The 125,657-nt window shown below is 49.2% G+C and overlaps 7 protein-coding genes, 1 long non-coding RNA gene, 2 other non-coding genes and 1 pseudogene across 25 annotated transcripts; 9 read left to right on the top strand and 2 right to left on the bottom strand.

Annotated features, from left to right (window-relative positions):
- Nucleotides 1-11,406: 11,406 nt before the first annotated feature.
- LOC113922929 lies at nucleotides 11,407-11,951 on the bottom strand (annotated as a pseudogene).
- An 11,783-nt stretch (nucleotides 11,952-23,734) lies between these two features.
- ERBB3 (erb-b2 receptor tyrosine kinase 3) lies at nucleotides 23,735-41,458 on the top strand. Of its 3 annotated transcripts, XM_027591981.2 has the most exons (29): nucleotides 23,735-23,999; nucleotides 27,471-27,622; nucleotides 28,152-28,338; nucleotides 29,017-29,142; nucleotides 29,785-29,850; nucleotides 30,024-30,142; nucleotides 30,248-30,389; nucleotides 30,743-30,856; nucleotides 30,932-31,052; nucleotides 32,906-32,979; nucleotides 33,152-33,242; nucleotides 33,507-33,712; nucleotides 33,921-34,053; nucleotides 34,453-34,543; nucleotides 34,763-34,917; nucleotides 35,313-35,366; nucleotides 35,723-35,864; nucleotides 36,483-36,602; nucleotides 36,732-36,830; nucleotides 37,020-37,205; nucleotides 37,355-37,510; nucleotides 37,759-37,834; nucleotides 38,020-38,166; nucleotides 38,542-38,639; nucleotides 38,732-38,920; nucleotides 39,083-39,154; nucleotides 39,356-39,650; nucleotides 39,832-40,192; nucleotides 40,730-41,458. In XM_027591981.2, the coding sequence occupies exons 1-29, from the start codon at nucleotides 23,918-23,920 to the stop codon at nucleotides 40,854-40,856; spliced, it is 3,981 nt and encodes a 1,326-aa protein (XP_027447782.1). In that variant the 5' UTR covers nucleotides 23,735-23,917; the 3' UTR covers nucleotides 40,857-41,458. The 3 variants fall into 3 exon arrangements, with proteins under 3 accessions (XP_027447782.1, XP_027447781.1, XP_027447783.1); XM_027591980.2 differs by having other exon boundaries at nucleotides 39,832-41,458; XM_027591982.2 differs by lacking the exon at nucleotides 23,735-23,999 and adding an exon at nucleotides 27,044-27,065 and having other exon boundaries at nucleotides 39,832-41,458.
- Nucleotides 41,459-42,206: 748 nt separating this feature from the next.
- PA2G4 (proliferation-associated 2G4) lies at nucleotides 42,207-50,464 on the top strand. The gene is made up of 13 exons (XM_027591983.1): nucleotides 42,207-42,732; nucleotides 44,647-44,775; nucleotides 45,066-45,171; nucleotides 45,263-45,332; nucleotides 45,561-45,653; nucleotides 47,428-47,491; nucleotides 47,718-47,796; nucleotides 47,946-48,024; nucleotides 48,120-48,253; nucleotides 48,560-48,654; nucleotides 48,773-48,900; nucleotides 49,051-49,104; nucleotides 49,322-50,464. The coding sequence occupies exons 1-13, from the start codon at nucleotides 42,645-42,647 to the stop codon at nucleotides 49,385-49,387; spliced, it is 1,185 nt and encodes a 394-aa protein (XP_027447784.1). The 5' UTR covers nucleotides 42,207-42,644; the 3' UTR covers nucleotides 49,388-50,464.
- Nucleotides 50,465-52,442: 1,978 nt separating this feature from the next.
- Nucleotides 52,443-53,729, top strand: LOC113921415. The gene is made up of 4 exons (XR_003519672.1): nucleotides 52,443-52,551; nucleotides 52,666-52,690; nucleotides 53,078-53,100; nucleotides 53,377-53,729. It is a non-coding gene; the product is annotated as an uncharacterized LOC113921415 (long non-coding RNA).
- Nucleotides 53,730-54,175: 446 nt separating this feature from the next.
- Nucleotides 54,176-58,309, top strand: ZC3H10 (zinc finger CCCH-type containing 10). 2 transcript variants are annotated; one of them, XM_027593059.2, is made up of 4 exons: nucleotides 54,233-54,270; nucleotides 55,057-55,120; nucleotides 56,035-56,144; nucleotides 56,580-58,309. In XM_027593059.2, the coding sequence occupies exon 4, from the start codon at nucleotides 56,635-56,637 to the stop codon at nucleotides 57,940-57,942; it is 1,308 nt and encodes a 435-aa protein (XP_027448860.1). In that variant the 5' UTR covers nucleotides 54,233-54,270; nucleotides 55,057-55,120; nucleotides 56,035-56,144; nucleotides 56,580-56,634; the 3' UTR covers nucleotides 57,943-58,309. The 2 variants fall into 2 exon arrangements, with proteins under 2 accessions (XP_027448859.1, XP_027448860.1); XM_027593058.1 differs by lacking the exon at nucleotides 56,035-56,144 and having other exon boundaries at nucleotides 54,176-54,270.
- ESYT1 (extended synaptotagmin 1) lies at nucleotides 54,248-76,932 on the top strand. 2 transcript variants are annotated; one of them, XM_027593057.2, is made up of 32 exons: nucleotides 54,248-54,270; nucleotides 55,057-55,120; nucleotides 65,541-65,582; nucleotides 65,750-65,884; nucleotides 66,000-66,073; nucleotides 66,198-66,270; nucleotides 66,427-66,516; nucleotides 66,689-66,744; nucleotides 67,155-67,278; nucleotides 67,366-67,542; nucleotides 67,667-67,749; nucleotides 68,092-68,140; nucleotides 68,271-68,357; nucleotides 68,444-68,536; nucleotides 68,765-68,836; nucleotides 69,037-69,123; nucleotides 70,491-70,640; nucleotides 70,966-71,121; nucleotides 71,248-71,424; nucleotides 71,591-71,673; nucleotides 71,800-71,848; nucleotides 71,956-72,045; nucleotides 72,128-72,223; nucleotides 72,501-72,572; nucleotides 72,665-72,751; nucleotides 74,585-74,725; nucleotides 74,838-74,980; nucleotides 75,092-75,190; nucleotides 75,285-75,416; nucleotides 75,509-75,614; nucleotides 75,836-75,885; nucleotides 76,081-76,932. In XM_027593057.2, exons 4-32 carry the CDS (start codon nucleotides 65,786-65,788, stop codon nucleotides 76,118-76,120), a joined length of 2,835 nt encoding a protein of 944 aa, XP_027448858.2. In that variant the 5' UTR covers nucleotides 54,248-54,270; nucleotides 55,057-55,120; nucleotides 65,541-65,582; nucleotides 65,750-65,785; the 3' UTR covers nucleotides 76,121-76,932. The 2 variants fall into 2 exon arrangements, with proteins under 2 accessions (XP_027448858.2, XP_027448857.2); XM_027593056.2 differs by lacking the exons at nucleotides 54,248-54,270; nucleotides 55,057-55,120 and adding an exon at nucleotides 63,417-63,923.
- Nucleotides 76,933-83,979: 7,047 nt separating this feature from the next.
- On the top strand, nucleotides 83,980-84,052 carry TRNAR-CCU. The gene has a single exon. It is a non-coding gene; the product is annotated as a tRNA-Arg (tRNA).
- Nucleotides 84,053-88,296: 4,244 nt separating this feature from the next.
- On the top strand, nucleotides 88,297-92,707 carry MYL6B (myosin light chain 6B). Its single transcript, XM_027592540.1, has 8 exons — nucleotides 88,297-88,450; nucleotides 89,894-90,116; nucleotides 90,837-90,864; nucleotides 91,101-91,244; nucleotides 91,475-91,648; nucleotides 92,195-92,272; nucleotides 92,425-92,462; nucleotides 92,601-92,707. Exons 2-7 carry the CDS (start codon nucleotides 89,940-89,942, stop codon nucleotides 92,451-92,453), a joined length of 630 nt encoding a protein of 209 aa, XP_027448341.1. The 5' UTR covers nucleotides 88,297-88,450; nucleotides 89,894-89,939; the 3' UTR covers nucleotides 92,454-92,462; nucleotides 92,601-92,707.
- Nucleotides 92,708-92,945: 238 nt separating this feature from the next.
- Nucleotides 92,946-96,169, top strand: MYL6 (myosin light chain 6). 4 transcript variants are annotated; one of them, XM_027592544.2, is made up of 7 exons: nucleotides 92,946-93,079; nucleotides 93,329-93,356; nucleotides 94,221-94,364; nucleotides 94,589-94,762; nucleotides 94,858-94,935; nucleotides 95,222-95,266; nucleotides 95,978-96,169. In XM_027592544.2, exons 1-6 carry the CDS (start codon nucleotides 93,077-93,079, stop codon nucleotides 95,248-95,250), a joined length of 456 nt encoding a protein of 151 aa, XP_027448345.1. In that variant the 5' UTR covers nucleotides 92,946-93,076; the 3' UTR covers nucleotides 95,251-95,266; nucleotides 95,978-96,169. The 4 variants fall into 4 exon arrangements, with proteins under 4 accessions (XP_027448345.1, XP_027448344.1, XP_027448343.1 ...); XM_027592543.2 differs by lacking the exon at nucleotides 95,222-95,266; XM_027592542.2 differs by lacking the exon at nucleotides 92,946-93,079 and having other exon boundaries at nucleotides 93,103-93,356.
- A 1,370-nt stretch (nucleotides 96,170-97,539) lies between these two features.
- SMARCC2 (SWI/SNF related, matrix associated, actin dependent regulator of chromatin subfamily c member 2) lies at nucleotides 97,540-118,272 on the bottom strand. 9 transcript variants are annotated; one of them, XM_027593289.2, is made up of 30 exons: nucleotides 118,074-118,271; nucleotides 115,887-116,006; nucleotides 114,848-114,933; nucleotides 114,314-114,395; nucleotides 114,120-114,212; nucleotides 113,243-113,312; nucleotides 112,951-113,020; nucleotides 112,149-112,224; nucleotides 111,734-111,865; nucleotides 111,518-111,633; nucleotides 111,013-111,137; nucleotides 109,722-109,781; nucleotides 109,564-109,601; nucleotides 109,143-109,273; nucleotides 108,780-108,851; nucleotides 106,033-106,146; nucleotides 105,430-105,583; nucleotides 104,651-104,743; nucleotides 104,295-104,414; nucleotides 104,140-104,202; nucleotides 103,537-103,795; nucleotides 103,133-103,294; nucleotides 102,808-102,872; nucleotides 102,500-102,635; nucleotides 102,252-102,418; nucleotides 101,353-101,487; nucleotides 99,614-99,995; nucleotides 99,233-99,316; nucleotides 98,891-98,956; nucleotides 97,540-98,345 (listed from the first exon to the last, which is right to left on the bottom strand). In XM_027593289.2, the coding sequence occupies exons 1-30, from the start codon at nucleotides 118,182-118,184 to the stop codon at nucleotides 98,269-98,271; spliced, it is 3,459 nt and encodes a 1,152-aa protein (XP_027449090.1). In that variant the 5' UTR covers nucleotides 118,185-118,271; the 3' UTR covers nucleotides 97,540-98,268. The 9 variants fall into 9 exon arrangements, with proteins under 9 accessions (XP_027449090.1, XP_027449092.1, XP_027449087.1 ...); XM_027593291.2 differs by having other exon boundaries at nucleotides 104,295-104,411; XM_027593286.2 differs by having other exon boundaries at nucleotides 98,891-99,316; nucleotides 104,295-104,411; nucleotides 118,074-118,272.
- An 843-nt stretch (nucleotides 118,273-119,115) lies between these two features.
- TRNAS-CGA lies at nucleotides 119,116-119,197 on the top strand. The gene has a single exon. It is a non-coding gene; the product is annotated as a tRNA-Ser (tRNA).
- The last annotated feature ends 6,460 nt before the right edge of the window (nucleotides 119,198-125,657 follow it).

Here is a 125,657-nt window from a genome sequence, read left to right as displayed (position 1 = left end):
AGATGCTTAACGACTGAGCCACCCAGGCGCCCCCATACTGATACTTATTCAAATTTGGAACTATAGAACTACAGAAAATCTGTACTTTCTTTCTTCCATCAAAAATCATGGTTCTTGGGGCACCTGGCTAACTCAGTGGGTAGAGCACACAACTCTTGATCTGCAGGGCATAAGTTTGAGCCCAACATTGGTTGTAGAGTTTACTTAAAGGAAAAAAAAAATCATGGGTTTTTTTTTTGGGGGGGGAAGAGGTGGCAGGGGGAAGAATCTTCACTGAGCTCCCAAGGAGAGGCTCTTGAACCTGCCCCACCCTGGCCCCCAGCACACACCTGGTTGGGCCCAATTCCTCCATGGTCAAGGTGATCCTCATCTTCAACAACCACAGGAAGCCGTGGCTTTCCAAGTTCTACAGACCTATAGTGAAGACACAAAAGAGCAAGTCATTAAGGAGATGTTCCATTTGGTATCTAAGAGAGATGAAAAATTTCCTAGAAGGAGAATTGTTAACTGGAGGATCTGACAACAAATTATAGACATTATGCAACATTATATATATATATTTATATATAGGATTTTTTTTAAATTCAATTAACTAACATATAGTATATTATTAGTTTCAGAGGTAGAGTTCAGTGATTCATGAGTTTTATATAATACCCAGTGCTCATTACATCACATGCCCTCCTTAATACCCATCACCCAGTTACCCCATCCCTCCATCCCCCCTCCCCTCTGGTAACCCTCAGTTTGTTTCCTATGATTAAGAGTCTCTGTGGTTTGTCTCTCTCTCTGGTTATGACTTATTTTATTTTTTCCCCTCTCCCCCTATGATCCTCTGTTTTGTTTCTTAAATTCCACATATCAGTGAGATCATATGATAATTGTCTTTCTCTGATTGACTCATTTCGCTTAGCATAATACCCTCTAGTTCCATCCATGTTGTTGCAAATGGCGAGATTTCATATTTTTTTGATGGCTGAGTAATATTCCATTGTATATAACTACCACATCTTCTTTATCTATTCATCTATCAATGGACATCTGGGCTCTTTCCATAGTTTGGCTATTGTGGACATTGCTGCTATAAATATTGGGGTGCAGGTGCCCCTTTGGATCACTACATTCATATCTTTGGGGTAAATACCCAGTAGTGCAATTGCTGGGTTGTAGGGTAGCTCTATTTTCAACCTTTTGAGGAACCTCCATACTTTTTTCCAGAGTGGCTGCACCAGCTTGCATTCCCACCAACAGTGTAAGAGGGTTCCCCTTACTCCACATCCTCGCCAACATCTGTCATTTCCTGACTTGTTAATTTTAGCCATTCTGACTGGTGTGAGGTGGTATCTCATTGTGGTTTTGATTGGTATTTCCCTGACACCGAGTGATATGGATAATTTTTTTCATGTGTCTGTTGGCCATGTGGATGTCTTCTTTGGAGAAGTATCTGTTCTTGTCTTCTGCCCGTTTCTTTTTTTTTTTTTTAAGATTTTATTTATTTATTTGACAGAGAGAGAGATAGTGAGAGAGGGAACACAAGCAGGGGAAGTGCGAGAGGGAGAAGCAGGCTTCCCGCCGGAGCAGGGAGCCCGATGTGGGGCTCGATCCCAGGACCCTGGGATCATGACCTGAGCCGAAGGCAGACGCTTAACAACTGAGCCACCCAGGTGCCCCTTCTGCCTATTTCTTGATTGGATTATTTGTTCTTTGGGTGTTGAGTCTGATAAGTTCTTTACAGATTTTAGATACTAGCCCTTTATCTGATACATCATTTGCAAATATCTTCTCCCATTCTGTCGGTTGTCTTTTGGTTTTGTCGACTGTTTCCTTTGCTGTGCAAAAGGTTTTTATCTTGATGAAGTCCCAATAGTTCATTTTTGCCTTTGTTTCCCTTGCCCTTGGAGACGTGTCTAGCAAGAAGTTGCTGCAGCCGAGGTCAAAGAGGTTGCTGCCTGTGTTCCTTCTAGGATTTTGATGGAGTCCTGTCTCACATTTAGGTCTTTCATCCATTTTGAGTCTATTTTTGTGTATGGTGTAAGGAAATGGTCCAGTTTCATTCTTCTGCATGTGGCTGTCCCATTTTTCCCAACACCATTTGTTGAAGAGACTGTCTTTTTTCCATTGGCAATTCTTTCCTGCTTTGTTTAAGATTAATTGACCATAGGGACACCTGGGTGGCTCAGTCGGTTAAGCGTCTGCCTTCAGCTCAGGTCATGATTCCAGGGTCCTGGGATCGAGTCCCACATCGGGCTTCTTGCTCAGCACGGGGCCTGCTTCTCCCTCTGCCTGCCTCTGTCTCTCTGATAAATAAATACAATCTTAAAAAAAATATTTTAAAAAGATTAGTTGACCATACAGTTCAGGGTCCATTTCTGGGCTCTCTATTCTGTTCCATTGATCTATGTGTCTGTTTTTATGCCGGTACCATACTGTCTTGATCATTACAGCTTTGTAATAGAGCTTGAAGTCCGGAATTGTGATACCACCAGCTTTGCTTTTCTTTTTCAACATTCCTCTGGCTATTTGGGGTCTTTTCTGGTTCCATACAAATTTTAGGATTATTTGTTCGAGCTCTATGAAAAAAGTAGATGGCATTTTGATAGGGATTGCATTGAATGTGTAGATTGCTCTAGGTAGCATAGATGTTGTAACAATATTTGTTCTTCCAATCCATGAGCATGGAATGTTTTTCCATTTCTTTGTGTCTTCCTCAATTTCTTTCATGAGTGTTCTACAGTTTTCTGAGTAGAGATCCTTTGCCTCTTTGGTTAGGTTTATTCCTAGGTATCTTATGGTTTTGGGTGCGATTGTAAATGGGATTGGCTCTTTAATTTCTCTTTCTTCTGTCACGTTGTTAGTGTATGGAAATGCAACTGATTTCTGTGCATTGATTTTATATTCTGCCACTTTGCTAAATTCCTGTATGAGTTCTAATAGTTTTGGGGTGGAGTCTTTTGGGTTTTCCACATAGACTATCATGTCGTCTGCAAAAAGTGGGAGTTTGACTTCTTCTTTGCTGATTCAGATGCCTTTTATTTCTTTTTGTTGTCTGATTGCTAAGGTTAGGACTTCTCGTACTATGCTGAACAGCAGTGGTGATAGTGGACATCCCTGCTGTGTTCCTGACCTTAGGGGAAAAGCTCTCAGTTTTTCCCCATTGAGAATGCTATTCACTGTGGGCTTTTCATATATGGCTTTTATGATACTGAAGTATGTTCCCTCTATCCCTACACTGTGAAGAGTTTTCATCAAGAAAGGATGCTGTAGGGATGCCTGGGCAGCTCATTCGGTTAAGCAGCTGCCTTTGGCTCAGGTCATGACCCCAGGGTCCCGGGATCGAGTCCCACATCTGGCTCCTTGCTCAGCAGGTAGCCTGTTTCTCCTGCTGCCTCTGTCTGCTGCTCCCCCTGCTTATGCTCTCTCTCTCTGTCTCTCTGACAAATAAATAAATAAAATCTTTAAAAAAAAAAGTATGCTGTATGGTGTCAAATGCTTTTTCTGAATGTATTGAGAGGATCATATGGTTCTTGTCCTTTCTTTTATTTATGTAGTGTAGCACATTGATTGATTTGTGGATGTTGAACCACCTTACAGCCCAGGAATAAATCCCACTTGGTCGTAGTGAATAATCCTTTTAATGTACTGTTGGATCCTATTGGCTAGTATTTTGGTGAAAATTTTTGCATCCATGTTCATCAGGGATATTGGTCTGTAATTCTCCTTTTTGTGGGGTCTTTGGTTTTAGGATAAAGGCAATGCTGGCCTCATAGAAAGAGTTTGGAAGTTTTCCTTCCATTTCTATTTTTGGAAACAGTTTCAGAAGAATAGGTATTAATTCTTCTTTAAATGTTTGGTAGAATTCCCCTGGGAAGCCATCCAGCCTTGGGCTCTTGTTTGTTGGGAGATTTTCTTTCTTTCTTTTTTTTTTTTAAAGATTTTATTTATTTATTTGTCAGAGAGAGAGAGCACAAGCAGGGGGAGCGGCAGGCAGAGGGAGAAGCAGGCTCACTTTTGAGCAAGGAGCCTGATGTGGGACTTGATCCCAGGACCCTGGGATCATGACCTGAGCTGAAGGTAGATGCTTAACCTACTGAGCCACCCAGGCATCCCTGTTGGGAGATTTTTGATTAATGCTTCAATTTCCTTGCTGGTTATGGATCTGTTCAGGTTTTCTATTTCTTCCTGTTTTGGTTTTGGTAGTTTATACGTCTCTAGGAATGCATCCATTTCTTCCAGATTGCCTAATTTGTTTGCATATAGTTGCTCATAATATGTTCTTATAATTGTTTGTATTTCTTCAGTGTTGGTTGTGATTTCTCCTCTTTCATTTATGATTTTATTTATTTGGGTCCTTTCTCTTTTCTTTTTGATAAGTCTGGCCAAGTGTTTATCAATCTTATTAATTCTTTCAAAGAACCAGCTCCTAGTTTCATGATCTGTTCTACTGTTCTTTTGGTTTCTATTTCATTGATTTCTGCTCTAATCTTTATTATTTCTCTTCTCCTGCTGGGTTTAGGCTTTTCTCCAGCTCCTTTAGGTGTAAGGTTAGTTTGTGTTTTTGAGACCTTTCTTGTTTCTTGAGAAAGGCTTGTACTGCTATATACTTCCTTCTTAGGACCACCTTTGCTCCATCCAAAGATTTTGGACAGTTATGTTTTCATTTTCATTTATTTCCATGGATTTTTAAAATTCTTCTTTAATTTCCTGGTTGACCCATTCATTCTTTAGTAGGATGCTCTTTAGCCTCCATGCAATATTATATTTTGTCTTCTGTGTGGACTCTTCAGAAAGTGAACTTAGCATTTTAGATCCAATTCAAGTATTTGTGGAAACATTAGACAAGTGTTTTGAAAATGTCTGTGAACTGGATTTAATTTTCCATGTAGACAAGGTTCACAGTATTCTTGCAGAGATGATGATGGGGAATGGTATTGGAGATCCCATGAATGGGATTGTTACACAAATTGATGCATAAAATAAACTGGAAAAATCTGAGGCTATTTATTTATTTATTTATTAGATTTTATTTATTCATTCGAGACACAGAGATACAGAGAGAGAGAACATGAGCAGGGGGAGAAGCAGAGGGAGAGGGAGAGCAGGCCCCCCACGGAGCAGGGAGCCTGACGTGGGGCTCGAACCCAGGACCCTGGGATCATGACCTGAGCTGAAGGCAGATGCTTAACCATCTGAGCCACCCAGGTGCCCCTCTGAGGCTATTTAGTGAGAGCTCCAGCCCATGCTATATCATCTGTAAAGACTATGGATCTTCCTTAAAAAAAAAAAGAATATGAATCTTCCTGAGATCCCAAGAAAAATTGACATTGGCAACATCAGTATAAAAGTGCCAAACCCTGCTGTCTCTTATCTTTTTAAATTTATTTATTTGTATTTTATTTTTAAGTAATCTCCACACCCAATGTGAGACTCAAACCCATACAACCCCAAGATCAAGAGTTTCACACCCCACCAACTGAGTCAGCCAGGCACCCCAAACCTGCACTCTTATAAAAAATTAAAAAGGCCACTCCGAGATAAAATCCAGGGGGAAAAGTCATCTAAGTTTACCATGCAGTTGTTTACCAAAAATACAGGAGGGGAGTCTTAACTTTTACTCTTGGATTTAAGTCAAGGTACTGTATAGCATGTGTGTAAAATCAATAGGCAAGTTCAGTATTGCTTTTCTTGCTCAATGATTTTGAAGTAATTGAGTAGTTCCAGTGTGATATTGCTCTTTCTTTTCTGAACTGCATTCCTATGCCACCTAGGGCATGCCTCTATGTATTGGCCTCTACAATATTTCAAAAAGTGCTTGATACATTTCTTTAAATTATGTACAATCTAAAATGTTGGTGTTTTGTATAGATCACAAATGTAGCATTCCATAATTCTTTCTGTTATTTGTCACAATTGTTAATTATTTATTTATTTTTACAGATTTTATTTATTTATTTGAGAGAGAGCACAAGCAGGGGGAGGGGCAGAGGAAGAAGCAGGCTTCCCGCTGAGCAGAGAGCCTGACGTAGGGCTGGATCCCAGGACCCTGGGATTATGACCTGACCTGAAGGCAAACGCTTAACCAACTGAACCACCCAGGCATCCCTGTCACATATACATATGTATTGCATGAAAACATGACCTTTTTCTCTTAATTTAAGTAAACTCCAAGGTAACTGCACTTCTAAAAAAGAAAAAAAAATTAGGGCACCTGGTGGCTCAGTCGGTTAAGCATCTGGCTCTTGGTTTCAGCTAGGGTCACGATCTCAGGGTTGTGGGATCAAGTCCTGAGTCAGGCTCTGCGCTCAGCAGGGAGTCTACTTAAGATTCTCTCCGTCCCCCTCTGCGGGTCCCCCTGCTGGCACTCTTTCTCTCTCTAAAATAAATAAATTAATTAAATCTTTCAAAAGAAATTAAATTTAAAAAGTAAAAAAAATCATGGTTCCCAAGGGCATGAAGGGGAGAATTAGCATATTTCATAGTTACTTATTTGCTTTATCCCACATTACACATTAAATAGTCTCAGAATAACTAGTAATACTACCTCCACCAATTATAGAAACAGATGCATTGTGGGTTTTTTTTGTTTTTGCAAATACTATCCTCATTCTCGTCCCATTTTTTTAAAGAATTTATTTATTTATTAGAGAGCAAGCGAGAGAGAAACAGCATGAGAGGGGAGAGGGTCAGAAGGAGAAGCAGGCTCCCCGCTGAGCCGGGAGCCTGATGAGGGACTTGATCCCAGGACCCCGGGATCATGACCTGAGCTGAAGGCACATGCTTAACGACTGAGCCACCCAGGTGCCCTGAGAGAGAGCTTTTTATGTGTTTGCTGCTTCTTAGTTGCCTTTAGTCCAAAATAATTTCATGTCAAAGAGGCATATTTTGGGGTGACATTCTGGTTTTCTTCACTGTCTTTTGGCTATTATGAATAATGCTGCTATAAACATTCATGTACAAGCTTTTTTGGAGATACATGTTTTCATTTCTCTTGGGTATATAATCAGGAACAGAATTGCTGAGTCATTTTATTTACTCTTTATTTCCATTAATGGACATAGTCTTCAGGATGTGCTGAGTGGTAGTCCCACCTATAATCTGATATTCAATCCTGGGCTACACACATTGACAACTGGGCCATGTCCAGCTAAAACAGGCCAGTGCAATAGAGACTTGAAGTCACTTGAAGAATAAGGGGAAGAATAAGGGGAGGATGTGGAGACATTTAGCAGGAGAAAGGAAAACTAAAGGGGAAAAGAGAGACATATTCAAAGATCTGAAGGGTTGTTATATAGAAGGGGGATCAATCAGAGGGTAGAACTAAGCGTACTTGGTAGAGGTTTCAGAGAGACATAATTGGTCTGAAGATTTTCCTTCCTTCCTTCCTTGCTTCCTTCCTTCCTCCCTCCCTTCCTTCCTTCCTTCCCTTCTTCCCTCCTTCCTCTCTCCCTCCCTCCTTCCTTCCTTTCCAATTATTTTATGTTTTGACTACATAAAACATGAATAAAACATAAAAAGTACAAAATATGTACAGTGATATCTTGCATTCAGTTCCCCTTCATATAGCATATCCTTTGAGATATAGAAACAGATTTTTAAATTTTTTTAAGGATTTTATTTTTAAGTAATCTTTACACACGATGTGGAGCTGGAACTCATATCCCCAAGATCAAGAGTCACACGCTGTTCCATCTGAGCCAGCCAGGCACCCCAGATTTTCTAATTTTACAAGAAGAAATTTAGTATGCTTTAAAAGAGAGTAAAAACATTTCTAACTAAAAAAAAAAAAAAAAAATTATCTTACAGTGGCCAAACCTATAATGACTGTCTCAGGCATTCCCTATCCTGGAGATATTCAGGAGAAATACAAAAATGATCATCTATTAATCTTATGGGGTATTTTTCTCTTGCAATTTATTTATTGAAGAAGCTAGATTGTTATCCTAGAGAATTTCCCACATTCTGGATTTTACTGATAGAATTTTCTGCATTCTGGATTTTGCTGTGTGGTGTCTTTCCTTTGTTTTATGAATTTCTTGCAAATTGGTATTGGATTGACAGGCTAAGATTCAGATTTGATTATTTTAGTTAGTCTACCTCATAGATGGTGATGAGTTTCTTACATCAGGAGCCATATAATATCTGGTTATCTCTTTTTGTGATGTTAGCAACTATTGTTGCTCAAAATGCTGGTATTCTCATTGTATGATTCCTTCTTCATTTATTAGCTGCCATACTTTTTTTTTAAGATTTTATTTATTTATTTATTTTTTTAAAAAGATTTTATTTATTTATTTGAGAGAGAATGAGAGAGAGAGTGAGCACATGAGAGGGGATAGGGTCAGAGGGAGAAGCAGACTCCCCGCTGAGCAGGGAGCCCGATGCGGGACTCGATCCCGGGACTCCAGGATCATGACCTGAGCCGAAGGCAGTCGCTTAACCAACTGAGCCACCCAGGCGCCCCAGATTTTATTTATTTATTTGAGAAAGAGAGAATGAGAGATAGAGAGCACGAGATGGGGGGAGGGTCAGAGGGAGAAGCAGACTCCCTGCTGAGCAGGGAGCCCGATGTGGGACTCGATCCCGGGACTCCAGGATCATGACCTGAGCCGAAGGTAGTCGCTTAACCAACTGAGCCACCCAGGTGCCCTGCCATACTTTTTTTTAAAGATTAATTTAATTTATTTATTTGAGAGAGAGTGGGGTGGGGAGGGGCAAAAAGAGAGAATCGTCAAGCAGACTTCCTGCAGACTGCAGAGCCTGATGCGGGGCTCAATCTCACAATCTATGAGATCATGACCTGAGCAAAAACTAAGAGTTGGACGCTTAACTGACTGAGCCACCGAGGCGCCCCAGCTGTCATACTTTTATAATGAAGAACTTCCCCTCAAACTAGTAGTTGGCAAGGCAAGATAAATTTGTGTTACTTTATCCAGCGTTTTCAAAATAATGGGTTGGTTCCCTATCATCTTACAATGACTAACTAGTAATTTTTTTTAAAGTAACATTATGAATTCATGAATTTAAATCTATTTAATGTGTTCCATTGTGGTTATTATCCCTGTTAAATTGGGATGGTTACATTGGGAGCCTCTTCAGTTTGGCTCTTGGGTTCTTTTGATAAAAACTTAGTAGTCTTTGATAGTTTCTCCCATTCTCTCTTCAACCCACTATGAATCAAGTATAATCCCCACCATGTGAGAGAAGTTGGTCTTGTTCAGGTCATCAAAAACCTCCTTATGTGATCAAATCCTTGGTCAATTCTCAATCTTCATCTTTCTTGCCCTCCCAGCAGTATTTGTGCCTGTTTATTAAGTCTTTCTTTGCTTGTCTTCTGAGACACTCTTCTTTTCTGGTTTTCCTCCTACTTCACTGAACATGGGCTGTCTGTCCTCTTTGCTGGATCTTCCCCTCTTCCTAACTTAGGGGGTGAGAGTAGATACTAAAAGAGTTCAAGGACCAAACTCTAGAATCCTCCACCATTTACAGGTCAAAAAGAAGAAGATATAGCAAAGGAAGAGCAAATTAAACCAAAAGCTAGCAGAAGTAAGGAAATAATAAATATTAGAGCAGAGATAGAGAATAGAAAAATCATAAAGAGAACAAATGAAACCTGAAGTTGGTTCTCTGAAAACAACAAAACTAACAAACCTTAGTTCGTCTAAGAAAAAGAAAGACACAAATAACTAAAATCAGAAGTAAAAGTGGAGACATTACTACCAAACTTACAGAAATGAAAAGGACTGTGAGAGAATACTATGAACAAGTGTACACCAACAAATTAGATTATCTACATGAAATGGGCAAATCCCTAGAAAGACAGGAATTACTAAAACCGAGTCAAACAGAGGGGCGCCTGGGTGGCTCACTTGGTTGGACGACTGCCTTCGGCTCAGGTAATGATCCTGGAGTCCCGGGATCGAGTCCCGTATCGGGCTCCCTGCTCGGCGGGGAGTCTGCTTCTCCGTCGGACCTTCCCCCCCTCATGCTCTCTCTCTATCTAATTCTCTCTCTCAAATAAATAAATAAAATCTTAAAAAAAAAACCGAGTCAAGCAGAAATAAAAAATCTGAACAGACCTATAACAAGCAAAGATAATGAATCAGTAACCAGAACCTCCCAACAACAACAAAAAAATGTCCAGGACCAGATGGCTTCACTGGTGAATTCTACCAAACATATTTTTTTAAAGATTTTATTTATTTATTTGAGAGAGAGAGAGAGCACAAGCAAGGGGAGTGGCAGAGGGAGAAGGAGAAGCAGGCTCCCCACTGAGCAGGGAGCCAGACGGGCTCAATCCCTGGACTCTGGGATCATGACCCGAGCCGAAGGCACACACTTAACCAACTGAGCCACCCAGGCGCCCCTGAATTCTACCAAACATTTAAAGAATTAATACCAATCCTTTCAAACTCTTAAAAAAGAAAATAAAGGAGGAGGAGGAATGTGCTAACTCATTCCATGAGACAAACATTACCCTGACACAAAAGTCAGAAAAAGACATCACAAGAAAAAATAATTATAATTCAGTGTCATTCAGTTCATTTATAATACTACGCAACCATCACCTCTATCTAGTTCTTTTCTTTTCTTAAGATTTTATTTATTTGATAGAGAGAGACACAGTGAGAGAGGGAACACAAGCAGGGGGAGTGGGAGAGGGAGAGGCAGGCTTCCCGAAGAGCAGGGAGCCCGATGCGGGGCTCGATCCCAGGACGCTGGGACCATGACCTGAGCCGAAGGCAGCTGCTTAACGACTGAGCCACCCAGGTGCCCCCTTCTATCTAGTTCTAAATCATTGTCATCACCCCATAATAAAACCCCATATTCATTAAGCAATCACTCCCTTTATCCCCCTATCTCCAGCCCCTGGCAACGACCAATCTTTCATTTTTATGGATTTACATATTCTGGATAATTTATACAGATGGAATCATACAATATGTGATCATGCGTGTCTGGCTTTCTTTCACTTAATATGTTTTCAAGGTTTATTCACATTGTAGGATGTAACAGTTGTTTATTTTCTTTCTTTTTTTTTAAACCCAATGTATTTATTTAATATATTCATCACAAGGGCTCAACCAGAGACTTAATTTAAAAAAACAGAAACAAAACAAAAATGACACCACAGCTTAAGATACAGAGTCCTAGGGCGCCTGGGTGGCTCAGATGGTTAAGCGTCTGCCTTCGGCTCAGGTCATGATCCTGGAGTCCTGGGATCGAGTCCCGCGTCGGGATCCCTGCTCCTTGGGAGCCTGCTTCTCCCTCTGCCTCTCTCTCTCTGTCTCTCATGAATAAATAAATAAAATCTTAAAAAAAAAAAAAAGATACAGAGTCCTAGACAGAAATGAAGAGAAAGACTATCTAAGGAGAAAATAAAAAGACAACACAAAGAGAGAGGCTGGACAGTCAGGGATCGTGGCTGGAGACCTGCTTCGAGTAGGTCTCTTGCAGATACTTCTTAAAGGCTGTGGGGTTTTTCCAGAGCTCGGCAGCATGCGTGTTCAAAGGACTATCAATGTTTGGTTCTCCTAGCGGGCTCTGGATGGACAGCAGGATGGTCCTGACATCATACAGGGCAGACCACTTGTCCTTCAGGATGTCCAGGCAGATGTTTCCCTGGGTGTCCACGTTGAGGTGGTAGCAGGGTGTGAGGAACTTCACCGTGGGCGCGTTGTAAGGGTAGCCGCTGGGGAACTCCAGCGAGAGCTTATACCTCAGGTCTTCATAAACTGTGCCTGCTGCCCCATGGATGGTCGCCACCCATTTGAAAAGGTTGTTGGATTCAGGGAAGGCAGAGATGCCTTTGTCACCAGACATCATGAGAATCATCAGCTCCTGCTGTAGCCTTTTGCCCACGGGGCCCTGGGGCCCCCGGGGCCCCCGCTGGGCTGGGCTCCTTTGCAGACGGCGGCGACGCTGGCGGCAGCTGGGTCGCGGTTCTGGGAGGCCATCCCGGGCGGTGCGGGGAGGGAGACAGGAACTCGGAGAGCACGACTGCAACTGCCTAACAATTGTTTATTTTCTAAGACAGGAGAAAAGTTCCAATATTTTACCATTAGATGTGTGTGGTGTTTGCTGCAGGTTTCTGGTAGATACGCTCTTGTCAAAAATTTTTAAAGTCTTCCCTATCTCTAGTTTGCTAATAAGTTTTTAGCCATCAGTGGGTGTTGAATTTTATCAAATACTTTTTCTGCAACTATAGAGAGGATTACATGGCTTTTCTCTCTTATTCTGTTAATGTGGTAAATTACATTGTTTGGTTTTCCAATGTTAAATCACACTGGAATTACTAAAGTCAAGCTGATTTTAATGTTTCTTAATGTCTTTTAACACATTGATAGATTCTAGTTGCTATTTTGTGTGGGATTTTCACATCAAAGTTAATGAGAGAGGGGCCTGTACTTGTTCTACTTTATAATTTAAATTTATATTTAAATTATATATAATTTAAAATTTTTTCAGGTTATATTGTCTCAAAATGAATTGGAAATTTTCTTTTTCTCTATTATCTAGAAAAAAATTTTTTTAAAGATTTTATTTATTTGACAGAGAGAGACACAGCGAGAGAGGGAACACAAGCAGGGGGAGTGGGAGAGGGAGAAGCAGGCTTCCCGCGGAGCAGGGAGCCTGATGTGGGGCTTGATCCCAGGACCCTGGGATCATAACGACTGAGCCACCCAGGCGCCCCTAGAAAAAATTTTTGTAAGATTGGTGTTATTTCTTCCCTAAATGTTTGGAATAATTCACTAATACATCCATCTAGGTTTACAATTTTCTCTGTGGGAAAGCTTTTAAATTACATATTCAGTTTACTTAATAGATATAGGACCACTCAGAGTTTCCTATTACTTCTTTGATCAGTTTAAGTAAGTTTTGTTTTCCTAAGAAGGTATCTGTTTCAAGTAAATTTTAAAAATTTTATTTATTTTTTTAAAGATTTTATTTTTAAGTAGGCGCACCTGGCTGGTTCAATCGATAGAGCATGCGACTCTTGATCTCAGCATTGTGAATTTGAGCTCCGCCTTGGGTGTAGAGATTACTTAAAAATAAAATCTTTTTTTGTTCTAAGTTTTTATTTTTAGAACATAAACCTTCTAGAAAACATGGAGTTGTTCCTTTGGCCACAGACATGTGAATCGAAAAGTAATATGATATTGTAGACATCAAGGAAATGGGCACTATTCAAAAATGAATGCCCCAAGGGGCGCCTGGGTGTCTCAGTCAGTTGAACGTCTGCTTTTCGGCTCAGGTCATGATCCCAGCGTCCTGGGATTGATTCCCGCAGCAAGCTCCCTGCTTGGCGGGGAGTCTGCTTCTTCCTCTCCCTCTGCTCCTCCTCTCCCCCCCCACCCCGCTTGTGCTCTCTCTCTCTCTCTCTCTCTGTCAAATAAATAAATAAAATCTTAAAAAAAAAAGGGAGGAGTCTACAATGTTACCCAGCATGCTCTGCATTGTTATAAACAAACAAATTAAGGACAAGATTCTAGTCAAGATCAAGAGATTAATATACATATTGAGCATAATAAGCACTCTGAGAGCTGAGACAGTTTCTTGAAATGTGTGAAGGAAAATGATCAAGAAAGAAGCCAATGAGAAAGGTACTTGGGAAGCACCAGCCTGTTCTACCCAGAGAAGCATACTTGGTGAGAACCAGTGGAAAGGAGACTGAGCTGCTGGAACCCATTCCTTATGAATTCATGACAGGTTGTAAAAAGAATAAAAGTCTACTGGACTGTGGAAAAAAAAAAGAATGCCAAAGTAGTAGTCCCCATCATTTATTCATTTAATTCACCAATCTGGTCCCTGCAAAAACCAGATACTGGAGGACGTGTGTGAACTACTATAAACTCAGCCAAGTAGTAGCCCTAATCGCGGCTGCTTTGCTATATGTGGTGTCATTGCCAGTGCAGATTAACAGGGGCCTAGTACGTGGTATGCAACCCTTGATCTGGCAAATGCATTCTTTTCCATCCCTATCAGAAAGAAGAAAAGAAACAGTTTGCATTCACTTGTAAAAGGCAACAATGTACATTTATAGTCTTACCCCAGGGCTATGTTTACTCTTCTGCTCTCTGCCATTAAATGATCTGAAGAGAGCTAAGCAGCTAGACATCTCTCAGAGAATCCCAAATTGATCTGCTATATTGATAACATCATGCAACATGGACTGGTTGAGCAGGAAGTGGCAAGTATGTCACATGCCTTGGTAAAACACTTGCTCTACAGAGGGTGAGATAGTCACCTTTTTCTTTTTTTTTTAAAGATTTTATTTACTTATTTGATAGACAGAGACAGCGAGAGAGGGAACACAAGCAGAGGGAGTGGGAGAGGGAGAAGCAGGCCTCCCGCTGAGCAGGGAGCCCGATGCGGGGCTCGATGCGGGGCTCGATGCGGGGCTCGATCCCAGGACCCTGGGACCACGACCTGAGCCGAAGGCAGACACTTAACGACTGAGCCACCCAGGCGCCCCGTTAGTCACCTTTTTTCAGAGTTCCCTTCAGAATTAGTTGAAGCCTTGCGACTGCTCAGCAGTCAACTTCTCCTTCTGTCCAATCTTGCTTCCTTTCTTTCCTTTAAGGGTTGACCCTACGAGCACTCACTAATAAACTGCCTGTACTCTATTCTCCATCTTAGAAATGGCTTCCCTAGAAACTCAATCTGTGGTCAAGGGAAAAGCTTTGCCAGTCAAAAATAAATAAATAAACTAAAAGTAAATTGGGGTTTTAATATGTGATAAAATTCTAAAAAAAAATTTTTTTTTTTTAATTGAAACAAAAACGGTGGTGCCTGGCTGGCTCAGTCGGTGGGGCATGCAACTATTGATCTCAGGGTCATGCTGAGTTCAAGAGGCATGTTGGGCCTGGAGCCTACTTAAAATAAAACTTTTTTAAATGTAATATGTGATAAAATTCAAGGCAAAAAATTATGGGGCTGCAGCACCTGGGTGGCACAGTCGGTTGAGCATCAGACTCTTGGTTTCGGCTCAGGTCGTGATCTCAGGGTCCTGAGATGGAGGCCCACCTTGGCTCCATGCTCATCTGGGAGTCTGCTTAAGATTCTCTCTCCCTCTACCTCTCCCCCCCCAATAAATAAATAAATCTTTAAAAAATATATGGGGCCAAGGAGAGAGTATTACATAATGATAAACAAAGAAAAGAAGAAAATATAACCAACAAAAATGTGCTTGGCAATATAGGCTCAAAATACATAAATAGTAATAGTTTGGGGCACCTGGCTGACTCAGTAGAGCATGTAACTCTTGATCTTGGGGTTATAAGATTGAGCCCCATATTGTGTATAGAGATTACTTAAAAATAAAATTTTTAGGGGTGATTCAGTCACCCTTACCAACTCTTGATTTTGGCTCAGGTCCTGATCTCAGGGTTGTGGGAGCAGCCCTGAGTCAGGCTTCAAGCTGGGCATGGAGTTTGTTTAGGATTCTCTCTCTCTCCCTGTCCCTCTGTTGTCCCCACCCTCTCCCTTTTGAAGAAGGAGGAGGAGGAGGAGGAGGAGGAGGAGGAGGAGGAGGAGGAGGAGGAGGAGGAGGAGGAGGAGGAGGAGGAGGAAGAAGAAGAAGAAGAAGAAGAAGAAGAAGAAGAAGAAGAAGAAGAAGAAGAAGAAGAAGAATTTAAAAATAAATAAATGAATAAAATCTTTAGTCCTGCCCCACTCCCACCCTCCGTTGCCAAAGACCTTGTGCAGCACTGGGAGGCCCAAGGGGTAGCAGGGCCGGGAGCCCAAGTCTTGCTTTTCCTCTTCCAAGTCCTGGGCAGCCTTGGAGGCTGGGGGAAGCAGCCCTCTGTCAGGAAGGCCTAGTCACAGAAGTTACATAGGTGGATGTTGGTGATCACCAGTTTCTTCAAAGCAGCTCCATCCAGGTACTTTTAGCAGGTTGAGATACAAGTTCTAGGACCTTGCTACTCAAAGAAAGAGCCATTGACCAGAACCATCTACATCTCTGGATGCTTGCTAGAAATGCCAAGTCACGTGAAATGCAGGGCCTCACCCAGACATCCTGACAAGCAGAAGCGGAATCTGCTTTTCAATGAGATCTGCAACGGGATGCAGGTTAAACTTGATGAATTAAAAATAAAACAAACAAACAAATAGTAATAGTTAACTTCATCGAGCACCTTCTATGTGCCAGTCATACTCTATAGGCTTTACATGTATTAATTCATACATGTCATTACAATCATATGAGAAAGTACCATTATTCTCCCCTTTTACACTTACAAAACAACAATCGATAAATTTAGGAACAAAAATAAATCAACTATTGGAACTGGAAATATTTACATAGCTCTCTTAGAAACAGAAGGATCAAGGGGCACCTGGGCGGCTCAATCGGTTAAGCAGCTGACTTCGGCTTAGGTCATGATCTTGGGATTCTGGGGTCAAGCCTTGTGCTGAGCCCTGACTTGGGCTCCGTGCTCAGCTGGGAGTCTGCTTCTGCCTCCCTCTGCCCCTCCCCCACTCATGCTCTCTCTCTCAAATAAATAAATAAAATCTTTAAAGACTATGTACTAAATTACAAAGGAAGTCTTAATACTACATTTTAATTTTTTTAATTTATTTTTATTTATTTATTTATTTATTTGACAGAGAGAGAGAGACAGCGAGAGAGGGAACACAAGCAAGGGGAGTGGGAGAGGGAGAAGCAGGCTTCTGGAGGAGCAGGGAGCCCAATGCGGGGCTCGATCCCAGGACCCTGGGATCATGACCTGAGCCGAAGGCAGCTGCTTAAAAGACTGAGCCACCCAGGCGCCCCTTAAATCTATTTTTTATTTTTATTTTTTTAACCGAGGAATCCCTTATTTTTTAAAAAAAGATTTTATTTGGGGTGCCTGGTGGCTCAGTCCTTAAGCAGCTGCCTTCGCTCAGGTTATGATCCCAGGGTCCTGGGATGGAGCCCAGCATCGGGCTCCCTGCTCGGCGGGAGGCCTGCTTCTCCCTCTCCCACTCCCCTTGTTGTGTTCCCTCTCTCGCTGTGTCTCTCTCTGTCAAATAAATAAATAAAATCTTTAAAAAAAAGATTTTATTTATTTATTTGGGTGGGGGGGAGGAGCAGAGGGAGAGGAACAAGCAGGCTCCCTGCTGAGCACAATGCCTGACTCAGGGCTCTATCTCACAACCTTGAGATCCTGACGTGAGCCAAAATCAAGAGTCAGATGCTTGACTGAATGAGCCACCCAGGTGCCCCTTTATTTTTATTTTTTAAAGTAATCTCTATGCCCAACGTAGGGCTTGAACTCATGATCCCAAATAAAGAGTTTCATGCTCCATGGACTGAGCCAGCCTGGTGCCCCAATGCTACATTTTATTTTATTTATTTTATTTTTTATTTTTTTTAAAAGAGAAAGCACTTTTTTTTTTAAAGATTTTTATTTTTTTATTTGTCAGAGAGAGAGAGAGAGAGAGAGAGCACAAGCAGGGGGAGCAGTAGAGGGAGAGGGAGAAGCAGGCTCCTCACTGAGCAAGAAGCCCGATGTGGAACTCCATCCCAGGACCCTGGGATCATGACCTGAGCCGAAGGCAGAGCTTAACGACTGAGCCACCCAGGCGTCCCAGCCAATGCTACCTTTTAAAGAATCAATATTACACAGCCTATGTTCTATGACTGTAATGCAATAACATGAGAAATAACTAATCAAAGGATAGCTTATTAAATCCCCAAATGTCTGGAATCTAAGAACATACTATTAGTAAACCTTGGATTAAAAAAGAGTAAGAGAGGGGTGCCTGGGTGGCTTAGTCGGTTAAGCCTCTGACTCTTTTTTTTTAATTAATTAATTTATTTTAGGTTTTTTTATTTATTCATTCGAGGCACAGAGATACAGAGAGAGAGAGAGAGAATATGAGCAGGGGGAGAAGCAGAGGGAGGGGGAGAAGCAGGCCCCCCGCTGAGCAGGGAGCCCAATGCGGGGCTCGATCCCACTTGGGATCATGACCTGAGCCAAAGGCAGATGCTCAACCATCTGAGCCACCCAGGCGCCCCTCTGACTCTTGATTTCAGTTCAGATGCTGATCTCAGGGTAATGAGGTTGAGCCCCGCATTGGGCTCCAAGTTCAGTGGGGAGTCTGCTTGAGATTCTCTCTCTCCCTCTGCCCACCGCCGTGCAAGTGAGCATGTGCACTCTCTAATATAAGTAAATCTTAAAAAAAGGAGTAAGAGAAATTATGAAATACTTTAAACTAAATAAAAGTTTGTCAAATTTTCTAAGATACAATTAAAGCTTTAATTAGAGATATAGAATGTTAAATACATTTGAAAGAAACAAAATACGTTTGGAGACAAATGAAAAAGAATGAATTAGTTATGGGGCACCTGGGTGGCTCAGTCGTTAAGCGTCTGCCTTCGGCTTGGGTCATGATCCCAGGGTCCTGGGATTGAGCCCCACATCGGGCTCCCTGCTCTGCAGGAAGCCTGCTTCTCCCTCTCCCACTCCCCCTGCTTGTGTTCCCTCTCTTGCTGTGTCTCTCTCTGTCAAATAAATAAATAAAATCTTTAAAAAAAAAAGAATGAATCAGTTATTAGAACTGGAGATTTTAACATACCCTCTCAGAAACTGATGAATCATGCAGATAAACCATAAACTGCAATACAGAAGAACGGGATATAAAAAGCTTAATCTCTTAGTACACAGAGAAGAAATAAGGATAAAGGGAATAATATAATCAATAAACCAGAGGGGAAACAAAAGGAGAACTCTAGTTAGAATGATAAAGAAAGAAGAAAGAAGAAGCAGCAGCAAATAAGCAAAATATAGAATGAAAACGGGACATCGACACATTATTTCAAAATAATAACAGTATTATTAATAACCACACACTAGCGAATTTATAAACCTAGATGAAATGAATAAATTTCTGGGAAAATATAAATAGCAAAATGGGTCAAGAAGATAGTAAAAACTTGAAAATGCCAACAAGCATTAAAGAAATTAGAATATTAGTCAAAGAGTTTTCTACCCAAAAATCTTAACCCAGATGATTTTACAGGTATATTCTACAGACTTTCAAGAACAGTTTCTTGGAGTGCCTGGGTGGCTCAGTCGTTGAGCATCTGCCTTTGGCTCGGGTCATGATCCTAGGGTCCTGAGATCGAGCCCCACATTGGGGTCTCTGCTCGGTGGGAAGCGTGTTTCTCCCTCTCCCACTCCCCCTGTTTGTGTTCCCTCTCTCACTTTATTTATTATCAAATAAATAAATAAAATCTTTAAAAAAAGAATAGTTTCTTACTACTTTATGTGAGTTTTTCAGAAACTAGAAAAATACTGTGCAGATATGTATGTATGTATGTAATTATTTATTTTTTTTAAAGTAGGCTCTACACCCACCATGGGGCTTGAACTCACAGCTCACAACCCTGAGATCAAGAGTCACATGCTCTACTGCCTTAGCCAGCCAGGTGCCCCCAGATAATTATTTTTTAATACACTGATTAAGTTCACTGGTATTTTACTTAGAATATTTGTATGTACATTCATAAGTGAGATGGGCCAAGAATCATTTCATGCATTTTTCATTATTGTTTTATTTATTTATTTTTAAGATTTTTATCTATTTATTTGAGACAGAGAGAAAGAGAGAGAGAGCACACAAACAGGGGGAGAGGCAGAGTAAGAGAGAGAAGCTGACTCCCCACTGAGCAGGGAGCCCCATGGGGGCTCCATCCCCAGACCCTGGGATTATGATCTGAGCCGAAGGTAGACATTTAACCAACTGAGCCACCCAAGTGCCCCTCATTATTCAGTTTTAGAACCAAGGCAACTGGGTGGCTCAGTCAGTTGGGCATCAGCCACCTGGGTGACTCAGTCGGTTGGGCATCTGCCTTGGGCTCAGGTCATGATCTCTGGGTCTTGGGATCAAGCCCTGAGTGGGGCTCCCTGCTCACTGGGGAGCCTGCTTCTCCCTCTCCTTCTGCCCCTCCTCCCACTCATTCTTTCTCACTCTCTCTCAGATAAATGAATGGAATCTTAAAAAAAAAAAAAGAACCAAGATAAATACTATTGATTGGGTAATATTGTGGTTTGTACTCAGAAATCTTTTTTTTTCAAGAAATATATTTATTTATTATGTGACAGAGAGAGAGGGAGAGCACAAACAAGGGGAATGGCAGGCAGAAGGAGAAATAGCGTCCCCGCTGAGCAAGAAGCCCAATGTGGGACTCAATCCCAGGACCCAGGATCATGACCTGAGCCAAAGGCAGATGCTTAACCAACTGAGCCACCCAGGGGTCCCAGAAGTTTGTTTTATTTTTTTATTTTTTTATTTTTTAAGATTTTTTTTTATTTATTTATTCATGAGAGACAGAGGGGGGAGAGAGAGAGAGAGAGAAGCAGAGGGAGAAGCAGGCTCCCAAGGAGCAGGGAGCCCGATGTGGGACTCGATCCCAGGACCCCGGGACCATGACCTGAGCCGAAGGCAGACGCTCAACCATCTGAGCCACCCAGGTGCCCGAAGTTTGTTTTATTTTTAAGGTGGCAGATATTACTGCATATTTGTATGCTAATGGGAATGATCTAGTAGAAAGTTTGATAATATAGGAGAAAGCAAATAATACAGGAGAAAGGGAAGAAGGAATAGACTGAGGTATAGAATTGGAAGGTGGGGGTAGGGGTGAGGGATGGAAATGGGAGGGGATAGTTGTCTTAAATAGCAACAAGAATGATTTCATCGTAACAAGATGGAAGTCCAAATATGTAATGGAGGATGGAGGTAAACTGGCCAGATTGGCGGTAGAAAGATAACTATGTTTTCTTTTGATTACTTTTATTTTCACAGTGAGGTAAGAATCAGTCATCACCTAAGAGTAAGGAAAGATAAGGGATCCTAGAAAACTGCAGAGAACTTTTGTAAATAGGGGCACCTGGTGGCTCAGTCGTTAAGCGTCTGCCTTCAGCTCAGGTCATGATCCCAGGGTCATGATCCCAGGGTCGTGGGATCGAGCCCCGCATTGAGCCCCGCATCGGGCTCCCTGCTCCGCGGGAAACCTGCTTCTCCCTCTCCCACTCCCCCTGCTTGTGTTCCCTCTCTCGCTGTGTCTCTCTCTGTCAAATAAATAAACAAAATCTTAAAAAAAAAAAGAACTTTTGTAATAAAGCCTCCCTTTCTTCATTTATACAGTGAGGGCCGCACCCAACACAGATGGCCCCTTAGGTATCAGCTTTATCCAGTGTTCATATCCCTGATGCTTAGCATGATGTCTCTCTAAGTATAAGAATGTAGTTTATTCTTGGGGCACCTGGGTGGCTCAGTCGTTAAGCATCTGCCTTCAGCTTGGGCCATGATCCCAGGGTCCTGGGATCGAGCCCCACATCGGGCTCCCTGCTCAGCAGGAAGCCTGCTTCTCCCTCTCCCTCTCCTCCCTGCTTGTGTTCCCTCTCTCGCTGTGTCTGTCTCTGTCAAATAAATAAATAAAGTCTTAAAAAAAAAAAGAAAGAAAGAATGTATACCAGCAAACACACCTTGGGATCTAGTTGGAGAGGGGAAAAGTGGGGTTGTTGATAATAGGAATAAATACAGCTAGCATTCATTGAATGATTTTTTTTTAAGATTTTATTTATTGGGGTGCCTGAGTGGCTCAGTCGGTTAATCGTCTGCCTTCCGCTGGGGTCATGATCTCAGGGTCCTGGGATTGAGCCCCAGGTCCAGCTCCCTGCTCAGCAGGGAGCCTGCTTCTCCCTCTGCCCCCCGTCTGGTGCCTGCTCTCTCTCTCAAATAAATAAATAAATAAAATCTTTTAAAAATATGTTATTTACTTATTTGAGAGAGGGAGGAGGAGGAACAGAGCGGGAGGGAGAAAGAATCCGAAGCAGACTCCACACTGAGCCAGACCCCGGGCTCAATCCTACCACCAGGAGATCATGACCGAAGAGGAAACCAAGAGTTGGTGGCTTAACTGACTCAACCACTCAGGGGCCCCTCATTGAATGCTTCCTAAAGGACCAGCATGACACTGTAATTAAGAGCTTTACTAGCCTTTTCTTACTGCATTCTAACAACAACCTTATAGACTGATACAACTGTTTTACAGAGAAACTAAGGGGGGTTTCCTCTTTCATAACCAGAGCCTTGAACATTAGGTGGGTGCTTAATAAAAGGAAAAGCCCCTTAAAATGCCCTTAGCTCAGTTAGCTGATGAGAACTTGATTCTGAGCAGATGAAGCTCCAGTCTCTGTGACAGAAGAAATCTACGCAAAACCCCAGGCTCCCTCTCCTGATACACTTGATCCACTATCAAGTGCGTGACCTCGGAGGATTCACACATTTCCAGTTCTGTAAAACGGAGTGATGTTGCCTACCTCACATGTTTATGTTAAGTGAAACATTATCTAAGTTTGAGGAAACATTTGCAAATGAAGTGATATATGTACGTATATGTTAATGTTTTCCCTGTTGCTATTACTATTATGACTGTTTTGCAAGTGTCCAGGGCCGGGCCAACGCCTGAGGGCAAAGGTAAGCCTCCAGTAGAGAATAGGGGCTCCGGGTGCATATCAATACAGAGCAAGTTTATAAAGAATTTTAGCCGGCAGTCTTGGCTCAGTAAGGGGCAAAATTTTTCTTCATCAAGGTTCTGGGTCTTAGGCTTGAAACCTGGGAAAATAATTAGGCTCTCTGGACGAGATCCGGAATGCCAATCTTAGGGTTGAAATGTGACGCTAGGTGGGGCCTCACTGCCACGCGTTGGGCACCAGGGGGCGCCCATCGGATCTGTCCGGAGGCTGGCCGGGTTTGCGGTAGCCACTCGCGGTGCGCCGGACCGCCTGTGGCCAGGACCTGGGAGCTGGTGCTGGAGGTGCCAGGGGTCCGTGCCGTTCGTGGACGCAGTCTCTAGTGCCCTCTTTGCGTCCCCCCTTCCAGCGAGAGCCCGGGCTTGGAAGGCGCCCGAGAAGGTGCGAGCGCCTGTAGTGGGGACCATGTTGCCGGTGTGGGTCCGCAGTAAAGCGGCGGGAACTCCGGCCGCCCCGACGGCGCGGTGACTCCAGTGTGGAAGGGGAGGCAGCTGTTCTCCCAGGCGGCCGTGGGGGGCAGCAGAGGGGACCGCGACAGGTGCGGGAGCCCCTCCCGGGGTGGAAGTGAAAAGGCGGGCTTCGGGACTGTTCCCAGGCTGGAAACCGCCCCCGCCCCCGCCCCTCCAGCCAAATCCCCCGGAGAGGCCGGGCCGGCGCCGGGTCTGGAGGAGGAAGCGGCCCGAGACAGTGCAATTTCACGCGGTCTCTAGGGCTCGGGTTCCTCGGCAGGGTAGATGAATTATGGGGTTTCGAAGGGCTTCCGGGGAAACTGAGGTGGCTTGAGCGTGAGGCCAACACCTTCCTCCTCAAAAACACACACAGAAAAAAACATTCATATTCAGAGAGAAAAATCCCCCAAGTGACCCAACCGGCTAGGGAAGTTGAATGATTTGGTTAATGGGCGAGGCCAACTTTCAGGGGGCCGGGCTTTGAAGCGCTCTCCCCACCCCCCAGTACCTTTTCCTTTTGGAGGCATTTGGGGGCGTTTGGAATCTTGGCCTCCCCTTAGTCCACCTCCCGAAGAAAAATTAGGGTGAGACCGATGCTCGATGTGCGTGGCCCAAGTGGACACGCACTGGGGCGTGGGGCGCGCTCGGGGCGGGCAGTCGGCAGCTCCAGCCGTCTCCACGCCATCCTCACGCCGGAGGGGGCGCGGCCGTGACTCACCCCCTCCCCCTGCGCTCCCTCCTTCGCCCTCTCACAGACGTACACCCCTCCCCTGCTATCCCGCCCCGGACTCTGGCTCCGGCTCGGATTGCAGTCTGCAACCTCCTCTGCCGCCGCTACCAAGTCGCTGGCAGCTCAGGTGGCTCCGCTTCGATGTCCTAGCCCAGCGCCCCCCGTCCCCCCGCCCCGGGCCGGATTCGGCGGGGCTGCCTTCACCCTCCGCTGGAGTCATGAGGGCGAACGCGGCTCTGCAGGTGCTGGGCTTCCTTCTCAACCTGGCCCGGGGCTCCGAGGTGGGCAACTCCCAGGCAGGTAAGCGGCGCCGGATCACCGGCCGTCTCGGAACCTGGGATCCCGAACCGAGTGCGCGGAATCCTGGAAGGCAGGAGCTGGGGCGGGGCGAGGTTGGGGTGCCGACCCGGGTCCGCTGGGACCAGCTAGGCAGGAACCGTCAGGTCGGGTTCTCGGCGCGGTCCGGGCGGGGTCGGGATTCCTGACCACCCTTCCCGCCCCCCCCAACCCTCGGCAGCGCGTCGCCGGCCTTCTAATTTGTCTCTCTCGAGGGGGCTGACGCCGAGACAGATCACACTTCCGAGGGCCCCTGTGGGGAGGGGGCTGGGACCTCTGTTATGTAAACGTGAGGAGATGATCGGAGGTGGAGGTCTTAGAGAAGCGGGGGGGGGGGGGGGCTCAGTTTATTCCCCAAGCCCATCCCTCGGGTTTCAGCACCTCCAGTTTCGTTGTTTTGCCGACAGGGCGGAGCTATGGAAGGGTTGGAGGGGGTTGTTGTTCTCTACGTTTGGAAAAACAAGAGTGGCACCTCCTCTTCCGTGAGTCGGCCTGCCCTGGGAAGGGCTGAGACTAACCAAAGGGCCAAGTACAGGTGACATCAGGGTGAGAGGCCACGCAGAGATTGACCTCCCTCTTTTCCTGAGAATAATAAAGCTGGCCGGTCCCGACTTGACCAACCTCTCTTTGTCAAGACGCAGATCAATTCAACTAATATTTATTGAGCATCTACTATGTACAAGGCTCTGAGCCAGGAGCTGGAGGGTCAAGGACTTCCAGCCTGTGTTTCTCAGTTTGTCTTTTCCCTCCCCAACCTGAGACCAACAGGACATCTCTCCCACCTTCTGAGCTTCCCGTGCTGGGAGTCCTTACTAAATCCCCAGCTTCTCCCCCACCTACATTCTGTTTATTGTCGGACTCTGTCCCCTGGAGTCTAGACAAGAGTCACATTGTTCATCTGTTCCTCCAACTCCCATCCATCCGAGCCCACCCCCTTGGGGTGTCTCTGGGACCATGGACACCTGAGGGTGCTGGTGTTGCTCGCATTGGAGGAATCCTGTTGATCTCTTCCCCTCCCCCAGATCTCAGCTTGGGGTTTGGCACAGCCAGGGCCTCTTCCCCGGAGTGGGATTGGGAGAAACACCTGTGCTTCCCCCACAGTTGCTGGGCCTAAATTTAGACCTGGGATCTTGAATGTGAAACTCCCAGCTGGTGGAGGGCGGGGGGTCTGGGGACTGGAGTGGGAGGGACCAAATAGAATGCATCACGGTCCCATCCAGACCCTCAGAATCTTCCACCAGGAACCCAGGAGTCCCAGACCCTGGCCACCTTCCCTGAAGGAGACAGGAGGCAGGCATGGTTGGGTTTCTTTACCCTTTATCTGGATCCTGCAGCCTCTGGGCATCCGGCCCTGTCTCAGTCCTTCTATAGTCCCTTTGTCCTGGCTGTGATGGGGGTGGGGGATATTGGAGAGGAGGCCTCTGGTTGAGGAGGGGCTGGAGATTCCTGGTCTGACCCACCCCAGTGCTCTCTACCAAAGGAGCGCCCAGGCCCCTCCCTAGGCCCCTGGTGCCTGGGTACAGCAGGGATTTTTATTATTCCTTCCCCCCTGCCCTCCTCCCCAAGCTGCCTGTTCTCCTTAGAGATGGTTTTCACGTTCTTTTCCTGAGCAGGCCCTTTGCTCCCTGTTTGTGTAATATGGACTTTACCCTCAGGGTGGCAGAGAACGGGGGCCTCTAACACTGTAGCCTTCCGGACATAGACCCAGAGTCTGCACAAACACATAAAGGCAGGTGGGATGGATGGGGCCACCTGAAATACTTCCTTATAAGGAAACCCAAGGACAGAACCAGTATAGATTTCTGGGCCAGTGGGGGAGCTGGGTACACGCTTGTGTGTGTGTGTGTGTGTGTGTGTGTGTGTGTGTGTGTGTGTGTGTGTGCGCGCGCGCGCGCGGGCGCGCGTGCATGTCACACATGAATGTACACAAACACATCACATACCCCACTTCTCTGTGCAAAAATCTTGGCTCCTCTCTTATCTGGGGAGAAGGATTGGCGCCTTGACTTGGAATAGGGGGTGTCCTGCCAGGAAGGGGTTTAGGGTGGGGCTGTTCCCTAAATGACTAACCTTCCTAGTTTCTTTCCTTTCAGCCCAAGGACCCTAGAGTTCCCAGTCTCCTCTGCGAGCTCCCAGCCTGTTTACCCCTCTGCTGAGTCTAGCCTACCCCCTTCCTTCCCATTGTGGGGAGCCATAGGGAATGGGAGCCCTCAAAGGTCAAGTGGTCAGCCTAGGGGTGTATCTAGGAGGAGGGGTTGGGGCCTCACTAATCTCCCTTCCTCCATTCCCACTCCCGCCTCCTACTAAACTGCCAGTGCCTCAGGGAAGGGTGGTTGGAACAGGTGGTATCTACCCCCCACCCTCCCCATAGTCTTTCAGTGAGCTGAGGAAAGAGACGGGGGGTAGGGCTTCAGGGATCAAGATTTCGCATAGCCTCTATATCCTCCATACTTACAAGGTCAAGTGAACCCCCAAGACTGGCATACCTCATGAGGATTGCCATGTTGGAAAGCTTTTTAATGAATCTTTTGACAGTGAAATTGGGTGGAAGGCTTAGAATGGGGGCAATCCTCTGCTGTTTCCCTCCAGGCTATGGTGTATTGGCTGGAAAATGTGAGGCTGAGGAGCTGGGGTGTGTTGGAATAGGGGAAAGGAAAAGGGAAGCCAGAGTTTAGGAAGGGGGGTGCGGGGTAGGCAACCAGCTCCTTATCTTTCAGCTTTAAAGACAAAGCTCACATTGACCCCCTCTCCCCACCGGAGCTCCCGCTCTAGTGAGGTCACTTGCCTGAGCCTAAGGCTTGTGGGTGGAGGGGGGGCGGGTGCTACTGAGGACAGGGTGTCTCGGGACAGGGTGGAGCAGCCCCCTCCTCCCAGATAGAATTGCCTCATTGTGGGCTGAACTGTGGCCCTGGGCACTGCCCCCACCCTCTGCCCCCATCCCACCCTCAGTAGACACAATAGGGGCTGTGTGCTAGCCCCAAAGAGATATTTATTCCAGGACCTAGAGAGAGGCAGGATGGGGGTAGAGAAGTAAGTACCCTGGTCAGAGAGGGGAAAGGGAAGAGGAGGGAAACGAAGTTGTGGTCCTTTTCTAACCTCTCTGGGGAAGGAGAGAAAACCCTACATCCTCTTCGATTAACTCCTTAGTACCCAAAGTCGTACCTGAAAGAGGCACAGAGGAGGCCCTGGTGGAAAAGGGAAACCTTTTCACGTGCCTGTTCAGAGAGATGGTGAGGGGATTCTGCGAGAGGCGGGATTAAGGCTCTCAGTCCAACATAGGCCTTCGTGTCTCTCTCCAGGGGTGACGGTTGGAGGCGGCTGCTTCCTAATCCCGTTGAATGTTACTGTAGGAGGGCAACCCAGGGGATGGTTTTGGGGGACCAGGCTGAAAACTTGTGTCCAGCTCTCTGTCATTCTTACCTCCCCTCTGAGCAGTGTGTCCTGGGACTCTGAATGGGCTGAGTGTGACGGGCGATGCTGAGAACCAATACCAGACGTTGTACAAGCTCTACGAGAGGTGCGAGGTGGTGATGGGGAACCTTGAGATTGTGCTCACAGGACACAATGCTGACCTCTCCTTCCTGCAGGTTAGAGGGCCTGACTCCCTACCTCAACCTCTTCCCCGTTAATCCTCCCCACAGAAGCCTCCTTCCCTTCCTCAGGGCTACCCTCTGCTGGAGTTCAGCATTCCTAAAACTCTGCAGTTCCGAAGATCCCAACCTGTGTGTTTATGGGGACGGTGACTGGAATCTGGAACCTCTGGTCTGGCCGCTGTCACCAGGAATGCACAGGGGCTGGCGATGAGAAGCGGGCCGGGGTGGGATAGTGTTCTGCATCAGGGGCCAAGGGAGGGAGGCACCTAGGAAGTGGAGGAAGAGACCAAGCAAGGACCCTCCTGGCATGAGGAGCTCTGAGAAGGAAAGGGTAGGAGATTAGAATTCCTCAGTCACTTCTGCCGCCTGTCTTCCTTGGCAGAAGGGACATGGCAGTGTGACACCAGCTACTCCCTACTCCACAGTAGGAATTAGAGTTAGAGGGGTTAGGGATTCCTTAATGAGGGGATTGAGGCTTTTTGCCCTATTTTCCCTCCCACTGACACAATCTGTTCCATCACAGTGGATCCGAGAAGTGACCGGCTATGTCCTCGTGGCCATGAATGAGTTCTCTACGCTGCCACTGCCCAACCTCCGGGTGGTGCGGGGGACGCAGGTGTACGATGGGAAGTTTGCCATCTTTGTCATGTTGAACTATAACACCAACTCCAGCCATGCTCTGCGCCAGCTCCGCTTTACTCAGCTCACCGGTCAGTTCCTGACGATTCCTTCTAGTCTTGCCCCTCAACCAACCTGCAGGCAGGGGCCTCCTCGATGATAACCCAGGACTGCTCGCTAAGCGCCCCCTTCACGGGGCCCATCACCTTGACCACTGTGGTCTAAAGGTCCACTACTCCCCAGGCGGAGGGTCCTCATGTCCTGTGGGGCTGGGGTTGGAGCTAGATCTGTTACCCACTCCTCTGCCTTTAAAGTACAGTGTACTTTGATGTCCCTCCTTCCCTGGGAATGGGAATCCTATCTCCTCCCCCTCACAATTCCCCACAAGCTGGGAGGAATATGGGGTTAAACACCACATGGTTGCCTTTTACTTCTCCCTCTCCCAGTCGGTTGGAAAACACACAGGTAGGGTGGAGGAAGGAGGTGATTGAGTCAGGGATCTTCTCTCTTTCTTTCCTTTCCCCTCCCCCACTGGCTAAACCGGATCTGGACAGGTGTCTGAGGAGGCCGGAGTTTCTTTTGGCCTGGCTCCTCCTCTATCTTACAAGGCAAGCCTTCTCTGCAGTTTGGATTTAATTAGACATCCTTGTCTGCCCCACTTCCCCTTCTCCTGAGTCTTGGGTGGCCTTTTGGGTTGGTGCAGGTGGAGGGGGAGGGAAGAGGAGGTCTGCTGTAGCCCTTAACCCTGTCACTTCTCTTCCCTACCTCAGAGATTCTGTCAGGGGGCGTTTATATTGAGAAGAATGATAAACTTTGTCACATGGACACAATCGACTGGAGGGACATCGTGAGGGACCGAGATGCCGAGATAGTGGTGAAGGACAATGGCAGGAGCTGTGAGTGACCATGATCAAGACTGCTCCCCTACCCCCACCAAACAGAGTGACCCCTTTCACCATCATCATTATATCCCTAATCTGAACTCACCTCCACCGAAAAACAACACCTCAGGCCCTAGACCTGCCAAGGAGAGAGCAGGTCAGTCTCCTAGAATCCAGACTCCCAAAGCAGTATGTGAAGAAAAGGAGCAAAAGATCTCTGTGTACTAAGTGGGGAAGCCAGATCTTTGGACTCCATATCCACATCTCTTTCCATTACAACATTCTCCCTTCTCCTTGGAACCTGCCTCCCCCGATCACAGTCTGCTGCTCCCTGTCCACTCACACACACACATATTCCTACTGGGTTCAGTTTGCCAAGGAGGAACCAAGTTCCTGGGTTGGGACTGGGGCTGAGCTTGGCAATTGCCCCAGACTCTCCCGTTCAGCTGCCCTGTGGGTGGTGCGGAGGTGTGGCTCCACCCCTTGTTGACAGGTTCACTTGAGCCCAGCCCTGCTCTGTGAGGGCAAGGAGGGACACTGCCCTGGCTCTTTGCTTCGTGGGACTGGGGTGCTTGTGTGCTGACATCATACCCTGTTGATTCAAGCAAGCCTTTCTTAGCCCTGACAGCCCTTTGTGTTGCTTTTCTTCCCAACCAGGTCCCCCGTGTCATGAGGCCTGCAAGGGGCGATGCTGGGGTCCTAGATCAGAAGACTGCCAGACATGTGAGTTTACTCCCCTCCAAAAACTTCAAGCTCATACACTTTCACATCCCTTCCCCCCCAACCTATGTCAACGCTGTGGGTGGGGCCATGCCTAGAGGGCAAGAGGGTGAGCAGTGGCCTCAGTACCGTCTTAAGAGCCCTGACTGCCATGCTTTCTCTCTCTCTTTCTATAGTGACCAAGACCATCTGTGCCCCCCAATGTAATGGTCACTGCTTTGGGCCCAACCCCAACCAGTGCTGCCATGATGAGTGCGCAGGAGGCTGCTCAGGCCCTCAGGATACAGACTGCTTTGTAAGTACCACCATTTGCCCAGATTCCGAAATGGGGATGTGGGCTTTGGGGAGGAAGTAGGGATACACACATAACGTGAGTTTTATGAATCTCCTATGTCCCTAGGCCTGTCGACTCTTCAATGACAGTGGGGCTTGTGTACGCCAGTGTCCACAGCCTCTTGTCTACAACAAGCTAACTTTCCAGCTGGAACCCAATCCCCACACCAAGTATCAGTATGGTGGAGTTTGTGTAGCCAGCTGTCCTCGTAAGTGCCCAAGAAGAGGAACAATGGTAGTGGAACCAGAATTTTAGACAAAATTTTAGGAGGTAAAAGAGATCAAGTTGGGTGGTAAATAGAGAATGTAGGTTGTGATTGTCTAACCACCTCCAGTGAATGATCCCTATGTCCTGCTCGCCCATCTGCTTCCCCATGATTTTTAGCAGTTGCTCCTAGTTCTACAACAAAGAGCAAAGGGCCTTTCTCATCCATAGGGCAGTGCTTAAGGAACCTTGGATGGTAGATTGGGACAGTCCAGCACAGAGCAGGAGGGAGCAAGGTTCAGTCGGTCATTGGCAGTGTTTCTCCCTCGTCTCTAATGGTGCCCTCCTCTCTCCTAGATAACTTTGTGGTGGATCAAACGTCTTGTGTCCGGGCCTGTCCTCCCGACAAGATGGAAGTAGATAAAAATGGACTTAAGATGTGTGAACCTTGTGGGGGGCTGTGCCCCAAAGGTGAGTAGGAGATGGTGAGGAGGTGGTGAAGAGACCAGTCAGGCCCCACCCACTGAGCCTCTTTTGTGTTTACAGCCTGCGAGGGGACGGGCTCTGGGAGCCGCTTCCAGACCGTGGACTCTAGCAACATTGATGGATTTGTGAACTGCACCAAGATCCTGGGCAACCTGGACTTTCTTATCACTGGCCTCAATGGGTTAGAGATTCTGCTTTCTCTCTCTAATCCCCCACTCCATCCGTCCCCACACAGTTCATTGCATTTGGCTCAGCCCTTCGTATGGGCAGCTGATTAGGAATATAAATCATATAATGAGTATAAATCGAGCCCTGCGTTCTGCTCTGTGCTGGAGATTCTCTCCCTCCCCCTCTGCTCCTCCCCCTGCTTTCTCTCTCTCGCTCGCTCTCTCAACATACATACATACATACATATATACATAAATAAATGAAATCTTTTTAAAAAATTAAAGAAAAAATAAAAGGAATATAAATTATAAAATTTTAGAGGTCACATAGTACCTAACCATACCTAACTCTGTTTCCCACCCAGGACTTGAATCCCCTCAGAGACATCCCTAAGCAATCTGACACCATCTAGGTGAATGGCAGGGGACAAGGACATTGTGTCCTCCTACTTCTTTTTTTAAAGATTTTACTTATTCTATTTATTTATTTTACAGAGAGAGAGAGAGCAGGAGGTGGGGGAGTGAGGGGGAGAGAGAGAATCCCAAGCAGGTTCCATGCCAAGTGCACAGCCTCATGCAGAGCCTGATCTCATGACCCTGGGATCATGATCTGAGCCGAAGGCTCATCTGAGTCTGATGCCTAATGGACTGAGCCACCCAGGCACCCCTTAAGATTTTATCCTTATGTAATCTCTGCACCCAACATGGGACTTGAACTCACAACCCTGAGACCAAGAGTCACATGCTCCACCAATCAATTTTTTTAAGACTTTATTTATATATATATTTATTAGAGAGAGAGAGAGAGAGAGCACGTGGGAGTGGGGGGAGAAGCAGATGGGGAAGGAGAAGGAGGTGAGCACAGAGCTGACCCGGGGCTCGATCCCATGACCCTGAGATCATGACCCCGAGATCGTGACCCCAGCTGAAACCAAGAGTTGGACGCTTAACCGACTAAGCCACCCAGGTGTCCCCTGAATCAATATTCTTTTTTAAGATTTTTTTTTTTAATTTTTATTTATTTGACAGAGAGGGAGACAGCGAGAGAGGGAACACAAGCAGGGGGAGTGGGAGAGGGAGAAGCAGGCTTCCCGCAGAGCAGGGAGCCTGATGCGGGGCTCGATCCCAGGACCCTGGGATCATGACCTGAGCCGAAGGCAGACGCCTAACGACTGAGCCACCCAGGCACCCCTCCCTGAATCAGTTTTTTGTTTTTGTTTTTTTTTTAAAGATTTTATCTATTTATTTGAGAGAGAGAGAATGAGAGATGGAGAGCACGAGAGGGAAGAGGGTCAGAGGGCGAGGCAGACGCCCCGCCGAGCAGGGAGCCCGATGCGGGACTCGATCCTGGGACTCCAGGATCATGACCCGAGCCGAAGGCAGTTGCTCAACCGACTGAGCCACCCAGGCGCCCCGCTGAATCAGTTTTTTAATGAGAGTTGCCACATGATGATTTTCTAATTCCATTATTCCTTATTCCTTCTGCATTTATTTGTTGGCATTTTAGTGTTAGGAAGAGTCTTCCCTTCCCATTGATTGATTGATTGATACCTATTTCGTTCAGTCCTTTAAAATCTTTTATAGTCATTGTTTTGGTGTTCAGTTGTCTCTGATCTGGCCATTGCGGGCTTCTTCAAACCGGATCCTGTGTTCTTTGGGCTTGTACCCTTCATTCTCTGAGCACTTCCTTACTTTTTTGCATCAGCTGCTATAAACTCGTTCTGTTTCTCCTACCCTAGCCATTTCTCCAAGGAGCCCTGTTTCCTTTTAGTGGAGAATGGTATTTAGAAATTTCTGAGGCTAGGCATGCTTCTTGCTACTGGGTTCTACTTCTGTGTTGTTGACTGGTTTTTACTGTTCTCTTCAGAGACCCCTGGCACAAGATCCCTGCCCTGGACCCTGAGAAGCTCAGTGTCTTCCGGACAGTACGGGAGATCACAGGTGAGTGGGAGGAGAGGGTGCCTTTTCTAGGAGGAAGAGGTGAGCCACCGGCACAGACTGTTGTATAACTACTTACAGAATCATGTCCCAAGCGAGAGGAGAGTGACCTATAGCACCTGAGAAAGCGAAGGGAGAAGACTCCCTGCTCACATGCCTCTCTCCAACCCCTCAGGTTACCTGAATATCCAGTCCTGGCCTCCCCACATGCACAACTTCAGTGTCTTTTCCAACCTGACAACCATTGGGGGCAGAAGCCTGTACAAGTGAGTAGTAAAGAGTGTGGCGGTGGTCGCATGAACCCAGGCAATGAAACCTGTTTCTTAGGCATCCTTGAGTGAAATACAGGTGTTGTCTCATACAGCACGCCCAAAGGGTCTGACGGTTTGAAGGGGAAAAGGCAAAAGGAAGGGGAATTGCTCTTACTGGTCTGACTGGCCCAGAGCAAATGTGTGGAATGAAAATGAATCCGCTGCACGGTCATTTTTCCCGGTGTAGTCTCCCTTCTTATCCTGTCTCCTTGTTCTCAGCCGGGGTTTCTCTTTGTTGATCATGAAGAACTTGAATATAACATCTTTGGGCCTCCGATCTTTGAGAGAAATTAGTGCCGGGCGTATCTACATAAGTGCCAACAGGCAGCTCTGCTACCACCATTCTCTGAACTGGACCAGGCTGCTTCGGGGCCCTCCGGAGGAGAGACTAGACATCAAGCATAATCGGCCCCGCAGGGACTGCGGTGAGGGAGATGGCCCATGGGGGGGTGGGGAAAAACGTCCAGCGGGAGAGGGTACAGGGTAGGGGCTGCTCTGGCCTGCAAGCAGGAATAGGGATGAGGGAGGGGTAGAGCCAAGGAGAGGGGCGTGTTAGGCTGGAGGCACTTAGGAGGAAGAGTTCAGAAGAGGGCCTGTGAGGAGCCCCCTCCTGACTCACCCCTTCCTTTCCAGTGGCAGAGGGCAAAGTGTGTGATCCCCTGTGCTCCCCTGGGGGGTGCTGGGGCCCAGGTCCTGGTCAGTGCCTGTCCTGTCGAAACTACAGCCGAGGAGCTGTCTGTGTGACCCACTGCAACTTTCTGAATGGGTAACTGAGGGGCGAGAGAGTCAAGCAAGGGTGGGGGCATGGGGCCGTGGGATGGAGCTATTCAGGTGGCACCTGAAAGCCTTTAGTCAGCTTTCTTTTTTATTCTTTTAAAGGTTTATTTATTTATTTTAGAGAGGGGTGGGGGAAGGGCAGAGGGAGAGGGAGAGAGAAACCCAAGCCGACTTGAGCCTGACATGGGGCCTGATCTCAAGACCCTGAGATCACAGCCTGACCTGAAACCAAGAGTTGGACGCTTAGTGGACTGCGCCATCCAGGCGCCCCTAGACAACTTGCTGCATATGCCTTGGTGGGAATGAGTAAGGGGATGCTGTGGTTGGGGGATCAGAACATAAAGGTCAGGACTTAGAAGTGACCCCCTCCCTTTGCCCCCCACTGCAGGGAGCCTCGTGAGTTTGCCCATGAGGCTGAATGCTTCTCCTGCCACCCGGAGTGCCGACCCATGGAGGGTGCTGCCACATGCAATGGCTCGGTACAGTAGCAGCACCAGGATCTCTAAGGGGGCAGAGGGCAGGGGCAACACGAGAAGGTCTTGGGGATGATATGGCCAAATCACAAGGCCAACACAGGGAGGCCAGATAACACTAGGGTCTGTGGATGGAGCATCCTAAATGGCTGGGTTGGTCCTGGCTGGGAAGTATGAAATTGACCTTGGGATCCCATTCTTCCCAACCTTCCCTCTTCCACCCAGGGCTCTGATGCTTGTGCTCAATGTGCCCATTTTCGAGATGGGCCCCACTGTGTGAGCAGCTGCCCCAATGGAGTCCTCGGTGCCAAGGGCCCCATCTACAAGTACCCAGATGCTCAGAATGAATGTCGGCCCTGCCACGAGAATTGCACCCAGGGGTCAGTGATGGGATGATAAGGGGGGAGGGGGAGAAACAAAACTAGGGGAAAGAAGAGGGTAAATGGGAGCTGAAAGAAGAAAGGAACTATGGTTTAAGAATCACTCCAAGCTATATTAGGAAGGATTGGAGAAAGGGGATCTTTCAATAACAGCACAAAATTATACCACAGTTTTGAGAACCTGGAATAACCTCAGCTCAGGGGACTTTCATTCAAGAGAGGGACTCGGGGAGAGTTGGCAAGCTAGAGATGGGGGCCGTGTCTTATGATATGATTTGGGCTCCAGGATGGAATAGCATGGTAGGATCTGAAACAATGTATGTTGAGGCTGTTGGAATTGAGCTTCTATGGGAGTCTCCCAAGCTCCCATTTAAGGAGGTGACTTTCTTCTCCAGGTGTAAGGGACCAGAGCTACAAGACTGTTTGGGTCAAACACTGGCACTGATCAGGTATGGTGGGCTTGGAGATTTAGTTAGCTGGGGATATTTGGGAGAGAAGCTAGGGAGGGGGCAGTTAACTTGCTGGGAAGAGAGGAGTCTCTATTCATTCTGGCCTTCTATATACACCACTATCACTAGACTTGGATACACAAGAATCCACGCTTCTGGCCTTCCCTTCCTAAAATTAACCTGTAGTATCCTCAAGAGGTCCAGATTTAGGTTAACCCTTCCAGTGCTCAGGGATATGTGTATATGTGAATGTTAATTTCTTGCACCAGATCTGTACTATACCTTTAATGTAGGCATAGATGACATTGTAAGGAAGGTGTAGACCCAGGATAATGCTGGACTTCTCTATCGTACAGCAAAACCCATCTGGCGGTGGGTTTAACAGTGGTAGTAGGATTGGCGGTAATTTTCCTGATCCTCGGAGGCACTTTTCTCTATTGGCGTGGGCGCCGGATTCAGAATAAGAGGGCTATGAGGCGCTACTTGGAACGGGGTGAGGTGAGTGTCTAGCTTACTCTTGAAAGGTACCCTATACCATCAGTCTTTAGGAGCCTCCTCCTTTCCCAGAGATTTGATTTCCTTTCTTCAAGGAGGTAGTATGGTCCGTTAGAAAGAACTCTGGCCGGAGAAATGGGAGACACGCATTCCAGTCCTGATTTTGCCATTAATTTGCCAACATGACTTTGAAGAAGTTACTTTCCTTCTCTGTGCCTCATTTTATGCATGTACACAGAGGAAATAACATTCATCCTTATAGGATGGCTATAAGAGTGAAAGGGGATGACGTATGTGAAAGTGCTTTGGAAAGCATAGAGAATTGTATTAAAGTACTTAAAGTGATAGCATTACCAACTTGCCCCCTTCCTCCCATCAAAGGGGAAACCCGACCCTCTTGATTCTTGATTTCATGATTTCATGAATACAAACAACGTCCTCAGTCCTTAGGGTCTGTTACTCCCCAATATGCCTGCAGTGCTTTTTAAGGCCAAAGACAATTCCTCTTCTTGCTCCCCACCCGTTTGGGCTTTGTCGCTCTGGGCATCCACCCAAAGGAGGGGGTTGGAGTGGAACATGGGAATGGACTTCCCTGAGTATTTTCTTCCTTCTGCTTCTCAGAGCATAGAGCCTCTGGATCCCAGTGAGAAGGCTAACAAAGTCTTGGCCAGAATCTTCAAAGAAACAGAGTTGAGGAAGCTTAAAGTGCTTGGCTCAGGCGTCTTTGGAACCGTGCACAAAGTGAGTGGCCCACAAGAGGTCTGTGGAGGAGGAAGGGAAAGGATCTAGGGTGAAGGAGAGAAAGATTTTAGGGAAAGGGCTAGCCCGGGGAGAATGACCTAAGGCTGACTCCTGCCCAAAACTTCCCAGGGAGTATGGATTCCTGAGGGTGAATCAATCAAGATTCCAGTCTGCATCAAAGTCATTGAGGACAAGAGTGGACGACAAAGTTTTCAAGATGTGACAGATGTGAGTGAGGGAAGGGTACTGTGTATGCCACGGGGGGAGAGGTCGCTATTAGAATCAATTTTGTAGAAGTATGGTCCTGTGTTAGCAGATACTGTTAGCCATCCTGATGTCCTTGAATGTTGGGGTAGCCCTGGTCTGGGTGTATGTGGACCTTTTTGGTCCCTGGATAACCCTTCCTGTGCCTTGTAGCATATGCTGGCCATTGGCAGCCTAGACCACGCCCACATCGTACGGCTGCTGGGGCTGTGCCCAGGATCATCTCTGCAGCTCGTCACTCAGTACTTGCCTCTGGGTTCCCTGTTGGATCATGTGAGACAACACCGTGGAGCACTGGGGCCCCAGCTGCTGCTCAACTGGGGAGTCCAGATTGCCAAGGTGAGGGGAATCTGGAAGAGTTCTATGAACTGCCTGGCTGGTGGCTGGCAGGGCAGTTGAAGTTCTGAGAGGTGCCTTCAGGGTTTGGGATGATTCTGGATCTCAAGGATCACTTCCCCCAACCTTGAGAATACCTCCTTCCTCTGTAGGGGATGTACTACCTCGAGGAGCATGGTATGGTGCATAGGAACCTGGCGGCCCGAAATGTGCTCCTGAAGTCACCCAGTCAGGTTCAGGTGGCAGATTTTGGGGTGGCTGACCTGCTGCCCCCTGATGATAAGCAACTACTACACAGTGAGGCCAAGGTGAGGTGACATGAAGGGCTGGGTAAGGAGGTGGGGGTGGAGTGAAGCATGGGAATAGGGAGCAGTCAGTGGTCTCCTTCAGAGGCAGTCAGATGCTGCACAGTAAGTTCCAGGAGAGGAACCTGGAGGTGCCAGAAATTCAAGTTCAGAAAGCAACAAGGAAAAGAATGATTGAGAACTTGGGGTTTAGAAGTGCTGAGAAACCTTGTGGAAGTCAGCTGGTGACACTTTTGCCTTTAATTCCCCAGACTCCAATTAAGTGGATGGCCCTGGAGAGTATCCACTTTGGGAAATACACACACCAGAGTGACGTCTGGAGTTATGGTCAGTCCATTTGGATACCCTCCATACCATCACTGGCCCAAATTCCATTGTTGCCTTTTGAGAGACCCCTTTTTAGAATTTCTAAGCCTTCCAGATCCTTGTGTTAGATCGAGTTCTGCTTTCCCTTCATCTTCACTCCCATGTCTACTATTTTGCCATCAACTAGTCATGTCTTCCTATACCAGGAGTGACAGTTTGGGAGCTGATGACCTTTGGGGCAGAGCCCTATGCTGGGCTACGACTGGCCGAAGTACCAGACCTGCTAGAGAAGGGGGAGCGATTGGCACAGCCCCAGATCTGTACCATTGATGTCTACATGGTCATGGTCAAGTGTGAGTTACCTGCCGATCCCAGCCATTTCCTTCCTTCCTCCTTCTTTCCTTCCTTCCTTCCTTCCTTCTTTCCTTCCTTCCTCCCTCCCTCTCTCCCTCCCTTTCTTTTTAGATTTATCTATTTATTTGAGAGAGAGAGAGAGAGAGCTCATTGGGGGGGCGGGGGGGCGGCAGAGGGAGAGAGAGTGAGAGTCCCAAGCAGATTCCACACTGAGCAATGAGCCTGATTCTTGACTTGATCTCATGACCTGAGCTGAAACCAAGAATTGGGGCTTAACTGACTGCACCACCCAGGTGCCCCCCCAGCCATTTTCTAACTGACTTCCCTCCCTACTCCACTCCCTTCTTATGGCTCTATCTACATCTTACCCCCAGGTTGGATGATTGATGAGAACATTCGTCCAACCTTTAAAGAACTAGCCAACGAGTTCACCAGGATGGCCCGAGACCCACCACGGTATCTGGTCATAAAGGTGAGCAGTGATTAGGAGTTGTCAAGGAGATCTAGAGGCATGGGGACTTGGCTGGAACTAGGATCCACCTTAACAATCACCTGTCCCTACAGAGAGAGAGTGGGCCTGGAATTCCCCCTGGAGCAGAGCCCCCTGCTCTGACAAACAAGGAACTGGAGGAGGTGGAGCTGGAGCCAGAACTGGAGCTAGACCTGGACTTGGAGGCAGAGGAGGATGGTCTGGCGGCCACACTAGGCTCTGCCCTCAGCCTGCCAGTTGGAACACTTAATCGGCCCCGTGGGGTAAGGCATTTCCCAGCGTTTTAAGGCTTTCTGCACCCTGAGCCGTCTATCTACCTGCACCCTCATGAACCCCACTGATGCCTAGATTAACTACTCAGAGACCCCCATGGTGAGTAGATTTCTCCCTTCATCTAAACCTCTTCCTCACCTTTTTCATCCTAGAGCCAGAGCCTCTTAAGCCCATCTTCTGGATATATGCCTATGAACCAGGGTAATCTTGGGGAGACTTGCCAGGTAAGGTCTGTCTCTTCAAGGGGCTGCTGAGAGGCTGGGTGGCAGTGTCTTAGGATCCATAGGGGCAGTGTGGGAGACTTTAGAAATCCTTGAGGTTTCATCAGTGCCCCACAAAAAAGAAGGCATTGAACAACCCAGTCTTCTGAACAAATATCTCTTTCCTTGTCTCTGTAAATCTCCATGTATTATTCTCCTCCTTAGGAGTCTGCAGTTTGTGGGAGTGGTGAGCGGTGCCCCCGGCCAGCCTCTTTGCACCCAATGCCACGGGGACGCCTGGCATCAGAGTCCTCAGAGGGCCACGTGACAAGTTCTGAGGCTGAGTTCCAGGAGAAGGTGTCAATGTGTAGAAGCCAGAGCCGGAGCCCACGGCCACGTGGGGACAGTGCCTACCATTCCCAGCGCCACAGCCTGCTCACTCCTGTCACCCCACTCTCCCCACCAGGGTTAGAGGAAGAGGATGTCAATGGATATGTCATGCCGGATGCACACCTCAAAGGTGCCTGACTCCTCCGAGAGCTTTCCTCAAATCCTTCTCTGATCCCGTCCCCAGGCTCCTCTTAATCCTTCCATCTTCTCTCATCTTACCCCTTCCTTTTCAGTTTTTCCTAACCTTCCCCAACCCCCCAGCGCCTGCCCCCGTGTTCTCCACATACCTATCCTCTCTTCTCAATCCCCAGGTACTCCCTCCTCCCGGGAAGGCACCCTTTCTTCGGTGGGCCTCAGTTCTGTCCTGGGTACTGAAGAAGAAGATGAAGATGATGAGTATGAATACATGAACCGGAGGAGAAGGCGCAGTCCGACTCGTGCCCCTAGGCCCAGTTCTCTCGAGGAGCTGGGTTATGAGTACATGGATGTGGGATCAGACCTCAGTGCTTCCCTGGGCAGCACACAGAGTTGCCCACTCAACCCTGTGCCCCTCATGCCTGCTGCTGGCACAACCCCAGATGAGGACTATGAATATATGAATCGGCGACATGGTGGAGGAGCTCCTGGGGGAGATTACGCAGCCATGGGGGCCTGCCCAGCAGCTGAGCAAGGGTATGAAGAGATGAGAGCTTTCCAGGGGCCTGGACACCAAGCCCCCCATGTCCATTGTGCCCGCCTCAAAACTCTCCGTAGTTTAGAAGCCACTGACTCCGCTTTTGATAACCCTGATTACTGGCATAGCAGGCTCTTCCCCAAGGCTAATGCTCAGAGAACATAACCCCTGCTCCCTGAAGTACTCAGGGAGCATTTCATGGCAGCTAGTGCCTCTAGAAGGTACCCCTCTTCTCCTTAGTCCCTCCCTCACAGGTCTCAGCCCTATTTCCCCAGTCGTAGACAATTCCATTCAACCTTTGGAGGCTTTTAAACACTTTTACACAAAATTCTTGTGAGATGTAGCCAGCTGTGCACTTTCTTCTCTTTCCCAATCCTGGGAAAGGAGATTTCCCCTATTTTGTGTGCTTTCCTAATCCCATTCCTCTGCTTCCTCAGGGGGACTCCCTGGAGATATGAAGGATTACGCCCATGTCCCTCTCTCAGACTCTGACTTGTTGAGATTAGGCTTTAAAGTGTGCTTTTGTTTCCCACCAGACTCCTAAGGAAGAGGAAAAGCGGGGTAACCTGGCAGGGAAAAGTAAAATTTTGGCTGATGACTCAACCCCCTGGGAAGAATGGAAAGCTTCAAATCTTGAGTGAAGAGGTTGGGCATAGATACTAAGGAGTACTATTAATTGAGCATTTACTATGCCACCTAATCCAGTTAGGTGGATTATCTCACCTAATCCATACAACAACTCTGTGGGCTAGGTATTATCCCATTTCACAAATAAGGAAACTTAAGTAAATTAAGTGGTGGGTCCAGGATTCAGAATCTTCCAATGCAGGTTTGCTCACCACTGTAATGTATCAAGGCAAACTGATACAAGTCAAAGTTCTTGTAAGGGGCATTGTCTTCTTTTTGCACTGAATCAAGTCTAACCCCAACAACCACAGCCTCCTCCTACACCCCGGCTTATCATCTCAGGAAGTGGGGGGGAAGGGGGTGGTGGGAAGGAAAAATAACTGGACATTTTTGTGTAAACCATAACCTATATGTGCTGTAAATGATCACTTCTTACCCAAGGGACAGATTCACAATTGTCCCAAGAGCCACTTTTAGGGTCTAGTCTCATCCAGTAGTGGGAAACTTACAGTTGGGATAGAAAGAGGACCCAGCTTCAGGCCTTTGTCCCTTTGGATGGGAAATGGGGTATCTTGTATCACTGAAGATTTTTGTTTTGTTTTTATACACACCTGAATAAAAATGCCGGTTTTTCAGCTTCCTGTCTGTCAAATGAAGAAAACCTTTAGTGTGTAAGATAAATCACCCCTTTGCTCCTCAGCAGTGGATAGCCACCACCGCATGCTGCTGTCTTGTGACACTCCTGTTCTGCACCTTGCACCTTTCTCCAGCCCTACTTCTCTTTGTATTCACTGAAGACAAGCATAGCGCACAGTCCTTTTCATTGAAGGCTTTTACTAGGAATCTCTACAGGACAACCAACTGGGAATGACAAAAACAAGAAAACCCACGTCTGGGAAAATAAGAAAAAGCCCTATAGATGTGGTGCCTCAGGAGGTGGAACACTGAAACTCCCATGTTTCAGAACTCTTATTCTCTTGAAAAAGTCTGTAAGAACACTTTCCTTAGGTGCCATCAAAGCCTATTGTTGGAACAATAGTGCCATCTTCAGTGGGAGTCTGGCCTCTAGATTGGGAGGCTGTAAATGAGTAATCCCGCCGGAGTCTAGCTGCCCACTTAGCCCCGGCTCGTTGCTCCCTTGGTCTCCTTCCACATCGCTCCTGCAGCTCTCCGTTCTCCCAACATCGGAGGATGATTGGACCGGCTGGGCCGGTCCCGCCAGCCGCTCTGGGGATCCGGGGAAGGGCGCACCCAACCTCGCCGCCCTTACCGTAGTCACTCTCCCACCGCCGAGACTCCACCCTGCCCAGCTGCTTCTACTCCCGTGGCCCCGCCGTAGCTCCGCCCCTTCTCCCTTTAGCCCGCCCCCCTCTATTACGGGTTCTCGCTCAGTGCTCCTGGTGGATGTGGTTTTTCCGGGAGAGACCACGCTTCCCCTCAGGCTCGCCAACGGCTCCGCCTTCCCGCCGGAGCCTAACCCTTCCCAGCGTGCTCGGCGATTCCGGCGTGCGAGGCCCTCGGAGGGCAAGGCCCCAGGGCCTGGCTTAGGGGCGCGAAAGGCGGGCTGGGAATTGTAGTTCAAGAGTCCGCAAGGTCGGCTAGAGGCGGTCGGTAGAAAGGACTCGTTGTCCCAGCGTGCCTTGCGCCTCAGCCCGCGCGCTCGAGCTTCTCGCTCTCGCTCGCCCGCCCGCTCCCTTGCTAGCTCGCGCTTTTGCTCGCGCTCTCCTCGCGGATCGAAGGGGCTCTAGCCACAGCCTGCGGCTGGGAGGGGAGACAGAGGCGGCGGCTCAGGGGAAACGAGGCTGCAGTGGTGGTGGTGGGAAGATGTCGGGCGAGGACGAGCAGCAGGAGCAAACTATCGCCGAGGACCTGGTCGTGACCAAGTATAAGATGGGGGGCGACATCGCCAACCGTGAGTGCGGGCCTCGGGGGTCCGGAGATCGAGGCTGAGAGGGGGAGGCAAAGGAGACGGTGCTGGGCTGGCTTTGGAGGGGCTGGAGCGGAGGGGTCATGCAGAGTGAGCTACTGAGGGCCCCGCTCCGGTCCGCTGGGGCTGGCGTGGTGGGAAGACTCCGTGTTGCGCCTGGGACCTGTGCCGCCAGGCCTGGGCTGGAGTCTGGGGAGGTGCGGGCCCGCGACCGGGAAGAGCGCAGAGCGGGGGCCCCCAGCCGGCTCGGACCTTAGGCCGTTAATCAGGAGGCAGGGCGCATCCTCAGCCCATCACCCTTCGGTCCGGATCCCTGCCTCCTCTGATTCTGGCAGCGGCGAGGCCACCTCGAAAAGGAAGCGCCCAGCTGTTGGCGACGGAAGCGCCCCTCTATTTTGTTTTGGCGTCCCGGCGTCTGGGGCCCAGCCGGCACGTGTCGCCGGGTTCCCATGCGGATCGCCGGCTCCCTCTTCCTCTGCTACCGTTCCTGACACCAGCTTCCCTACCACGTGCTTTGCTAGAGTCTTTCGTTTCTTACTTCAGCTCCTTCGCTGGTGGGGGCCCCCTTCTACTCTTGGGCCAGTTCAGGGACCGTTGGAGGGCACCCCTGGAGATCCTAACAGAACTCTCGGAGATATATCTGGCTTTCCTTGAAGTTACTCATTACTACCAGCAATCTGTGCAGATAGCCTTAGTTAGCCCATCAAAGTTGATTGTTCTCTGGGGCTTGACAACTCTAGAAGTGTTTTGAGGTTCTAACTAGGCAGTCTTGTGAATAGTACTGAAAAGGGCGGAAGTGGGGGCGCTGATTTTAGGATCTCAGAAGTCATCCTTATTACCACCGTGCTCTGACTTTCTCAGCAGCTGCCTGCCAATCTAGGCAGATGTCTCACTTTCTATTTTCTCTCTTTCCAGTTCACGTTTTCACTTTAATACCCAGTTAGGGGGACAAAATGCTTGGGCTTGGGCTTTTAAATGGTTTTGACAGTAAAGATAGGTATTTAGGATCCCTTTAGTCCTATGGCCGAAAACCTGAGTTTTTCACATTTCCAAAGAATCACCAAAACCTAGATCACATAAATCAAACCTGTAGTTCAGGATAGGCCATGGAGAAGACATCCGGTGAACAGAACAATGCTTTATAACATAATGGGCATTTAGAGTAGTACCCCCATTTGGGGTACTTTTTAGTATTAGTGGCTTGAATCAGAAAAAAAAGTTTTCCCTTGCAACTTGTAACTTCTGAGGCACTTGTAAAATCCCAGATACCAGTTTGAAACTATTTCGGGTCTTACACCTCTTTGAGATGTGCTGAGAGCTGTAAGCCATGAGCCTGTTGAATTGAAGCCCAGGAAAATTAGATTAAGTCCCTTTGGTGTATACACTGGTTGATGAGGAAATAGATTTACACAGATTGAGATTACTAACATCTAATTGGGGTGTCTGAGAAGGGAAGAAGGTAGCATTTAACAATGCATCAGCTTCGAGTCAGCAGTTCTGTGTCTACCTTCCTGTTGTTCCTGACGCCTATAAATTTCTTCTAGTCTGCTTTGCATGTATGTTGGTTATCTTGGTGAGAACCCCCTTGAACTTCATAACTGTTTTACCACACCACAGGTATCTTTGGAAAGTCTCCCTTCACTAGGGAGACAGATGGTGTTTATCCAGTTGTCACATTCTATAGGGAGGGAAGGGTGTGTTGACTTTCTTATTTTAGGAAAAGGAAGGTAGAAATTTAGTGATTATAGGTAGGTATATTCCAAGAGGCAAAACTTGTGCACTCTTTCAACCTTTGGGCAATGGCACCAGGGAATATTAGAAACTCTAACTTCTAGGTATTGTTTGGATGGTAACTTAGACAACACATGCAGAGCTGACATGGTGGGATTCTGTCCCCAGGGGTACTTCGGTCTTTGGTGGAAGCATCCTGCTCAGGTGTGTCGGTACTGAGCCTGTGTGAGAAAGGTGATGCCATGATTATGGAAGAGACAGGGAAAATTTTCAAGAAAGAAAAAGAAATGAAGAAAGGTAAAAAAAAAAAAAATCCCCCACTAATTCCCCAAGTTTGACTCTTATTCAGTCCTGTTTGTTTTATTGTAATGATGTAACCCCCACCTGAGCTCTGGTTGAGATATTTGGAAATTTGGAATGGCAGGTGGGATGTAAGCCGTTTCCTACCCAATCCAAACTGATTAAACAGGCAAGACCCTATAAAGAAAATCCTTCCATTTTTCTGAGGGGCAACAGGGCTCCGAGAGAGAGAGAGATTGGGCGAGAGAGGCAGCAAGGCAGTAAGGCTGATGATTGTCTCTTTACAGGTATTGCCTTTCCCACCAGCATTTCAGTAAATAATTGTGTATGTCACTTCTCCCCTTTGAAGAGCGACCAGGACTATATTCTCAAGGAAGGTGACTTGGTAAAAATGTAAGCGTAAGCCATTTTAGAGCACTTGTCTTTTTCCTAAGCATTTGCGTAGTGCTAGTTGCCAATGCTGTGCTCTGCTCTTGCCTTTTAGTGACCTTGGGGTCCATGTGGATGGCTTCATCGCTAATGTGGCTCACACTTTCGTGGTTGATGTAGCTCAGGTAGGTGGCCTGCCGTGAACTTGTTCCACCTGTGGGGAGTGGGGGAAAATATGCTGCTGCTTGCTTCTTATTCCCACTCCCTACCACCAAAAACGTTTTGAGAGAGTCCCTAGAGACATAAAAGGAGAAAAGTGTTTTCTCTCCTGCTCATTGGCTGGCCTTGCATAGTGACCAGTTGAGTTAAAAGTGCTTTCCAGAAAGGCACTTATTGCATTTCCTTATCTACAGGGGACCCAAGTAACAGGGCGGAAAGCAGATGTCATTAAGGCAGCTCACCTTTGTGCTGAAGCTGCCCTACGCCTGGTCAAACCTGGAAACCAGGTAAGCTGTTTAGTCCAGCTCCAGAGATGATAGAGCCAAAGATGCAGTACTCAGCTGTAGCTCTCAGCTCTGTTGAATTGCCAGCTTCTCCTGCAGCCCCCTTATAAAACAGCTTTTTTTTTTTTAAGTAAGCTCTGCACCCAAGGTGGGGCTTGAACTCATGTCCCTGAGAGAGTCGCGTGCTCTACTGAGTGAGCCAGCCAGGTGCCCCTAATACAGCTCTTTAAAGTTAGCTTAACCTTAGAATGGGATTTTTGAAAGAGAAGAGGCAGTTGACTCTGAGTGCCTATCATAAGTAAGTTCCATGCTGGGTGGACGGGGATATATGGTCCTTTCTTCAGGGAGCCTAGAGATCCTTCCTTATTCATGTTTTGGATGTGCATCTTTTCCTAAAATAATTTGAGGTATATCGCTTACAGTAAAACACATGTAAAAAACAAAAACAAACTTTTCTAACTTACTACTTAAGTAATCTCTACACCCAACATGGGGCTCAAACTCACATCCCCAGAATCAAGAGGCGCCTCGCCCTTCCAACTGAGCCAGCCAGGTACCCCCCAAAAATGCAACTTTGAAAGCTTATAAAACGGAAATCAGTGACCTGGTGGCAGAGAGAGGCCAAAGGTTCCGTGCCTTGCAAGACAATATTAGGAAGCCCAGGGATCATGAACTGTCATGAATTAATAAATTTTACATCCTAGATTATGAGTGGAGACATTTTTTCTAACATTTCAGTCTCCAGGGTTCGGTTCAATACTTAAAGCTTCCCCCCCTTTTTTTCCCCCTGTGCTCTCTTGTTTTTTATCCTTTTAATCAGTTTGTACTTCATCCCCATTGTTATTTAGTTACATCATTTTTACTTAAACCTCTGTCTTAGTTTCCTTATTATGATACCTACTTCATACAGCTGTCATGAAACACTTTGAACAGTGCCTGGCACATAGTAAACAATTGTGTTGGCTATAATTACTTTGCACATTGATTATTTTTATTCTCTATATACTAACTACTGTGTATCTCCGCTGGAAGGTAGTGTTGTATAGTGGCTCTGGTAGAGATATGACATACATCAGAATTTCTGGGCTCTTGCCCTGTTGCCACCCCTTACTGTTTAAAAATAACTTTGAATTCAGATTTCCTCACCTGCAAAATAGGAAAAATAAAATTGTCACTTATTGTCACGGGGTTGTTGTGACAATTGAGATGATCCTTGTAAAGTACCTAACACATAGGTTAGTAATATTAGTTGTGGTTACTTACTCTCTTTTTCATTTTGTTTAATGAAACAAATGAAATAGCTTAGATGGGAATCAGATCATATTTGAAAGAGGTAAAAGGGGGGAAAATCAGAGCTTGTTGTTCCCTCTCAACAGATACCGTGGAATAAACACTGGATTTATCACCAGGAAACCTGGGTTTATTCCAGTTTCTTTCAGTTAACTGGCTTAACTCTGGGCAAATCTAACCTTTCTGAGCCTCAGTTTCTGCATCTTCTAAATTGGGATATGGGATATAGATCTGCCCTATTCACCTTTAGGAATTGTTGTCTAGTTAGACCATCTTTGTGAAAGCACTTTGTAAAATGATACGCAAATGTAAGGTATTTTTAGGTTATAGGGATAATAAGGGCAATGAAATGAAAAACCAATGAGAATTGTTGCTCTTGATGGAGGATATGGAGATTCTCAGTTCTTTTATGCTTTTCATTCTCACGGTAGAGAACTTGTTGGCCCCTGTTACATATCTCACCTGTTATTTGATCTTGTACTTGCAGAACACACAAGTGACAGAAGCCTGGAACAAAGTTGCCCACTCGTTTAATTGCACACCAATAGAAGGTGAGACCTCAGATAACAGGGTTGAGGGTCTGACTGCTTTAGTAGAATTAAGGATTTTGTTCCTTTGAGGATCCATCCTGGCTCTAGCACAGTCTAAGCCAAAACCCTTACTACCCTGAGTTTTCATAGCCAGGCATTTTTCCCTCATTGCCTGCCCCATCAAATGACCTAGGTGGGTGGATTTGGAAACCATTTGGGATTCTAGATGGCTTTGTCCTGTCTACAGGTATGTTGTCACATCAATTGAAGCAGCATGTCATCGATGGAGAGAAAACCATTATCCAGAATCCCACAGACCAGCAGAAGTAGGTGCCAATTCCACCCTTCACCTTCCACCATCTGAGACTAGTCATGAATGTTTTCTTCCATACGCCCAGCCTAATCGTGTCTACCTTCTACTTCAAACTCCAGGAACTACTCATTGTTTTTATTATTCCCTTTTTATTTCTTTTAGGAAGGACCATGAAAAAGCTGAATTTGAGGTACATGAAGTATATGCTGTGGATGTTCTTGTCAGCTCAGGAGAGGGCAAGGTGAGGAGAGTTTGTCATAGCTAGCAAAGAGGGATGCCTGAGGGTGTGTCCTAAGAGCTCCAGACAAAACGTGACCTAACTTACTACTCTTCTAGGCCAAGGATGCAGGGCAGAGAACCACCATTTACAAACGGGACCCTTCTAAACAGTATGGCCTGAAAATGAAAACTTCGCGTGCCTTCTTCAGTGAGGTTGAAAGGCGTTTTGATGCCATGCCATTTACTTTAAGGTACTACGACCTCACTTAGCAAGAACAGGACTTGGAACCAATCTGATTCATAGACCACACACCCAAGAACACTGTTCCTTCTTCCGGCGCACCCCCCTCCCACCCCGCCCCTGCCTAGACTTGTAGCTCCAGCCTGCATGCATGCCTTCTCTCCTCCCCATTGCCCTCTCATTGAAGATAATATGAAAGAGCAGTCCTAAGCACGATTTCTGCCTGAGGGTAGGTGCTATTTAAAACCAGGAGGAAAATGGTAAGACTTGATAGAGGGTTAAGGATACCTGAATTTGTCTTCCCCCACCCACCCAGAGCATTTGAAGATGAGAAGAAGGCCCGGATGGGTGTGGTGGAGTGCGCCAAACATGAACTGCTGCAGCCATTTAATGTTCTCTATGAGAAGGAGGGTGAGTTCTAAGAGAGAGCTTCACTTTGGAGCCCCTGATTAGGGTCCCCTCCCTCTAGCTTACAGAAAAGAGTATGACAAGGGAGGATTTTACCAAAAACACTTCCTTTCTCCTGTAGGTGAATTTGTTGCCCAGTTTAAATTTACAGTCCTGCTCATGCCCAATGGCCCCATGCGGATAACCAGTGGTCCCTTTGAACCTGACCTCTACAAGTCTGAGATGGAGGTCCAGGATGCAGAGCTAAAGGTCAGTGTGTGATGGAAAGTGTGAGCATATGGCACCTGTCCTGGGAATGAGAATGAGGTAGCAACAAAGAGTTAACGATACTGAGAGTGACACTTCGTGTTTTTTCTACATTGCTCAAAATTTGTTTTCCTTCTTCCTCCTATTTTCCAGGCCCTCCTCCAGAGTTCTGCAAGTCGGAAAACCCAGAAAAAGAAAAAAAAGAAGGTGTGTTATGATCTTTGCTCTCTGGCAGGGTGAACCTGATCCCTCTTTAGTCTATCTTCCCGGGTTGTGGTGGGCATACATATTTCTGTATACCCTTACTTCCCCCCCCACCTCAGCCCTGACCTAGAGCATTAGGATATTTTTGTCCTTGGTCTCCCAGATACTATTGCAAGTAGTTGGAAATTGAGAAGTCTTCCTCTCCTTTCCATGAATATAGGCCTCCAAGACTGCAGAGAATGCCACCAGTGGGGAAACATTAGAAGAGAATGAAGCTGGGGACTGAGGTGGGTCCCATCTCCCCAGCTTGCTGCTCCTGCCTCATCCCCCTCCCACCACACCCCAGGCTCTGTGAAGTGCAGTTCGTCTTCTCCACCCAGGACCGCCAACAGAGCAGGGTCTCCCTGCCCCCATCCCTGTCCCCACCCAACCCCTTCCAACAACAACCAGCTCCAACTGACTCTGGTCTTGGGAGGCCAGGCTTCCCAGCCACCGAAGACTACTTTAAATAGAAAAGAGAAATTGAATAATAAAATCAGGAGTCAAAATTCATCGTCTTCAAGCCCCTCTTTCTAGCCTTTTTCTACTACTGTCTGCTTGGTCAAGGTTTATGGCCCTAAAACAGAACAGGGAGAAGGCTAAAGTAGCCACTACCACTAAAAACTCAGCTGAAATTTTTTTATACCACTCTAGTGTCAGCGTTTTCCCATCTGTTGGGGCTTGTTCCTCTCTTTTCCCACTCTCCCCAGGTATTTTACCAGGTCTCAAAATAGAGAGGAGCTATATTCTTCAGATTGTTTTTATTCACATGTGGCAGATTCCTTTTCTGATCCAGACTGTCTGGTTAGGCCCCTCTCATTTTTAGGAGCCGGAGCCTGCATTTACCAAGGGATTCTCATCTGTCAAATGGATCCTCATTTGTAAATCTCTTTAGTCATTTTTGTTCCACAGGACTTTTTTTTTTGTCTTCACAAAGCTGTAAAGGAGTAATCCATCTCAACCTTGTCTATTTCTTTGGAGTCAGTCGGGGTGCGGGGGGGCGGTGCATTCCCTTGTTCCATCTTAGAAACCTGAGCTGGAAGCTCAACTGTGGTTTTGTTCCCTGTTTGAAATATTTTGACCTCCCTCCCTGAAAGAAAGACCAGGAACCAGAGGAGCAGACTGACTGAAGAGACAACTCCTGGCTTTTTGAAGCTGTGGACTTGGATTGGATGAATTGCTAGGGGTTTGGAGAGAAAGGTGATGAATTTCAGTACCTCTGGCATGCTGTCCCAGGGAACTAGGGCTCCCGCTAACTTATGAGGTTTTTAAACATGTTGAAAATGACATGGCGTTAAAATAAATTTGGATTTGCTCATAATCATGTGCCTTTGTATGCTGCTCTTATTTGATGGAGGTGGGGGAAATGTCAGTTGAAGTGATGGTCATTTGGAACTAGTTTTCTATATTGCCATATTCTGCCTTTTTAAAATGAGAAATACTGTGGGTTGGGAAGACCTAAATCCTGGATTCTCTGAATTAAAACAGTAAATTTTTTTTGAAAGTTTTTAAATTTTTCTAGAGTAAAATCTTACCCCTTATTGGTGACAGTTTGTTCAGGACAAGGTGTACTGCAAAAAAATAAAGCACTGTATACAAGTGGTTATCTTGATTTAGGAAGCCATAAAGAATGTCTTTACTATTACACAATTTTTCAGGGCCAGTCTGAGATGGATGGATAATATGTTAGACTATCTTAGATGTGAGGCATTGCTGACCTGGAGATACTATAGTAAACAAAATGGCATAGGTCCCTTCGTAAGAGCTTATGAACTACAATTGACCCCTAAACAACATGAGGGTTAGGAGCACCAAGGTGCTGGCACAGTTGAAAATTCATATATAATTTTTGGCTCCTCAAAGCTTAATAGCCTACTGTTGACCAGAAGCTGTAGGATAACACTTGATTAACACATATTACATGTTATACGCGTTATATACTCTAGTACAGTAAGCTAGAGACAGTAAGAAAATCAGAGGGAGGGGCGCCTGGGTGGCTCAGTCGTTAAGTGTCTGCCTTTGGCTCAGGTCATGATCCCAGGGTCCTGGGATTGAGGCCCGCATTGGGCTCCCTGCTCAGCGGGAAGCCTGCTTCTCCCTCTCCCACTCCCCCTGCTTGTGTTCCCTCTCTCGCTGTGTCTCTGTCAAATAAAATCTTAAGAAAAAAAATCAGAGGGAAAGAAAATACATTTACAATATTGCGTGTATATTAAAACTCCACAGGTACGTGTACCCATGGCAGTCAAACCTGTGTTCAGGTGTCAGCTGTAGTGGGCTATCAACAGGTGAAATCCTGGTGGACTTGATAGAATGTTGCTGGGGTTTTTTTATTCTCAAAATTTTTTTCATATTCTGATGGTGACAATACTAGAACTACTTAAAAGCTTGGAACAAGGGTCCTAAGTGTGAAAAAACAAAGTTTTTTTTCCCCAGAGTTAAAAAGGTGAAGTGTTACCGTATAAATTATAAAGGGAAACCACGAAAAAAGGATGATCACCAAAAGCCTTACAGTCTCTTATTATAAAAGTTAGGTGACGTCTGTATGGTAGAGGGTTCTTTTTCACCCTTCCTAAGTCAAGTTTCCTATACCCAAACCTATGGGTATATTTTCTGAGTGCTTCTGACCTGACCATACCGTGAAACTGGAAGTTCTTTATCCTAACACCAAATATTCTCACTCTAGAGAAGACAGCTGATCTTGCTTCCTCTATTGATTTGATCTTCACCCCTCGGTAGAGGGAGAGTCACTGAAGTATTTTCTGAACAAGATGCACTGTGGCCAGGAACCCTGTGACATTCATTCAGCCTCAGGTATTGTGGGGAAGGGCCATGGTTGACAAGAAAAAAGCGTTGATCTAAATTACAAAGGTCTCTTTTTGTAGTATGACGGATTTCTCGACTCCCCACTTTACATCTTCCCACGTTCTGTAATCTTAGGACCTTCGTAAATTCCGAGATAGAATCTCCCCACAGCAATTTAGAAAATAAACCAGTAAAAGAAATTAGGAATTTTTGGAGAGTCCGCACTTATCCATAATAAAATGGAGGGTGTCCCCCGGAAACTGCAACTCCCATGAAGCGGTGAGAGGGGAAGGCGGAAGTCACTATCATCTGCTGTCGGCACCTCTCGGTCCCACATTGGAAATATGTGCTCACGTTGTAATAATACAATGGCCTCATAAGAAAACTGGGGAAGGGGAATTTTGTAACTCAAATTTAAAATGTTTCCAAGAGAGCTGCTAATTCAATCATTTAATCTGGCACCTGAGGGGCTGAAACCAATTGTTACTCCCCTTGGGTAGTCCCGCCCCTGGAGGAAGAGTGAAATAGCGGAAGTGACGACACAACTCCCTATTAAATAGTTGGAGGCGGGTCGCTGGCGCTCTCTCGGCCTTAGCGCCATCTTCTTGGGTGAGTGTAATTGCTGCGTGTGTTCGGATTCCGTGCACAATCCATTAACATCTGATCTCTGCACTTGCCATCATTACAGCAAACTAACTGTGGCCTTTTTCTTTTTACCTGTAGAAACCTCTGCGCCATGAGAGCCAAGGTAAGCAGTCCCTGGCAGTAACCTGAGGCAGTCGCTACTGGTGATGGGGGGGGGGATAGTCAAGCACGGGAAGTCCGCCATGGTTCCCGAGCCGCTGGGTTCTCAAGGGTGCCCAAGCGCTCGTGGGGGAGGAGGGATAATTTGGGGAGAAGCAGAGGAGGTGGCTATGTAGTGTGGGTAGAGAGGGCGGGAATAGAAAAGCGCACGCGGGATTCATGTTTATGTCGGCGGGTAAGGGTGGGAGTCCACAAATTATTGATAGGGGTACTGCTTGGGCAGGAACCTGCCAGGTTTTAAATAATGCCCTTCACATCCCTGCCTAAACCTGTAACTAAAGCTAATAATCTCTTGTTTTATTCACTGCCTCTGGTTATGATCGGTTGCCAGTGGAGGAAGAAGCGAATGCGCAGGTATGTTGAGACTTGACCGGCCAAAACAGGAAGAGGGAAATGTAGCGTGCCTTGGACAAAACGTGGGAGGAACATTTGGTTTAGAAATCTAAAAGAACTTGTGAAAAACAGTTCTAAGTATTGACTTTACTAGTCAGGGATTGAACACAAGAAAATAGGACCAAGTGCTTGTTTGTTTTGCCACCCCAGGTATCGGATGCACATTTCTTAAGATGGGAGGGAAAGACTGAACTTGGGTTTGTGGGCAGGAGATGATTCTCGTGTCTGCTTTTTCAGGCTGAAGCGTAAAAGAAGAAAGATGAGGCAGAGGTCCAAGTAAACTGCTAGCTTGTGCACCCATGGAGCCACAGGAGCAGAAATAAGGAAAGCCAGAGGCCAGGGACGCTGGTACCAATTGTTGGACTGCATGCCTACTTTCTAGAGCTTGATTCAAGGGCTCTAGATCATCGCCGTCTGATCGCAACGACCACCTTTGAAGAGACCTGCCTTGTTCATACCAAAACAGTCCCTTTTGGTCCTTTGCCCTGGACCTGTGACTTTCGGGACTAATTCTGTTTTCATTTGTGGCTGGATGTAACACGTGTACAATAAATCATCTCTTCTGCTGTCTTAGCTGAAGAAAAAAAATGCTCTTGTCTGATACGTGGTTTTTATGGTTCCATTGGCTGGGGGGTTCTGGATCAGTGCAGCAGGCCCTCTTGAATACCCCGTGCTGTAGAGTGTCAAGCACGCTACCATGGGCTACAGTGACTCCCGTCCTTGGCTAACATCTGGTCCTCGGGTCCTCGGAGCAGCTGGATAACTGGGGGGCCCCTCCCATACTGCGTGTAGTACAAGCACGGGGACAGTTTTCAAGGTGGTTTGCGGCCAAGTTGGGGGCAAACCGCGGTCCCGCCCCGACTCTTGGCTGGGCCTACGTTAACAGTTACTAAGTTCCCGTTTGGGCGCCCTACTGTGATGTTGGGTTGGGTTGCTATGGTGATATGCAAAGCTTGCCGGGAGCTTCCTGTGGCTAGCTGCACAAGTACTTTGCACACCATAGAGTAGTTCCGGGTCTGTGGCTAGAGTGCCATTTCTTCCGCAGGAAGCGGAAGGGCGATAGGGTAGGCGGCTCTTTGTCGAAGCTAGAGGACCGGCAGGCGGCAGCAGCAACTACGGCGGCGGCGGCAGGTGAGGGAGGCGGGAGACTTAGGTAGAGGCCGCGCCCGGAGGGGAGGAGTCGGGGCCGGCCCAGCAGCTGGGCTCGGCCGGGCTACACAAGGCCCCCCAGGACCGAGCTGTTTCTTTCTCACGCCCCAGGGCCGAGCCCTTTTTCTGACTGACCCTGCTTCGCGAGCAAACGCCAGCTCCGTGACGTCACAGCCCTGCCCATCCCCGCAGCTTGATGTCACCTGGAGTCTCCCCTTCCCGCTTCACTTGTGCTCCCTTAGTGTCCTCTTCGTCTGGTCCACGGCTGAGCGCCGGTCGCACTGCACAGAACCTGGCAAGCTAGAAGACTTGCTGTGGGAAACTCCTAGGACTTTTCCCCCAAACTCTGGGGTGTTGCGAAGCGTCATAATCACCGCCTCCAAGTCTAATCAGCCATGCCACCGCACTGTCAGTCGCTGCCCTTGCACGGCTCCCCATTCAGAGTTTACTAATCTCAACCCTAGACCGGGCTCTGATCCTCACATCTTTCTTCATCTTGAGGCAAGGCACCACTCACCCTTTGTTCACCCAGGGCTGGTTTTCCAACCCGTCCTCCTAGGCTCTCCAGATTAGTTCTATCTTCTTATTCTTCTTACTGACAACTTCTCCCCTTGACAGGTGAAATTCAGCTTGAACTCGAAGGAAATCTTGGAAGTGTTCAGAGCTCTTGCCATTTTGTCAAACTTCTTTATTGAACAAACATTTTATAGTCCTTTGTTCTTACCCCTTCTCCCACCCAGTCTCTGTTTGTTTTTTATTCCTGATCAGAACCCAGCAGTGATGTGGAGGTGGAGACCCACAGGAGCCCCGGACTTCACCTGAGCTACCTCAGGTATTGAACTATCCTGGGAGAGTTGGGTGGGGAGGAATATTATACCTGATTATCTGCTTCTAGTGGGACTTGCAACATAGTTCAGGCTTAGAGAGATGGTATTTATTTTTCACCAGATCATTTCACTTTTAGTAAAAGTTTGTATCTTCCTATCTACCATTCTTTTTTCCTTGATTGTTTCTATTCTGGGACTACATCCCTTTGGAGGAAGAGGATCCCTCTTCTTTTACAGATTCTTCTGTAACTCTGGGCTCTGATCTGGTTGGTTCATTTTAGGAAGCCCTGAAGGCAAAGTCAAGGCAATGGGGAGGGTGGTTGGGGGGAGATGAAGACCAAAGAAACCAGGAAAGATTCCCTTATACTCAAGAGGAAACAATATGAAGTTTTTCCTATTTGAACAGCAGGGGGAGCCTGATCACTGCCTTAGAAAGGCTTATGAGGTCAGACACGTGGTGGCAGGGACTCCCAGTCTTCTTGGGGATGTGGAGAGGGGAGGGCTAGAACCAGGGCAGTGGACTGACATTCCAGAGCTCTCTTGGGAAAGAGGAGACTTAAAAAGCTTTTATAGAGTCTATAAATAAAGAGAATCTTTACGGGGTGAGGAATGGTGTGTTTTGATGTCAGTGGGATCTTCTAATGGGGAATAGGAGGAGGGTATAGAATGGGGAAAGAAAGGTCACTTGTTCCTGTGAAATTAACTCCTTCCTCCCACCTTGATCTTACCACAAATGGCTTGGTCCTTTGGGGGGGGGGGGGTCTGTAAGTGGAGATTCCAGCTGTAGAACTCTTACCTGAAATGGAGTGGAGGGGGCTGACCACATGAGTTGAGAGCGGTGGTGAGCTGGGAGAGAATACTAAAAAATGATAGGTTTAGGGACTGCCCTCAAGCTGGTGACACCAATCTCTTTACTTAGGATTTCCTGAGGTCTTGAGATCTGATACTTCACAGTGCCCTCACCTGAGATCCCGTAGAAGAGGAGTTAAGGGAAATTTTGTCTGCAGTGTCCCAATATCCAGAGCCCTAGTAAGCTCACCAGCCCATCTTGGCCACTTCCCAGTCTCCTCCTAACCTACTGAGACACTGAGACAGCAGTTTTAATTTCACTTCCTCGACTTTAATAAGGTCAGCTCAGAAGGGGAAATAAAACCCAACACTATTTTCTCCTTGCCCGCTCCTTGGCTTAACATCATTAGTGAGATGAGGTAGCTTCACCCCAGCTCCCCCCCCCCCATTAGTCAGGCTAGTGTGAATCATTCTGGCCCACACCGGGTTCACAAGGGCCTGGGCGGGACTTCTGACAGGCCAGCCAGTCCAGCCAGAATTCTCATCCCTTAGATTTTCCATCTCCAAAGCCATTGCCCCTCTGGCCTGCCTCTTGCTGGACTGCCTGCTGTATAGCTGGGAAGAATGTGGACTCTCTGGAAGATTCCTCTTTGACACAGTTCTCCTCTTTCCTAGTGGTCACCAAGGGTGGCAAGAAAAAGAAGAAAGCCCTGAGTTGGGGGGGACCAGGATGCCTGACCGGGACAGCTATGCCAACGGCACTGGGAGCAGCAGTGGAGGCCCTGGAGGCGGTGGCAGTGAGGAGGCCAGTGGGGCAGGGGCGGGCAGTGGCGGGGCCAGCTCAGATGCCATCTGTAGAGACTTCCTGAGGAATGTGTGCAAGCGAGGCAAGCGTTGCCGCTATCGCCATCCAGACATGAGTGAGGTATCCAACTTGGGGGTGAGCAAAAATGAGTTCATCTTCTGCCATGACTTCCAGAACAAGGAGTGTAGCCGCCCTAACTGCCGATTCATCCATGGCTCCAAGGAGGATGAGGATGGTTATAAGAAGACAGGAGAGCTTCCCCCTCGGCTGAGGCAGAAAGTGGCAGCCGGCCTAGGCCTTTCACCAGCTGACCTGCCCAATGGCAAAGAGGAGGTCCCTATCTGCCGCGACTTTCTCAAGGGTGACTGCCAGAGAGGAGCCAAGTGCAAGTTCCGCCACCTGCAACGGGATTTTGAGTTTGATGCTCGGGGTGGAGGTGGCAGTGGTGGTGGCGGGTCAACAGGCCCGGTCCCCCCAGGACGACGTCATGACCTCTATGATATCTACGACCTCCCTGACAGGGGCTTTGAGGACCATGAGCCAGGCCCCAAGCGCCGCCGAGGTGGATGCTGTCCCCCAGATGGCCCCCATTTTGAATCCTATGAATATAGCCTGGCTCCACCCCGAGGGGTGGAGTGCAGACTGCTGGAGGAGGAGAATGCCATGCTCAGGAAGCGGGTGGAGGAGCTAAAGAAGCAGGTCAGCAACCTGCTGGCCACCAATGAGGTACTGCTGGAACAAAATGCCCAGTTCCGCAATCAGGCCAAGGTCATGACCCTGAGCTCTACTGCACCAGCGACGGAGCAGACTCTGGCCCCCACCGTGGGCACTGTCGCCACTTTTAACCATGGCATTGCCCAGACTCACACTACTCTCAGCAGCCAGGCTCTACAGCCTCGCCCCGTATCCCAGCAAGAACTGGTGGCCCCCACTGGAGCTCCGGCTGCTCCCCCAACTAATGCTGCACCTCCTGCTGCTCCACCACCCCCACCCCCACACTTGAACCCAGAGATCACGCCATTGTCAGCGGCTCTGGCTCAAACAATTGCCCAGGGAATGGCACCCCCACCTGTCTCCATGGCTCCCGTGGCTGTATCTGTGGCTCCTGTGGCCCCTGTGGCTGTATCGATGGCCCAGCCCTTGGCAGGAATCACAATGAGCCACACCACCACTCCCATGGTGACTTACCCCATCGCTTCCCAGAGCATGCGTATCACAGCCATGCCACACTGAGGGGGCTAACGGACACTCCCCTGGTATAGCCTCCCAGGGCTGGGGTCAAGGGGCCCTTACCCGCTCGCCTAGCCCTCCCAGGCCCTGTCTAAAGGGCTCACTCAAGAACTAGAACGAGAGACTCCGAGGAGTTTGCTTCTGAGAAGGGGTTGGGCTGGTCTGTTTTCTCTCACCTCCCTTTTATGAGGGTCCTCTTGTCCATCTTCCTTCAAGCCTCACAGAGGGGGCTTGCATAGGAGTGCAGACTGAAGCCAGCAGAAAGGAAGGACTGACCGAGGGGCTGTATGTCCCCTGATGGGAAGACGGGGACATCCTGGTCTTGTCCTCTCTCCTTTATGGCACAGGTTCCAGCACTGGCTTTGTAAGAAAAAAAAAATAGCCTGCCTAGAGGGAAAGCCAGGAAAAATTGGGAAGCAGGTGGCCAGGAGAGAAGGCCTGATAGGAGCCTTCAGACAATTGGGGGCCCTAGTGGAGTTGGACAATATAGGAACTGTTCCTGGGCCCATGGGAAGGTGGGGACCATAGTACTCCAGCCCAAAGACGAGGGGAGCGTTCATTACCTTGGCTTGGCCTGGAAATCCATAGGGCAGGGCCCACCACTTTCCAAAGAAATAAAAAAAGAATTATTTTTAACAAATGGAGGCAGTGAAAACTTGCTTAGATATTCTGTGTGGAAGATGGGAACAGTAAATAGATCTCATGCCAAAATGGAGTAAAGACCCACCCTCACATAGCTTGGATAAGGCTGGGCTGAGGTCAGGTGAAGGGTAGGGACCCAGAACAAGACCAAATGGGGCTTTGTGGGGTAAAAGCATTGGAGCCACCTAATCTAGTTTAAAAATAGTCCCATCTGTTTCTGGTTTCTATCTGCATGTACTATTCCCAGGATACCTTAGTAACCAGGGCTCCTGGGGTCATTTAGGGGGGCAGGTACTAAGGAGGGGTGGCTGTGCTGGGAAATGGGAATGGGATATGTATTGACAGATCCTTCCCTTATTCAAACAGTAGGGCAGGTGGCAGTTGCTCTCTGAGTTGTTGATGGCAGTTAATATCCCTGTTACCCCATCCCTTCCCCAGTTACTATGCTTTAAGCCTTCAAGGCTTGGGAGGTGCTGGGAAAAGAAAAGTTCTTCTGGGGACACGAGCCACAGTATTCATCTCTTCCCTCTGCCTCCAAATAGAACCACAGAGGTTTTAAATCCATTTAAGAGTCAGTAAGGCCAGGGGCCCCCCTAGCCAAACCTCAGTTCCTCCTCAGCTCATGGTTGATGTAGGGGAAACAACTCAGGTGTATGGCGGGACAGTGGATTTGGGGTAGAGAAAGTGATCCTGAGTTGTGCTTCCCCCATCATACCTCCTGCTACCTCTTGCTTGCTTGTCTGGTTGATCACTCAGGTTACACCTGGAATTGGAGATGGTGGGCTAAGTCAAGGCTGGTCATAAAGAAAAAGAAATGGCCTATAGACTAAAAGTGGGCAAATACTGAAACACTGTTTGTGGACTTTAGAAACCACACATTGATAAGCTTAATGTTGACTTTTCTGGCACAATTCTGGATTATTAAAAGAGATGGTTTATAAGCATTTAGAGACAAATGTGATCATAGATACCAACATGAGTTCATCCCAGCCAAATCCTGTTTTCTTTTTGCTGAGTATCCCTAAAGGGGTAGATTTGGGAAACTGCAGACATTGTATGTTCCTTATTAACATACGCCAGCTAAAGGCCGCCAGGAATACACTCGTAGTCGAACAAGCTGGTTTTAATGGCTCACTGCAGTGGAGAAAACCCGGCGCGTGGGATCCATGGTGTGCCCTAGCAAGGGGCCATTAGAAAGGATGTCAGGACGTGTACTTTGGTTAAGTGGTTTGGGGGAAGGTTCAAGGAAGTGGGACTTGACTCTGGATTGGGTGCTGTCAGGGAAGCAGGGACACTTCTGTGACTGGGTGTCTTTTATCTAGGAAAAAGGCAGACTAGAGTGAAGCTGGAATTGGTGACAAAGCAGCAGTCATTCATTAGCTGGGAGAGGGGGATGGTTGCTATTTCATGATTTGCACACCGACCATATTTCGCGTTTAACAAAATTGTGAAGTGTGATCTTGTTTCCTGCCTCACTTCATCATAGTCACTGATGCCCTTGTGTGATGTTGTTTTGTGAGATCGTGTCCAGTAGGAGAATACCATTTCCCAGCCATGAGCCCAGCTCAGCCCCTAGCAGACCCGAAGCCCTGCCGTGCCAGGCCAGTTCCCAGATGGCAGGGCTGCTATCCTGCTTCTCACCTGCTCAGTCATTGCGGGTAAGACAGTAATCACAGCTCAGTTAATAGTCGAGTTTGGTGGGTCAAAACTCAACATCTGTGCCTAGTAAATGTTGATTAGTGCATTTTGTTAGAGAAACCTCTAGTCTCTAGTGATATACCCAAGGGCTATGTTCTGTTTAAAAAAAAAAAAGAAAAACTTGCATAAAAATATGAAAAGCGCTATTGTCAACAGTAACACAAGGAAATACCAAGTAATGCTGAAGGTGCTGTAATATGGATTCACTGAATTAATCCAAGAGGATAGTTTGGATCAATTTGGATTGACCCTCTCCCTAAAAAATTGCTTGAGCCTGCCTGAGGAAGAAATGCAGAGATCTATATTAGCAGTAATTCACATGAAAACGACACAGCACTTCCAGTTGGTAGCAAAAACAAAATCTCAGGCCTCCTAGTAGGTCGATTCATAAATATTAAGAGCCTGCTATGTTTTAGGCACCTTCTGAGGAGCTCCATAAGGGTAACAGAACCGTAGTAATGCATTGTAAATAGAGTGGGTCTACCGTGTCTGAGTGGAACCACTCCTAACGTATTGTGTGTCCTAAATGTAATTTTTAAAGAGACCCATCGATAAACCAGTGGGGTAGCAGGGGAAAAAAAAAAAGGACAAGACTAGAGGGAGACCTAATAGATATCTTCAGATACTTGAAGGGCTCCCCAAAAGTTCCTGTCTTGCTACATAGGAGATGAACAGTTCTAGAAGAATAGCTAAGCACTTAATAACATAAGCCAAGGCACTGTAACATGCACCATCTCACTGACACAATGGGTACTATTATCGAGCCCGTTTTGTAGAGGAGAGAGCAGGTCTAACGAGAGTCAGCTGCCCAAGGTTCTGCAACTAGTAAGGAATGGAGCCAGGAGTTCATGCAGGCAGAAAGTTCTAATGATAAAACTACTTTGCAGTAACTTTTGAGGAATAATAGAGGAAATTTCCTCAAATCCCGTTGTCCCTTCCATCTTGAAGAGAGGGCAAGGACTAGATTACCACGTGTAACCCTCTGCCTCCCCTAGGACTTAAATGAAGTTTACATATAGATGCAGATGGCAAATCCAGGAAGTCTTGGTATTCTCACTTCCTCTAACAAACGGCCATGCTTTCCCCCGTTACTGATTTACTGCTCATCACCACCAGGTGGCACTTGGGGAGCAGAATTGTCTCTGGGCAGGGACCCACCCTGTTGACTTGTTCTGATGCCTGCATTGCAGCTGCTGATCCTGTGGCTCCTGGGCCCCAGCTGGGAAGAGACCTTCCCGAGGATGGGCTTTTGTCTTCCAGAGACCGTCTTTAGTAGAAGGGTCTGATGATCCAGATGGGGTGAGAAAGTGGAGAAGCTTGGAGAGGAAACCCCGTTGGTCGTGCTCTCCACCCCCTTGCCTAAGTGACCTGCTCCTCCTACTCCAGTGCTTGGCAAATTTCAGTTTACAGAGAGGTTTCCCTCTGAGGAGGCTCATCCATTTTCCTGCTTTAGTTCTGCTCTCTGAGTTGGTGAGCAGGTCACCCTTACTTCTTCCAAACTCCAGGAGCTCCTTCCTACCTGCTTAGCTCTGAGAACATGGAAGATGCACACAGGAGATAGAAAGCTGTTCCCTGTGCAGTTCTGCACACTGAAGGAAGCACTCTGGATACTGTTAGCCTCAGGGAAGTAGAGAAGGGGAAGTGGGAAAATTTAAGGGGGTAAGGCTGAGCAGGGATAAGTTTTATTTTTAAGATTTTATTTATTCATTTGAGACAGAGAGCATGAGCAAGGGGAGAGGGAGAAGCAGGCTCCCCGCTGAGCCAGGAGCCCGATGTGGGGCTCGATCCCAGGACCCTGGGATCATGACCTGAGCCAAAGGCATGAGCTTAACCATCTGAGCCACCCAGGCGCCCCCGGGGATAGGTTTTAAACAGCAGAACACGGTCTGATGAAATCTGTGCCCTGCAGAGGCAGATATTTATCAGCTGCAGATCTAGGCTCTCCCCACCAATCAACCCTACTTCCCCTGCTGCACTAAACAATAACACAACAAGCCCTACACATACTGCATTAAAAGATAATCATTTTACAACCAACTCTTCCCTCCTGGGCTTCCAGTTTAGTTTCTAAGTCCCTGGACAACACTCCTAAGTGCAGTTAAGTAGTAACAGTGGTCATCAACATACCCTGCACTTCTCCCTTCCTAAACTTACCCAGTACAACATGGAATTGCATTAGTTCTACATCTGACTGTATTCCGAACTTTCCTTCCAACTCAGGCAAATAAGAAACAGAACTGTCTCATTACTCTTGATTTCTCATTTTAGTGTCCTAGCAGTTCCACAGGCTCAGGAAATTCTTGGAAAATGTAATCAAATCCGCTGCAGCTGAGGCGTCTCCCCTCCCCCCCCCATCTTTTGGGAGCCAATTCACCTCGTCCTCTATGATAGAAATAACTAAGTTTTGGAGATTTCTAAAAAAAAAAAAAATAAAGCCTCATTTCCTAGTCACGCCGTTCTCTCCCTCTCTCTCCCTCTCGTCCCTGAAGTCTGGATAATCTCAACTCTGTAATTCTCGTATTTTCCAGTTTCTAGCGGCTATCGTTGCACTGCACAAAGTACAGGAGGGGACAGGATAGACAGGGTCGGTCATCGAACATTTTCATTCCAGATGGGGTGTTTTCCTTTTCTTTTTAAGGACAGCCAGGGAAACATTGAAGGATAAGTAATGTACTTAGAGTATGAAGACTAGGGAAAACTGACAAACGAACATGTAGGAATCCCAGACAAATCCTCCCAAGCCGTCCGATTGGAGTGGAAGTAAATTCTGATCCTCTACAACCCCTCAACTTGGCAACCCCAAGTGCCTGTAAAACAGAGTAATTGGCGGTGCGGCTCCGCCTGACGTCATACCGCAGCACTCCGATCCCACGTGGGGGAGCGCCTGGTCCGCCTCTCTTTAAATGGTACGCCGCGCCTCCTTCTCTTTCTGACCAATCAAGTGCCGCTCTGTAGCCTCTTTCCTCCTTTTCCCGCCGTCCCAGACCGCCCATCTTCGCACGCCGGTCTAATCAAGGAGGTCCTGCCTCTGCCGAACCCTACCGGCTCCCGGCGGAAGAGGGGCAGGGTTTCTATCTTTTGACTCCACCTTGGTCTGTGCAGCGCCGGCCAACCCGAGCCGTCAGATCGAGGGGGCGTGGCTTAGGTCCCCTCCCGCAGTGTGGGGTTTACTGTTTGCAGGGGGCCGCTGGGCGCTAGACTAAGCAACCTCCAGCTGGTCTGTGGGTCGGGCGGGTCCTCCTAGAGGTGGCACCATGGAGCGCTCTCCTGGAGACGGCTCCAGTCCCAGCCTCATGGACCAGCCCTCTGCTCCCTCCGACCCCCCTGACCAGCCTCCCGCTGCTCACACAAAGCCGGACCTCAGTTCTGGAAACCAACCTGCCGGCCCAGGGGCGGCGGGCGAGGCACTGGCGCTGCTGACTTCGTTCGGGCGGCGACTGCTGGTGCTGGTGCCGGTGTACCTGGCCGGCGCAGTAGGACTCAGCGTGGGTTTCGTGCTCTTCGGCCTCGCCCTCTACCTGGGCTGGCGCCGGGTCCGCGATGAGAAAGAACGGAGCCTTAGAGCAGCGCGGCAGCTGCTGGACGACGAGGAGCGGCTCACGGCGAAAACACTTTATATGAGCCATCGAGAGCTACCTGCCTGGGTGAGCGAGCACCCTCAGTGCTGCATAGCCCCCCTTCTTAGTTCCCCGGTTCTAGGGGTCTCCCTCCTGTCCCTAAAGGCAGCTCCCCACCCTGGGACCACGGGAGGGAGACTCCCCTCTCGCCCCGCTGGCCGCCTGCCTGCTGGGACGCGCCTCTTGGGACCGAGGAGCCACTCTTCCCCCTCCCCCCTCCTTTCCGCGCGCCCAGATCCCGATCCTTCTACAGAATCAGGATTTCTTCCTCTGCTCCTGGGCAAGCAGTAAGAACATCTGGGGAACCGGTCTCAGCCGTGGCCCGCCCTCCTAGCCATGCTGCTTGAGCGCTCCTCACTTCTGGTGCCGCTCGCGCCTTGCTGCTCCCGGACATCCCCGTTGCGGCTCAAAGGGTTTCCTCGTCTGTCCAGTCTTCCTTGAGACTTTTTTTTTTTGCCTATATAAGGCCATAAGGTTCTCCCTTTTCCCGCTCTTATCCCCGGGGACCCGCCGGGACCCAGCCCCAGGAGCACTGCCCAGGAGAGCCGCCGCCCCCGATCGACCGCCTCGCCCTCGCCTTCCAGCCCCAGGCAGTTGGGCCGCAGCGCCTCAGAGGCGGCTGCGGGACGCAGGGCGGGGGTGCGGGGGGGAGGGTAGTGCGGCTTCTGCAGTGCCCGCTGCCCACACTCCACCGGCCCTGGTCGGCCCCACCCTTTTCCGGACTGTGCGCCGCGCCTGCTGGGTCCGGGCACCCGGGCCCTAGGTCTGCGCCCCCTCGCCTCCTGCCTTCTCTCCGGCCCTGCTAGGGCAGCGCCCGTTACCCGGCCCCTCCCCGCCTCCGCTTTCCTGCCCTTCCCCCAGAGGCGCCAGTCTGGGGGGAGAATGGCCGAGGAGAGGAACGAAAGTTGACAATAGGCAGATAGGGCCATGCTGCGCAGGCCCCGGACTGGAGAGGGGGAAAGGGGGAGACCTCGTCCCAGGGGACGTGCAGCCCAGGCAGCAACTGTCTTCGTCCCTCCTGCTCCGCATCATGGAAAGCGGTCTCCTTCCTGAAGCGGCTATCCCTCTTCCTCCCCACCACAAAGCACAGGTGTCCTTCTTTTCCATAAAAGGAGTCACACTGATAAAGAAGAAGAAGAAAAACAACACGGCTAGGGCCTAAATAGCTCTTCTGGCCCCTCCCTAACTCTAGGAGCTGCTTCCCTCTTCACCTTCTCGGTGTGGAAGCAGCTCCAGTCCAAGGTGAGGTGGGAAGGCTGCAAAAAGGGACCAAGACTTCTCCAATCCCAGCATTTCCTCCTTAAAGTCTGATTTGTCAGGACCTCCCCCTCCAGAAAGAATGTGCCCTTCTCCCTCCCCCGCTGCTCCAGCAGCTGTCATCATTTCACATCCCCCAGCTGTCCACAAAGCAACTTTGCGTGGTCCACAGCCTGTCAGGGCCCCCCATCAGACCGCAGTACCCCCAAACCCTGAGGAGTGAATGCTCTGGACATCCCAGCACCCCCCCCCCACCATCGAACCCTGGGTGTGAGGAGGTCCTGTCACAGCTTCTCCTTTCCTCTGTGGGCATGCCACCCAGCATCTTAGTAGGAAACCCCAGGTGGAGGGTGTGCTTATCTCTCTCTCCCCCTTCCTCACCTCCAGGTCAGCTTTCCAGATGTGGAAAAGGCTGAGTGGCTAAATAAGGTGAGTGTTGATTGTTTTTCATGAACAGGGAATGGGGTTCCTTTCTCTAGCCAGACCCTGCCATGCATCAGGTCTAGCCCCAGTGCCCTCTGTAGGCAGGACTCTGAAGGAACTTGTCTTTAGGGGGATGATTAGGCTCTCCTATGACAGGTTCCCTCTCCTTCCAGATTGTGGCCCAGGTGTGGCCCTTTCTGGGGCAGTACATGGAGAAGCTTCTGGCTGAAACTGTGGCCCCAGCTGTTCGAGGCTCTAACACCCATCTGCAGACTTTTACATTTACACGAGTGGAACTGGGCGAAAAGGTATGTGCGTAGGAAGGAAAGTAACGGGAGGAAGGAGACAGGTGGGTGGCCCAGAAGGGGCTGAGATACTCCTCCCTTTCCCTCTTCTCTCTCTCAAGAATTTATCTCTCCGCAGCCATTGCGTATCGTAGGCGTCAAGGTTCACCCTGGTCGGAGCAAAGAACAGATCCTGTTGGATTTGAACATCAGGTAATACCGCTCATTCTTCCAGCCTCCCGTTCAACAGGATCTTGGTCACTCTGACCACTTCACCCCCTCTCCCCCTAGTTCAGCCCAGTACCAACTCTTTGTTCTCTTCCTTATCAACCACCAGTTATGTAGGTGATGTGCAAATTGATGTGGAAGTGAAGAAATATTTCTGCAAAGCAGGAATCAAAGGCATGCAGGTGGGGCAGATGTCAGGGGCCCCCGTGATAGGGAGCCTTTGCCCTAAATTTCATCAGATGTGGGGAAGTGGGAGGTTGGAAAGACCAAGGCTGGGGAAGTTTGGGGCGGAAAGAAGGCCTTTTGTGGAGAAATGCTCTGTTCTTCTCTTGCTCCAGCTACATGGTGTCTTACGGGTGATTCTCGAGCCACTCATGGGGGACCTTCCCATCGTGGGAGCTGTGTCAATGTTCTTCATCCGGCGCCCGGTAAGGGAAAACACTGAGGGGGGTGGGGGAGCAGGGAAAACAGGGTTGGGAGGGAGAGGGTGGCCAGCTCCGGGGCTTGGGGGAGGAAGGGCTGAGGGCTCTGACAACTGTTGGATGGGTGTGACCATGCCACCATGTCCTCTGTCCTGAGCCCACTGCTCTTTCCTTCCAGACCCTAGATATCAACTGGACGGGGGTGACCAACCTGCTGGATATCCCAGGACTCAGGTGTCAAGGATTTATTGAGCACCTAAATGGTCCAGCTCTGGGCTGCAGGTTTTTGGGATACAAAACAGTAAACGATGCAGCCAGTACTCATCCTGGCTGGAGAGATGACAAGTACCCCTGAGAAGTTCCATACTGTGATTTCCCTCCTGCGGGGGAGCACGCGTTTGGGTAGAGAGTGAAGAGGGCTGCAGGCTGCTCCGTGGGGTAAACAGAAAACGAAGAGCTGGGATGGCAGTGAAGGTTCAGAGCAGTAGGTGGGGAATCGAGGTAGAAAAGTAGCAAAAAAGGATTCTCAAGAAAGGATGTCCCTCTAGCTTTGGGTCTCTCTTGGTTGTGGGAAACAGAGCTGGGGTTGGGGGGATATTGGAAGTCGGGGCCACACTCACCTCCTTTTCTACTCCCCCGTTCAGCTCCCTCTCTGACACCATGATCATGGACTCCATTGCCACCTTCCTTGTGTTGCCCAACCGATTATTGGTGCCCCTTGTGCCTGACCTTCACGATGTGGCCCAGTTGCGTTCCCCTCTTCCCAGGGTATGGCCTCTCTCCCATCCAATAAATCCTCCTCTCAGGAACCTCTGCTGGGTCCTTAGTTTCTCATGATCTGATTCCTCTGCACAGGGCATTATTCGGATTCACCTGCTGGCTGCCCGAGGCCTGGGCTCCAAGGACAAATATGTGAAGGGCCTGATTGAGGGCAAGTCAGACCCCTATGCACTCGTGAGAGTGGGCACCCAGGCATTCTGCAGTCAAGTCATTGATGACGACCTCAACCCCCAGTGGGGAGAGACTTATGAGGTGGGAGAGCTGAGGAGTGGGACTGTCAAATGGGGGAGGCCCTGGGGACCAGCCGTGAGAGAAAATGCTGACTGGATGATCCTCATAAAGTAGCCCATGAGACCCGTCCCTGTGTGTCCTTCAGGTGATGGTGCACGAGGTCCCAGGGCAGGAGATTGAGGTGGAGGTGTTTGACAAGGATCCAGACAAAGATGACTTTCTGGGCAGGTGAGACTCTGCCTGTGTTAGGATTCTAAAGCCTCGGTGCTACCAGGGTCGCAGAGGTAATTACAATCCTTTTCCAGACCTGAGAATTGTGTATCATTTTCCTTCCCGACCTCCCCACTCCTCGCCTCCACCATGCATGCGTGCGCGCGCGTGCGCACACACACACACACACACACACACACACATACACACACACACACACACACACACCTGCTGAGTATAAGAAGGGAGTCTGAGATTCGCCACTTATTTCTAGGTGGGTGAGTGCAGAGGCAATGACATGCTCCTAATTACAGCTGTCTCCTTTTTCTGTCCTCATTGCCACCCCCCCACCCCTTCCAGGATGAAGCTGGACGTGGGGAAGGTATTGCAGGCTGCAGTACTGGATGATGTAAGTTGAGAGAAGAGGAAGAGGAAGCGAGGTCTCACCCACTGGGCTGACAGTCTTGCTACATTGGTGGGGAAGAGGTTGTGTGAATATCTGATTTCTGTTATACCTCACTTTCTTCCTCTCCCGCCAGTGGTTTCCTCTGCAAGGTGGGCAAGGCCAAGTTCACTTAAAGCTAGAATGGCTGTCACTTTTACCAAATGCAGAAAAACTGGAGCAGGTAACCAACATGGGAAATAGGAAGCTGGAAATATCGGGGACTAGAGGGCAAGGGTCTGACTACTCCCACCGCCCCCTTCCCTCCAGGTTCTGCAGTGGAATCGAGGAATCTCCTCCCGCCCAGAGCCCCCATCAGCCGCCATCTTAGTTATCTATCTGGATCGGGCCCAGGATCTTCCTGTGAGTGTGGCTTCTGAGGGCGGCTGAACAGGAAGCTCTGGATGCAGCATTCCCATACCCGCACTTGCCCCTCCCCCACTCGGCTTCAGAAGCAGCGGCATGTAACACAAGGGTTCCAAGGAGGGGATCAGAGCCACGTCAGGGAAAAGATTCTGAGAGCCCACCTTCCTTCACTGAGACAAAACCAAAAACACCCAAGATGGTGACTTCTGAATTCTACCCCTACAGCTGAAGAAGGGGAACAAGGAACCCAACCCCATGGTACAACTATCAATTCAGGATATGACCCAGGAGAGCAAGGTGAGGGCTAGGGCAGCATTGTGGGAGATTGTGTGTGCGTGTGTGTGCGTGCGCGCACACACGCACATGCACATCTGGGTGGGAGGACTGTTCTTGGGATGAAGTCTCCCCTTTGGGCTGCCTGTAAAGGCAAAGGTTTTCTGGAGAAACAGGAGTGGTACTGCAGTACATACCCTTAATCCCATCCTGTGCACCTCCAGGCTGTCTACTGCACCAACAGCCCGGTGTGGGAAGAGGCTTTCCGGTTCTTCCTACAAGATCCTCGAAGCCAGGAGCTCGATGTGCAGGTGAGATAATCACCTATTGAGCCCCTCCTGAATGCCCTCTTCTGCCTTCCCAGGTCTGCATCACGTCCCTCTTTCTTCCCTTTGATCATACTCCAGTCCATCTACTTAGACTCTTCATCTCCTTCATGCTCCCCACTCTTCCCCCACGGTCTCTTTAGAATCATTATTTTTTTATTTTGGAGAGCGCATGTGCATGTACGAATGGGGTGGAGGACAGAGGGAGAGAGAATCTCAAGCAGACTGCCCAGTGAGTGCAGAGCCTGATGCAGGGCTCGATCCCAGGACCCTGAGATCATGATATGAGCCAAAACCAAGAGTCAGTCAACCAGCTGAGCCACCCAGGCACCCCTTTAGAATCATTCTTTATAGGGGCACCTGGCTGGCTCCGTTGGAAGAGCATGCAACTCTTGATCTTGGGGATATGAGTTCAAGCCCTATGTTGGGTAGAAAGATTACTTAATAAACTTCTTTTTTAAATATTTACTTGAGAGAGAGTGCATGAGTGGAGGGGAGGGGCAGAGGGAGAGGGAGAAGCAGACTCCCCACTGAGCAGAGAGCCTGACGTGGGACTCGATCCCAGGACCTGGAGAGCATGACCTGAGCCAAAGGCAGACGCTCAACTGACTGAGTCACCCAGGTACCCCTAAACTTTTAGAATCATTTTTTTAAATTAATTTATTTATTTTTGAGAGAAAGTGCACGTGCACAAGCAGAGGAGATGGGCAGAGGGAGAAGCAGACTCCCTGCTGAGCGGGGGGCCTGATGCGGGGCTCCATCCCAGGACTCTGGGGTCATGACCTGAGCCAAAGGCAGATGCTTAACTGACTGGCGCCCCAGAGTAATTTTTTTTTTTTTAAGATTTTATTTATTTGTCAGAGGAGAGACCGCACAAGCAGGGGGCAGTGGCAGGCAGAGGGAGAAGCAGGCTCCCCATTGAGCAAGGAGCCCGATGTGGGACTCAATCCCAGGACCCTGGGATCATGACCTGAGCCAAAGGCAGATACTTAATCGACTGAGCCACCCAGGCATCCCTAGAATCATTCTTCATAACTGAGAGTTGTATACTTAAAATGAGTGATTTTGGGCGCCTGGGTGGCTCAGTCGTTAAGTGTCTGCCTTCGGCTCAGGTCATGATCCCAGGGTCCTGGGATCGAGCCCCGCATTGGGCTCCCCGCTCAGTGAGAAGCCTGCTTCTCCCTCTCCCACTCCCCCTGCTTGTGTTCCCTCTCTCGCTGTGTCTCTCTCTGTCAAATAAAATCTTTAAAAATAAATAAATAAAATGAGTGATTTTATGGTCAATGATGCTTCGTTGAAATGATTATGTCCGTTTTCCTACTTCACTACGTCTCCTCTTCCTGTGCCTCTAGGTGAAGGATGACTCCAGGGCTCTGACGTTAGGGGCACTAACCTTGCCTCTGGCTCGCCTGCTGACTGCCCCTGAACTCACCTTGGACCAGTGGTTCCAGCTCAGCAGCTCTGGCCCAAACTCCAGGCTCTACATGAAACTGGTTATGAGGGTATGGAGACAGAGGAAGCGCTGCGGGTGGTGAGGGGCCTTGTAGATTCCTTGGTATTAAGAGTAAAGAAGAGGAATCCTCTAAGATCTAACGAGCTAGTGTATGTGGAAGCACCTAGCAGGCACACAAAAAAATGTTTGTTGACCAAATTGGGGAAGAAATGGTGTATGAGTAGGATGAGTGTGGACGGAACCCTCTAGAGATGAGCCCAGCCAAGGCAGGGACCTGTTTTCTGAGCCTCTGCTCTGCCCCCAACCCCCACATCCCTTGCCTGCCGGTGGCTCGCTGCACTTCTTTGATTGGACAATTACACCACCCTCCCCAGATCTTGTACTTGGATTCATCAGAAGTGCACTTTCCCACTGTGCCTGGAACTCCTGGGGCTTGGGACCTGGACAACGAGAGCCCCCAGACAGGCAGCAGCGTGGATGTCCCACCTCGACCTTCTCATACTACTCCTGAGAGTCACTTCGGGACAGAGGTGAGTCTAGATCTGGAAAGGACTAGCTGGGCTCTGTTGCCTAAGTGTGCAAAGCCTGGTTCAGGGCTGGTTTTGACAGGTTTCTCTCTGACTGCCATCTGGTGCCTCTCTCTGTCCCTTTTGCAGAATGTGCTTCGGATCCATGTATTAGAGGCCCAGGACCTGATTGCCAAAGACCGTTTCTTGGGGGGACTGGTGAAAGGCAAGTCAGACCCCTATGTCAAACTAAAGCTGGCAGGACGAAGCTTCCGGAGCCGTGTTGTTCGGGAAGATCTCAATCCCCGCTGGAATGAGGTTTTTGAGGTCAGAACTGAGCAGCCAGGACTTCTCCGAGTCCCTTCTCCTTCTTCCCTCTAGCTCTGAGAGTGGTCCGAAAGCCCCCTGGGGTTCGGGTGGTTGAGGGCAAGGTGCCCAGTCATTTGAAGAAGAAAAAGACAGAACCCGTCTTTGCCTTGTTTTCTCCCACTAGGTGATTGTCACATCAATTCCAGGCCAAGAGCTAGACATTGAGGTTTTTGACAAGGACCTGGACAAGGATGACTTTCTGGGCAGGTGAGAGGGTGAGGGTCCGGAGGGGACGGCAGGCGAGGCCTCCGCAGGCCACGGGCGTCTGGCTCTGGGGAGACGGAGACTTGGCTCTGACCACTGGCCCCTTGTTCTCGTTGTTCTCCTCTACAGGTGCAGAGTGAGTCTCAGCGCCGTCCTCAACACTGGCTTCTTCGATGAGGTGAGCAAGGCCTTAGTCAGTAACCCCTCCTGACCTTGACCCACGTCTCGGTCTCCTAGCCCCTCTGTCGCCACCCCCTGAAGTCTTAAGCCCGCCTGCATCCGCAGTGGCTGACCCTGGAGGACGTGCCATCTGGCCGCCTGCACTTGCGTCTGGAGCGTCTGACGCCCCGGCCCACGGCTGCCGAGTTAGAGGAGGTAGGGAAGGGGCTCCGGCTGGGTCACGGCGGGCGCCGGCGTGTCCGGCTCGGCTCCCCAAGCCCGCTGTGTCCTCCCGCAGGTGCTGCAGGTGAACAGTCTGATCCAGACGCAGAAGAGCGCCGAGCTGGCGGCGGCCCTGCTGTCGGTGTATCTGGAGCGGGCGGACGAGCTGCCGGTGAGAGCCGCTCCCCGCGCCCCATAGCCCCGGCCCTTCCTCTGCCTCCCTCAGGTTTGGATGCTCCTGGGCCATTTGGAGTAGTAAATTCCAAATTCCTCTCTCCCAACGTGGTGCTCGGGTGGGAAGAATGGTCTCTTCAAGGCCAGGAGGGTGGTGGGTGTCAAGTGACCCCGGGGACCTGCTCGCTGGCCGGGGTTGTGATCTGTGAGGGGAGCGGGAGATCGGCCTCACCGTGTAAGACCGTATTTAATATTCAACGCGATACTCTGTCTAGCTCCGAAAAGGGACCAAGCCTCCCAGCTCTTACGCTACTCTCACCGTTGGAGATACTTCTCATAAGACGAAGGTATCAGGAAATGGCGCAGGGCTGTCTGGGAGGGATGAGAGCCGCAGAGGAGAGCGTTCCAAGCACTGACCATAACCCCTCATCTCCACCAGACAATTGCCCAAACTTCGGCCCCTGTCTGGGACGAGAGTGCCTCCTTTCTCATCAGGAAACCGAACACCGAGAGCCTGGAGCTGCAGGTACCATCAGTTCATTCTGGGAACATTTTGCCACCACAGGCTAGGCACTGAACCACACACCGGGCGTTCAGAGAGAAAAGATTTAGTCCTTACCTTGACAAGTGCCAAGGTGACAGGCACTGTGGGGAAACGGCGGAGACAGTAGGAGCGCAGCCCCAGATGACCCCCGAGCTTAAGGGTAAACAGGCTCCGACCAAGAAGAGAAGGAAAAGTCTCAGGCTGAGAAGGGAATGAGGAGAAAGAAGGCAAACTAGACCCGAGAGGCAGACAGGAGCAGGATCAAAAGGGCTCCTGACTCTTATGATACGAATGTGGATTTATCCTAAAGGCATAGGGAAACATTTGAAGGAGTGAGGGGCGACATACCCAGATTTGCCCTTTACAAAGATCCTGCTGACAGCAGGGCAAGGGGCGGACTGAAGGAAGATCAGGCTGTGAAGCAAGACATGGCGAAGGCCGATCGTATGTATTTTATTTATTTATTTACTTATTTATTTTTAGAGATTTTATTTATTTGACAGAGAGAGCACGCGCAAGAGCAGGAACACAAGCAGGGGGAGTGGGAGAGGGAGAAGCAGGCTTCCTGCCGAGCAGGGAGCCCGATGCGGGGCTCGATCCCAGGACCCTGGGATCATGACCTGAGCCAAAGGCAGACGCTTAACGACTGAGCCACCCAGGCGCCTGGCCGATGGTATTTCGTGGTGGTTATTTTGACGTGGAGGGAGAAAGAAGGAACAGCCTAGAAGTGGACTCCTGGGTTTTGAGCCTGGGGTAGCGGGACAGAGAAGGGTGCCATTGCCAACACAGGGAATGGCCAAAGCAGGAGTTTTTGAATTTGAGATCTCTGAGACCATCCAAGGGGAAACAGCCATCCAGAAGGTATGGTGTTCTTGCCTCTCCCTCTTGTTTGAGCATTATGAGCAAGCCCAAGTAGCACCTGTAGTCCCGGGTGTGAACGAGCGCCCTGAGGGCCTAGAGAGTGAGAAGACCAAGGAGGGACGGTTGAACAGTGACGCAGTGACGGAGCAGACGGAGGAAGAGGAGCCTTTCAAAGGGCCTGAGGTGTAGCCAGGGCAGGGGGGCGTTTGTCTCAAAAGATAGGAAGTGGCCAAATGTTTCGGAGAAACAAAATGAGATGACTGAGAATGACTGACTTTGAAACTGAGGTAGCTGATACTTGGAGCAACTTCAGTGGCACGAATGGAGTAGAAACTGGATTTCAGGGGGTTGAAGGGTGAACAAAAGTAAAGATGTATGGGAGCCGGGAGAGGGTGGTGGAGGTAATACAGGGATGCTTTTCCTCTTCTGGAGTGTGAGGAGTCAAAGACCTTCTGAAATTGGTAAAATAATAAGTAGAGAATTACGTCAACAGAAACCAAGAGACCTTAAAATAACATAACCGTTAACAGCACTAGTAGAGAAGAGATGTCAGTGTGGTCTGTTCCTGACCTTGCACAGCAGGGCACCAGGAGATGCTCAAGCTGGCAGATCATGAGAGGTACAGGCGTATTAGCTAGAATTATGCTAGAACTCAGAAGACGGGAAGGGTCTGCAGGTCGCTCCATCCGGACTGTGGAAATGAGGGTTGGATGGGCAGGAACCACGTGATTCCGTTTGTGCTCTTTTTCTCCAGCCTGTGCAGCTATTACAGCCCTCGGGTGTAATTTGTGAAAGCTTAGGAAGTAGAGCACAGTCCGGTCTGGTTAGGAAAGGAAGCGGGGCCAGCAACATGGCTGCCCTGTGGCCGTCACAAAGGGGAGTCTCTCTCCAAAACCACCCAAGTGTTTGGACCCAGAACACCAGGGTTAAATCATTTGCCTCTTGATCCCACAGGTTCGGGGTGAGGGGATGGGCACATTGGGCTCATTCTCCCTGCCCCTCTCGGAGCTCCTCGCGGCTGACCAGCTCTGCCTGGACCGCTGGTTTACACTTAACAACGGTCAGGGGCAGGTGCTACTGAGGGCGCAGCTTGGGGTGAGTGCCAGGACATGGCGGGCCGAGGGGGGACGGAGACCAGGGGCCGTGTTCTCATAGCCAGGTTGTTGAGCAAGACCCGGGCCAGCTCACAGCTCTCTTGCCTGCCTAGATCCTGGTGTCCCAGCACTCGGGAGTGGAAGCACATAGCCACAGCTCCTCCTCTCTGGGTGAAGACCCGGAGCTCTGGGGGGGACCCCCTCACAGCGCCTCCTCAGCGCCAGAGCTGCGGCAGCGCCTGGCACACGGTGACAGGTGAGGGGCCAGGACGGCGAGACGGCGCGCAGCCAGGAAGACGAAGGATGAGCTGCGGGCTCCCTGGGCACTGCCCGCTCCCACACCTATCTCCGTCTCCGTCTCCCGCAGTCCCCTGGACGCTCCAGCTGGGCCCCTGGGCCAGGTGAGACTGACCGTCTGGTACTACAGCGAAGAACGAAAGCTGGTCAGCATTGTTCACAGTTGCCGGTAAGACCCCGGCTGTGCCCCCATCCCGGTTCCCAGCCGCCCCGCGCCCCCCCCTGCCCCCGGGCTGCCTTCTCACCTTCATCTTCCTGGGCAGGGCCCTTCGACAGAACGGACGGGACCCCCCTGACCCCTATGTGTCACTGTCGCTACTGCCAGACAAGAACCGGGGCACCAAGAGGAAGACCTCACAGAAGAAAAGGACCCTAAACCCTGACTTCAATGAGCGGTCAGCCAGTAGGCATTCAGGTGGAGATGGGCGGCTCGGGAAGGAACCCCTGCCTCTAATACCCAGTGCCCCCCGCACCCCCCCTCCCCCAGATTTGAGTGGGAGCTGCTCCTGGATGAGGCCCTGAAGCGAAAGCTGGATGTCTCTGTGAAGTCTAATTCCTCCTTCATGTCAAGAGAGCGTGAGCTGCTGGGGAAGGTAAGGGGCGAGGATGAACAAGGCGAAGGTAAGGCTTGGGAGCCGCTGGGGGCAAGGCCATCATCCCTCAGGGACTCAGGGAGGAAGCACCGCAGGTGACACTCCTGTACATGCGACCCAACCCCCTCGGCACCGGTCCGGAGCAGGGGTGTGTGACGATGGGACGTGGTCTTTGGAGATCTCAAAGTAACATCCGGGCCCCGCCCCCCCCTCCAATGCAGGTGCAGCTGGACCTTGCTGAGATAGACCTCTCCCAGGGAGCGGCCCGATGGTGAGTATCCGATGGGCTGGGGGTGGACCTGGAGAGTGAAGCAGGAAAAATCCCAATCATGGCAAGGGAGAAAAGAATGCATTCTGAGGGGAGAACCAGTGACCGTCTGCAGTACAAGAGCCCTTGGGTCATGCTTCATTTCTAAGAGGACACAAGTCCCCTTTCTACCTGAGCCTTCTCTGCTTCTTCCCACAGGTATGACCTCGTGGATGACAAGGACAAGGGCAGCTCCTAGGAGCCAAAGATTCCCAGCCTGACCACCGTCTCCTTGCCTTGCCCCTCGCTGCATCACCACCTCAATGTGATGAGCCTAAAGCTAGGGCCCGAGGGCAGAGCCTGTGCCCCTCAGCCCTCTCACCTCCCAGGCCCGCGCTGGGGCCTTTGCCTGACCAAAGAGGAGGACCACATGTCGCCCTTTACTGCATGGCCTTTATCCTTCTGGGCTCCTGCGGCAGAGACCCAAGCTGGCTGCTTCCCGCTCTGCCTGCACAGTCTGCTCCTTCCATCCCAAGTCCTCAGGGCCTTCTGTGCCTGTGCCAGCCACTCGCAGCACCAGCAGTGGCCTTCGCTCATGCCAAATACAGCTTCTGGAAAGACCTCTTCTCCTTAATCAGATGGCCACCTTCTTCCCTACCATGCACAGTCAGGGAGGGCAAACCCATGGGTGGGAAGGTGGACAGGCTAACCACTCAAGCCAAGAGCCTCTGGGACGTGTCATCAGTGTATGGTAACCCAGGCCCCTGTGTCCAGTTCTGCCCCCACTTCTCAAGTCTGTCCTGAAAATTACACCTGCTCTGATAACTAGGGCCAGTCTCTTGATTCACTCTGGGAACTAGAACGCTCAGCCACTACTTGAAGACTTAGAACCTCTGTCAGTCTTGGGGCCTCTGGCTGGTGCCTTGCGGCGGGCCTTGGAGGACTGGAGCCAGCAGGGCCAGTATCTGGTTCAGGTGTTTGGGCTGTTAACTCACTGACTAGAACTGAATCTCTTGGTTTTGCACCAACTCTGCCAAGCCACTGTATCTTATATTAAACATTATACTCAAACCAGCTGTGGCTGTTTTCCTTAGGACAGGAAATCCAGCCTACTGTCACTATTTGCAGAGGACATATTACATAGAGGAAATCCTCATGACTCGACCAAAAAACTGTTAGAACTAAAAATTCAGTAAAGTTGTAGGATACAAAATCAACATAACAAAAATCTGTCGCATTTCTATACACCAATAGCTATGAGGTAAAACAATCCCACTTACAGTTGCTTCAAAGAGAATAAAATACCTAGAAATAAATTTAACCAAGAAGGTGAAAGACCCATACACTGAAAACTTTGCGGCCTTAAGGAAAGGAATTGAAGACACAAATAAATGACATTCCATGCTCAGGGATACAAGTATTGTTAAAATGTCCATACTATCCAAAACAAGCTAGAGAGTCAATGTGATCCCTATCAAAAGTCCAATGACATCTTTCACAGAAATAATCCTAAAATTTGTATGGAACCACAAAAGTCCCCAAACAGCCATAGCAATCTTGAGAAAGAAGAACAAAGCTAGCGGCATCACACTATATTATAAAGCTATAGTAATCAAAACGGTATGGTGTTGGCATAAAAACACACATCAACAGAACAGAGCCCAGAAACAAACCCACACCATACAGGTTTCCCCTGCTATCTGAAAGTACAGCGTTCCTGTGAAACCTTTCGTAAGCCAAAATAATTGATAGAAAGTGAAAAATCAATTACCGTTAGAGAAATTTTTGAGAATTCTCAGACCCCACAAATAATCTCTTTTAGGTGTCTCGGACACATCTTGCTAACAGATAAGTCCAAGGCTCTGGTATTCGGATGCTGCATGTATGCCCAGGAAGAAGCTTGGGGGGCCACTCTCCCAGTGTGGGGTGCTCACTGCCTCCATGATGGCTCACTGCAAAACAAAAACTGAATGACATTTTTGCTCTTTACCCTTCTTCGTAAAAGCAAAAATCCCCTTTGGATTTCTTTTGGTTAGTGAAAATAAGTCTTTTTTTTTTTTTTTAAGATTTTATTTGAGAGAGAGAGCACAAGAGGGGGGAGGGTCAGAGGGAGAAGTAGACTCCCTGCTGAGCAGGGAGCCCGATGCGGGACTCCAGGATCATGACCTGAGCTGAAGGCAGTCGCTTAACCAACTGAGCCACCCAGGCGCCCAGTGAAAACAAGTCTTAATGTAGGTCTGTCTTAAAAGCAAAGTGGCCTAACATGAACTTTCACAAAGCAGGGGTTATCTGCGTATGGCTAAGTACTTTATGACAAAGGAGCCAAGTATTCTAGAGAATGGGGAAAGGACAGTCTCTTTAATGAATGGCACTGGGAAAACTAGACAGCCACATGCTGTCAATGAGAGTGGACCACTATCTTACACCCTACACAAAAATTAGCTAAAAATGGGTTAAACACTTGAATGTAAGACCAGAAACCACAAAACTAGAAAAAATATGCAATAAGCTCTTTGACACAGGTCTTGGAAATGACATTTTTTAAATGTGATACCCAAAAGCAAAGGCAACAAAAGCAAAAATAATCATCTGCATCAAACTAAAAAGTTCCCGCACCGCATATGAAACCAACAAAATGAAAAGGCAAACTACCGAATGGGAGAAAATATTTGCAAATCTGATAGGGCGTTAATATTTGAAATATATAAAGAACTCACACAACATGATAGCAAAAAAAAAAAATCCAATTAAAAAATGGGCAGATCTGAATACATTTTTCCAAAGACGTACAGATGGCCAACAAGTACCTGAAAAGATATTCACCATCACAAATCAGCAGGGAAATGCAAATTTAAACCACAATCAGACATGACCTCATACCTGTTAGAATGGCTATCATCACAAAGACAAGAAATAACAAGTGTTGGTGAGAAAAGGAACTCTTGTACACTGTTGGTGGAATATAAACTGGTGCAAGCACTAGGGAAAACAGCATGGAGGGCCCTAAAAAAATTAAAAATAGAACTGCCATGTGATCCAACAATTCCACTTCTGGTATACATTTAAAGGAAATCACTACCTCAAAAAGATACCTGCACCCCCATATTCGCTGCAGCATTATTTACAATATGCAAGACAGGGAAACAACCTAAGTGACCACTGAAGAATGAATGGATAAAGAAATGTGGGGGGCACCTGGGTGGCTCAGTCATTAGGCGTCTGCCTTCGGCTCAGGTCATGATCCCGGGGTCCTGGGATCAAGTCCCGCATCGGGCTCCCTGCTCGGCGGGAAGCCTGCTTCTCCCTCTCCCACTCCCCCTGCTTGTGTTCCTGCTCTCGCTGTGTCTCTCTCTGTCAAATAAATAAATAAAATCTTGAAAAAAAAAAGAAATATGGGGTGTACATGTGTGTACACACATGCACACACACTCATACACACACATCGGAATATTATTCAGTCATAAAAAGGAAATCTCACCACTTGCGACAACATGGATGGACCTCAAGAGCATTATGCTAAGTGAAACAAGTCAAAGACAAATACTGTATGATCTCACATGTGGAATCTAATAATAATACTAAAAAAAAAAGCTCATAGATACAGAGAACATACTGGTGATTCCAGAGGTGGAGGTTGGGGGATGGGAGAAATGGGTGAAGCTATAAAATAAGACCTGGGATGCAATGTACAGCATGGTGACTATGGCTAATAATACCATACTGTATATTTGAAAGTTGCTAAGGCAAGAGATCTGAAAAGTTCTCATCACAAGGAAAAAAATTTGTAACTATGTAAGGTGATAGATGTTAACTATAACTAGACACTGTTTATTATTTTGAGATGTATACAAATACTGAAATAATATGTTGTACACCTGAAACTAATGTTCTATGTCAATATTAATTTTTTTAAATAAAAAAAGGAAAAAATGCAAGATAAATTTTAAAAAAAGGCTTTCAATTTATGAATCATGTCAATTTAATTAGTGGTCACAACCTACTGTGGATGCAGCCACTGAAAATGTTGGTTCCATTGGGGATGGTCAAGGGACCTGTGTGAAGTAGCTCCTTTTGAGTTTCTCAGTAAGACTCATTCCCAGTCACAGTGACGAATGAAGGCAGTTGCCCATCTGCTGTCCGCTGTCCATTATGATCTCGTGGGCTGTGCAGGGAAAGGACTCCTAAGCCATGAACCTGGAGGCTCTGAGCCCCAGCATGGGCCCACGGTGTGTCTTAGTGGCAGGTGTCACCATATCCACAAAGGCTTCAGGCCTACATGATGGGCTGCAAAATGAGAAATATTTTCTAACCATTCAGATATGCTCACTTTGAGCTCTGCTCCCTTTGGACCCTTCCTGGACTGGCAGCTAGAGAAGCCGCACTCCGTCGAACTACCACATTGAAAGAGAGTGGTGGGGGGAGGAAGAGCAGATTACTGAAAACAGGCTCAGTGGACCAGGTGACTTCAGAACGGCTTTTGGCGGGGGGGGTTGGAAGGAGAATGCGTTATCATCTTCTCTGGAAGAATATAAACCTTAGGATGCTGTACACTGGGAGGAGAGGAAAGGTTCAGGGGAAAAAAACTAAACTCAGTTCCACAAGGGGAAAAAAACTAAACTCAGTGTCACAATTCACCTTATTAGCAAAAGCTGAATTTAAACTTCATGCCACCCATAAACGAAGCTCCTATTTTTTTCAGTAACTCTTGTGTACTCACTGTTGGTCTTCTGCTGTCTCCGTTTCCTTCCCATCAACTTAAGAGGATTCTCAAGCCTCGACCATGAGCAAGAGGACACAGCTGCCCTCCCCCCAACCCAGAAAATTATTTAAGGAAGGAAAACCCAAAAAACACAGGGTAGAGGAACTTACATTTCTCACATGTCTTTTTTTTTTAAGATTTTACTTATTTATTTGAGAGAGAGAGAATGAGAGATAGAGAGTGCGAGAGGGAAGAGGGTCAGAGGGAGAAGCAGGCTCCCCGCTGAGCAGGGAGCCCGACGCAGGACACGATCCAGGGACTCCAGGATCATGACCTGAGCCGAAGGCAGTTCCCTAACCAACTGAGCCACCCAGGCGCCCCATTTCTCAAGTGTCTTATCGAGTTGTTCAATACTGGGCATGTGGCCCAACGCCTGCTGGTCTAGCTGGCTTCAGATAATACAAACAGGGGGATACCTGGGTGGCTCAGTCGTTAAGCGTCTGCCTTCGGCTCAGGCCCAGGTCATGATCCCAGTCGAGCCCCGCATCGGGCTCCCTGCTCAGCGGGAAGCCTGCTTCTCCCTCTCCCACTCCCCCTGCTTGTGTTCCCTCTCTCGCTGTGTCTCTCTGTCAAATAAATAAATAAAATCTTTAAAAAAAAAGATAATACAAACGGATCTTGCAATGTGTGATTTTAAGAAGCACTCTTGATCTAGTTCATCACTTCAAGTAATTACATTTCCAGAAAACTAGAGGACATGGCACAAATTCTCCCATCCTGAAGGTCCCTACTCTTTCCCAACCTTTCCCAGTTCAGGATATATAAGGGAGGAGGTACTGATCTACATATTAAATGCAAGACGAGACATAATTCAGTACATTGTTGTACCTGTAGAGACAAAGATGGAACAAATTAAGGGTCATTAATCACAAGAATTAAACAAATGTATGTCTGTTACTTCTCAAACAGCTGGCCTCGGACACTAACACATACAAGAGGCTTGCCTCTTCCGGAGAAAGGCAGATACCACTGCATACGGGTACACTGTCACCGACGTCTGCAAATACGACCCTTTTTTTAAAAGTTTTATTTATTTAAGTAATCTCTACTCCCCATGTGGGGCTCGAACTCACAAGCCAAGATCAAGAGTCATAGGTTCTGAGCTCCCCAGGTGCCCCACAAATACTACTCTCTTGAAATGCGGCTTTACTGGCCCAGCGTGCTGTGGTCCACTGGCTGCAGCAGTACAGTCGTCTGCCCGACAGCCATTTCCCCTCTTGCCGACAAACAGAATCCCAGAGCATTCCTGGTGGCAGTGTGCTGGCCCCAGGGCGCTCATCACGATCCTCTCTGCTGGATACTCTTTCCCAGCCTCCCCTGTAACTTGGGGTGGCTCTGTGTAGCCCCAGCTTTAGTCAGTAAGATGTAAGAAGTCAGTTGGGGACTGGAGTGTCAACAGAAGAAAGCCCTCACTGCCTCCTTCCTTTCCGGTTGGGTCACTGTAGGAAGGATGTGATGGCTGGAGCTGAAGCAGCCTTCTTTAAGGCCATGAGGTGACTAACATAAGGAGGAAAAGCTAACGTGATTAAGGAATACATATTTTAAAACTTAGGATCATGTGGCATATACATACAATGAAATATTATTTAGCCATTAAAAAAAAGGAAAACTTGCCATTTGCAACAATATGGATGGACCTCTAGGGCATTATGCTAAATGAAGTAAGTCAGAGAAAGGCAAATAATGGGGAGCCTGGGTGGCTCAGTCGTTAAGCATCTGACTTCATCTCGGGTCATGATCCCAGGGTCCTGGGATCGAGCCCCGCATCGGGCTCCCTGCTCCATGAGAAGCCTGCTTCTCCCTCTCCTACTCCCCCTGCTTGTGTTTCCTCTCTCGCTGTGTCTCTCTCTGTCAAATAAATAAAATAAAATAAAATAAAGGCAAATACTGTATGACCTCACTTAACTGTAAAAACAAAACACTTTGGGCGCCTGGGTGGCTCAGTTGGTTAAGCATCTACCTTTGGCTCGGGTCATGATCCTGGAGTCCCAGGATCGAGTCCCGCATCGGGCTCCCTGCTCGGCGGGGCGTCTGCTTCTCCCTCTGATCCCCTTCCCTCTCATGCTCTCTATCTCTCATTCTCTCTCTCTCAAATAAATAAATAAAATCTTTAAAAAAAATGAAAACAAAAAATAAAAACAAAACACTGAGCTCACAGATTCAGAAAACAGAATGGTTGTGGGGGGAGGGGAGGGACAGCTCCGACTGTAGGACAAATAGGCAAAGAGGGTCAAAAGGAACCAACTTCCAGGGGTAAAATGAGTAAGTCCTGGAGCTGCGACATACCTGTGCATGGGGACGATCGTTGATAATACTGTAGTGCATATCTGAAAGTTGCTAAGATTAGAGATAAGTTTTCATCATAAGAAAAAATTTTTTTCTAACTATGTGGGGTGATGGACGTTAATTAAACTCATTGTGGTGATTACCTCACAATGTATAAAAATACAGAACCATGTTACACACCTAAAACTAATGTTACATGCCCATTATACTGCAATAGAAAGAAGAAAAAGGATTAAAAATCTAGGATCAGGCAAATAGAGTGATTATATACACAAAACCGAACATAAGAAAGGTACAAAGAATAAAGGGGAGCTAAGAGAGCATCTGAGGGGCCTTATATCACCTCTGCAAACCTATGTCTACCTAACACTTCCAACCCACTCTACCCCTTAAAATGCTTCACCTTTATTTACACAAAGCTCACTCCAGCCTCCTCCGAAATCTGGCTCACCTCCCAAGAGACCTCACTCACCTGGAGCACCCTCAAGGGGAGACTGCTCCTTTCCGTGAACCCCATATTCTTATACTGGGAGGTGGGGTCCACATTCTCCTTGCACCCCAATGCTGCTTCCCCACTGTTATTCTCAGAGCTGTAAAAATCTCAGCTCCTTTGGAGTTGATGCCAATCTGATACACTGTCTCTACCTTCTCTCATCTCGGTCATTCACTAAATACATGGGCACTCAATAGTTACTGAAGGGTATGGCACCCTGAATACTGCTGCCGTCCTGGCGTCTTCAGTGTATAATGTAGGTTATTCCATAATTGACATCATAGTTCCTCACTGTGGTGGACAATGTAGGTTCCCTCCCCATTGTCCTTTCTACTCCTCCCCATTTGGACTGACTCTAATAAACCTCCAATGGCCGACAAACCCTGACTGGCCTGTCAGAGTAACACCATCCTCCTTGTCACAGGGGCGGGCAAATCCCCATGCCTAAGCCAAACAGGGCACGTTATTTCCCTAGTCATGGTGATTAATTCAAGGGTTGATGGGCATTTTTCTAAGTCAGTCTAGTCAGAGTGAAGTTCAGGAACTGATTCCAATGGTGAAGAAAAGCTCACTCTGCTGTGCCTGGCTGGCTCAGTCAGTAGAGCATGAGACTCCTAATCTCAGGGTCATGAGTTCAAGCCCCATGTTGGACGTAAAGCCTATTTAAAAATACTAATAATAAATATTTCCAAATTAAAAAAGAAAAGCTCCCTCTCTTCCTCTTGTGGTATAAGGATGTGATACCTGTGCAGCTAAGCCAGATATGGGGAATCCAAGTAAGACGCTAACAAATGGAGGACAGTGACAAGAAAATTAGAAAATCCCTTTGCGATGTCATGAAATTTCTGGATCAAAATGAACTTGAATCCCACCCTACCTCTTGACTTTTCAATTACATAAGCCAATAAATCCTCTTTATTGGTTAGTGAGTTTTAGTCAGATTTTTGCTATTTGCAATTGAAAAAGCCCTAAGGAACATTCTCCTCAGATCCAATAACCTTCACCTCCTTACTCTTTCAATCATTCACTCTCACGGCCACTCAGCCTAGTTCCTATATCCTTTGAAATTTTAATCTCAAATGCACTATTTTCTCCAACTATCTTACTTCTTCAACCTTGAGACCCAAGCCTGTTGGTGACTTTCTATAGTCTCTCAATCTAATAGGCCACTTTTTTTTTTTTTGAGGTAAGCTCTACACCCAATGTAGGGCTTGAACTCACAACCTGAGATCAAGGGTCGCACGCTCTGTGCGTGGCAACAACCTGAGAAAAGGGAACATGACCTGAGCCAGCCAGATGCCCCAATAGGCCACTTTTATACTCATTTCTCTATGTGGCCCAGACCACAAACCCTCTTGGATTCAGACTCTCAATCACTTCCATGGTCATCCATCATCCCTACTCCACAACACTGCTCTAGCTCAGTCATCCAAGCAGCTGAGTACTGCTGGAGGGAGGAAATCACTCCCTCGTGGGTTGATACCATTACAAGCTCGATCTCCCACAGCAACCACCCTCCATGCTGCTCAGCAAGTTCATGCAGGGAGCACAGAGCAGGCACTCAGGAAATGTCAAATGAATATCTGTAACGGGGTCCCCAGTAAGCCGTCTCCTGCTTTTTGTAACACCTGTTTCAAACCTTCACGACTTTCTCAAGCCACCTCCTCCTCTTTCTTCTTTTAGCAAATCAATCACCTCATGTTCTACTACAGGGTAAAAATACCTGGGAACTCTCTTGATCTCCTGAATCCCGAATCTATCTCCTCATAAGTAACTTACTAGTGTCAGTGTCCAACCTTGGCCCTTCCCTTTTATCCAGATAGCCATTCATTCTCCAGATATTTGACTGCCCAGTACATGCCAGGCACTGTACTCTGCTTGGCCCTAGAAAGAGTGTGTGTTGGCAGGGAGAGGGGGCAGACAGAAAAGACATGGCAACAACCTGAGAAAAGGGAACATGAAGATCTGAAAGCCAGCAGATGTGGCTAGTATAGAGGTGTGGCTGGGACAAGCAGTCAGTGTTTGAAGCTGCTGGGGTTTGTGGGCCAACTAAAGATTTAGTCTTTATCAAAACACATGGAAGGATTTTAGGTAGGGAGATGACATGATCAAATGCACATTTGGAAAGGATCACTCCTCTTATTAAAGCTGCAGTTACCTATGTTAGTTTCTCTGTCCTTTCTGTAGCTAAAAATATTCCAAATAGATTCCCAGGCCCTAACACAGACCTAGAGGCAGAATCTTTGAGGGCAGAGTCTGGAAGTTTGTCTGTTTACAAAGCTCCCAGGAGATTCTGAAGAACAGCTAAGTCTGAGAACCACTGTTTTAGAGCATTAAAAAAATGAAGCTAGCGTACTTACCATAAAATTTATTTTTCTGCTTGTATCTTGCGTCTAGTGTGAGCTTATAAAAATGTGACTTGGGGCACCTGGGTGGCTCAGTCAGTTAAGCGTCTGTCTTCTGCTCAGGCCAGGATCCCAGGGTTCTGGGATCGAGTCCCACATCCAGTTACCTGCTCAGCGGGGAGTCTGCTTCTCCCTCTGCCCCTCCCCCCTCGCTTTTGCTCTCTTTCAAATAAATAAAATCTTTTTAAAAAATGGGACTTTATAAACTACCCATGTATCATAAAACATCCTTATTATCCTCCTTCTTTCTATTACGGGTTACCATGAATACCACTTCCTGGTCAAAATGCCAAAGGACTGAAGACATTTTTCCTAACAAATTCTCTATTTACTTAGGAAATAGTGTTCTCTCGTCCTAAACTATTATGCACCTTAACACATTAGCTAGTGTTTAAAGAGCTAGTTAAGCTCTATAGGGTGAACCCACAGTTATAGTTAAGCTCTATTGGGTGAACCCACAATTATTTAAGTAACTGCAGATCTATAGTGCCGTGAAATTCCTAAAGTTGTTCTACTAGTTTTTTTGTTTGTTTTGTTTTTTAAGAGAAAGAAAGTGCATGCACAGGCATGCAGGGGGGAGGGGCAGAGGGAGAGAGAGAACGTTAAGCAGGCCCCGAGCCCAGAGTGGAGCCCACATGAGATCATGACCTGAGTCAAAATCAAGAGTCAGATGCTCAACGGATGCTCAACCGACTGAGTTACCCAGGCGTCCCTGTTCCTAGGTTTTTTAATGTGTATTTTTCTTTTACTTTTAAAGACGTGCCCTTTCTAATTATTTTATGTTGAGACTAATATTAGAATATGCAATCCCTAAAAACATACAACTCACATGCTATGCGGGGAGAGAAGAGAGAGGCATTTGCCACAGAAAATCCACATACATGTTGTAGAAATCACCTATGCCCGGTTAAGATCATGTTCAGTACAGTTTGCATTATTTATGATTAAAAGACAAGAATAGTACAAAAAATGAAGGCCATTCCTCCAATCTGTTTGCCAAGAGGCTTCATATTTTCTCTTTGCACTACTTCTTTATAAAGCAGACAAAAATGCTAGAAAGTCAGATGATGCCATAACCGCTTCTACTTGACAAAGTGCCAAAAGAGGGCTACAGCTAGACCAAGGGGAAGAGGAAAAAAAAATTAGATAAACCACATTTTCCAAATCAACTACTGCTGACATGATGAAAGACGCAAAAAGGCATTGGTGATACAGCTCTTTCCCAGCCTTGTAACCAAACACTTATGAGAAACGTATTTCTTCTTGCTGCACTTCTTCACGCCCAGTGATCCTTTATGGGTATAAAATGGGGAAATACCAACTACTTCATATATTGGGAAGAGCGAAGGAAATTTATTTCACAAACACTGACATACTACTTAACTCTGTGCCAGGCCCATTCTATTTTACAAATACTAACACATCTCTTCCTCCCAACAGCCTTATGAGCTAGGTACTATTATCCTTATTTTACAGATGGGGGAACTGAGGCACACAGAGGTAACTACATTTGCCAGAGGTTACCAGCAGATACCTGGTAGAACCTGGGTTCCAATCTAAACTGAGTGGTGTGAGCCCATTCTCTTAAGTTCCCTTTGCTGCCTGAGATAATTTAGCCCCTCAAGCGGTAAGGGCTCGGTGGAGGCCTCCGGGGATAGCTGCTAACATTTTTACTCTTCCGAGCAGCTTGCCCCAACCAGCAAACATCACTTACTGCCCATAAAGTTTATTTATACCTCACCCTCCCGACCTTGCGTGGGCTTTCTACTCTGAACCTCTCTGCCTGCACGCCCAGGTAGCCCCAGCCTCCAGCCCCAGGGGCATGGCCAGGGCGCTTACTGAACCAGGGCCTTCCCTCCCAGCACAGGGGGGGACCTCTGATAATGGTTTGGGGAATGAGGTGTCCAATGCTGGCAGAGATGTCACAGACTGAAAGGGCTGGACGGTCAAGCCTCCATTCCAGGCGGACCCGCGAGGTCCCGGCTGCAGTATGGAGAAACTTCAACTTGGGAGAAACTGGGGCAGGTGACCATGCTTAATTCCAAATCTTAACATTTACTTCAACTACCAGCTCATTGAAAAAAGAAGATAAGAAAAAGAAAAACCTTGGAGTTACTGTTCCAAGTCACACAGCAACTCAGTGGCCTCTGCCCTTACTACCAAACCGCGAGGCTAAGCTAAGCCGACCGCACCACTGTCTCCGGGGCAGTGAGCGCTTGCCACGGCGCCTCCCATCCGGCCGGCGGCAGCTTTGCCCTTCCCCCTGGTTCGGCGTTCTCCCACCAGCCGATCCCGGAACATACCCCAGCCCACGCTAAACGGGGAACGCACGGCTGGGCAAGGGAGACATCCGGGGGGGACCCCCCGCACGGTTTTAGGGTCAGGGGAGGGGACTGTAAATTGCTCATTGCCTTTTAGTTCCGGGACAAGAGGAGCGCCAAAACAGCCTGAGTCACCAACTACCGCCACCTGCCGGAAGCCACTGCTTGGGCGTCCTCTTCCAGCTAGAGAGCCGCGTTTCCCGTGAGCCCGCGGGCGCTCGAGGACTACGACTCCCGGCATGCTTCGAGGCCGCTGGAGTTAACCCTTCGGGGCCCGCAGCCTCCTCCCAGTGCCCCGCCTCCGCCCTTACCTGGACCCCGCAGGGTAAGTTTTTGGGAGCTGGGGAGGGACTCTTTCCTTTATTTAAGCTTGATTTAAGGTGTGCGTGCGTGCGTGCGTGTGCGCGCGCGCGCGTGTGTGTGATGTATTCTGGGAGGGTGGAATGATTCTGATTTTTCTAAAATGGGACAATGTTCAGTGATGAGATTCAGACGCATTTTTTGCAAGTGGGAGACAGATTCAGCTCTCTGAACTCCAGGGTCTAAGTGTAATCACTATTCTCTTCCTCAGAACGCTGCCTAAATCCTTTTCCTTCCTTATCCCTAGAGCAAAATAGCCAGCAACCTCTATCCTCTCCCAACCCACCTCTGACTTAGACCCTACCCTGGTGTCCCCATCAAGGTTTGGGACCTGGCACCAGTGTCAGGGTTTTTATTATTCTCTGGTTAGGGGTTAAGTACCCGGAGAGCCCATAGGACCTCGCACATCCTTTTTATTAGAGACTTTAGAATTTAGGCCCTTTGCCTCTCAGGGCCTGCCCTTCCCCTCAGGTGCCACCACAGAGTGAGTCCCTGCAAGTTCAGCAGGCACCCTGCCTTTGTCGGACTTGAATGACCGTGGGCTTGTGGAAAAGGGTTCCTTCCTTGGGAGTATGGGTGGTGGGTGTTAAACTTGATCCTTGCCCCCACCCTCACCCTTAATACAATACTGGGAACAGGAGACAATGGGGGATGTCACACTCCTCTTTCTGTTACTATTCTTTATCTGTATTGTGCACAATTCCAGCTCTGGGCTGGGAGGGAGGGAGGGCGACAGGGACTGTAAGATTTGGGGATTATTAGCCTGTGGGTCAACCACCCCTGCTTCTCAACCGTGGTCAGAGCGGAGTGGAGGACCTGCTTGTTTTTTTCACCTTTCACTGCTCCCAGACCCCACTGTTTTTTTAAGATTTTATTTTTGAGTAGTCTGCACACCCAATGTGGGGCCCGAACCCACAACCCGGAGAGATCAGGAGTTGCATGTTCTCCTGACTGAGCCAGCCAGGTGCCCCTCCCAGACCCCACTTTAACAATCCTACCTCACAAGGCCCCCCTCCCTGCCTCAGCCTTTAAGAATCTAAAGCTGCTAGGAAAGGGGCAACTCTGTGTCGGGGGTTGAGGCCTGAAGCACCTGGGTCCTCTTCTTTGCTTCACCCCCCTGTGTCAGTGTCTGTCACCAGCAAGCATCCTATCCTTACCCCGGACATTAACTCCCTCATTCTGGGCAGTCTCTGGCTTCCTTCCCCTGCCCCCAAAGGGGCCATTGTTCTGGCCAGCATTTGGGGCCGAGTGAACAGAAGAGAGAAGACCTTGGGGCAGGAGTCCTGAACCATAGGAGTCCAGGGCAGGCCAGCATATCTCTCCTCTATCTCACCCTCCCCACCGCCAACTGGCTCCCTGCCCCTGCCCCCGCCCCTTGACATCCCAGACTCCCTGGCTATTTAAACAGAGATGGGTGCCCCCATCGGCACACTGTCCTTTGGCCACCGGACATCATGCCTCCCAAGAAGGATGTTCCCATGAAGAAACCAGCAGGACCCTCTGTTGCCAAGCCTGCTGCCAAACCAGCAGCAGGGGCCCCTCCAGCCAAGACCAAGGCTGAGCCAGCTCCAGCTGCCCCCCCTGCCCCTCAGAAAACCCAGGAGCCCCCCATCGATCTCTCCAAAGTGGTGGTGAGTCCCGGGAGAGTGAGGAAAGAACTTGGAAGGGATGATACAGGGTGGGAAACAGCCTAGGGGATTTGGGGGTATCTAGAAGACAGGGAATCAGGGAGCACTGGACAGGTATTAGAGATTTCTCTTAGTCCCCCCCTTTGGAGGCATCCAGGCTTATGACTCTGCTGTTCTTTTTTGTTCTCGCCCTCTGACCTATAACGTGTGTGGGTACGTACACACATTCTCACTGACCCCCTGCTGGAGGCAGGGACCCGTGAGATGGGGAACATCTGGGTTCTGAGGACAGTTTCAAGGTGAAGAGAGGGCACTGGTGCCTGTTCCTGGCTGACAGTTCAATTCTAAAAGCCACAGCCCTGAACCCCAGGAGGGAAGGCTGAAGAGGACAGACTTGTTAGACAATCACAGCTGGGGGCCAGGGGTAAATTTAGCCTTTGTTCAGTCCCCAGTTATGTGAGGGATGCAGAGCTCAGGGCACTGGAGGGAGGGAAACAGGTGGCATGGGATTAACCCTGTTCCCAGGAAGCCCTCCCCCCCATAATTCCTCCTCTTGGGATTCTCCCAAGGTCCAGAGCTGGGAATGGGACTGAGGTAGCTGGGCTCCCCGCCTGGTCTCGTTGGGCCCCTCCCCAGAAGTGGCTGCCAGTTGGTTGGGAGGAGTGCTGGAGAGAGATTGAATGAGCCCTGTCATCCCTCCTCACCTGCTCTTTTCTTCCACAGATCGAGTTTAACAAGGACCAGCTGGAGGGTGAGGAGAAGCTGGTCCCTTAAGCTCCACCGTCTAGTCCCCAGCCCCTGGTCAGATCCTCTTTCTATTCCCCTGACCCCAGTCCCAACCTTGAAAACTTCCGTGCTAGTGGTCTCTGTGTCCCCTATTCTGCCCAGCTCTAGCACATAGTTTCTGAACCTCCATTCTGTCAGGGGTGGGGGAGGGGTGGTGATGGGAACCCCGAGTCCCAACCCTGACCTCTTCTTATACTTCAGAGTTCAAGGAGGCCTTTGAGCTGTTTGATCGAGTAGGGGATGGCAAGATCCTGTACGGTCAGTGTGGGGACGTGATGAGGGCCCTGGGCCAGAACCCCACCAACGCCGAGGTGCTCAGGGTCCTGGGGAACCCCAAGAGTGATGGTGAGGGGGACGCCTGGAACAGTGCGGGTTTTCGGGGTGGTGGTGGAACCGAGGAATGCTGGCAAGGTGACAGAGGATGCTGGGGTGGGTCTCAGGACTTCAAAAACTGTCAGACTCCGGGTAGAAAAACGAACTGAATGTTGAACAGGATGAAAGCCTTTGTGGTAGGGATGGGAGCTGGGAGCAAGGTGACTCTACAGTGACCTCTCCCTCTCCTTTCTAACCTCTAGAGCTGAAGTCCCGGCGTGTGGACTTTGAGACTTTCCTGCCCATGCTCCAGGCCGTAGCCAAAAACCGGGACCAAGGCACATATGAGGACTACCTGGAGGGGCTTCGGGTGTTTGACAAAGAGGGGAACGGCAAAGTCATGGGAGCAGAGCTCAGACATGTCCTCACCACCCTGGGTGAGGCAGGGACCAGACCTCCTGTGGGTTGGAGAGGAGGGAGTGGACCAAGAAGGTTAGCCAAGTAGGCAGAGCCAGGGAAGGATTATCGGCCCATAGGTCATGGGCAGGAGACTGAGAAAGTCAGAGCCATGGGGGGAGAATCTGAAGGGCTTCTTCCTGCAGGAGGTGAAGTGAGGGTACATGCAGATGCCTCCCGAAGGACAGAGGAAAGGGGATGAGGTGGAAAACCTGATGTTCTGTGGTGGAAGAGATGCTTGTGCTCCGTGATCTGGTAGCCCCTTAACCCTCTGGAATTCACTTTCCCTCTGTCAAAGCTTTCACCAGGTGCTAATGCAGATGAAACGGGAAGCAAGATGCAGGGACACATTCGAACTGTTACCATTACAAGGAGAGGATCCCTTTGGGGTTCTGTTGCTATGAGCAAGTTTCCAAGGGTGGGAGAAGAGAAGGTACCACCCAGAAGAGAAAGGCCTGGTTGGGGAGGAGGGAGGAAGGGAGGGAGGGAGGGAGGGCAGGGACTAAAATGCTATGTCTGGGGCTCAGGAGAGAAGATGACTGAAGAGGAGGTGGAGACTGTTCTGGCAGGACACGAGGACAGCAATGGCTGCATCAACTATGAAGGTGAGGGGCCGAGCGAGCAGAAGGGACAGGGGAGGAGGGGAGGCAGAAGGCTCGCGGTGTGTGGGTGGGGACACCCCGGGGCCTGGATTGTCTAAAATCAGATGGATTATCGAAGGGCCTGCTTCTGAACCTCTCTTGCCTCCTCTCTGCAGCCTTCCTGAAGCACATCCTAAGCGTCTGAGCTCTCCAGGTAGGGCTCCCCACACCCCACCTGGAGGGGCAAGTTTCCTTTCCTTCCCGCAGCCAGGGCAGAAAAGCAGGGAAGTGCGTTTTCGTGTCCTGCTGCGCGCGAGCGACAGGCCTTGGCAGCTTTCGTCTTTTTCCACAGATGCGGCGGGGTCGGACACTGCCCCCCTTCCCCGGCAGGCGGAAGCACGTTCCTGCCACTAGGAGGCCAACTATTGTTTTAAAATAAAGAGACGGTTCCTCCCTAGGCGTCCGACTGTTGCTTTCTTCAGTCGTGGGACCGGGGGCGGCGGGAGGGCGGGCAGGGTGGGCTCTTCCCTCTCCCCAGTCCGATATCGTCTGATCTTCCCGCTGCACGGAGGAGCAGCTTCCCCGCGCCCAGCTCGACCCGCTTCTGCGGTTTCCTACCCTCAAGGTAGGGCTATGCGGGAGGAAGCAGCAGCGGGCCCCGCCCACCTCATTACTAATGTAGCAATATTATCTGCATAAAGCCAGGCCTGGACTCCTATTGGCTGGATCAGCTGAGGGTGACGTCATTGGGACGTACTAAGGCTAGGGTTGGGCCGGGAACCGGAGCCATTACTGCAGGAAAAGGTCCCGCGGAGCGGAGCCGTCAAGATGGTGGGGCCCGGGACCTGGAACGATGAGCGGGATTTGGGGCGAGAGGCGGGAAATCGGGGGTAGGGGTTTGCAAAGGGAACCTGAGGGCCTGGAAGGTCGGGGGTGGGGTTGGAAAGTTTAGGAGTCCTGTCCTGTCGGGAAACGAGTCTCCAGCACGGAACAGGAGTTTGTGGTTCAGTTTGTGGGACTGGGATAGAAGCTTGGGGGATTGGGGTTCAGATGCTGACTGCTCCCCTCTTCTCTGAGCAGTGTGACTTCACCGAGGACCAGACTGCAGGTAAGTAATCTCTGACCCCTACTGAGGTCATGTTTAGGGAGAGGGACCCCCGCCTCTAGCACCCACCTCCTAACCCCAACCTGTCATCTCTTCAGCACCCCCAGGGAAGTACTTCCTGGATTCCCTTCTCCCTCTTTCTGGATCCTCCATTTTCTTTTCTCACTCTTTCTTCCTCCCTCCCCTTCCACTCTAGATCCGAGCCCCAAGCCCCGCGTGAGTTTTAGGTGGTGTGGGTATGTGAAACAACTTGGTCACCTAATGCCTGCTGTGTGTGCGGTGTGGGGAGGGTGTATTAAGTTGCCTGTGCTCCTGTCCTTTAATCAGCTTCTGCCTCTTTTCTCCTCCTGCGATAACAGCCCCCGCCCCAGCTTGGAATTGTTAAGATTGTAAAAAGCAGTGACCTGGAATTTTGAGGAAATGGGGACAGGGGGATTTGCTGAGGATACTTCATAGCTGTACCCTCTGAAGGTCTCTTTCTGTACAGGAGGGGTGGGAAGTGGCAGGCTGGGATGACCCCAGTCCCAGGCTGCTGCTCCCACTTCCTTATAAGGACAGGACCCAGACAGGGCGGTGGCAAATTCCTGCCCTGAGCCGAGTAGTGAGGAGGCTGGGCAGGCTTGCTGTAGGCAGAGGGGCCTGTGAATGGATGTGACCGTTCTGCCCAGGGGGGAGGAAGGCTGTGTCATTATGTGGGACACCTGTATTGGGAGACAGGGACACTAGGCCCCTCTTAGTGGACTTGGGTGTACAGCGGTACAAATACCTGGTTGCCTCAGCATGATCAAAGTTGGGCAGAAGGGGTTGTGAGGGCGGGTATGGGTTAACCCCCAACTGCTCAGTGCTGATGTGTATCTGAATCTTCAGAGTTCAAGGAGGCCTTTCAGCTGTTTGACCGGACAGGGGATGGCAAGATCCTGTACAGCCAGTGTGGGGACGTGATGAGGGCCCTGGGCCAGAACCCCACCAACGCCGAGGTGCTCAAGGTCCTGGGGAATCCCAAGAGCGATGGTGAGGGTCCTCACGAACAATTTCTCAGTGTGGTAATGGGCCTACAGTTGTTCAGCTGAGAGCTTCCCTTTATCTTCATAGACCAGAACTCAAGCAGGTTTGTCTCAACTAGCAAATCCCACAGATCTCTCCTGCTTTGAGTGGGAGCCACCTGCTCACTTGTGGTCCCTGTAATCTCAGTCCTGAGAACCTGTGTGACTTTCCTTCCACCTTCTTTATGGCAGAGATGAATGTGAAGGTGCTGGACTTTGAACACTTCCTGCCCATGCTGCAGACTGTGGCCAAGAACAAGGACCAGGGCACCTACGAGGACTACGTCGAAGGCCTTCGGGTGTTTGACAAGGAAGGGAATGGCACGGTCATGGGTGCTGAAATCCGGCATGTTCTTGTCACCCTGGGTAAGGCTCTGCCCTTGCTCCTTGAGTGGAGATGCCACCTGATACACACCTGCCACCCAGTTCCCAAAATGCTTTTTTTTTCTTTCCCTCTGTAGGTGAGAAGATGACGGAGGAAGAAGTAGAGATGCTGGTGGCAGGGCACGAGGACAGCAATGGTTGTATCAACTATGAAGGTGAGGGATGAACTGGGGCTCTCCTGAAGCAAGTTGTGCAGGCAGGTCATGCCCGGCGTTTAGGCCTCTCCCTGTCCCTGGCTCCAAAAAGAGCCAGAAGGCAAGGAGCAGGGCCCAGCCCAGCCCAGGAGTGGGAGGCCATGGGAATAGGAAAGGAAGGGGTACTGTGTGTGGTGGTGGTGGTGGGGGGGAGTCAAATCAGGGAATGTCTGTTCCCCCACTGCCTGACACCTTCACCCCATGTCTGTGTCTGGTCTTCACCATGAATGTCTCTTCCTTCCTGCAGCATTTGTGAGGCATATCCTGTCGGGGTGACGGGCCCATGGGGCGGGTACGGCTCCTCCCAGCCTCCCCTTCTCTGGTTGCCCCCTCCCCAGTGTTTTTCTGCCCAAGCTCTGCCCTCTAGCCCTTGCCCTTCCCCTACTACCATCTGACTTCCTCCTGGCATGTTTCTGCATGGAGCTGACCGGGGAGGGCAGGGGAGGGGTTCCTCAAAGAGGAAGACAGCCTGGGGGTGTGGTACCTCCTTTTCTCCTAGAATGGGCTCTGAGGTTTTGCTTATAGGGCCTGGGGTGCTAGCGTCTGGGAACTCGCACCGGCCTGTCCCCGTCTTGCTTCAGGGTGCTCCTTTGGCCCTGGGGATAGGTGGTTGGCATAGGGGGGTTGGTTGCCTGCCCCATCGTGCTGCTATAGCTGATTAGTCCTTTCTTCTTCCTTCTGCTGGGCAGCTTGGAGGTACCCTAACCCAAACCTCTGTCTTCTCCTGCCAATGGCTGACAGTAGCTGTAGGTGTAGTTGAGAACTTCTCTGCCTCCTGCTGTGTTCTTGCTGCTCAGGGTGGGGTGGAGGAGCTAACAGCAGGTGGGAGGGGAGCTGGGGGCCGAGAGAACTGGGCAGACTCAAGGTGGCTCCTCTGCAAAGCCAAGGTTGGTTTCTGCGGGCACGCTCCTGTGCTACCCTTGTGGTCCTATGGTCTCCTGGCCCCTGGTGGACCCCTCCCTGCAGCCCTACTCCCTGGCTCACCCCTCTCTCTCATCCACAGAGCTCGTCCGTATGGTGCTGAATGGCTGAGGACGTTCCTGGTGCGCCTGAGCCCTGTGCCTTCCCCTGTGTGAGACTGCATGTAGCCCTGAAGGCGTCCTAGGTCCTCTTGTCACAGCACCTTTGCCAGCTCGTTTCTCTTGGATGATATTGCTGTCAGCATTCACCAAATAAACTTGCTCTTTGCCCTAAGCATGGTTCTGCTTTCCTTCGTGAGCAGGGTGAAGGGGGGGGGAGGAGAGACCATCTAGGGTCAATAGACCAGGGGCTGGGAAAGCTGGGGGAAGGGCTTGTAGGATCCATCTTTGTGTCATTTAAGAAATGCTGGCCCCATTCATTGATGCTACTACAAAGGCTACCTCTTGGGGGATTAAGGAAGCCATACATCCCTGTAGGATCAGGGCTGACCGTCCTCGTTCTGTCTCTTACCCAGGAGGTCCTCCTAGCCCTCCGACTGGTTAAACCCAGCCCTCACCCTCCCAAGCACCGACACGGCCTTTGGTGGGGAAAGCCCAGGGAGTGTCTGATGGAGAGAAAGCCAGGCCGTATCAGCGCTGCCCGAGCCTGTCAGTCACTTCGGCAGGGCTAGGGGCCAATAATAACACAAGTACATGAGATGCCTGCCTTCTTCCCGCCTAATAAGGGAAGGAATGAAGCCCTTCTGCAAGGATAAATACACAAAATCTCCAGGTTGTGAGGATGTCCTTCCAAGTCTCAAACAGCTATTTCTGGAGCAGGTGAGAGCCTGTACCCGACTCTGTAACCCGTGCACAGCCCGACATCTGTGCTGCTTGCAGCCCGTTGCGGAGAGAGGCCCAGTGTCTGCGTGCCCGTGGCAGCGAATGCCCCTGGGAAGGACTCTGGGAAGGCTGCCCCCAGCCCGAATCCCCCTGCCTGACAGCCACGGATCAGAGAACACAGAAGGCATTCACAAGATGGAACTGAAAGCAAATTAATTTATAAAAAAAAAAAAAAAAAAAAGAAAAAGAAAGAAAGAAAGAAAGAAAAAAGGAAAAGAAAAGAAAAAAGAAAATTTACAGAAAACTTTTGAACGGAAGAAAGGTGCCAAGACGCAGAGGAAGAGAAACACGGGACGTGAGGAACAAAGGCCTGGTGGGAGGGGCCGGGAAGAACCGGTGGAGAGCCTGGAGTCCGGGCTGCCTTCACGTCAAGGACGAAGAAGGGAAAGGTGGTAGGGGAGGCAGTGGAATCCAGGAGCAGAGCCGAGCTGCAAGCTGGGGGTAGGCACTACCCTGGGTCTGGCACCCCTCCTCCACTGTCCCCAAATCCCAGGGAACCCCCAGCTACCAGTCAAGGTTCTGATGGTCTTAGTAGAAGAGGTTAGAGGGGTGACCCACCAAGTCATAAGAAGGAGGTGCTTAAGTGCTTTTTGAAAAATTCAGGTTTTTACAACTCCCCCTCCTCTCTAGCTCCCCTCTCCGTGTCTTCTAGGAGCCCAGGGACAGGGCCCAGGGAGGAGGGACAGGGCCCTTTTTTCCTCTATTACCTACCACAGGAATCCCCAAAATACGTTTCCCCACCAAATACACATACGCTGACATCAACTACGCAGGTGACTTTTAAAAACACAAAACTGACATTCAGGGGGAAAGGGGTCATTGGCTGAGCTGGGGTGGCCTAAAACAGCAACACTGAGGAGGCAGCAGGAGAGATTAGTAGGAATAAACTGGGGTTGGGGTGGCTGAGGGGGTTTGGGAGTTGATTCGGTCACTAACGAGGGACTGGAGGAGACAGATTTTGCACCCTATTCTATCCCCAGAGCTCTCCCAGAACCTTAATTCCCCTTTCCTGTCACCTCCCTCCTCCAAAAAATGTAAAAGTTGGATTTTTTTTTTTTTTTTTTTTTTAGTGGGTGGAGGGAGCTCCAATGTGGCCTTCTTATATCTCTCTGCTTCCTTTAAAGGGCTTCGTTGTTTTTTTTTTTCCATCCATAAAAAATGCAGTAGTTTTGAGGGGGTGCACCTTTAAAAGTGGTTAATTAGAACCTTGTATAAACACTTTTCCCCAGCCCTTTCTTTGAGGGCAGCATCCCCATCCTATCCTCTCTCCCAGACATTAGAAACATCTTTTAAACGGAAGTCCTTGAATAATCCGATATAAAAATGCATGCCTCTGACAGGCATGGTGGGGGCTTTGGAGGGGCAGGAGGAGCTTTCCTTACGTAGTGATGAACTCTCCAGGCTGGGGAAGGGTCCCAGTGGTGGGGAGAGGGCTGTTCCTGGAACCTTGATCTCCATAGGGGGTGAGGGAGAGAGATGTCTGGCTGGCTCCTCACTGTGGAGGTGGCACAGGGGTGACTGTGCCTGGGCTCGGGGCCGTGGGGTCTGGAGGCAGGGGGGTACCTGGGTCTGTGGAGAAAAGGAAGAGGAATCAGCCAGGGTGAGCAGGAGAGGGATCCAGACGCAGGCCACCTCAGACAAACAGAACTGGGCATGGCATGCAATGGGTGGGTAGGTGACCGAGGTAGCCTTTCCCCAACGCCCTCTCCCACCTCACACTGGGAAAACCGAAATACCCCAAATCTTCCTGCCCCCAAGGGAACTCTAAACGGGGCATTGGAACGTGATGGGAACAAGCAAAGGGGGTGCCAATCATCATGCAAACGGGTAGCTGTTTTTCAAGTTTACAACTGAGATGCTGTGCCTTAGGACTCCTCCGTGACCCACCAGTGAAAGGCCCCAACGTCATCCCAGAGCTGGCAGCTGCCGGGTGGGGAATGGCGGAGGACAGCCAGAGAGGCCCTTCCCCCTGTGTTCTCATTTACCAGAGCGTTCAAAAAGGGTTGTGCAAGTTCTATTAGCTAAGCCCTTCCCCTACCTGCCCCCGCCCCCCGCCCGTCCCTCCGTGTGGACCCCTCTCCCTCCCCCTTCCTCCCCTCCAGGATGCTGCTCACCTGGCAGTGGGCTGGCACTGGGCAGGAGGTTGCCCTGAACAGCTGCCACAATGGCAGGGCTCTGGGCTGCGGCGGATCCGAGCCCCGGCCCGAGAGGCAAGGAAGATGGCATGGTGGTGGTCGCCGGCAGGTTAGGATGTAGAGGGTTCGCCATGGACACAGGCAGGTTAGGTGGGGGGAGAGTGCCCGGGGCAAACGGGAGATGGTGCTGATGCCCATGCAGGTTAGGAGGAGGGGGCAGGTTAATACTGATGGAGTCGGCTAGACTACCAAATGGGATGATGGATGGAGCGGGAGGAGGAGGAGGCGGCATGCCAAAAGGCAAACCCAAAGGAGCATTACCCGCCACGCCTGGGTGCCCGCTGCCTGGCACTGCCCCTGGCATCATTGCGGGAGGAGTTGGTTGGTTGGGGAACGGCGAGGGGCCTGGGAACAAAGAGCAGAGACCAAGAAGGTTAGAGGCAGAAAATCTCCCTGGCATAGTGAGGATGATGTGGCCACGCCTCAGCACCGCTTTTCCCGACCCGGGACTAAGTGGTACATCTTTGGAACAACACCTCAAAGATGTGGATGTGGGGAGGGAGCCCTGCTGACTCAGGGATGTCACAGAGGTGAGCCCATCTGTAGAAATCTCCAGTCCCGTCCTACATCCCTTTCGAGGGCAAATCGGAACGCTCACCCGGAGCCCCCTGGCCAGCAAGTGTTCCGGAAGCCATCACTTACCATGGGGTCCAGGGGGGGGTACCCCTGGTGGGACTGCCCCAGGCTGGGGGGCTCCAGCTGGTTGCTGCTGCTGTGGCCCCGCGGCTGACCCTGCCTGCCCAATCTGTTCAGAGGGGCCCAAGCTTCCGGGGGGAGCCCCACCGCCAGCGGGGGCAGGGGCGACGGAGGCTGGAGCCATAGCCAGGCTGTGAAGCGCGGGCGGCCCGGCAGTGCCCGCCGGTGGGACGGGCTGGGAGCCCGGCGGCAGGGCTGGCGGGGGCTGCTGCTGCTGCTGGTGCATCTGCTGGAAGTGCTGCTGCCGGGCCCTCATCTCCGCGTACTTCAGCTGCTCCATGTGGAAGGCTTGTCTGTCGGCCAGGAGCTGCTGCCTCTGATACTCCAGCTGCCGGAGCCAAGTGAGCATTGGTGCCCGTCAGCTGCATGCACGGGCCGCGCCCTGCTCCGCCCTCCGACCCACCCCACCTCTCGGTTGGGCAGCTCCCCACACCAAATGCCAATCTTGGGCTTGGGTGTCCCGGGCTCTGCCCTGTTCTTCCTCTACTATTCCCACCACTGCGTCTTCTGGTGCCCGCATGGCTTCTCACTGCGATGGGACTCATCCTAGTGGGAGCCCTTATTCGTTTCAGCTCCAAAGCTCTGACTCTGGCATTCTTTTCTTTCTTTCTTTTTAAGATTTTATTTGAGAGAGAGAGAGAGAGAGAGCACAAGCAGGGGGAGCGGCAGGCAGAGGGAGAAGCAGCCCCCCCACCCCCCAGCAGGGAGCCCGATGCGGGGCTCCATCCCAGGACCCTGGGACCACGACCTGAGCCGAAGGCAGATGCTCAACCCACTGAGCCACCCAGGTGCCCCTCTGTTATTATTATTTTTTTTTTAAAAAGACTTAATTTATTCATTTGTCAGAAAGAGAAAGAGAACAAGCAGGGGGAGCGGCATGCCAGCAGAGGGAGAGGGAGAAGCAGGCTCCCCACTGAGCAGGGAGCCCGATGTGGGTCTCCATCCCAGGACCCTGGGACCATGACCTGAGCCAAAGGCAGACGCTTAACCAGCTAAGCCACCCAGGTGCCCCTATCATTATTTTCATTTGGAAAATGCTTCCAGTTCCTCTCGTCAACTCATGTTCTTTTCTTCCCTCAAAATTGACTGAACATTCACCATTCTTAGGAAGCCATCCCAGATCAACTCTTTAGCCTCTGAGCTTTGCCTTTATTTTGTTATCTCTCAGGATTTATGATCTGAATTTGTCAGATACTTTAAGCATTCACTGTTTTTGATGCCTCCGTATGAATATTGGACGTCTCCAATTAAACCGTAGGTTCTGTTAGGATCCCTGTCTTATATATACCTTGCCCATCCCATCCCCTTTCCAAGTTCACCTCCTGGATCTGAAGCCCCTTCCCTCTCATCCCTTAAACCTACTCGATGGCTCAACAGATACTTATTTACTGAGAGTCTACAATGTGTCAAACACTGTTCAAGGACCTGGACATGAGGCAATGAAAAAACCGACCAGACTCTCTGCCCCAGGATGCCAACATTCTGTGGGACCTCAGGCTCCAGGCTTCACCTGTGGGCCACTGTGTCCCCAACCGCCCGGGGCAAGCTCCTACTGCCCCTCTATGCTGAAGCCGGGTCACTCTCAGGCTTCCTCCGCTGCTGCTGACCCCCATCCTAAACCCAGGCCTGGCTCGGTGTCAAAGTGTGGCCCCTGGCTCCACTGGCCCCCAGGGGGTGCTACTCACTGCCTCTCGCTCCCGGTCCATGATGGTCTCCAACTCTTCAAAGTGCCGGAGTTTGATCTCCAACTTTTTCATCTGGGTCTCCACCAGCAGGGCCACCAGCGATTTGATCTTCCTCTCCTCCACGGCGGCCAGGTGCTAGGGAAGGCGGGGAGGGCGGCACGTGAGCGGGAGGGCCCACCGGAGGCGGGCCAGGGACAGAGCACTAGAGAAGAGGCCAGCGGATTTCAAGAAAGAATTTGCTGTGGTCACAACCCACAGAGTAGCAAAGGCTTCATATTCTTTTTTTTTTTTTTTTTTTAAATATGGTTTCTTTTTTTTTAAAGATTTTATTTATTTATTTGAGAGAAAGAATGAGAGAGAGAGAGAGAGAGCGCATGAGAGGGGGGAAGGTCAGAGGGAGAAGCAGACTCCCCGCTGAGCAGGGAGCCCGACGTGGGACTCGATCCCGGGACTCCGGGATCATGACCTGAGCCGAAGGCAGTCGCTGAACCAACTGAGCCACCCAGGTGCCCAAAGGCTTCATATTCTTAAAAGAACATGAAAAAGGCGCCTGGGTGGCTCCCGCTCAGCGGGAAGCCTGTTTCTCCCTCTCCCACTCCCCCTGCTTGGGTTCCCTCTCTCACTGTGTCTCTCTCTGTCAAATAAATAAAATCTTTAAAAAAAAAAAAAAAGAACATGAAAAAAAAAAGAGTGGCAAAAGGTAAGACAAGGTCAAATAATTAGAGGATAAAAACAGGCCTAATGGTAAAAAGCTTTGAAGAGCTTAGAGATGACCAACTCTCCCTCTCAGATCAAACTGAGAAGGAAACAGGCCAGCATCATGGAAGTGAGCGTGGGAAGTGAGATCAGAGCAGGGGGCAGCGCCTTCCCTGGGGGTCTTCTGGGCCCTTGGCCCTCACCTTGGCCTTCACAGCGGCGGCGGCCAGGGCGGCAGCGGCGGCGGTGGACAGATTGCCCTCACCGATGTCCCGCTCCACCTTCGTCTTCCTCTCCCCCTCCGACTCCACCACGTCCTTCAGCACTTCCTCCTGCCCTTCCTTTGGCTCCTTCTCCTTGTCCGGGTCAACTGGGCCAGGAAGAAGGTGGGGTCAGGCCTGCCGACCACTTCTCTCCCCTAGACACCCAACCACCACGCTGGGAGGCTCACCTATGGGGTCCCCGTCACTCTTCTCTGACTCCTTCTCGCTGTCACCTTGTTTCCCTCTCTCTTCGTCCTTCTTGGGGACCTCGCTGGTCTTCTCCTTTGTTTCTTCTTCGGCAGCCCCAACTCCTTCTCGGGGTTCCTGAGGTGCCCATGAAAGAAAAGTGGATAACATCAGGGCGGCTGGTCCTCACACAGAAGGCCAGGCTGGGAGGTGAACTCCCACCTCCTCCGTCGGAGGTACTCTGACTCCCCTCCCCACGCTGCCACACCTGGCACCTCCACCCTCCCAGGCCAGCTCAGTCCCGCTATACCTTGGGCTCCTTCTTCTCCTCTGTGGCCTGGCCCTCTGTCCGTGCCTCATCCGTCCCGCTCTCCTCTGGGCCCGGGGGGTGGGGGGGGGGGGCGGAGAAAATGGGAAATGTTTGATACAGAGTCTGTCTCTGTAAGGCTTTTTTCCAAAAGCCCGCTCTCCTAGCCAAAATCCTAGTGAGAGGGCTGGGAGGGGGCCTCGGTAGCAAAGGTAGAGTCCTGGGGACGATGAAAGCCCCACCCGTTCTCCCCGTGGGTCCCGTGCTGTGAAGACGAGGCGAGGCAGGGACTCCAAAGGGGAGGCCTCGGGGCAGCTGGCAGCCTCACCAATCCGCTCAGGCTCATCAGAGGTGGTTCCTGCGATACCGCTGCTCTCCAGACCGAAGGCCGGGTCTGCCTTGCCCGTCACTTTGGCTGCCTCCTCCACTTTCCGGACGTGGGCCTCCACCAAGGCCGTGGGCACTTCCTCCTTCATCTTGGAGAACTCCTCTGCAAGATCCAGAGAGGACAAGGCTGGGGGCAGGGGCGGGCAGGCCGTTGCGGCTGTCCCTGTGAAAGCTGCTTTGGAAGCCCATCTCTTCATCTAGACCCGCGTGGAGCTCGACAGGTGCCTAAGCCCTGAGCTGGCACCAGCGGCAGACAGGGCCAGCAGGGCGGCCAAACGTGAGGGCCTTGCTAGGTCTGAGCAATCAGCCTTTCAAACCAAAGAGGCCAGGACCCCTCCACATTACCTAGGGCCGACTTCGCAGCAGCAGAGGCGACTCGAGGATCGACGACAGAGGCCAGGAAGGCAACAGTGCTCATAACAGGGTTGCCTGACTGACTGAAGGGGATAGGCTGGTAGGCCAGGGGGCCCAGGGAGGCCTCTGAGTCCTCCAGGTACGGGTCTTCAATGGGAAGACGAAGAAAATGCAAGATGCACTCATCCTGCGTGCGGCTTCCCACGTGCTCTGACACTTTGTTCCAGTCATCTTTGTACATTTCCAGTGCCTGGTGGTAGTGGTGGAGACACAACTTCCTTACTTAGCCACTTTCCTTGAAGGTCAACTCCCCCCATCCTACTAAGGGCAGCGGGCTTCAAAGCTCTCTGTGTTGTGGTATTTGTGGATTCTGCTGGGTCCCAGGGGGATCTCCAAGTAGCACTACGAGAGGATACGGAGTTAATGAAATGGCCCAAATGCCTGGCCTGGAGCTGTTCCCTGGGGCAGGTGCGGCGGGCATCAGGGAAGAGAGAGACTGGGGACAAGATCACGCTCTGCCCACTCACGAGTGTGGCCGGCACCCTGGCCACTTCTGTTTTCATAGAAAACTCTCCTTTTCCTTGCCCCAATTACCTCCAGGAGGAGCAGCGTCTCCTGTTCCGTCCACTCTCGAGTGGCACTGGCCGCAGCTTTACTCTGCAGGAGAAACAGGCGGGTCAGAGAGAGGAGCCCGTGATTTCTGAAGGGTGAAGGCGCTCCCCACCTGCAGTCAGCCCACACCTCCATACCTTGGCGGGGACGTTCTTCTTTGTGTACATGTCTGTGCGCAGGCCAAAGTTCTGCATGTCTGTCGGCTTCTCTTTGCCTTTGTCAGGGAAGTTGAGCATTTGCTGGGAAGCAGAGGTCTGCTATTTGTGGAGGGGAAAGAAGAGGTGAGGACAAGTGACCACAGGAGCCAGGGGCAGACAGAGAGAGAAAACAGACAGAAGGAGCTTCCTTCCCGAAGCCAGGGACACCCCTGGGGGTGGGGGGGACTTCCTCCCTCACTGCTGTAGCTCCTCGCTCTCACGTCTCTTCTCCCCGCGCAGGGGCCCCCCAATAAAGGGGCAAATAAGAAGCCCAGCGGGGTCTACACCCCACCTACCAGCTCTGGCTTGCCCTTAGCCGTCTCTGGCACCAGGTCATCCAGCTCTTTGCCCTTTCGCCCAGCCTTGGTATCAGCATCAACCTGGCGGCCCTGGGGGACAGAGCTTGGCGTCATGGAGGCTGGGCGGAAAATGACCAGGCCAAGGCCCTGGAGGCCTCAAGACCAAGTGCTGGGCGGCCCACAAGCTCTGGAGGCACTCATGCCACTGTTCTGTGTTCCCTTAATGATTAATTAGATCTGTAGTTGGCATGATCCCCATTTGTATTCACATCGAACTTTATAGGTTCCCTCAGGAGCTGGACAATTGGGTTCTAATCCTAGATTTGGTACTCTGTGACCCTGGGCAAGCCACATAATCTGTCTCCACTTAATTTTAGTAATGTATGGAATGAAAGAGGGGAAAAAATGGAAGTGACAATAATTATGAGGCAAAAATGAAAAAAATGTTGGAAACACGACAAAGTTCAAAAATTTCATGCAACTTAATTTTCCGCCATTTTTCTCTATCTGCTCCACACCCTACACTGGCCTGTCTGCTCCTCGAGGACAAGGAGCATCTCTTCTCCCTCAGCAAGTCCTCACAGTCTTAGGTGCAGAGGCTGAGAGAGGGTGCTAAACACACGGGGCTGCCTCCTGTAGCCCTTTGCATCCCATGGAAAAGGAAGAAGCCTCAAAACACTCCTGAACCATTACCCTAAAAAACCAGGAAAAGAAAAGTCCAAAGAAGCCCAGTTTTTCCCAGTGCACCCCCCCACCCCCACAGCCCCTCACCCTACCTGCGGGGTCTTGGGCTGCAGAGGCACCAGCCCTGATGGCGTGTCTGCCAAGACATGGAAGTGAGAGGTGGGCGGAGGCCCCATCGGGGTTGGTCGACTCTCTGCATCCACCTGGTAGTTAATAAGACCCCACTGTTCTAGGAAGGCATGGACCCTGGCAGGAGAGAGGTGGACACAGGGTCACATGGGGCTGCCAGAAAGGGGCAGAGGTGGGGGTGTAAAACTCCCTTCCCCCAGCCCTCTTCCCTGCCCATTCTACTCCCTGGCAAATCCCTAAATCCCAGTGACACCCAGGCCTCCGTCTCCAGTCAGGACCTCTCTCCATATCCGCCCACCTAGTAATCATCTCTTCTGGGAGAGCCAGGAAAATTGAACCAGGATCCTTCAACTACACGCGCACTCCTTTCTTCCACATGCCAGAGAACATCACTGCCATTCCCTCAAGTCTCACACATGCCCTGAACGTGAACTGTGCCTTTCTCTGGAAGTGTTTTTTTTTCCTGCTTGTTCCTCTATGCTCTTTGCTGGCAGCTCTCCTTCTGCCAAGAGACTTCTGTGGGCAGACATCCTTATGGACCGCCCTCCCCTCAGCTGCAAACCCACCTCATGATGGCACAGACATCACCAGCCAGGTTCCTGCGGCAGGCGGTGGAGGTGAGATACTCTTGGGGGTTCAGCCGGTACGTGTCAATCATGAAGTTTCGATAAGCCAGGTAGCTTAGGGGAGAGATGAATGAGAGGAAGAAAAATAAGTCCACTAAGGACTGAGGGGTAGGAAAGGTGATAAAAGAGGTGATGGTTCCTCCTGTGTGACAAAGAACAAAGTGGACTGTCTGCCTCAGTAAATACTGCAGGTCTACTACGTGCTAGATGCAACGGGTTCAACCGTTGCCACGTTTTCCTCGATGGCAGTTGTTCAGTTAAATGAATCATCTCAGGATGACTGGGTAGCTCAGTCGTTAAGCGTCTGCCTTTGGCTCAGGTCATGATCCCAGGGTCCTGGGATCGAGCCCCGCATCGGGCTCCCTGCTCCGCGGGAAGCCTGCTTCTCCCTCTCCCACTTCCCCTGCTTGTGTTCCCTCTCTTGCTGTGTCTCTCTCTGTCAAATAAATAAATAAAATCCTAAAAATAACATAAAAAATAAAATAAAATAAAATAAAATAAAATAAAATAATCATCTCCTTGGCTGTACTTGGGGAAGTTTCATCAAACTTTTGAACAAGCAATCAAAAAGCAAGAAAAAGTGCCCTTATTTCCAAAGGCAGGTGTTAAGGGGAAGTCTATCCATGCATCCAACTAGTCAGCATGACGTGCTATATAAAGAATGTATGTTTTCGTTTTTTAAGTAAGCCCCACACTGGGTGTGGAGCTCACTGAAAAAAAATATATACACACACACACACATATATTTATATTTATTTATATTTTTTATTAAAGAGAGCGTGCACAGGGAAGGGACAGAGAGAGAGAGAATCTTATTTTTTTTAAAGATTTATTTGAGAGAGTGCGTGTGTGTGGGAGGAGGGGCAGAGGGAGAGAATCTCAAGCAGACTCCCCACTGAGCCCAGTGCAGGGCTTGATTCCAAGACTCATAAAGTCATGACCTGAGCCAAAATCACTAGTTGGATGCCTAACTGACTGAGCCACCTAGGTGCCCCAAGGGAGAGAGAGAATCTTAAGCAGCTCCATGCCCAGTGCAGAGCCTGATGCTGGGCTTGATCTCATGACCCGAAGATCATGACCTGAGCCAAAATCAAAAGTCGGACACTTAATTGACTGAGGCAACCAAGCGCCCCTAGAATACATATTTTGAAGGTGGAAAGCTCTCAGTTCAAATCCCAATTCTTCCATGATGGCCTCGGGCAAGTTACTTAAAGTTTTTGAACCACAGTCTCCTAATCTGTAAAGTGGGAGTGTCTGCGGAGGAATAGAAAGACCTGTAAAGATCTAGTACAGTGCCAGGTACATTTCAGCAGCTCAGCAAATGGTAGCTATTGGGTGGTACAGCATAAAGTTTGAGAACATGAGCCAGTCTAAAGGATTCAGATCCCGGTTTTTCTACTCACTGGCTGTGTGACCTTAATCAAGTGACTTAACCTCTCTGTATCTCAGTTTCCTAATCAGTAAACTGGAGAGGATAATAGGACCTACCTCTAAAGCCGATATGAAGATTAGTCAATACCTGTAAGACACTCAGGATAGTGCCTGGGAGATAGGAAACTTTCAGTAACACAGGCAATTATCACTATTTACTATCTCACACCAAGAGAACAAAGTGTAGAACAATTCTAGATCCAGCCCTGCCCACAGACCAGGTTGAACTCCTGTCACCAGGTCATTACTCCCTTTTCCTCTGGAGACAGCAAGCTTCTTCATACATACTGCTTTCCCCAGGAAGAAGAGGAGAGAACCATCGCAGGCTACAGGGAAAGAAACATGGTGAGAAGGCAAGACGGCCCCCAGAGAGGGGAAGCTGAGGAACAGCTGGGAAGCAAGCCCATTCAGTTCTCAGGGAGATCAACACTTTCTCACCCTTCTCATTATGACATTTATCCTGGAGCATCCCTAACCATAGAAGATTGCCAAGACTCATTCAAAGCCAAATAGGTTTGGCTTGAGGCAACACCTTGACGAGGATGAAGACTTCCAAGCCCCAAGCCTGCACTTTACACAATTCTCTCCAGAGGCTTCTCCATCCCTTAATTCAGAGTCTTGGATCTTCATGGTTCCTTCTATTGTCTTTTTTTTTTTTAAGATTTTATTTATTTATTTGACAGAGAGAGACACAGCGAGAGAGGGAACATAAGCAGGGGGAGTGAGAGAGGGAGAAGCAGGCTTCCCGCGGAGCAGGGAGCCCGATGTGGGGCTCGATCCCAGGACCTGGGATCAGGACCTGAGCTGAAGGCAGACGCTTAATGACTGAGCCACCCAGGCGCCCCCCTCCTCTTGTTTTTCTATTAAAACCTACTCTCAGGGACCAGCATGGTCATATACATTTTAGTCAAAGCTATTATGTATGCTGGGGATATCTGCGTTTTAGATATCTTAGTAATGATGGATTGGAAGGCTCTGGACTCTGTTGAAAGAAATGGAGGCATCAGAGAGGGACCCGTTTTGTACAGAAGACCATGCTTAATCCTGCCCCCCAGGCAATCCTAGAGAGCAGCTACTGTGGCCATGGTGCTGGGCTGGGGCTGCCCGTGGGCAGAGATCATGTCTTCTAAGAGTAGAACAGTGCCTGGCTCTTGGAAGGAACTCAAGAAATATTTGCTAAACAGAATATTGCTGGGTCAGGAAGGGTGATCAGGGACAGGAGGGAGAAAGAGAGTCGTGTGCTGAGGTTTCCTTACATTTCTGGAGTCTTGGACTTGTTCTTGCCGTTAAAGAACTCGGGGAGAGCCCTCCGCTCAATGGCATGAACACTGCAAGAAAAGACAGAATAGGTTCAGAAGGCACTGGTGGAGAGATGGGAGCCTCGGAAGGAAAAGCCTAGAAGGGAGGGAGGGAGAACAAAGCAGTTTTCCCTTCCTTGGGGAGAACTTCCCCCAGGGCACTAAGACTCAAAGAGACCAGGAACTCCCCTAAAACCGAAGTGTTCCCCAGTATACCCGGCTGATGAAGAAATAACTTATGTGGAGACAGGAAGAGGAACAGCTCGTTGGCCCCTGGAGGCAGGGAAATAGAGAAGCAGTGAGAAGCTGGAGCAACAATACCTATTATAGTCAAACCAGGCGGCGTAGCTGGGAATGATGATGTGGTGGGTCTGTTCAGTCACGTTGTCCTCATGTAGGTCTGGATTCTTCGTCTGCTCCCCCTTGTTCCCCGTACTGTTTTCATCTTCATCCTACAAGTATGGAGGCTGCTGGACACTCAGCACTCCCATTTTGCCCCTGGCAACCCTCTGCTTCTCCCACACCCCAGGAAAGTGGGAGCACTAAAAATGGGTATGGGAATGAACAGTTATAGGCCCTGGAACTTGGAAAGGGTCAGAGTTTTTGAGTTTTGAACAACAGCTAGAACTAGTCTAAGGTGGGAAAACTCCAGGCAGTGGAAAGCTTTGGGTAGAAGGAACTTAATAAGCACAACTCAGAATCCCATAGAGAGGCAGAGAGGGCCTCTCTAAACTGGCTCCACCTTGCCCGTGGTCTCCATGCTTTCATCTTCCTGTTCATCTGAAAGAGAGAGACAGCAAAAGAGAAGGTTGGAGCCTCCTGAGGGGCAGCAGACCCTACTCTCTGAAAAGCCCCGGCAGGCTAGGGAAGGCTGGCAGCGGAGCCTCCCCTCCTCCTTACCCAGGTCAGTCATGGTGCCTCCTTTGACTGGCGCGGACTCTGAATCCTTCTTAGTGTTGACTGCCAGGAGAGAGAGTCATTTTATCAGACAGGTTCTGCCCAAACCAAGCCCTTACCTCTCCACCGTTAACAATTCTAGAGATCTCATTCCCCCCAAAAACTTTCTCCATCGGATCACAAAAGGTGGTAACTCCCTCCAGGCACAGTCATTCTAGGCCTTGAAACTCACTTGCCACGCTCCCTTCTTCCACCGCCAAAAATTCATTTAACTTTTTTCCTATAAAGAAGCATCTTCTACTCTATGGACACTCATAAAGCATTCCTGTCTCTGACAGGCCCCTCTTATCTCCACCTATGTGTCTGTGAGCTCTTAATGGACGGAGACAGAGTCTGACCAAATCGCTCTGTAGAGGAGTGGTTGGATCTTCAACTTTATTTTATTTTATTTTTAAGATTTTATTTATTTATTCATGAGAGACAGAGAGAGAGAGAGGCAGAGGGAGAAGCAGGCTCCCAAGGAGCAGGGAGCCCGATGCGGGACTCGATCCCAGGACCCCGGGATCACGACCTGAGCCGAAGGCAGACGCTTAACCATCTGAGCCACCCAGGCGCCCTTCAACTTTTTTTTTAAAGCAGAGGGCTTCCCTTAACTGAATCCGTACCCACCAGCTCAGGAGAAAACAGAAGAGAGCCGCTGTGCTCTCTGCTGTGGTTGCCAAGGGGCTGGAAGCCGGCCCTCCTCTCTCTCCGTGGCCCCCTCCCTGCCCCTGAAATACACTCTTGGATATTTGGAGCTCGTCTACGGAATACAGGCCATAGTCCACCTTTGCAGCTGCTCCGTTCTCTAACATTGCACAGCAATGGTCTCCAAAGTGGGGTTCTCACATGGGATACAAGAGATGGTCCACTGGAATTTAGGCAGAGAATTGCAGAACTTCTCTTTATATTGGTTTTTTTAATCTTATCCTTTACATCTCCCCCCTTTTAGGTAGTGTTTGCATGTGTTTTATAATGTTCCTAAAGTAACCGTATAGTAGCACATATACAGAACTCGTGCTTAAATACTTTACTGACAGGGTACCTGATCAAAAGCTGTCCAGGGACAACTACTGTCAGGCGCAAAGCCCAGGCCACGACTCTGATACGGATAAAGTCAGAAGACTGTCCGTGGTGATGAAAATAATTTTAATAACCAGCTAAATTGAAGGGAAAGATCCTCCAGACCTGAAGCGGGGTGAGGGAACTCAGCCCTGACAGAAGGTAGGTCCCAGGAGCTTGGTGTGGCCCATACCTGTTTTAGGCAACGTCACCTCCTCTACATTGGGGACTGGTGAAGGCTCATCCATGTCCTTTGTCAGGTCCTCTTGCTCCTCCTCTCTGTGGCCACGCTTCGACTTGGTGTAAGGTGTCGAGGGACTGGGAAGGAAAGGGAGTGAAAGATAACCCAGTCATCCTTGGACAAGGAGTCCCTGGAAGTTGAGATTTCAAGGGGAGCAAGCAAGAGAGAATCCCAAAGGTGGAGCGGAGCACACACAGAAACCAGTCACTACAGAGTACTGGGAAAGGCAAAGGCTTTCACTTGAAGATTTAGCTCCCTCTGAGTTCACTGGGGGCTGCAGCTAGAACTAACAACCGAGCAACTAGATTCGACCCTCATCCTCCCTCTCAGGACACCTGCAGGGACCTGGCCTACCCTGCTCAGGGCCAGGTGGCTATGGGGAGGCGTTTGTCCTTCCTGCCTTCACCATGGGGTGGAGAGAATGGCGAAGGTGGGGGCAGGGCAGGGGCTGGTATACCCTTTCTTAGCGTTTTTCTTCTTGGCTTCCGGGGTTGGTGAAGGAGAGGGGGAGCGCTTCCTCTTCTTATAGTTCCCCCCTTTCTTGTCCCGTCGATCTGAATCTGGGCTGTTCACCTGCAGGTTGGAGAGTTGGAACAAATGTCAGCCAACAAGCCCCACTGAAGACCTATCCCGAGACTTAGGCTAAGGGATCAGGGAAGAAAGGACTTTTCACCTCATCCGTCAGCGTCTTTGCTGAAATCTTCTTTCGGCGGGAGACGGGGCTTTTGTCATCATTTACCTCATAGTCTTCCTCGTTCATCCATTCATTGAAAGTGTCTGTGTCCAGAATCCACTTTGCGTGAACCTGAAGTACAAAGGCAGGCTGTGCTGGAGAGAAGCCTGAAAGCCACAGTTGTCTGGGTGCCCTTGACCGAAAAGCCCAAGGACACGAGAGCCCGTGTTTCACCTCCAAAGAGTGGTCTGGTCCCGGTACTTGTCTTTTTTAAAAAAAATTTCTAAGGAATATCTACACATAACGTGGGGCTCAAACTTACAACCCCAAGATCAAGAGTCGCACGCTCTACCAACTGAGCCCCCCAGGTGCCCCCTGGCATACTTTCTGGGGTCAGGGGACAAGAAATGCTTACCTTCCTAGGTTTCTCAGGAGTTGGAGCATCTTCCACAGATGCTTCAATTTCACTGGCTGGGATCCACGTGTCGTAACTGCCACGGGAAATTGAGTGTGAAGTAGGACCAACAGGATGGAGTCACAGAAAAGTAAAGTGCATATCTGTCACCTTTTCCACTTATAAAAAGTATAGGGTTGTTGAGTTATTTTTTGGTACGACTATTTTTCCAATTAATACTGGGATTCCTTCCATTATAAAGTAATAAGAGTAACTCCAAAAAAAAAAAAAAAAAAAAGGAAAGAGAGAAAAGAATAACCCCAACACAACTACTTGGTATATGTATTTTTCCCAGTAAATTTTTCCTGTATGATTTTGATTTTACATAATGGCAATGTCACTAGCTGTTATCTTATAATCATACTTTTTGCATTTAATATTTTTCTACAAATTATCCATGTGATTTCTTTTTTTCCCCCATGTTATTTCTATCAGTTCGATGGCTGCCTAATAGTCCACTGAGTAGATATACAAATTGCTGAAACATTTTCCCACTGTTAGACATTTAGACTGTTTCTAACATTTATCACAGATTATACCAGAATAACCATTTCACACATAAAGCCCCAATCTTTTTAGCCTAACCCTCAACGAGTAAGTCCAAACCTCTCCCAAGACAGAAAATTCTCATAATAGAGAAGGAGAGAACAAATGAACAGACCTAAAAATAACCCCAAAAGAGTGTCTGCTTGCTTTGCTAGATGTCCTAAGGCTTCTCAGTCTGGCTCCTATACTTAAACCTGCCCCAGGACCCTGTCCTCACCTGTCAGGATAGTAGCCCCAGTGCAGAAGAACCTGCTTATCCCGCTTCATGACTGGTCGTACCCATTCCTCTGGGGACAGAGACAGAACAAGGAGAGATATAAGCTAAAGGGATACACGGAAAGTAACTGTACGCAACTCGTGTTGCAGCCAAGGACCTGGAAATAGGAACGTAAGGCAGGAGGAGGGCTCAGGGCAGAGAGGAGGAGCCCAGGCACTGTGCGGGGGCTGAACAGTCCCCCACCCCTAGTCTAAGCCATCCACTGCAGAGGCCAGGGAAAGCCAGGTCTCACCTTCTTCCAGGTTCCCTGGGACAGGGTACACAACATGGGAGGCATTGTTCTTATCTTCAGTGACTGTCCCCTGGATGGCATGAGGAAAAGCAGGTGAACAGTCCCCTCTGAAGTACTCACGGGTGTAAATAAGCCAAAGGAAGATTTAACCACAGATCCGCCTTCCTAATCATATTTTGCTCAGAATGGTATTAAAGTTAGTTTGCATTCTTTTTTTTTAAATTTTATTTATTTATTTGAGAGAGAGAATGAGGTAGAGAGAGAGCATGAGAGGGAAAAGGGTCAGAGGGAGAAGCAGACTCCCTGCTGAGCAGGGAGGCTGATGTGGGACTCGATCCTGGGACTCCAGGATCATGACCTGAGCCGAAGGCAGCTGCTTAACCAACTGAGCCACCCAGGCGCCCCTAGTTTGCATTCTTTAAACACACACCAGCTGAGACGTAGAGGCAAAGAGCTGGGAGAGTGCTAAGATGAAGAAAAACTAAAGAACTAAAAGTTGCTACAGATAATCCTCTGAAGAGATAATCTGCACATGGGAAATGTGAAGTTGACTGTATGTCCCTAGCAAGGGCATCTGCTGGTTATTATAGAGCTCCAGGGTAAAGGTTTTATTTCTCTGAAATCAGGCAATTTCTGGCTTTCCTAATTCTCAGGACAATGCAGTCTCTAGGAACAGTGATTCAAACCTGTCAAGACTGGGAAATGGGAGGAGCGAACCGAGAAAGAGACGCTCAAGGCTTTAACTCTAGTCTTTTTCCAAGTAGGGAGAGCACCTTTGCAATAGAAAACACGTCACCCAAAGGGATGCTTATTGTACTGAAAACATCAGGAAAAGAGTCATGGAGTGTCCAAAACTTCTTCTGACCCACCCACTCACCTGGTGTCTCTTGATAATGTCCTTTAATTTCCCTAGCAGTTTGGGTTCAATTTCTGGGCACAGAAAAATGTTAGGTCGAGACAGGCAGTTATTCTGTGGGGAGAAGAAATAGATGGGATGAGATCATGGGGAAGGCGTGTTTTAGATTTTCACTGAGGGAAAGGAGATGGACGGGGAAGGTTCTTGACTATTACCTGCACCAAGGACTTCTCAATGGTCATGAACATTTCCACATTGCGGTCCATGCGTGATGGATTCTGGAAATCGTAACGCCGCCTTGAGAAGACGCAACAATCTAGTGAGTGGTTTAGATCAGGTCTGAAGATGAGGTTAGGGTATATGACTTTTTAGCATGGGAAATCAGGAAGCAATGTTGCTCACAACTGTTGCCAAAATGGCCTGGGATCTGGGGTTCACTAATCTCAACTCCATGAATCATTTTGTACTTCATCCGAAAGGACAAATAAAAGTTGAGAGGCCAACCGAAGAATCCCCTTTCCCCTATAATACACATCGACGCACACATACATGCTCATTCACTCTTGGAGACTATTTTGGCTCTGACTCTCAGCCACTTTTCTGACCCAGCAAGTCAGGTCTACCGACCTAGCAAAGTAAGAGACTCACAAGAATGTCTACCTATGCTCTCCCACCCCCAGAAAGACCCAGGAAATCATAAAGGGGGAGTCCCCCTAAATGTAAGAAGCATAGAGAAGAAGGCATCTCACCATCCCTGGTCACTCTTGAATTTGTAGGCAGCTGCAAGTATGTGGCACAGGGAGCCTCCTGCTTTGAAATCTAAGAAACATTTGATCTACAAAATTGAGACAGGAAAGAAGTTATGTGAGAGTTACATCCTAAATTCTCTTATTAACAATCCTTTCACAAAACCCCATACTGAACTAATCTCTCTCTCAAAGCTGGAATTCTTTTTTTTTTAAGATTTACCTATCTATTTGAGAGAGGGTGAGAGTGTGCAGGGGGAGAGGCAGAGGGAGACAGAGTCTTAAGCAGACTCCTCACTGAGCATGCAGCCTGACGCAGGGCTCAATCCCAGGACCCTGAGATCACAACCTGAGCCAAAATCAAGAGTTGGAGGCCCAATCGATTGAGCCCCCAAAGCTGGAATTCTTTAACTTCTATGCCACCGTATCACGTGGCCTGGAAGAAGCAGGGGAGAAAGAAACCAGTATTCACAAAGCCCCAATTTGTGCCACGTACTTACTGGGTTACCTCACTGACCACTACAGAAACCCTCTAAGGTAGAGATATTAATCCCATCTGGAGATGAAGGAACAGATACTCAAAAGGTTTAAATGGCTTGCCTAAGATCACAGAGATACCAAGTGGCAGGGCTAGGATTTGAACACAAGCCTACGTAAATTCAAATCTTGTACCCTTTTAACCGTGCCATGAGAGTTTCGTATAGGAGCTTAGACACTCTCAGATAACCTGTTGAATGCAGTTTTTTTTTTTTTTTAAAGATTTTAAGCAACCTCTCCACCCAACGTGGGGCTCGAATTTGCAACCCCCAGATCAAGAGTCGCATGCTCCACGGACTCGGTCAGCCAGGCGCCCCTTGTTGCACAAAGTATTACAAGACAAAGAAAGGGAGTGGTAAATTGGGGACTAGGGCAAGCCAGTAATGCCCTGACCCGGGATGGGGATAATAGGCAATTACCCAAATCTCAAAAAGGATGAAATTTACAAAAACCCCACAACTCCCTCTCCAGTTTGGAGAATTCATCCCTTTGCTTTTGCACTCACCGGCAGTTTGGTGAGCGGTGCATTGCTGACATGTTTGCCAAAAACTTCTTCCTGAAACTGTAGCAACTGTACAACCAGGCTAGACAAGGACTTGTTGGTAGGTGGTTCAGCTTGGATATACTGGGGAAACAGAGGCAAAGGGAAGAAAAGTAGACCCCAGATAAATTGTCCACTATCTCCCTTACTTCTTCCCAGGGGACTCTGGAAGCATCTGGGGGAGAAAAAATACTGTCTTTTTCTCCCACATGTCTAGTTTCTATCAAGAAAGTGGCAGAAGGGACGCCCTCTAAGTCCCTCACAGGAAGTTGAAATTCTGCTGACCCCCAACTGAGCCTGCCAGCATTGGGTGCTGGAGGCAAGTGGGGCTTCCTAGTCCTTCTCAGCTACACTCTGAAATCCGAGTTATAGGACCCTGATTTCTAGCCAACAGCACTGAGGGCAGTAAAATTCTGAAGGTTCATTAAGTTTAGGCAATGGAAGCAGTATCTTTGAGGCTCTAAGCAAGACAACAGTGTATTTCTTGGGGGTAACTTTGTGAAAGGTCAAGACTCTCCCTATAACATAGCCTAATAAGAAAGGTGCAGGGAAGTGAGGCAAGGCAAAAAGACTGAGAGTAAGCTTGTGCATTCTGCTTCTGCTAGGAACTGGGCACAAATGTCTTTGTAGGCTCTCCTAGATGGCAAGGACCAGCTACTACCCAACCCGGTGAGAGACTAAGAAAACATCTATCCTTTCTGAGGAAACTATCTGAGACAAGCAACCCTGGGCCTTCTTACACATTTCCACGTTATGCTACCTAGTATCCTAGGCTCCTGTTCTAATTTAAATCTGAGCCAGGAGGCTAACTTTCTCTTTACCTTTTGACCCCTGTTTCCTCAACCCTAATCACAGAGAAAAGTGCTCCTCTCAGTAGGAGATGTAAAGAGAGCCTTGAAGGAAAAGGTAAATGACAAAGAGCTAAGAACTTGAAAGCTGAATTTGAAAGCTCACAGGCTGTCAATCCCCCAGGGCCAGAGACTAAGCCCCTAGACTGATCTCGCTTCCAAAAGGTCAAAGGTGGAGGCCTGGGAACCAGAGCCTCACGCTGGGGTACAGGCAAACCACAGACCCAGCAGCTGTTTGTCAGGATTCTGACACTCAGAGAGACCTCCGAGATAGGGCCAGAACCAGGATCAGAGGGGTGCACTCCTAAACCACCCATCACACTTCTGACAGGCTGCAAAGCTGGGCAGGAAGAATTGGGGAGCTAAAGGAGAGCCAGAAAGAGAACCTCTAACTGGAGGTAGTGAAAAGGAAGAGGCACACCATCTCCATAGAAAACCCCCATGTATAGATGTTCCTTTCAACCAGGCCTAAAGACAAAGACAACACCAGGAAGAGGTTTGATAGAAAAGTCAGGTAAGGCTTTTTGAACCCTTTGTTCACTACCTTATTATAGCTCCAGTTACGGGCTGGGGGGCTGGAGATATAAAGCGTGTCTTAGCCTCTGAACCCCAAACCAAAGGCAATGCAAGGCCAGGTGGCCGGGTGACTTCATTGTGAAGCTGAGGAATGGTTTAAAAGGTCGCTGCCCAGGAACTGCTACAACCTGACTCCTAAGGGGTTTGTTGCCCCTTGGATGGAGGTGGGGGACGAGCGGTAGAGACAGGTGCGGGGGGGCTTCTTCAGGCTGATGAGCAGCCAAGGGCCTGCTCTGTGGCTGTTTACCCTCCTGCTTTCATCATCTCTCCGAACATACACAAAGCACTAGGGAGGCCTCAGCCCTGCCGGTACCTGGCTCCGTGGGGAGCTCTGGCGGGCACCGTGGCGGGCACGCTGGGGAAGGGGGGGGCATCGGGCACCCCGTCCACCCTCAGCCGCCTCTCCCGGAAAAGCCCGGAAGGCTCTGGCCCAGGGGAGGGTGGGCGGCTGGCACCGGGACCCGCCGGGCAGTGGAGAAAAACAAGGGGCAGAGGGCGCAGGAGGGAGGGCGGGGGCTGGAATCCCAGGCTGCGGGGGGCGGGGGGGGGGGCGGTAAAAGAGGCTGGGGGAGGGGCGCGGGGCCGCCGGCGGGCGCACAGGGGCTGCTCCCGAGGCCGCGGGGGAGGGGCCGCGGGCCGCCCGAGGGTGGGCAGGATCCGGGGGGGGGCTGCGGGGCCGAGGTCCCTTTGTCCCGCCCCCGGCCCCCGCGCGGCCCTACCCGCTTACCTTCTTGTAGTTCTTGCCGAGCCAGAGCCTCACGTTGTCGAACTGGGTCACGGTGTCCGCGGCCTCGTAGTACTTCACGTTGGGGCCGCCGTCCTTCTTCCGCACCGCCATCTTCTCGGGCTCGGGCCCCGCCGCCGCCGCCCGCCCCGCTCAGCTCAGCTCCCGCCTCCTCCGCCTCCTCCTCCGCCCGCCTCCCGCCGCCTCCCGCCGCCGCGGCCGCCGCCTCCCGCTGCCTAGGCCGGCCCCGGCCCGCGCAGCGCCCCCTGCCGACCAGTCGGGCGCGGCGGCGGCCAAGCTCCCGGCGCGGGACCCACCCTGGCGGCCTCCCCGGCGGCGGCGGCGGCGGCGGCGGCGGCGGCGGGAGCGTTGGAAAGGTGGCTGCTTCCTGGAGGGGGCGCCCACTCCCCTGAGATCGTTCTCTTCCAGACGCGAAGCCTTTCCTCCCTCTTTGCCTCTCAGCCCAGGGAGTGGGGTACCTCTCTAGCTTACCCCAAGCGGACGTCGGTATCTGGAAGAACCCCCAGCGCATAGCTCCGAGTGGTCCTTACCTTGCACATTCCCAACCCCACGGAGCCCTTAATCTCAAGGAACCCCAGACCCCTTTCCCCAGGAAGTTGCTTTCTTTCATCCATCCCCAGGGCTTCCCCGTTTCAACTCTTCCTGAGTCTCCCTCACTCCTAACACCTTGCGTCAGCACCCCCTCTCACTCCTTAACCCGAGGAGTCCTCAGCCGCCACCCTGGGGCCCAGCCCCTTCCCTCCAACTGATTCCTCTGCAGGCCCCGCCATCGCCTTCTAAATAGCTTTGCGCTCTTTGAGACCCCAATCGTGTCTGGGCGGGAGGACACTCCCCGCTCCCTCCCTGGGTCACCCGGCCCACCCGCCTGTTCCTTTGAGTGGCGTAGAGGCGAGGTAAGGGGCGGAGGGCGGGGGTCACAGGGTGTGTGTGTATGGGGTCGGGGCCGGCTTCCCATCGCTACACTCCCTCTGTGGTCGCAATGCGGACCCCTTCTGTAAGCGCGCGGCGAAACGTGGTTTTGGAAGTCACGGTGGCCGAGTGGTTAAGGCGTTGGACTCGAAATCCAATGGGGTTTCCCCGCACAGGTTCGAATCCTGTTCGTGACGGCTGCTTTTTTTCCCCCTCCTTCAGGGTACGTAAAGGCGACCCACCGCGCACGCGTCTTTCGTGCACTTCCCTTTCTCAGAAATAGAAGCCGAGAGGTCTCACCTCTGGATTGGGAGGGATGGAGATGATCATGGGAAGCTTAATCGTGCACAGCTGTATTGGCTGCTAGGGTACAAGGCACTTTCCGAATTCTGTAACTTAGGTTTCTTAGAGCTTTGGCACACGTTTCATTCTTGGGGAAGGGAATGAATGGCAAAGGATTTGAAAAAGAGTTAGGTTTTGGGAAATTTGAATGCCTTTTGTGCCATAATAGTCAAAATTAGAGTTTCCAGGAAAAGAGGGCACCTCTGGATTTCATGACTGGAAGTGTGATTATAATTGAGACCCAGGAAAAGGCATTTCTCTCATCTGGATTTCTTTGAGGAGGCGCATCTCGGATATCACTGGGCTAGGAGGAAGTCGCCTGTTGAAACGTAAACACTACAGATCTAACTGGAGCTTGAGTGTGGGGAGATAATACTTTTTACTGAATGCTCCTTATGTGCCAAGTACTGTTCTAAATTCTCCGTGTATTAATCAAGCTCGGGAATTAATTCTGTAACCTCTAACCCTCCTGTACTCACCTTATCTGGTTCTTCCTATCCCCCAATTTCTGATCATGGGGAATATGTAGGATACTTGTTGAAGGTGTTCTTTTTGTATTTCATTTCTTGCACAGCATCATCTTCTCCAAGAAGGATCTCCTTCTTGGAGGCAGGGAGTTCAAGACTAATTCACAGAGCTTTCTACACAATTCTATTTTGCAGTTTCCTGCCTTCGTACCCTTTCTCGTGCTCTTCTGAGATCATCCTCAAGAGTGTCTCCTTCCCACCCCGGCACCCCCATCATTTATAACTCCCATCCTGCACATCCTTTTATCCTTCCTCTTGGAGGCTCTTGATTACTCCAGGTGGAACCCGTCATTTTACCACCACCATCGACTTGGTTGCATGCAAGACATCTCCTTTGACACCCCTCTGCAAGAATGAATTAAAATAAAAGTTATATTTATTCTGCTTCCTAAATAGATCTTAAATCTGTTCACGTTTCTCGGGGTGAGTGCAGGCTAGGCCGGCCACGTGCTGGAGTGATAGGAAAGTAGGCTGTGAGGACCACATGAGTTAATATATGTGAAGCTGCACTAAAGCATCCTGTTGTAGCTGGAGAACTTAAGCCCTCCCATGGCTGCTTTTTGTGTTTCATGACCTGGTCCCTTTTCACTCACCATTCTTTCCTATTCACTACTTTCCAATCACTGGCATTCTTTGGTATAGTATTTGTCTGTGTTCATGCTATTCCCATCCTCACCTTCTACTCAGCCTCCACATCAGTGTCGGTTCTCCTGGGAAGTCATCTCTAACCCCTTGCCACCCACCATACCCTAATCATGTTTTGTGAAGTCTTTCTTCCCCAGTAGAACATCAACTCTTAACACATATAAGCCACTCAATTAAAAAAAAAAAAATCTTTGTTGAGTACATGGATTTTTTTTTACGGTAGTTTTGTATATGTTTTAATCTTCACTCACTCTGGACTACTGGCTTATTAAGAGTTAGGACTGCGTATTTTGTTTTGGTATGTATTTCCTTTACTAGGCCTTTAAACACAGATGTGATCAAGTATGTACTGAATGAACAGACTCTAACAAGGCTCAATACTCAGCTTCCTGCCAAGTGCCATTTTGCGCATGCTCTCAGATATGTGTCTGGCGAGGCAAGACCAAAATTGACCAGCAGAGGGCAACCAACAACTGTTGCGAAGGGAAGAAGGCACCGTAGCTTACAAAATGGAGGACCTGGACAGAAAAGCTAGCAAGAGGTTGTTCGGGACTCGGAGGTCCTACCTTTGGCTCTCAGAATGCTTCCCTTGTAACTGTCATAGATGAGAGGCCAAGGCTTCAAACCTTAATGTACAATAGATAATTTCGAATTTCTACCATCCCCACAGCCCACCTGAACTCCCCAATTCCTTCACCTTTCCTCTTCCATCTCAACAAATCCTCTATCCTTATACATTTCCTTGGGTTATATGATCAGGTACCCCCAGGCATTCCTTAGTTTCTGGTTCGGTATTTGACTTTGCTCATCTGCCCTAAAGCTACCTTCTCCACCTAGGCTTGTGATTCCACTCATTTCAACCTCCTAAGGAAACTTCCATTCACATCCTTAAATAACATGTTCAAATTCTATCCCACTGGATCAATCCGTTAAATCAGAACTAAACTACACCCCCACTTGACAATTCCAAATGATCACATTGTTTTCTACTTCCATTTTTTTTTTTTTTTAAGATTTTATTTGACAGAGAGAGACACAGCGAGAGAGGGAACACAAGTGGGGGAGAGGGATAAGCAGGCTTCCCGCGGAGCAGGGAGCCCGACTCGGGCTCTGTCCCAGGACTCTGGGATCATAACCCCAGCCAAAGTCAGACGCTCAACGACTGAGCTCCCCAGGCGCCCCTACTTCCATTTTTTTTCTTTAGATTTTATTAAGTAATCTCTACACTCAACTTGGGACTCGAATTTACAACCCCAAGATCAAGAGTCCCACGCTCCACTGACTGAGCTAGCCAGGAGCCCATACTTCTATTTTTCGAATAAAATGTATACTCTCTGCCTCCAGCTTCACACTATCTTAATACCCTGTTGTAAAACCTTTGCTATGCTTGGAACCATTGATTTCTTACTGGACTTGAGAGACACTGTACTTGCGTTTTTCTCTTAGAATATTGTTTCTTCATCTCGTTTGTTTTCTCTCTCCTGTAGAATTCTGCCAAAAGCTTCATTCTTTTCCCTCCTTGCAAGCCAAACTGTGGTCCTATACCTCCAGCTATCTATACATCACCTAAAATGCAAACAAAACTTCTCTGTTCCCAGAATGACATTCTTGACTTTTCCCATTTCTGTTAATACCATTCTTGCCATTCCATTGTTTCCAACCTTAAGAATTAATCTGGCATTTTTCTTTCTCCCATGCCTGACATTCATCAATCGTTGCTTCTTCCACCACATCATCTTATTTGTTACAATGGCCTTCCAGGTGCCCCAGTTTCACCATACTTAGAGCTCTGCAACACTGCTTTCATCATATTCCCCTGCCCAGGGACTTCAACACCCCATCTGATCACACACAAGCTCCTCTGGTCAACATACTCTGCCTAAATCACCCATTTTTAAAAATCCTTAATTCTTTCCAGCAAGATACCCCCAATCTATTCAGGCTGAGTATGTCCATGTGACAGCTTAATTCCTTCTCTCATGCAGCTCCTTCACCTTATAACCGAATAGCTAATGCCACCCTATACTGATCTTTTCAGCGACAAATTCTTAGATCTTAACCAAAATTGCTTTTATGTGACTAAAAAGCTAATGTGGGGACATCTGACACACAAGAACTTATTGTCCCCTTCCAAGGTGCTGACTTGTTCCAAATTGTTAAGAGGTCTGGATCTCCATGGTTTATCCAGTAATCATTAGAGGACTTCAGCTGAAATTATCTCAACCTACACTTATCTCAGGAATGTGGTCATTGCGCAAAAACATTTCTGGGAACTCCTTCACAGCTAGTTTATGAGCCACATTTAAATGATTCATTACTTGTCAACTGTAAACTCAAAACACACACCATAATCCTACTATCATACAAAAAAAAAATCTTTCCTTCAAAATTACTTTAAAAAAAGCTGAGGCATTCGCCAACTTTATCATTCATCTATTTTTCAGATTTTGTTCCCGATTACTTCTGGAATTCCCCAAAGCCCCATTCTTAGCCTTCCTCCTATCCTTTTAGTGTTTGCATTCATTCTAGAATTTCTTGATCACCTTTGGGCAGATAACTCCCAAAGCCACATCTTTAACCCTAACTTCTTGCTCTTAAGCTCCATATTCACGTTTCCACTTGCTGGCTAACTACCTTTATGTGGAAGCATTTTAACCCCAAAGTTCCCCACATGAGCTCATTACTTCACCCCTGAAACCTGCTCACCCTCTCCTCCTCCCTCTTCAGGTTAGTAATGACCCTATCTTTCATTCTCACAGACAAGAAATCTTAATCTGTGATTCATCTTTGGTTATGTGCCTCTTGTTGGGTGCAGTGGTTAGGAACTCAGGCTCTGAAATGACTTTCTGGGTTCAAATCCCAGTTCTAATCATTACCCATGTTAATTTTGTTGTCTATTTCCCCACATAGAAAATGGAGATGGCAATAGCGCCTTTTAATAAAGTTGTTGGGGGCGCCTGGGTGGCTCAGATGGTTAAGCGTCTGCCTTCGGCTCAGGTCATGATCCCAGAGTCCTGGGATCGAGTCCCGCATCGGGCTCCCTGCTCCTTGGGAGCCTGCTTCTCCCTCTGCCTCTCTCTCGCTCTCTCTCTCTCTGTCTCTCATGAATAAATAAATAAAATCTAAAAAAAAAATAAAGTTGTTGGGAAGTCGAAATGTTTGATACTTACAATAATGCCTGACTCAACAGTAAATACTCAACCCCTTTCCTCACTGCCAGTATCTGGACCTGTTCAGAACTCAGTTCAGTGATTCTTCTGAGAAGCATCTCACCATTGGTAGTAGGTAACTGACCTCTTTCCTCCTCATCGTCCCATTGTACTGAATCTTTATTAGCAATGTATTATTCTCTATTTCCCATTCCTTACTTAAGTGCATGTCACCTACTAAAATACAAATTCCTTTAAGGACTTGTTTCTTAAGTATTTGTGTATCCTAAATGCCTAACACCACATGTGACACAGGACAGGTAAGCTATAAATGTTGGCTGAGTGAATCTAGTCAGTTACTAAGGCTGGTCAGTTTTCTTCCCTGATGTCTCTTGTTCTCTTTCCTACTCTTTCAAGCTCTAAACCTCTTGCATGAATTACAGCAAAGCTTATTTAATACTGCCACCAGAATCATGCTGGAAGTTACTCCTCTTGCCAAAAACTTACCTGTAAAATTAAAGTCAAAATACCCTGCCATGTAGTCAAAGCCTCCCAGAATTGGCCCCCAAATGATTTTCTAGTCTTATCTTTCATTATTTCCTTCGACAAACTCAAATGCTCCAGATGACACTAGTCTCTTCTTTCTTCCACATATCCTTCACCTCCACTTGTTTTTATTCATGCTATGATCTAAACCTAAAGCAGAGGTTGCAAACTGATGAACCCTAGATTTTTGGGGGGCCACAAGTGTTTTTTTCTAATTGAGCCAACACCTAAAATTTGTGATACTTGGCCATAAGCACTAGGATGGCCGATGGTTCTTGGAAAGTAAGATTTGGCAATGTGGGGCCCCGGTTCTTGTGTGACAGCAACCGAGCTGAGCTACACTGCCGGCTGTCTCCTTCTCCCAGGACACGCAGCCAGCTTTTAAAAACCCTCTCGGGCGCCTGGGTGGCTCAGTTGGTTAAGCGACTGCCTTCAGCTCGGATCATGATCCCGGAGTCCCAGGATCGAGTCCCGCATTGGGCTCCCTGCTCAGCAGGGAGTCTGCTTCTCCCTCTGACCCTCTTCCCTCTCGTGCTTTCTATCTCTCATTCTCTCTCTCTCAAATAAAATCTTAAAAAAATAAAAAATAAAAATAAAAACCCTCTCAACAATCCCAAGTATAAATGAAGAAACCAGGCTAACGGTGGGACAACTGGACCTATCTCCTGATGTTACACAACATAAAGAACATCTCTCCTGTGATGTCTTCTATCCCCAGAACTGCTTAATGTGAATCTCTCAGACTCTAGATCTAATTGTTTAGTAAAAATAGGGGTAAAGGAAGTTAAGGGGCACTGTGAAGAAGCAATCAATCAAATCCAAAAGACCACTCTCCAGGACAACTGGCCCAATCTCTTCAACAGATCGCCGTTACAAAAAAAGTTGTTCCAGAAATCTAGATTAAGAGTATAAATGGGGCGCCTGGGTGGCTCAGTCAGTTAAGCATCGGAATATTGATTTCGGCTCAGGTCATGATCTCAGGGTCCTGAGATGGAGCCCCACATCAGGCTCCACGCTCAGCGCAGTCTGCTTGGGATTCTCCTCCCTCTGCCCCTCCCCCCCAACTTGCGCATACTCTCTCTCAATAAATAAAATCTTTTTTTAAAAAGTATAAAAGTAGGGCACCTGGGTGACTCAATTGGTTAAGTGTCTGCCTTTGGCTCAGGTCATGATCCCAGGGTCCTGGGATCGAGTCCCATATCAGGCTCTCTGCTCGATGGGGAGCCTGCTTCTCCCTCTCCTCCCCACTTGTGTGCTCTCTTGCTCTCTCTCTCTCAAATAAATAAAATCTTTTTTAAAAAAGTATAAAAGATAGTTAAGACACATAACCTAGTGTAATGCATGCTTCCTGGATTGGATCCAGGACTGGACAAAAATTAACGCTAAAAGTACTTTTCTTGGGCACCTGGGTGGCTCACTTGGTTAAGGGTCTGCCTTTGGCTCAGGTC

The sequence above is a fragment of the Zalophus californianus genome, chromosome 9 (assembly GCF_009762305.2).
Source record: "Zalophus californianus isolate mZalCal1 chromosome 9, mZalCal1.pri.v2, whole genome shotgun sequence".
NCBI lineage: Eukaryota > Metazoa > Chordata > Mammalia > Carnivora > Otariidae > Zalophus > Zalophus californianus.
Note: the sequence above shows the minus strand (reverse complement) of the source record. Positions and strands in the feature narration are given on the sequence as shown.

Excerpts from the sequence above, each read along its gene's own strand:
- ZC3H10 (XM_027593058.1), top strand. The coding sequence starts at position 56,635 with ATGCCTGACCGGGACAGCTATGCCAACGGCACTGGGAGCAGCAGTGGA.
- MYL6B (XM_027592540.1), top strand. The coding sequence starts at position 89,940 with ATGCCTCCCAAGAAGGATGTTCCCATGAAGAAACCAGCAGGACCCTCT. Across the intron at positions 91,245-91,474 it reads GGGGAACCCCAAGAGTGATG|AGCTGAAGTCCCGGCGTGTG; the intron begins GTGAGGGGGACG and ends TCTAACCTCTAG. Across the intron at positions 92,273-92,424 it reads TGGCTGCATCAACTATGAAG|CCTTCCTGAAGCACATCCTA; the intron begins GTGAGGGGCCGA and ends TCCTCTCTGCAG.
- ESYT1 (XM_027593056.2), top strand. The coding sequence starts at position 63,534 with ATGGAGCGCTCTCCTGGAGACGGCTCCAGTCCCAGCCTCATGGACCAG. Across the intron at positions 65,583-65,749 it reads AGGCTGAGTGGCTAAATAAG|ATTGTGGCCCAGGTGTGGCC; the intron begins GTGAGTGTTGAT and ends CTCTCCTTCCAG. Across the intron at positions 66,745-67,154 it reads CTGGATATCCCAGGACTCAG|CTCCCTCTCTGACACCATGA; the intron begins GTGTCAAGGATT and ends TCCCCCGTTCAG.
- PA2G4 (XM_027591983.1), top strand. The coding sequence starts at position 42,645 with ATGTCGGGCGAGGACGAGCAGCAGGAGCAAACTATCGCCGAGGACCTG. Across the intron at positions 44,776-45,065 it reads AGAAAAAGAAATGAAGAAAG|GTATTGCCTTTCCCACCAGC; the intron begins GTAAAAAAAAAA and ends GTCTCTTTACAG. Across the intron at positions 48,254-48,559 it reads GCCATGCCATTTACTTTAAG|AGCATTTGAAGATGAGAAGA; the intron begins GTACTACGACCT and ends CCACCCACCCAG.
- ERBB3 (XM_027591980.2), top strand. The coding sequence starts at position 23,918 with ATGAGGGCGAACGCGGCTCTGCAGGTGCTGGGCTTCCTTCTCAACCTG. Across the intron at positions 35,367-35,722 it reads CAAACACTGGCACTGATCAG|CAAAACCCATCTGGCGGTGG; the intron begins GTATGGTGGGCT and ends TCTATCGTACAG. Across the intron at positions 36,831-37,019 it reads GTTTTCAAGATGTGACAGAT|CATATGCTGGCCATTGGCAG; the intron begins GTGAGTGAGGGA and ends TGTGCCTTGTAG.
- MYL6 (XM_027592542.2), top strand. The coding sequence starts at position 93,299 with ATGCTGACTGCTCCCCTCTTCTCTGAGCAGTGTGACTTCACCGAGGAC. Across the intron at positions 94,365-94,588 it reads GGGGAATCCCAAGAGCGATG|AGATGAATGTGAAGGTGCTG; the intron begins GTGAGGGTCCTC and ends TCTTTATGGCAG. Across the intron at positions 94,936-95,221 it reads TGGTTGTATCAACTATGAAG|CATTTGTGAGGCATATCCTG; the intron begins GTGAGGGATGAA and ends TCCTTCCTGCAG.
- SMARCC2 (XM_027593285.2), bottom strand. The coding sequence starts at position 118,184 with ATGGCGGTGCGGAAGAAGGACGGCGGCCCCAACGTGAAGTACTACGAG. Across the intron at positions 109,782-111,012 it reads GGTGACGTTGCCTAAAACAG|TCAACACTAAGAAGGATTCA; the intron begins GTATGGGCCACA and ends CTCTCCTGGCAG. Across the intron at positions 102,873-103,132 it reads TGATGAGCCTGAGCGGATTG|AGGAGAGCGGGACGGATGAG; the intron begins GTGAGGCTGCCA and ends CCCCGGGCCCAG.